Raw genomic sequence first — 144,179 nt, forward strand, 5'->3', positions numbered from 1 at the left:
AAGAAAAGTCATTACCCAAAAGTCAAAGGGGACCTCAAGTGAAACATTTTTGTCATCATTGTGGCATGCGAGGGTATACAAGGTCAAATTGTTTCAAGCTTCAGGCACTCAAGAGGGCTGATTCTTTGCGTGGCCAAGACAACTCAAGAAGAATGCCAAAGGGAAATCAAGCTAAAGGAGAAAATGAGGGAAAACTCATTGGAGATGTTATAGAGATGTTGAAGAACATCATCATGCCTGGTTAGCTTCACCCCAAGGTTTGAGAGTTATGTCGGTCGTATCCTTCCTTCCAAGGATCTCACCCAAAACACTCGTATAGTGTGGGTAAAGAATGGTACTTATGCATGATCACTTGTTATGCCCATGCATTAACACTTCCAACGTATTAGGGTTATAGTTTCATGCATCATAACATATGCAATCTTTTTGTGTCATTGCTTCCATTTTAAACATGCTTCTTTTACAATTCTTTGTTTGTTTTCCTTGTTTTTGTTGATCTTACATTATTTTTTTTGTTTTTAAGTGTGTTGAAAAATTCAAAAACCCATAAAAAGTGAAAAATATCAAAAAGTTTGATTGCTTGTGTTGTGTATATCACATGTGAGTTTGGCATAGTACCTCCGTACTAATGGTGTAGTACATTTATGAGCTTAGCTTGTTATGTATGCACATCATTTAAGTGTGAGCAACATCTAGAAATCTACTTTTGATTGTTGTAAATAGATCTTCAAGCTTGTCATAAATGGTTGGTCAATAGACCTGCTTGATCTTGATACATGCATAGACTTGTGCCTACATATCTCCTTACATTTTTTTTCTTTTTCAAAAGAGCTCTTCAAATGTCAATCTCTGAAAAGAGAAAGAGCTGAAAAAGTCTTGTTTCAAAAACTATTTTGACTAGGAAAAGGTGAAGCAAATTTGTATTAAAATGTATGGTGCCAAAGCCAAAGGCTTATTCATCAAAGAAATATCAAAAAGTTCACAGCATCATTTCTCAGGAATTTGAGTTGTATTTGATCAAAATTATGAAAAATGGAAATCAAATGAAAAACTTTCAATCAAATGTAAACACATTGGTGAAGGGTCATAGATGTTCATTTCTAAAAGTGAGATAGGTCACTTGACTTCGTACTAGTTGTGTATGACTTAATTGAATTGATCATTGAAGTTTCATACTAGATAATGGACTAGTTCATACTTGATTCACACACACAACACAAAGTCTAATGTTCAATGAATGCCTATTCCATTTGTGTGATTGTATGTGTTCAAATGTGATGTGTATACTCAATTGTTTGATGATCAAATCCAAAAATATTTTTGAGTATTTTATATGTTTTTGAAAGTGTTTTTATGATTTTTGTGTGTTAAGAGTTTTTCCAATCAATCCATTTTGTTTTTATTTAAAAACTCATTCCGATGCATTTTTGTGAGTAAGTTGCGAGTAAGAACCTACCCGCGAAAATGAGGAAGCCTATTTTAGTATTTTCAGAAATTCACACAGATAGTTTTGCGACTGATTCGCGAGAAGAAGCTTCCCATGAAATCTGTCAAAGTGCTTCAAAGGCCATTTCACGAGTAACTTAGCAAGAAGCTTACCCGCGAAATGAGCAATGTTGAAGTTTTTAAAAGCCAAATAGTAACAGTTTTTCAAATCACTCTCTTTTGCCTCCTCCGTGCCTCTCTCAACCCAAAACACTCTTTCACTCAAATCTCACTAAAAACTCAAGAACAATCATCCCTAAGACTCGTCTAGGGTATGTTTTAACACTTTTACACTCTTAATTCCTTAGATTAAGTCTTAGATTCTAGGATTTCTAGGGTTAGGTTATTTTTGAAAGGGGTTGGGAAAATCTTATTTTCTTACAAAATTTTTAATTTTCTTGATTGGGATGTATCTCATTGTGTTTGTTTGTGTTTGTGTTGGCCCCAAGTGGCATTTTTTAACATGTATTTAGGCAAGATTTCAACATGTTCATGCATTGTTTTACATGTTAGTGGTTTGTATGCACTCTAAGTGTTTGATAAAATGCTTAATGGCATTTTCTCGTTGTTTTGGACTCCGATGAGTACCAAATTTTAGGGATTTCCAATTTTTTACATTCTTAACATGTTTTAAACATTAGTTGTGTGTTTCACACACTTTGCCCCATGAGTGCCTTGTCATGCATTACTCATGCATCTCATATGCACACCACATGCACACACTTGATCACTTGACATGTTTTGCATTTCATTCATGCTATGTAAGTCTTGTTAGACTTTTAGCACTTAAAAACATGACCTTATGACTTTGTTTGCTTGTTTTTATGTTCTTTTTAGGACTTTTGTTCATTTTTGTGGACTAACTTGTATCTAATCAAGTTTGTTTCCTTGTTTGTCTTTGTTTCTTTGTGTTTGTGTTTGTTTTGCAAATTTCTCCTATTAAGAAAAAGGCCACAAAGAAACCTTCAAAGTGTCCCCACACGTCCTCAGATTCGTTTCGCAACGATGATGCTGATATGGCCTTCAATGATCACTACAAACAAGCTCCAATCATTCTAAAGAGGACTGTGGACTTAGATTCTCTAGAGGGCACTTTCATTCCAGATGTGTTCAAAAAGAAAGGACATGGATGAAGTTGCTTAATCCGATGGGCGTTGTCTTTCAAATTATCATTCGAGAATTCTTCGCAAATGCTAATCACATCAACTGTTGGCTAAGAGAGAGAGAGTTCTCTATCACAAGGGAATCAATTCAAGATGTTTTGGAGATTCGACCAATGACTCCACACACATTTATACAATATGATGAGAGAAGGGAGAAACTAGAACCCCTCGTGGAAATCCTTGGTGGACAACTCAACAAGAAGGCCCTGCGCACCATTACATTCACCCTGAAAATGTGAGCTTTAGCCTACATCATGATCTTCAACCTCTACCCGGTGAAGAACTTGACAAATTTGTCAAGACCGATGACCATAATCCTATTTGATCTCTTCACTCACAAGGAGATCGACATATGCAGTCACATTTATCACCTCTTCATCAAATGCATCACAAAAAGGAATTCAAGGCTAACTCTAACATTCCCAAGCCTTGTCATGTCTCTTATTTTAAGGGCAATGGTGAAGAATCCAAGTGGACTACAAGTGATGCAAAGGGAAGATCCTATTAGTGAGCAAACCATCATCTGAATCAAAGCTCATATCCTCGGACCAACTGTTGGTGTCTCTCAAATTCCAAGAGATGATGCTGATGAAGAAGGAGGAGACAACGAAGACGAAATCGAGCATTTAACTTCAGTTTCGGAGGACACTGCACAACCTTCTTCCCAAGCACGCACAAGAGCTCCCGATCGCCTTGATCCTCTAATCGGAAGGGTTGAAGAGATTCATGTAATGCTAGCTTCACACATCAGCTACTCCACATCTCAATTCACATACCTTGAAGGCTAGATCACTACCCTCTCGTCTTAGATTGATGACATGATGAGGAAATCAAAGCTGGCATCAAATTCGGAGTCTGATACATTCTAGTCTCTTTGGCCATTCCAATAAAAAAAGGGGAGTAGTTTGAGGGGGAGTACAGCTTGAGGGGGAGTAGCGAAGTAGCAAAGTAGAAAATTTTAGTATACATTGGTTTATTTTGGTGGTATCTAGTTTACTTTAATTTTTTTTAACTTTTAGATGTTTACAATGCTTTCATTTAAAGCTTTCAAGTACTTTAGTTTAAAACTTAGTTTTCTTTAGTATTGTTTTGTATCTTGGTTTTTATAGCCATTTTGATGCTTATTGCTTTCTATTGCTCTTAGCTTTAGTTTCTTTAATGCATCATGTGTTTGTTGGACATGTAATTGATTTTAGCATTGCTCTTAATTGCATTGCGTGTCTGGATGATCATTTTCTTGATAAATAGTCATTGTAGTCATTTCCTAATGACTGTTTATGTTTAATCAAGTTATGCTTCATGTTACCATATCATTTGCTACCTTGATCGCATTTTTACTTGTTCCTCATACGTGCCTTGTGTTCTACTTGTCTTGAGCCTAATGAAGTTTTGCTGTTATGTGCAAGTGTTTCAAGATACAGGTGTATATGGTGTAAGTGCTTCACAGCTTCTAGAATTAGGTGTGAGTGAGTTTTTTCTATGTTCCCAAACTCACGTTTAAATTTAGAGTCTGTTTAGGGGTTTTGTCACGAAATAGCCAAAGGGGAAGATTGTAAAGTTGTGTTTTCCAACTATATTGTGTTGGCTTTAATTTTGTGCCAAATTTGAATGTAATTTCTTCAATCATTCTCCCTATATGTGTGTGGGATTAATTGTAAAGGATGAGTGTGAGAGATCGGTGAGGAATCAAGCTTCAAAAGTTGAACAAGTGGATTTCGCGAATGGCTCGCAATTGTCTCGTGAGAAGCAACCCGCAAAAAGAGCCACGTGTAGAGCACATGACTGGAAGATGAAAAGTCATGCTAGGTTGGATTTTTCGTGACTGTCTCATAGGTAAGGCTAACCTGCGAAGGACCTGTGAAACTTTCTGTTTGGTAAAAAGTTATGTTTTGCTTTACCAAGTCTTTACCCATACTATATATATACCCTCATTACCCACAAATTATAAGGAGTGTTTTTCAAAGAGAAAACCCTAAAAATTACACTTGAGAGTTTGAGATTGTTATACCTATAATCATCTACACATTTCCTTATGGTTTTCCTCAACTCCTACCTCTCCATCTCTATATACTTGAGAGGTTGCACGCCCAAACACTTACCACACCCATTCTGAGTGTAAAGTGAGATTTGGTACTGTTGGGAAGCATTGAAAGGAGCCATTCATTGGTGAATGCAATCAGGTTGAATTGCGAGATCCGAAAAGCTAGAGAAGACAAGGCTCCGAGAAGTCGAATTTTTCTCGATTATCTCGCAGGTAAGGCCAACCCGCGAAGGACTCGTGAAACTTTCTATTTTCGCAAAAAGTTATGTCCTGCTTTACCAAGTCTTTACTCACACTATATATACCCTCATTACCCACAAATTATAATGAGTGCTTTTTAGAGAGAAAACCCTAGAAAATACACTTAAGAGTTAGAGATTGTTATACCTACAATCATCTACACATTTCCTTGTGGTTTTTCCTCAACTTCTACCTCTCCATCTTTAGATCTTTGAGAGGTTGCAAGCCGAAACACTTATCACACCCATTCTGAGTGTAAAGTGAGATTTTGGTGCTTCTAGGAAGCATTGGAATGAGCCATTCATTGGTGAATGCAATCAGGCTGAATTGTGGGATCTGGAAAGCTATAAAAGATAAGACTCCGAGAAGTCTGTTGGTAGCAGGAGCTTGGAAGGCTCAAGTACATGGGTTAGACTAGGCTTGGAGGGTCTTTAGTTATTTGTGTGCTCCAACTTTATTCTCTAGTGGATCAATTTTGACTTGGAGGGTCGCAGAGAGGTTTTTCGCTGAGTTCTTCGGTTTCCTCTTCGATAACATGTCTCGATGTTAGCTTGTGTTTGCATCTATCTTCCCTACTCTTTAAGCTTTCATTTTATTGTTGATAATAGATGAATATGGCTTAGGGTAGTGTTAACGATTCTTTACGCTTATTTACTCTTGTTCCGCACTTAGTATAAGTTAGAGTAAAAGCTATCTAGCCATAATTTTTAATTGGGAGTTTGAATAAGCTCTTGGGTTTTTGCACAAATCCGAGCTTTCAAAGTCGAAATCAATCCACCAGAGAATAAAGTTGGAGTACACGAATAACAAAAGACCTTCCAAGCCTAGTCTACCCCATGTACTTGAACCCTCCAAGCTCCTGCTACCAACAGACTTCTTGGAGTCTTGTCTTCTCTAGTTTTCCAGATCCCGCAATTTAGCCCGATTGCATCCACCAATGAATGACTCATTCCAATGCTTCCCAGCAGTACCAAAATCTCACTTTACACTAAGAATGGGTGTGGTAAGTGTTTGGGCTAGCAACCTCTCAAAGATCTAGAGATGTAGAGGTATGAGTTGAGGAAAAATCACAAGAAAATGTGTAGATGATTGTGGGTATAACAATCTCTAACTCTCAAGTGTATTTTCTAGGATTTTCTCTCTAAAAAGCACTCTTTATAATTTGTGGGTAATAAGGGTATATATAGTGTGGATAAAGACTTGGTAAAGCAAAATACAACTTTTTGCCAAATAGAAACTTTCGCGGGTTGGCCCTTCTCACGAGACAGTTGCAAAATTGACAGCCTGGCATAACTCTTCATCTTCCAATCATGTGCTTCACACGTGGCTTTTTCGCGGGTTGCTTCTCACGAGCTAGTCGCGAAATCCACTAATTCAACTTTTGAAGCTTGATTCTTCATTGATCTCTCACCCTCGTCCCTTACAAATAAACCCACGTACATACAGGGAAAATGATTGAAGAAATTACAATCAAATTTGGCACAGAATTAAAACCAACACAATATAATTGGAAATCACAACTTTACATAATCCAAATTATTTATCAAGTATTATAAGATGTAATGAGTTTTATAGACAAGCCATAAAAATAATTTCATATTAAAAATTTCAAAATTAACTAATAGCATACCCGCGCATCACGCGAAATATTGACTGGTTTTAATAATTATTATTGTTATTACAACCCGCAAGTGTGTTTATATAAATAAATCGATCTCCCAAAATTACACCTAGCCCAAGACATGTGATACTTCTCTTAAAAATAAGATTTTTTAACATAAAACATCTTTATTTATTTGTTGTTGTTGTTGCCCTTTTAACGTTAATGGTATTTCATTAAGCTAAAATTTAGTAAACCAAAAAGAAAAAATTTCTTTTTTATAGAGATCATTGCTGTCAATTTCATTTTGTTCTGGTTAGTTAACCGGTACAAAACATCATTCTATTCCACCTCGTCCTAAATTCCGACCGAAATGTGATGATTTTGGTTGGAATTTGTAAAAAGCTTTATTATTTTTTCTAAACTCTTTTTCTTTTGTTTTAATAACTTAATTCACCTATGATATGCTTCTTCTTCTTTTTCCCAGAATACGAATATGTTTTCTTTTTCATTTGCATTACTCACATATGACATTTTTTGTTTTAAGAATGTGTTTTTTATTTTCCCATTTACTTTATCATATTTTATATATTATATAATGATGATAAGAATGTGGATTATTTTATTTGAATTGATAAATGATGTGTTAGAACATTATGGCATGCAGCACTAGGTTTATTTATTTATTGTTATATATATTGCAGTAACCCCAAAATAGTATGCTATAGAACTGTGTCAAAACATTCAGTTTCAATAGACAAACCGAAACAGCCATCTAAATGGAATTTACAACATTAATAGAGATGATTGTTGGTTTGTAGCACATGTATGTTTTTTATTCATCATCATTTTTTTTTTTTTAATTATGCTAGAGGTTGGTAAGAACTAAAAGATTAGCAGCCTCCCAATTTGTTTATAGAATAGTTATACTTTTGCTTATTCTTCTAATTTCTACAATAAACTACAGAACATATTTTTAACCATAAATATTATCACAACTAGGTTCATAAAAAATAAAAAAATAAAAAAATAAAAAAAATTGAAGAAGATTTTTTAAAGAACTCTATAATTTGGTACACCAAAAGGAAAATTGCTATGAAATTTAGTCTATAATAAATTATAAATGTTTTTAGAAAAATTTAAAAAGAATATCAAGTTCTATATTGAAAGATGATTGTTTTGAAATATATTGAGAACCATTGAGTTATCTATTGTATCTCTCCTTTTATTTATATTTTGTTAATGTAGGCGTAAGGGCCCAGAATCATACATTGGGTCTTGGGCTTTGTCCGAGGACGTTGGATGATCCGAGGAGAAACAAATAGTTATTAGAAATTACAATTTAAAGTCTCATGAGTAAGGAACGAATGGAAGATAGTCCGAGGAGGAGAAGCTCCAATGATAGGAACGTGCCTCATGAACATACGAGAAGGAAGAAAACCCAAAAATATCTAAGGGAAGGCTGCCACCATCACATTAAATGCACAGCAGCTACTTTTTTGGCCGCATTTATGTGGAGAAAACTTTTGAACAGTGTTGTCTTGGCCACCACAACTCACAGAAAACCAGAGGGGGTGTCTAATGGGATGGGTACTCAAGTAGAAGCTCAGATGATCAACAAGTATAAGACCAAGATGACCCAAAGGGAGCTATATAATGTGAGAGACTCTCCATAAGAAGGGGATCAGAAAAATAGAGATAGAGCACTGTAGCAATCTAAATTATCTTTGTATCCATCTGTAATTAACTTATGCAAGGGTGACCTCCTCGGACTAAAAGTCTATTAAAATCAAAATCTCTTAATTGTGTTTAATTGTCATTCAATTCAGTATCATCTGTTGTTCAGTTCATTAGGGCCTAGTTCTTCAACCCACTCTCTACAAATTTATTGTATTGGGCTCATTGGGCCAATATCTCATATGTTTTGGGCTTGGATTGTAAATCGAGACCTTACAATTGGCGCCGTTTGTGGGGAGAACTTGTGTGATAGTGAAAACAACGGTCAACTATGGTAGTTTCAAGTCCACACCAGACAGAATCCATAGCATCTCAATGTGAAAATCCTTTCACTAACCTTGGGCATAGGAGAGATCAAGAGGGCAGCGTGCACACTATGCATACAAGCAAAAGCCACTCTCGAATTGGGAATCACGTCTCTTAAGAGCAACATAATAAAGCCATGCAAAGGGAAATCGACCATCTAAAGAAGAAATTACGCCATACACAATGAAAACGAACTCCCACCCCATTAATTCCTCTTCCTACAACAAGAAGGATAGTGGTTATTGACATAGATCAAGGACTTCTCTTAGTGAATCCTTCTCATATGAAGAGGAGCACCACTGTGAATGCAAATGCAAGAGCCCGACTCAAAGAGGGCTGGGAAATGATGCGATGAGCAAAGCCTTGAACCAGATTTCTAAGTCACCCTTCATGTATAGGATTGAAAGGGCAATTCTTCCTCGGCGTTTCCATTGGCCAACATTCACCATCTATAATGGGCGAACAGACCCGGTGGAGCATGTAAGCCATTTCAGTCAAAGAATGGCTGTCTATTCTAAGGACAAAGCCTTGATGTGCAAGGTGTTCCCATCCAGTTTAGGACCCGTGGCGATGAGATGGTTCGACGGCCTGAGGACAGATTATATAGATTCCTTCAAGGAGCTCACTCGGGCATTTGGCTCTCATTTTATCACATGTACCAAGGTCCCTCGACCCTTAGACTCCCTACTGTCTTTGTCCATGTGAGAAGGGAAGACCCTGAAAACATACTCGGACAAGTACTAGGAGATGTTCAATGAGATAGATGGTAACTTTGATAACGTCATCATCAGTACTTTCAAGAACGGCCTCCCAACCGAGCATGGTTTAAGGAAGTCCCTAACAGGAAAACCTGTCACCAACTTGCGTCAGCTCATAGACCGGATTGACAAGTATAAAAGGGTTGAGGAAGACCAGCAACTGGGTAAAGAAAAGGCTAAAGTTATCTCTCAGGAGATGAGAGATTTCAAGTTGGACCGATTCAATAACAACTGACCTCAGAGAGATTTTGCTGGACAATTAGGGTCTACCAACACCCAGACCGTTAATGTAGTATTTCGAGAACCAATGCATCAGGTTCTAGAGAAGATTAAGAGCGAGCCACTCTTCAAATGGCCAAACAAGATGGCTGGAAACCCCATGAGACGCAACCAGAGCCTTTATTGCCAATATCATCAGGACCAAGGGCACACTATAGAAGACTGCAAGTATTTGTGGGACCATTTGGACTAGTTGTTCCGAGAAGGGAAGTTGAAGCAGCTGCTGCACCATTCTAGTGGCCAAACGGAGAAGACAAGTTCGGATCCCCGAAGAGATGCTTCTTTAAGACCTCTTCTGGGGACGATCAATGTCATTTTCGCTACCCCCGGTAGGACCGGTTCTTGTCCCTCTAGAGTGATGTCTGTGGCTCAACTATCCACTGAAAACAGCAATTCAAAGCCAAAAAGAGCTAGAATAGAGGCCCCACTGGTTCTGGCTTCTCAGCTGACGATAAGATTGAAACTATCTAACCTCATGACGATGCTTTAGTGGTCACACTCAAGATAGGGGGGTATGATGTGAATAGAGTGTTGGTAGACCAGGGAAGTACTGTCAAGATAATGTACCCCAACCTATACAAGGGGCTGAATTTGAAACCCGAGGACCTAACGGCATACGATTCTCCTCTAGTAAGTTTCAAGGGGAAAACTGTTACTCCAAAAGGTTAGATTAAACTACCCATACAGACCAGTTCGAATGTGGTGGAAGTGGACTTCATTATGGTGGATGCTTATTCACCTTACACGGCTATTGTGGCTAGACCTTGGCTTCATGCCTTAGAAGTTGTCTCTTCTACCTTGCACCAAAAGGTGAAGTATCTATCCGATGGCCAGGTTAAAGAGATTGTAGGGAATCAGTCCATGGCTAAGTAGTGCATGGTGGCTGCCATCTTACATAGGCCCAATGCTGAGTCCTCGGCCTCTGCAGAAAATGACTTATAGCAATCAAGAACTCCGGTATTGCCCAATAATGGATCAACCGAGGAAACGAAGTGCAAAGATTTAGAAAAGATCATTGTTGTTGATGATCCAGAGAAGTTCTTCCAGGTCGGCTCCCAACTACCTCCCCAAGAGAGAAAAGAGCTAATTGAGTTCCTTAGAAAAAATGTGGATGTATTCACGTGGAGTGCCTATGAAGCTCCGGGGGTGAACCCAAACTTCATTTGACACCATTTGAATGTCAATCCATCTATTACCCCCAAAAAACAACCTCCTCGATGCTCATCTAGAGATCATTCTGATGCTGTCAAAGATGAGGTGACAAAGCTTAAGCAAGCAGGGGCTATCAAGGAAGTTTTCTACCATGAATGGCTGGCCAATACTGTGGTAGTGAAGAAAAAAAATGGGAAATGGCGAGTATATATGGATTTCACAGATTTAAACAGGGCTTGCCTAAAAGATCCCTTCCCTATGCCTTAAATAGACCAGCTAGTGGATGCCACTATTGGCCATCCTCGAATGAGTTTCTTAGATGTCTTTCAAGGATACCATCAAATACCACTAGCCCTAGATGACCAGGAGAAGACAGCCTTTGTCACTCCCACTAGAAACAACCATTACAAAGTAATGCCCTTTGGCTTGAAAAATGCAGGATCTACTTATCAAAGGATGATGACTAAGATGTTTGAGCCACAGTTGGGCAAGAGTATCGAGGTATATATAGACGACATGGTGATCAAGAGCAAAGTGGCGTCTAAGCACGTGGGAGACCTCGAAAATATTTTTGAAATTCTGAGGGAACACAAGCTACGCCTTAACGCTTCCAAGTGCTCTTTTGGTGTGGGGTCAGGCAAGTTTCTAAGCTATATGGTGACTCACCGGGGAATCGAGGTTTATCTCGACCATATTAAGGTAATAAACAATCTACAACCACCTCGGAATCCAAAGGAAGTTCAGAAACTAACCAGAATAACTGCTGCCTTAAACCGATTTATCTCCCGGTCCGCGGATAGATGCAAACCCTTCTTCCTGTTGATGAATAAATGGAAGGGATTTGAGTGGACCGAGGAATGTGTTTTAGCTTTCCAACAGCTTAAGGAATATCTCTCTCATCCACCTATCATGTCCAGCCCTGAGGTTGATGAAATTCTATTTGCTTACATTGTTGTGGCCCATCATGCCGTGAGTTTAGTATTGATACGAGTTGACAGTGGCATACAACGGCCAGTTTACTACGTGAGCAAGTCACTACATGAGGCCGAGGTTCGTTACCTACCATTAGAGAAAGCCATCCTGGCAGTAGTGCATGGTACGCGAAAGCTTCCCCATTACTTCCAAGCACAGTTGTCGTCCTAACTTAGCTTCCACTCAAGGCCATACTTAGAAGTGCTGATTACACGGGGAGGATTGCTAAATGGGGCATAATTCTGGGGGCTTTTTACATCAAATACATACCTCGTACTTTTGTCAAGGGCCAGGTCCTTGCAGACCTAGTGGCCGAGTTCACTGAACCCCTATCAGAAGAAGTAGCAATAACACAAAACATGGATGGAAAATCGGTTGGCACAATCTCCCTGCAAGACCCTTTATTCTGGAAGGTATACATTGATGGTGCTGGAGTGGGACTAGTTCTGGCCTCACCTGAAAGGCTCATCATCGAGAAATCATTAAGATTGGGTTTTTCGGCCACAAATAATGAGGCTGAATATGAAGCTTTACTGGAGGGAATGTCCATGGTTCAAAGAATGGGAAGAAAGGTAGTAAAGATGTTCTTAGACTTGAGGCTAGTCGTCGGCCAGGTGAAGGGCAAACAAGAAGCAAGAGATGAGAGAATGCAAGGGTATTTAAGCCAGGTTAGGCATTTGCAATCAGGATTTAAATCCTTCAGCCTATCGCACGTCCCCAGGAGTGGAAACACACATGCCAATTCCCTAGCCACGCTTGCAACCTCCTCAGGGCAGAGCTTACCTCGAGTTATCCTTATAGAAGACTTGCGCAAACCCACAAAGGTAAAGGGAAAAGTGGTTCATGTTCACCAAGTCAGAGTATGGCCTAGTTGGATGGATCCCATAGTACTATACCTGAGAAAGGACATCTTACCGAAAGACAAATCAGAAGCTGATAAGGTCAGGAGAAAGATGCCACATTTCTAGCTGTCCGAGGATCAAAAATTCGTACAAATGCTTTTTTTTCTGGGCCATATCTACTCTGCATCCATCCTGAGGCATCAGAACTACTCCTCGAGGAGTTACATGAAGGGTTTGTGGAAGCCACACAGGAGGTAGGTCTTTGTCTCACAAAGCCATCACTCAGGGCTACTAGTAGCCAAATATGCAGAAAGAAGCACAAAAGTATGTGAAGAAGTGTGATCAATGCCAGAGATTTGTACCAAACATACACCAGCTAGGAAGAGTTCTTAACGCTCTATCCAGCCCCTGGCCATTTGCTCAATAGGGCTTAGATATAGTTGACCATTTCCCCAAAGTAGTAGGGAACAAGAGGTATATGCTGGTCGGCACTAACTATTTCACTAAATGGGTTGAAGCTGAACCTTTAGCAAACATCAAAGATGTGGACACTAAGAATTTTGTTTGGAAAAATATTGTTACCCGATTCGGGGTCTGTCACTCCCTTATCTTGGACAATGGTCTTTAGTTTGATAGTAAGTCCTTCAGGAGATACTGTTGTGAATTAGGAATTACAAACAGATATTCTACCCCAGCTTATCCCCAGAGGAATGGACAAGTCGAGGCTGTTAACAAGGTCATAGTGAACGGATTCAAGAAGATGTTGGATGATGCGAAGGGAAGATGGGTGGAAGAACTGCCACATGTCCTGTAGACGTATCAAACCACACCTCGTAGATCAATAGGGAAGACCTCCTTTTCGATGACTAATGGAGCCGAGGCTGTTATTCCTTTAGAAATGGACTTTCCCATGCTAAAGACCAGCTCATTCAGTCCAAGCAGTAACAATGAGTTGCTAGAAAAGAGCTTAGATCTTATTAAAGAAAGAAGAGAAAGTGCAATGGTCCAATTGGCATACTACCAACATAAACTCAAGCAAGGTTATGATGCCAAGGTAAAACTAAAGCCACTAGTGCCTGGTGACTTGGTATTAAGGAAAGTTCTGGGCACTACAAAAAACCCAGCATGAGGAAAGTTATGACCCAATTAGGAAGGACCATATCGCATCACCTCCGTGGCTGGTATAGGGGCATATTTTCTAGAAGATCTAGATGAAAATGTAATACCACGCCCGTGGAATGTAAACAACCTGAAAAGGTATTATTATTAATGAAAGTCCTTTTTTGTCAACATGTTTGTTTATTAAAGGCATTATACTTCCTATTATTCAGTCTTTATAAGTGTTAAACAGATCCCAAGGCATGTCAAGTCTCTCGAACCACATACTTGGGTGAAATTAACTTTCATTGGCATTTTTATAAGTGTTAAACAGATCCCAAGGCATGTCAGGTTTCTCGAACCACGTACTTGGATGAAATTAACTTTCATTGGCATCTTTATAAGTGTTAAACAGATCCCAAGGCATGTCAGGTCTCTCGGACCACATACTTGGGTGAAATTAACCCTCATTGGCATCTTTATAAATGTTAAACAGATCCCAAGGCATGTCAGGTCTCTTGAACCACATACTTAGGTGAAATTAACACCCATTGGCATCTCTTACTAAACTTCAGAATAGATCCAGAATTATGCACAACCCCTCGGACTGATGATTTTGAATGAGTCATTTCACTGTGCAAGCATGGGGTAAATCTCTTTGTCACTAATACATAATTGTTTCCGGTTTTTATTAAAGTTAGAATAGCAACAATTCAATACTATTTATGACAGTAATAAGCTTCGAAACACACAACAATAAAGGTACAAGAGATTAAAAGAAAAACACTTTTCATTCAACAAAAAGGGAATATATTATCTGAGGGCATAATGCCATTACAAAAGTTTAAAATAAAAAAAAAATAAAAAAATAAAAAAAAGGTGGGGGGCTACGAAAGAAAATCCTACATCTGGGAGTCTAGGCCCTGTTTTGGAGAGGGTCTTTCTTAGGATCAGTAGCCTTGGAATGGACATCGTCAGTTTTGGACTTAAACTAAGCATCCTTGGCCTGGGAGACCACATCCCTAATTGTGAGGGAGTCCTCGGAGGACTTATCCTTCATTGGTGGCTGAGCTTCCTTACCCACTCTAGGCCCTTCAGTAACTTTGGCATCAGGAAAGGGAGCCTAGGTAGAAAGGAGCTACTCGAGAGGAGGTTCCGACTTAGGGATTTCTCTAATATCCTCTAGGAAGAAGATATTCTCGTCCCTCCTTAGCTCGAAGTCTGCAGGGACTCCCGCCCAATCCATTGCCACTCCCCAGGACTCGGTGCAGTAGTCCCTGCATACTACAGCCACCTCCTCTGATAGCCACGCCTCCATATCCTACACCCCACATTCGTAGGATGCCTTCATTGAGGCCTCAGCGGCTTCTTTGGCCACCCGAGCTGCGTCTTTGACTTTCTGCAACTCTGCCTTGAGGTCCAAAATAGATTGTTTCTCGGTGGCCAAGTTTATCTTTGTAATATGCAGCTGCTATCGCATATCCTCGGCTTGCCTCTCCGTGGTCTTTAAACCCGCCTCAGCACTCTAACGAGCCTGGATAGCTTCCTTGAGCTTCTCAAACAACCCCGCCTGTTCTTGTTTGAGGGCTCCAAGAGCCTTCTCAATTTCAATTTGGGAGTTAGCCTCAGCCCTAACCTCATCACGGGCGTTCCTAACCCACTCCTCAGCTACATATACTTGTTGAGTAACCTGCATAAAAATGGCAAAGGGGTTATGAAAGTAAATGCATATATGAACGAACATATGGGGCTTAGTATTTAGCGAAGAGGGATGTTGGTTAGCTTACCATTGCAAGATCCCTCTTCAATGACATGAAGAGATCTGGTTGCTTGGTGCGCCTAAGGCCCTCCATGTCTCGGGGGAGGAGGAGAGGTTGCTCCAAAGCCTCGACGAGGTAAGTGGCATACCCCCTCTAAGACTCCCAAATCAAAGCGTCCCAACTAATGGGAGCACCATCCATCTCCAGCCAAGGGGCCTAAGTGCACTGCCCTCAACGTATTTCGGCTTCGTCTCGGTTGTCTACCGACTTGGCCCTCTTGTCCTTAGGGTCCTTGGACTTCTTCTGCTGCTTGGCGCCCTTTTGAGGTGCCACCTTACCTTCCTCCAAGTCCTCTGCTGGCCTCTTCTTCCTTAAATCCAGAATGTCTTTCAGTCCGAGGTCAGTAAGGAGTGAGGGGGGAGGAAGAGGAAGGTTAGGAGCAACCTAGGTCTTAGGGGCTTCTTTAGAAGTTTGTCCCTTGTTCCTACTGGCCATCAGACCCTTTAAACCCGTCCTTTGCTTCAAATTCATGCTTTCTCATTCCTTAAAACTAGTGTCTGGCCGAGCGACTATTAATCTGGGATAATGGACTATAGAAAACCTATCAGACTCGGTCTCGAAATCCAAGAGCTCGACAGGCCTTTCTAGAGCCCCTTCCTCTTCTCCAAAGTGGAACTAGTCGATCTCAGCGTCTGAAGAATGGCGAGACGAGGCCAACTCCTCTCTTAGAGTAGCTACTTACTGAAGAACGTGTTGGGGTGGCAACACAACCGGGGGAAGATCTCTCCAAGCCAAAAATCCTGGCTTGGATACGTTTATGTGGTTCAACCTAAAGTCGCCAGCTCTTATCGCCTGCCCCACGTCCTGGAATTGATGAGACAAAGGCTCGTAATCTAAAATCAAATGAGCAGCTCTTAATTGTATGTCTTCCCCTATGAATACTTCAAACGTTAGCAACTTGTTAAGACCTGGTACGTTAACAAAACTTAGTCTCGGAGTGACGTGGTTTTTAGCTGCAAAAAGCATCCGAGAAGAAGATTACGGTTAGATCAATTGAGACTATTATCCGAGAAGATGAAATGTTAAGGCAGGTTAAAAATAATAATAAAAATAAGAGAGCTAAAATCCCCTGCCAAAGAGATTGATCCTAGAGGTACCCCACCTGGCTCTCTCGCCCGAGTTGGGAAATGAAGATCATTGTTCCACTCCCTAAAGACAATCAAGTAGTCATCCTTCATGCCCTTATTAGACTTGGGGAGACAAGATATCAACCTGACGACCTTAGACTGGGACTTAAGATAGTATCTGGTGCCGGCGAGCTTGTGGCACTCGTACTGGTGAACCACATCATGCCACGTGAGCCCTAAGCCCATCTGCTCGTTGAAAGCGTCCACGCAGCCCAAGACCCTAAATAGGTTAGGGGCGCATTGATAGGGGGTCAATCTGTGGTTAATCAGGTAGTCCCTAGTTATCCTACCCATGAGAAGCGTCATTCCTCCCTTTATGAAAGCAATCATGGGAATGACGACTTGACCCACCTCTCTGTTAGTAAGTATTCGGTCTGGAGGACAATATTCTAAAACCACCCCCCGTGGGATATGGTATTTGGCCCTAAAACCCTCCATACCGGTCGGTGAGTCTACTAAGTGCTTGAATCTACCCATCTAATTAAACAGAAATGACGTGGAGAAAGGCTTCTAAAAAAGAAAGGCCGAGGAGAAGGCCGAGAAGAAAAAGAAGAATATAAAGAAATAAAGACTTATGGGAACAAGTATGCTAATCTCTGAGACTTTTAGAAAGATTTTCGAAGACTTCTTACAAGAAAGAGTTGTGAAGACTCAAGAGTTTAGAGTGTTTTGTGAGACAGGGCGTTAGAATTCTCTAGAGAACTAGAAGATTTGTGAAGTAAAGAAGAAAATGAGTTCCCTCAAGACTTTATATAGAGGGAGAAAATAAGTGGGAATACTCCCCCTCAAAATTCTAGGAAAAATGTCAACCATTGGATTGGCGCCTCATCATTGGATATGAGGAACATAAAGCCGCCTAAAATAATTAATATTGCCTCGTGGGCTACAAAATGTCAGTAGCAATTATAAGGCGTGTAAAACCGCACTCCCGCACGTGTGAATCAAGAAATCAGTTGGTCTTATCTCCTAAAAATCAAAACCCCACTTTTTCTCCTCGAATGAGAGGAAAAACCGGGATTTTGAGGGGCTATTGTAGGGGTAAGGACCCAGAATCATACATTGGGTCTTGGGCTTTGTCCGAGGATGTTGGATGATCCGAGGAGGAACAAATAGTTATTAGAAATCACAATTTAAAATCTCATGAGTAAGGAACGAATGGAAGATAGTCCAAGGAGGAACTCCTCCTCAGATATGATGAACGCAGTTCAAGTATGTACTCCAGCAATTAGAGTGACCCTCCAAGAAGCTCCAATGATAGGGATGTACCTCATGAACATATGAGAAGGAAGGAAACCCAAAAATATCTAAGGGAAGGCTGTCACCACCACATTAAATGTACTGCAGCTACTTTTCTGGACGCATTTATGTGGAGAAAACCTCTAAACAATACTGCCTTAGCCACCACAACTCACAAAAAGCTAGAGAGGGTGTCTGATGGGATGGGTACTCAAGTAGGAGCTCAGATGATCAACAAGTGTAAGACCAAGATGACCCAAAGGGAGCTATATAATGTGAGAGACTCTCCATAAGAAGAGGATCGGAAAAATAGAGATAGAGCATTGTAGCAATCTAAATTATCTTTGTATCCATCTGTGATTAACTTATACAAGGGTGACCTCCTTGGACTGAAAGTCTATTAAAATCAAAATCTCTTATTTGTGTTTAATTGTCATTCAATTCAGTATCATCCGTTGTTTAGTTCATTAAAGCCTAGTTCATCGACTCACTCTCTACAAATATATTGTATTGGGCTCATTGGGCCAATATCCCATACATTTTGGGCTTAGACTGTAAATCGAGACCCTACAGTTAACATTTAGTACATATTAGCTTTATCTGTTATGTATTAATTTAGTCTTGAATCTTAATATATCATTTATTCTTAAATTTCAAAAAAATTTATTCATGCTTTGTCCACCATGAAAAAAATTCTGATTTCGTCCTTGTTTGTGAATATGATTTATGAAAGTTAATCTTGTAGTTGTAATCTATATCTTTTTGAACTTTGGTTAAAATTTCCCTTTTAGATGTAGGTGTGAAACTAGTTGAACAACATTATCTTGTGTGGATGTTAAAAAAAAATGAAAAAAAAAAAAATTTAAGTACTAAAAAAAAAGGAAAAAAAAATTAAATAGTACTTAGAAGAAAATCAACCAACAATTAGAGATCATCCCAAAAAAGATAATGTCAGTCTATTAAATATGCGCGCCATTAACGTTTTAAATGATACCATCTTTTTCCTAATGATTGATGAATTTAACGTTGATGAGCAATTTTCAAGCTCCCACAATCGAAATTTAAATTTGAAATGATGTTTTCTTAAGTCAAAGATCACATGTATCCTTTAAACCAAAAAATAAATAAAAATAAAAAGATCACATGTATGACCGTATCGCCTTTCAGATAAAGTACCGATGCACTAATTATTAATTTATTATGCGTAGGAGGTGGCTTGCGGCTGAATTGTTAATTTATGGACACCTTGTTACAGATTTTAATTTCATGCAAAAATTGCAATGAAATCTTGACTTCACTCCAATTTTAAGTTACTATTTTTATGAAACGAATGTCCTTAAGGCACTGGTTAAAAATTCATTTAAAAAATATTTTTATGAGAAAAGAAAAAATAATAATATTTTGACAATTTTTTTTCTTTTCTCATGAAAGTTGTGTCAAAACTTTCTTAAAATGAATTGTTAACAAATGTCCTAAGGGCACTTGTTAGCATGACACTTTTATAAATGCAAAGTGTGTACAGTAAGGTGTGTATAATATTATAAGTTTTCACTTTTCACTTATCACATCCACTAGAGAAGCATGAGTGTCATTATTGTGTTGGTAGGGGGGAGTAATGCTAAAGACACACTTCAATTCACACCCAAATTCACACTTTGTTTAGAGCATCCACAACCGAAATTCTCATCTCATCTTATTTTACCATCTCAAAAAGTCACTTTATCAATTATACAATACAATTTTACAATACTCCTAACATCCCAACTTTTATTTTCCTATTCTACTTATTAAAATAATATTTTCACACAATAAAATAATATATCCCTAAACCCAAACCCAAAACCCAAGACCCAAATCACAACCACCTGTTACTAGAACATACCCAAACTGTTGCTTGAAACCCCAGCCACAAACTCCGGCAACCACAGCAACCCACAAAATCAAAATCAAACCAAACCACGGCAATCCCCAACTCCACCACCATGAACCCACAAAAAAAAAAAAAAAAAATCAAACCAATTCCTTTAAGCACCGATCACAACCAAAAAAAAAACCCAATCCAGAACTCAAAGAAGACGATCCAAGGAGAAGATGATCCACCACGATCCACAGAGAAGACGATCCACCACAACCCACCACGATCCACGGAGAAGACGAGAAGCTTGGCGTTGGCAGCGATGGCGAGAGAGAGAGGGGATGAGAAAGAAGAGAGAGGCTTGGTCAGGTGGCTTGCGGTGGGGCCTGTGACAGTGAGTCCGGCCATGTTGGTTTGGTGATGACGTTCATGTCCACCATGGTTTTGGGTCTGAAGAGGAGAGAACAAACAAGAGAAAAGAAGACAAGAGAGAGAAGGAAATGAAAGAATGAGAAAGGAAGATAGAGAAGAATCAGATAATATAATAATAATTTATAATTATACAATGTTGCTACAGTACCATCTTATTTGTAAGATGGTACTATAGCAGTATTGTAAAATTTTTTACAATTGACACATTTTGCAAGTCCGGCTGGAGCAACATTTGAAGGCTGAAATGCTAAAATATCTCAACATATGCCATATAGCATTTGGGCTGCGAATGCTCTTATGTGTCAACTCTTAATTAGATTTTAACATTTTCACATGGATCTACCATATTTATTTGAAAAAACTAAAATCCAACAAAAAGTTAACAAGTAGGTGTAAATTTAGGTCTAGGCTTAGGGATTATCGTTGTAGGTGTTTTGAAATGTTCTATTTTTTATTTATTTATAATGTTTTGTAACTTTTGTGTGACAAGTGGTCCATCTGAGAGAGAGAGAGAGAGAGAGAGAGAGAGAGAGAGAGAGAGAGAGAGAGAGAGAGAGAGAGAGAGAGAGAGAGAGAGAGAGAGAGAGAGAGAGAGAGAGAGAGAGAGAGAGAAGTTGGAACTGGTCTAGTAGTATGTAGGAGGCCCCATCTAAGTAAAAACACCCAATTGACAAGTAGCATTTTTCACCCAAATGGAGGACCCTTTGGGGGAATTCATCCATTGGACCAATTATCAAATGCTGAAAAGGCCTTTTGGATCATTGAGGAGTGGCGAGGGTTATAGTTTTAAAGAAAAACTCTAGTATATTAAACTATGAACAGTAGAGAAAAAATAATGAGTTCATGTGAAAGTAACAAACAACCAATTACAATCTACTATATAAATTAGTTTACAAAAATGTGGCAAAAATAAAATAAAATTTTGGGTACATTTCATTATACCCAACTTCAATTCACACCCAAATTCACCCTTTATTTATGTATCAACTCTCGATTGGATTTTAACATTTTCACATAAATCTACCATATTTATTTGAAAAAGCTAAAATCCAATCAAAAGTTAACAAGTAGGAGTAAATTTAGGTGTGGGATTCATGTGAAAATGGAGAACCCTTTGGGGGAATTCATCCATTGGACCAATTATCAAATGCTTTCAAATGCCTCATCATTTTGTACCAAACTTTAGTATATTAAACTATAAATAGTTGATAAAAAAATATGGGTTCATGTAAAAGTGACAAACAACTAGTTACAATCTACTATATAAAATAGTTTTAAAAAATATGGTCTTTGAATTACTCAATTCTAAAATGACAAGACTTAGGTACTGTTCCTTAGATTCTCTTCTTTAGATTCTGCCATGTGGATTTTTTCTTATGGGATGTAAGTTTATTTTTTAGTTAAGTAGTTACATAACTGAATCTTAAAAGATGAATCTAAGGAACAACACATAAGGTACTGTACCTAAGTTTTGTCCATCCTAAAAAATATGTACATGGGAGAGAATTTGCAGCACTCATGCTATGGGCTGAGTTGGGTATAATGAAACGTACCCAAAATTTTATTTTATTTTTGCTAAGACTATCATGCTAGTCTATTATGACTAAATATTTTTTCTAATATGTGCATAACTATTACATGTGTAATAGAAGAAATTCTTAGACAAGTTGATGCTCGGGCCTTACAAATTCTAGAACAATCCAATTATTTATTGACGTGAACATTTGTAATAATATCAAATCTAGCTTGTGCTTTGGGAGATCCGAATAACACAATGAAACCAACCAATCCGAAGGCTTGGGTTGGTTTGGTCTCAGGAATTCAGAATTTTGTCAGGTTGATTCAATTTTGGTTTGGATTTTTGACTTTTACAAACAATGAGTCCGAACTAACCTGACTTATTAGTATCTTAGGGCACGTTTGGTAAACTGTAATAGGCACTGTAATGTAATAATTATTCCTATGGTTTAACTATTCAATAATTTGGTTATGTTTTCATTACAGGGAATAGTCATTCCTTATAAATAGTTATTCTTTAAAATGAGGAATAATTATTCCTCTCTAAAAGGGTTGTAATAACTATTCCTTAGTAGATATAATAATTTCTAACATTAATATATTTCCAAATAAATAAACTTTCCATATTCACCTAACAATTATAAAAATAAAAAATCATCAAAAAATAACTCATCTCTCTAAAATTTAAAATATATTATTTTCTAGGAAATATATTTGTATGAATGAGATATTTCCTAAAATAGATCATAAGTTTTATTCTAATGTTACAACTCACAACTAAACTAATAAATAGGTTTAGTTATTCCATTACAACACCTTTTATTCTTGGTAATAAAGATTATCATTCTTGTTATAATCCACATTCAGTGTACCAAACGTACTCTTATTTTACATCATTAGACTACTGTCAATTTTAGTAGACTTTTATTGTGAGTTCCAGTTAGTTCAACTGGTAAGATCTCCGATAGTTGTGTAAGAGATTTAGGGTTCAATCTCTGCCTACACCAAAAATTGATTGGTGTCTTGGTCTAAACCATAGGTTGAAACTCTCTCTCAAAAAAAAAAAAAAAAATAGTAGGCTGTTATTAATGAAGACTCAATTCAAATTAATTCAATTTTATTAATGATAAAAATGTTTTGAGTGGGCCTAAGTCTAATAGTATAAGTAATACAGACAACCGACCCAATTACCTACAGTAGGTATGGTTCAAATTGATAATTTTCCTAATTGATGAGGTGGGTTGGGTTGAGAAAATCCCAAAACTAATCCAACCCAATGATATACACTGCTTAGCTTTCGTTAATCATTATGGGTGTACACAATTCAGTACGATTGGTTTTGACTCGGTTTCTTAAATAAGTCAAAAACAATTGATACAATAATCAAAATATCGATGGGTGGTGTCCCTCAGTGTTTCAACTAACAGTAAGAAAAAGAGGGAAAAAAAATTCTACTAGCATTGATATAAATTTTTTTTTTTTTTTTTTTGAGAAAGACTAGCATTAATATAATTAATATAACATATAAAACCACTATTTTAATAAATAAATAAAACTTAAATCTATGAATTTGAACTCAACTATATTATATTAATCATTCGCTCTTGTTATTATTATTTAATATGGGATTTCATTCACACGTTAAAAAAACCAAAAGGCCATATTTTGGGAGTGGGGGAATATGGTTCTAGGAGAGGTCGATGGTTTTCAAAAACCATCATTGAGCGAAAGGTTGTCCCTAGGCCTAGGGCACTTAGACCATGGCTTAGTGTCCCCTACTTGAGAAAGGCCCCAAAATGTGGGGGCAATAAGTGATTTTTTTTCTCATATATATCAATAATAATAAAGTTGTTGGTTTTATAGTTTTCCAATGGCTTTCAAGCCAAGGCTGGCCCTAGGCCTAGACCACTTAGGCCATGGCTTAGCACTATTTGAGAAAGACCCCAAAATGCATTTTGGGGGCAACAAGCGATTTTCTTTTCAAAGATATATATCTTTTATAAATTGATGTGGCAATGAAGATGATCGGTGGACTTCAATAACCTAATAAATGCATATTTGAAATTTTTTTTTTTTTTTTTTTTTTTTGTTTGTGACTAGTGATACATCTTTCTAATAATCATGTTGTGAAATTTGTAGGATCTCTAACATCATTCATTCAAATATTCATTTATTATCTTCTTTTTTTTATTATTATTGTCTTCTTGAAGTATCATCAATTACATTTATTGTCACATCAACTTGTAAGATTTTTGTAATAACATTTGTTATTACAAAAGGATTTTTCCACACACACACACACAAAAAGAGAGGAAGAAGAAGAAGAAAGAAGACTAATAGAATCTAACTTAATCACTATTAAGTTAATTAGTCATAGTAAGAAAAATGGACTTTAAATAATATATATAAAACACTAGCTAAATATTATTTAAGTGATATTTAAAATACATAAAGGCCCAATTAAAATTATCACCTATGCCACAAGGCTAGCCCTACCACTAGGCCAATTAATTAGACAATCGTTTAAGGTTCTCAAGTGAAACAAGGCCCCCAAATTTTAACCAATAGAGATATTTCTATACCTTTTTTTTTTCTTTTTTGATGAACGAAGAATGGGTAGGGGGACCTGAGTTGGCGTCTTCTAGCTAGACATATCCATAATGGTACCCAAGCCACTAGGTCCATGTTTGTGGGAGCAAAGGATCCAGATGAACCATAACTGTGCACCCAGTCCCATCGAGGATGCTAGTGAGCATGAGCCAAGAGTATGGTGTTTAGGCTCATAAGAGTATTAATTAGGCCCTAAATATTAGCCAATAGATTAAGAATAATAATAATAATAATGCTAGGGACACAACAAATTGTACAATAATTTCACATCTATAGACACTCAATTTTGCACTCATAATTTAATCTTGGAAGATGATTGAAATGACCATTTCAAGTACCCAAAAAATCATAGTTGCATTTCATGCATTAAATCATTCATCACATATCATAAAAATGATCTTGAGGTTCTAACAGTCACGACGATATGTCCAATTCCCAAAACGGACCATCAAATTGAAAGATATCACGAGATCAAGTTTTCATAGTCTGCATGCATTTGTGGGTGAAGCTGATCACGTGTGATTAATTAAAATTAATTTTGATTGGTAAATAATTAAAATTAGTTAAGTAATTTATATGATTGGCTATTGGATTGATCAAAAATAAGCTTGGTTGCATAGGAATAAAATAGATGATCAGATAATAAGGGAGTTGTTGATAATTGAGTTTTTTTTTAATAATTATCTTTCAGATAATTATTATTTTAAGGACCTAAAAACTGGGCCGAGCATCAAAGAGTGCCAATTGGCACTTCCACAATGCCGATTGGCATAAGCTCCAAATCTGACCCAAAAACTGGATCAAGCCGAAGCACATCTGATTCGATTTTTTAGGCGTAAGAATTCAATCTAATTTGTATTTAATCAAACCTAACTTATTTTCTAAGCACCAAACCTCTATAAATAGGAAGTTAAAATCAGAAATCATCACCCTCTCTCTCTCCTCTTACGTTAAAGAAATTCTGGAAACTTTGCTTTAGGAATTTCTTTTTTGTTAAGTGGCTCCTATTTTAGATCTTTAAAAAATTCATTCTTCTTGATTTTTGTAGTAATTCTCTCCTTGTGGAATACGTTCATGCAGTAAGTTTCCATCTCTTAATTTACATGTTCATATAACTGATTCAATTCTCCATGCTCTTAACATGTTCTTCCTTTTGTTTGCCTTGATACTCTTTTTTTTTTTTGTTATATGATGTATGTTTGCTTATGCATATATGTTCTGTGTGTTCACGTAGTTATGTGATGCATATGATTAAATACTAAATCTGTTACCTTATGTAAAACAAAATTAGATCTGAATTATTTTTCAAAACCTCATTGTTTTCTTAAAACAAAATCAGATCTAAATTATTTTTTTCAAATCTTCATTGTTTTATGTAAACCAAAAATCAAATCTAAATTTATTTCTCAAATCTCCATTGTTTTCAAAAACCAAAAATCATATTTGAATTTATTTTTCAAATCTCCATAGTTTTCTTAAAACAAAATCAGATCTGAATTTATTTTTCAAAGCCCCATTGTTTTCTTAAACTAAAAATCAGATCTAAATTATTTTTCAAAACCTCATAGTTTTCTTCAAACAAAAATCAGATCTGAATTATTTTTCAAAATCTTCATTGTTTTCCAAAACTACAAATCATATCTGAATTTTATTTTAAAAATTCATTCCTTTTTACTTTGAAAAATCATATTTGCAATTTTTTTTTAAACCATTTTGTTTCTTAATTAAACAATCAGATTTGGATTTTCCTTTTGGAGATTCATTCTCTTATTTAATTAAGAAATCAGATTTGGGAACTCTTTTTTTAGCAAAAAAATCCATTCCTTGTTATTTTAAAAATCATATTTGAATTTTTTATCAAAAAATTCATTTTGCTTAATTTGAAACTTCTCTTAAAAATCCTTTTCCCTAAGTAAACTTCAGATGTGATTTCTCCTTGCATAAATACAACAAATCTAGTGTGGGGCTCAACAATTTTTGGGCCAGCTCCCTTCATCCGTTGGGGCCCAAAGGCCCAAGCCGAGGAAGGTTATGGCCCAGGCACAGTAATGCAAGTACAAAATAGCATTGGTATACAACCGAGGATAATTTAGTCCTCGGCCAGTCCAAAATCTCCTTGGAAGAAAGGGCAAAAATGGTATAGAAACGACTTGAAAAAAAAATCTAAAATATCTGTGCCAATAGAAAAGGGTATGCTGGAAAGTGTAACGATCGGGGAAAGCTGCCCTTACTACCATTCAATACTCTGCACCTGGCAGAGCCATACTCTCCAGCTTTTTCAACCACCCCCAACCACTCTGGGTATGGGCTGATGGGACAAGTATCAGTCTTGGAATGTCAATCCTACACGTGCACGAAGGATAAAAAAACACAGGCTAGTATAAAAAGAAGAAAAAGATAATTTATGAAGGGGGCTGGAAAAAATGGCCAAAAACCAGAGCCTCCCAGCCCACCTCCAGGAGAAAGACTCCAGGGGTGAAGACAACTTAATCATGTATGAACACCACGAAAAACCCACCGCCTGGTGACCAAGGTCTAGCCTTTCAAACCCACGCTCTACAAATGATATTGTTTGCGCCTTTTTACACGCGAACCCAACACTGTTGTGGTTCGTTACGAATCGTGTCCTTACATCTAGTATTTTCCACATTAACCAACTTTAGATCTAGGAATATTGATACAATAATTTGCATATCATTTTTTAATGGGTATTTTAAAGGTCATTTAAAGTCTAAAAAACCAGACTCTGTCTAGGCAAGGTGGGTGCCTAACACCTTCCCACCCTGTAACCTAGCCCCTAAACATTAGAATTTTAGGTTGGTAGATTTTGTGTCTTATTTTATTTTTGGTAGATTGTAACTAGAAAACAAGGCTTTGTATTTTTCCCTTTTTTTACTAGATTATACCTAGGAATCAAAGCAATGTGAAGTTCTTTCTACCTAGATGTGATTGTTTCCAATTAATAACAATGCAAACTATTCCAGATATATTATAGTTTGTAAAGTTTTCTTATTTTACTGATAAAATAAGTGGCGACTCCATATGATCCTGAAAAGGGAATGTGCCGATGCCTACACCCTTTTCTGAGAGCAACCGAGTTTTCTGATCTCTCACAACAACATTCTTAAATTAACACGCCAACTCAGATATAGGCCCATCATAATCACTAATTTAAATTTTTTGCTATGCTAATTTAAGAATGTTGTGAAATTGTTGTGAAACTTTATTTTGTCTCTAGTACTACTCGAAAGAAATTGTTTAAAAAAACAAAAACTCATAGTGTGACCTCTGAACTCGGGTTGTCAACCTGATTATTTTGTATTCATATCATTGCTGTTAACTTTTTGCCTCAAAAAGCTAATTTTTTAAAGATTGGTAGTTGCTTCATTTGTGTTTTATCCGAAACCTTCTTCTCTGTTCTCCCACACAGGTTTGGCTTTGAGTCTCTCTCAGTCATTCTGGTTGTTGTGGTTGTAAACTAGTTGTACTTTGTTTTATCCTTAACAGTAGTATGACTTTATGAAACCACATAACTATTCACTATCGCAAGTAAAATGAAAACTGTGTAAAATGGGTCCACGTTCTTTAGTGCCAGTTTGGTTCCACATTGTGAGCTCAAAAAGCGCTTTTTGAAAAAAGTCAGTCCTAAATTTGCATTTGGTTAAGTCCAAAACGTAACTTTTTTATAAAAGTTGCGTTTTGGGTATAGAGCAAAAATGCGGATAAACACGAAAATTTACACCGACTTATTGCCTCTGCCATTCGTAATTTGGAAACAGATAATTCATATAGGTTTTTTGCTTTGTTTATTTTTTAATTGAAGTAATATAGGTTGATTCTCAAAATAATAATAATATAGGTTTTAGCTGTTAAAAAATGGCGAAAGAGTAGTGGACCACTGTCTACTACTTTCTTTATTTATTATTTTTTAATGAAATTTTACCTTTCTTAATCTCTTTATTATTGCTTTTGAAACAGATATTTAGTATGGGTTTTTTTAGCCTAAAGAAAAGATTAGCAAAGTTTAGGTAAATCACCGTCCACTCATTTCTTTTTCTTTTCTTTTTTTTAAATAAAATTTTATCTTCATAACTTTATATATATATATTTAAAAAAAAAAGTTTTGTGAAAAATTAATCAAGTCTCAAACGGGTTCTCTAGATAATTTATTACAGTGAACACAACATAATTAATAATAAAAAAAATTAGGTGAAAATCTCACGAACAAATAAGAAATTTTTCAGAAAAAAGTTTTTTAAAAAATTAGATGAACAGTTCACAAAAAAAACTAAATTTTTTTCCATCTAAACAAATTAAAAGAATAGATTTTAAGTAAAATGATATTATTTAATTAAATTTAAATATATAAAATGCCTCAATTTAAAGCTCCAAAATCTCTTTAGATCGACCTTGCTACGTCGTTATTCTTGATTTCAGGCTTTTAACTATTGATCACCGTTGTCAATCTCATTAAAAGCCACTCTTGTTGGGTTGCTCAACTTGACAAGATTGTCCCATCAACAGTTATCAAGTGAAAAGCCTTATTCATTACCCATACCTTCAAAACTAGTCCAACTCAACCCATATTCACCTATACTTTTGGTAATCACCCAATGTGCCAAATTTACCTAGGTGATAAATGTGAAACACACGGCTTAATAACTCAATAACCTCATCCATTTATAATACGTCATTTTCCTCGCTTTCAGGCTTTTAACTATTGATCACTGTTGTCAATCTCGTTAGAAGCCACTCTTGTTGCGTTGCTCAACTGGACAAGATTATCCCATCAACAGTTTTCAAGTGTTCGCCTTATTAATTACCCATACCTATACTTTTGGTAATCACCCAATGTGCCAAATTTGCCCAGGTGATGAATGTGAAACACATGACTTAATAACTCAACAACCTCATCCGTTTATAATAATTTTGTAACAAAATTGGTATCAGACATATGAGTATCGTCACTCATTAGTGTCAATTTGAGTACAAATGTATATATGTACCGGAAAATGAGAGTATGGCATTGGACTCCTATAAGCCCAATGATTAATCATCCAAAAACAGTATAACCAGCTTGCGCCTCTCATTCCTGGCATGATGGGTAATCATTTCTTCCCAGAGTAGCATTCAAAAGAATCAAAACCTCATGATTCAATCGCCGATAACATTAGAACAAAATGCTTTTTCACTCACCTACCTTCACTTTCTGAAAGCTTTCATCACTAGGCTTAGAAAAATTTCCTAACTTTTAAAAGCTCATCAAGTCACTGAGCTCAGCATTGGTAAACTGATGTTATAAACAAAAAATAAACAATAAATTCACAACTTCTTGTGATAGCAAATGCTATTTATTTTCACAGTCAATTTTCCATTTATTATTATTAAATCATAGAGTGACTTTGACACTACTCTTATTGCACACAATCCAGGAACTTCCATAACGTTCGCTTGATTTGGTTTGAGGAATGGATCCTGATACATCTTCATAATGAAAATAGAGTGAAAACATGAGTTGGCTTTACAGTATCCATAGAATGAGCACTGTGAACTATCTGGTTCAAAAAGATAGTTGTAAGAATAAAAATTCATCCTTCTTTCTTCTATCAATCCACTACTGAAATCACTTTATTATCTACTATTAAAATTGTCTCTAGACTAATTGAATTAACATCGAAGAAATCTTCTAGGGAAAACAAAGTGGATCTAAACATGTTCCAAGTTTTTTGATTCAGGTAAACAAGACCACTGTAGGATCGTTCATCACATCATAACAAATCTAACCCCACATACAAAGAATTAGATGCTTATTAGCAATACGATTTATAGATCCTAGGAAGTTTTTTATTAAATGAATCTCCATGGTAAAAATAATCCAAAAAGTTGTAACAATAGAAACTAACAAAAATAAAATTACAGTACACCTGATATATCTACAAAAACAATTCTATACTAACAGAAACATGAAGAGAGTTATAAATACTGAAGTCACCAGTGAAGACCCCCGTGAAGAAGAAGATGTAGCTATCTGAATGGTAAAATTGCAATTTGCTTGTGAGATATTCTGTGTAGTCACTTGGGCCAACCCTTGAAAATTACAGGCCATTGGATCCTGATTCTGTATCTGGAAATACATATTAAATGCATATGAGGCATTCCCATTGGCATCCAAATTATTACAAGAGGACCCATATCCAAGTGTGGTGCAATCTGCGAAGGTGCAAGCAAAATTTATGTTGTCTGCTAGTTTGCTCAGATCTTTGGCATTTGGATTGAACACACACCATTTGTTGGAAAGATATTCCACATTCTGTGCAGGCAGAAGAAATTTATTTTGACTCTGACCAGAAACATCTATCGCATATTTTGGCTGCCCATCATACCTATAAATTCCCCAATGGCGTTCAAAATTTCCCGGAGCAACGCTCTTGGCATCCTCATCTATAAGACCAAACAAGTAAACTTCTATATATCCAGGGTGTAGTGGGGTACCCTTATTGCCTGCAAGTTTTGCTATAAGCCCGTTGTAAAATCTATAAGCGTTACCTACATTAGCATTCTTGTCCCCATCTGTAGGCCACCCAACCTCCCCTACAATAATGGTCATGTTAGAAATCCCAACAGCTTTCAGAGCAGAAACCAAGGTATCAAAGTTAGCATCGAACACATTGGTGTATTGGATCCCATTAATGTCAACGACGGGCTTGCTTACTCCATCAAAGAAGGCATAGTCAATTGGGAAATCGTCATTACCATAAAGACTTAGGAAAGGGTAAATGTTTACTGTGAAAGGTGCATTATTCTTGCTTAGAAACTGGACAATCTGAGTCATTAAGTCGGTGATATCAGCCCGAAACCTTCCAGCAGAGGGATAGGCGGAGGTTGTTGGAGAGAAGTAGACATCAGCATTTAAAGGCACAGTGGCCTTGATAGAGTCTCCAACACCAGCTTCATTAAGGGCATTTTGAATATTCTGAAGTGCTGGGAAGGTGATATTCAGGAATGAGCCATTGTAGGATGTCAGGAAAGGCTCATTCCCAACTGCTGCATACCTGTGCAAAAGAGACAATATGATAAGAAAGAGAAGCTTAATTGCAAGTTTTTTGCCTCAATGCATCTGCAATGCCAAATTTACAAAAAGAATAGCAACAACAACGCAGACAAATCAAAATTGTATGTTGAGTAGAAAAGTTAGCTGTGCAACCAGTTTGCTTGAAAGTGAGGACATTGATTGAAGGTCTAAATATTATTCCTTACTTTTACCAGCTAGTAAATTTAAAACAGAAGAAACAAAATTTTATAACATTGCCCATCTTCAGGGGTTTAGCACTTTAAGAACGATAAGCTTGAGATCTTGTTCTAAGCAAATGTTCAAAGTCACGTCATTGACAAGAAAGGTTTATCCAATCAGTAAAGAAAAAGTGCAGGTTGCACTCGAACAAAATGGTCGTCTGTTTTTAAAATGTAAAAATTATTAAGTTCCCCATCTAAAGCTAAAATTAGTAAATCTAATAATGATCCATATCCTTCAACTCTTCAATAAACATGAACACTTCACAAGTGGTGTCCAATATAATATTTTGCACTACTCTGTTATTGAAAAAAAAAATACTGTAACAAAAAAAAAATCTCATCGTTAATTATCCTATCAAACACCGCTAACCTCTCTTCCATGTCAGTGGTGAAGAGCTGGAAATAATGCCCAAAAAGGAAAGAAGAAAATAAAGTCACACTTCCATTTTCTCCTTCATCTTTCCCTGCTATTCTTATTGTTATGTTTCTAAGAATTAGGGTCTCTCAAAATCTCAAAATTTGAAAAGACACATCACATTGCAATCAACTTTCTGGATGGGGAAATTATCACCGTGCTAATCATCCATTTCTCCTTTTCAATACAAAGTTCCCTCAGAAAAGAACCACTATAAAGAATCTAATGTTTCCAATGGTTGCCAAGTAAACATTGAAACAAATACTAATATATAACAAGTTGGACTTAGGTTGGTTAGATCCCAAGCACCCTTTTCCTACTCCTTACTGGTGCACAACTTCTCAGCAACTGATTAAGGCATTATAAATAGAAACGACCTTAAAGGAAATTCATGCGCTACACTTTAATAGAATAAAAATACAATTAAAAACCAGATCAAATGGGGAAATAACAATGACAACACACTCAAGTTGATTGATTTCTGAATCACTTCAGAAAAGAAATTGAAAGGCATGATTGAATGCCACATAAAATTATGGAATAAATTTTTTCCTAACAGCCACCCCAATGGCAGATTGAAGAATTAATCCAACCAATAAACAAAATAATTATACTTTTACTCTATAGACTCAACATCCCAAGAAATAGAATTTTAATTGTTCAATCCCTTCCATATGAATTAGGTCATAAAAGAAGCTAATTTTTCTAATACAAAGGACACCCCCTCCACCCCCCCCCCCCCCAAAAAAAAAAAAAAAAACCCAATAATTTGTCAAGTTAAAGTAATAGAACTAATCGAACAAAATCCAGATATGTGTGCTGCTCATGGCGATGCACTAAAAAAACAAAACACAAAAAAAGGAGCACATCTTTAAATAAAATTTAGAACCATACAAATTGATATTGATAATTGGACACATACTTGATGTTAACCCCTCCATTGAAGAGATAGCGTGTGACGTTTTTCTTGACCCATTGTTTGGCACGATCATAGTCAGTCATGACAGCCAGCTGATCATTGGGAATAGCAACCATGACCTCAATATCAGAGCCAGCCAAAGCACTCATCGTAGACTGCTCTGCATCAAAGAGCTTCACCTTCTGAATACCATTGTCTTTCAGCATCTGAACCACTGTCTTTGGTGGCAACTTGTGAGTTGCCATGGTTCCCCAGTTCACACCAAGCCCTTCTACACAAACACATAAACAACCCAATACTCCTCCTATAACCAAAACCCACCTCGAAAACCACTGCCACTCCATGATTCCCACCAAAGTTTCACAGAAAAATCAATAAAAAAAAATGTGTATGTTTTTGTTAACTGGGAAGAAGGGAGGCAGTTAAAGTTATAAGCTTGATTTATTTTATACTATATGTCTATTATATATTAAGAAAACTCTGCGGATCTTTTTTTTCCTTAATAAAAGAGAGAGAAAAGAGGGAAGAAAAAAAAAAAGCAACGGTTTTTTGCAGGTGGGTGTGGGTGGGAGGAATCAGCGAAAAACCAGGGAATTTTTCTTCCCACGAAAAAAAGTGAGAGAATATGGATCCAATAGATATCTTTTTTCTGAGAAGGATCTAATAGATATTTAAAGGCAAAAGCAACCCAAAAAAATAAAATCTTGAAAGAAAGGAAAAATATATAAAGGCAGGAATATGTAAAGTATGGTATTGTGAAAAGAATGAAGGGACTGTGGACTATATAGGTGGACTAAAATGTAAAAATAAGAATGAGGGGTTGAGGAAATTTCTAGCTTTTTGTTCTGTGCTGCGTTCTATTATATTTTGGAGTTACAGAGAGAGAGAGAGAGAGAGAGAGAGAGAGAGCGTTATTGTTTTATTGAAGAAGCGGCAGATTCAAAACAGAGCAAAAAATATGAAGAAGAACCCAGAAACAGGCATTGACAAAGAACTCAAAGGACACACACTGGTTTTCAATTTATGTGATACTCCTACCCTAGTCCTATATATCTCAAAGACGCGTAAAAACTTTTAAATCGAAAAAAACGAAAGGGAGAGAATCGTGAATATTGCTTTTTTTTTTTTTTTTTTGGGTATTGAAATATAATAGAGACAAGCGATTAGGGACAAGACAAAAACCACCACGGAAATTAGCAAACTAAGAATCTAAATTCCTGTCTGTGATGACTTTCTGTCAATAAACCAGCAGCATTTGATGAGAGTTCTCCAACGGCTATAATTTAGAGAGAGAGAGAGAGAGAGAGAGAGAGAGAGAGAGAGATCACTTTCAGTGGAGCAGAGGAGTGGAAGGGAGGCGCTGGGGCTAAAAAGCTAACCTTTCTAAATAAAATAAATTCATACTAATTGATTTTCTAAAAAAACAAATAATATATTTTTATTTATGTGAAAGTAAACAAATAAACATTATAAATAAAATTAGAAGAAACGAAAGGGAAAGTAAGAGGGTTTCTTTCAAAAATAAGCTTAATTTTTTTGCTTAAGATTGAAGGAATCAATGGCTTTTGAGTTGAAGTCATCTCACATGATCTTGTTATAATAAATGGAATGGAAACATGGTAACCATTTCTGTTTCTCTTTTCTTTATTTGCCTTTGGTTACCATACATATATATATATATATATATATATGTATCAGGATTTTTTAGAAATAAATAAATATTAAACTCACCTGATTGTCAGAGATCTAAGAAGTACGAACCCTTGGATAGGTTTTCGATTGACAATGACTGGCCCACCACTTCCACCTTGGTCTTCTGACACCTCTACACGCCCAACCAACAACAACGTTAGTAAATACATTAATTCTCAAAAAAAAAAAAACGTTAGTAATACATTAATTAATGCTTAGTTTTTTTTTTTTCATAAATAAGGATATATAATTAATGCTAAGCTATGAAACAAAAAATTTCACAATATTTTCATAACAGTTAAATTTGTGTGACTTTGTGTTAAAATTTTTTTTCTCTTTCTTTAGTGTGTGTTTATTTCTTAAAATAAATATTTGATAAATTTTTATTAATTCTTATTTAACCTGTACCATTTTTTTACTTATTATTATGAATATGCATAAAAACTAAACGGCAGATCTGTTATAAAATAAAAAAAATTTAAAAAAAACTAAAATATAAACTCTCTCATAGTAATAAAATGTTGTCGACATAGAGCCACCAAGGGTATGATTGTCATTTTCGATTGTCTAGGGTTTATGTCAGTGAGACGTGTGTAGAAGTATCTCTCCACTTTATAGATAGTCGGTGACCGACGAATAATATCAGGAATGACCGTTAGAAGATGGGGTCTGTTTGTTTTGTTGGGGATTGAGAGAGCAGTGGGAAGTGAATAATTGCATGTGGGTTTACACTTTCTGAGCTACACTTCATTCCTTAATATAAGGGACTAATTGTTTTCTCCAATCCAAATATACACCAAAAAAAAAAAAAAAAAAGCACATAAAACCAAAAGGGAATCAACACTTTTCCGCGAGTGTAAGTAAGGGTGTGATGGTGATAGTACAACACCGGATTCATACTTTATAAGCTTTACAACTGCCAATGCACCTACACCTTTAGCCTTGTAGCTTATTTAGTTTTTTTTTTTTTTTTTTTTTGAAAATTCACTTTTACTTTAAAAAATTTTTAAAAAATAAAGTTTTAAAAAGTTGTATTTAAAAGTTATAAATTAAAAGCTAGTCAAATATCCTTAAGGAAATAATATTTTTCAAATATATTTATATTATAATTATTGAAATATTATGTTGTAATTAATGTTTAATAAAAGTGTAATCAATGATATACAAATGTGAAAGTGATATTTACACTAATCACAACAAATTGAGCCAAAAATATTGAAAATTTTTTGTTAAAAAAATATTATATCCATAACATTACTCTTTTACCTATGTCAATATTTTTCCTCAAGTTTGTATGAAGACATAGATAGCCGTCATGAAAGCCAGTTGTGCAATATTTTTTTATACTTTTTATTTTTACAACTATTAACATACATAGGGATGGGTATAAGATTTCACCCCCCACCCCCCTCCCCCCTTTTGTCTAATCCTATGACACTCTTCACAACAAACTTGCCCGAAATGTCCCTAAATGACCTCTCGATAAGAATGTCCAAAGCCAGTCATCCAACTTCGTGTGCGTTTGTTTGCACTTTTAGGAGCTGAAAACGCACATATTAGAAAAAGCTGAAGAAAAATTGCGTTTTGGGCTCAGACAAAAATAGCGTCCAAAACGCGCAAAATTTATGGACATCAAAACGTGAATTGCGCGTTTTGATATATCCGTTGGGCTCACAAGAAATTACCAAATTACCCTCTATTAAACAACAAATCTAAAATCAAAACAACAACAGCAGCAGATCAAGAACAGGAAAAAAAAAATTAGAACAACAATAAAAGATCAAGAAAAAAAATAGAAGCCGATCTGACAAATCTAAAATCAGAAACAACAACTAATCAAGAACAAGGAAAAAAAATAGAAAAAGAAGAAGGAGATCGGGGTCGAAAATTGGCCGGCAACTGCTCAACTGTTCGAGCGCAATACAGTGGTGTTTGGTTCGAGCGCAATACAATGGTGGTTGGTTCCGATTATCCAATCTTCCAGATCCAAGCACTTAAGGGTACGTTCTAGAGTTGGATGAGTTCTTGCATGGTTGTTACAGACGAAGTGCTAAGAGGAAAAAAAAAAAAAAAAGAAGTAGAGTCTGTTTGTGGAACGTTCTGGACTGAGGAAGTGGTATGGTAGGGAATAAAGAGGAAAAAAAAAAAAAGAGTGTGGGTACGTGTGTGGAGGAGAAAAAAAGAGGGAAAAAAAAAGAAAAAAAAGGAAGGAGAGCCCACGTGTGTGGAGAGAAAAAAAAAATGCTATCACAATATTTTCACAATAAATCTTAAGGTAGGTTATTATTAGCTAATATTGGTGAGAAAAAAATAATTTTTTTAGAAAGAGAAAAATTGATTTAAGTATGATGAAGTAGTTGATTTAAGTATGAAACAAACTCACATATTAAAAAAAAAAAAAAAAAAAGTATGAAATAAACTCACTTATGTATACATTGTCCTTTTTGGTAATTTATCCTTCAAACTGTCACTTTTATAAGTGTTAGCCAAACACTCAGCTTTTTCAAAAAGCACTTTTTAACAACTTTTACCAAATACTCAACTTTTCGAAAATGCACTTTTTCATTATGCACTTTTACAAAAAGCTGAACCAAACTCTGAACCTGCTACATGAAATATCAGCCCATCAACTGTTCATGTTATCCAATCAAGGGCACTAATCTCAAGAATCTTGTCACCATTACTCCCACACCTTCCATCACATATCATTCATGGAAAAATAAGGAAATTCTGGACCGATAATCAACCCAAAGTCCAGACTCCTATATACCCCCCAAGGCTTCTACATTTTAAGGTATGAGTGAAAAACCCTAAAACTACTACTTTAGTTTTATTGGGATTTTGTGAGTTCCTAACTTTAGCATCGAGGAACTTAGAGCATTCTCATTAGCTCTTTCATAAAAAATGCTATTTTAACACTCCAAAAACCTACTTTATCATTTTAACACATCATTTTACAACATACCATTTATCAGATGTTCTATACTTCAATTCTATACATTAAAATAATATTTACTACACATTAAAATAATATATTAATTACTCCCTATCATCCTCATCCTCATCCGCATCGTCAACAACAACAGCAACAATGGCACAACCACTACTGCCGCAACAACAGCCACCAACAACCACTGCCGCAACAACATAACAGCCACCACCAGCACAAACCCACATCCACCAACGCCACCTCAAAAAAAAAAAAAAAAAAAAAAAAAAAACACAACTAGAGAGATCAACACAAACCCACATCCACCAAACCAAAGAAACCCACATCCCAAACCCACCACTAGCACCACCACCAGCACAAACCCACAAACCTGAGATTGACATGGCGAGAGGGCAATGAGAATGCCACAGAGACGTAGAACGATGGCATCTTCAGATCGGCGGCGATGGAGTCTTCAAATGAGAAGCGATGGCGGTGGCTTGATCGGTGAGGCCGTCGTACCGTTGATTTGAGGGTGAGGAAGGGCGATCTGAAGAAGAAAGAGAGAGAACATGGGTTGGAGAGAGAGAAAACAATGAGAAGAGAGAGAAAACGTTGAATTAAATATTGAGAGGAGAGAGAAAATGTTGAATAAAAAATTATTATTCTGAAATGGCATTTGTGTCCGTACCGTCTCATATTTGAGACGGTACTGTAACATGTTCTAAAATTATAGAACATTTTGAACACCTCATGAAGCTCGAACAGTAGTGTTTGGTGTGCCAAATGCCAAATATTTGGCATTTGGCACACCTAATGAGAATGCTCTTAGGCTGGCACCACAACGGTGCCCTCTAATTGTTTGTTTCATCCTTCCAAATCTTCAAATGCTTCTATTTGGATGATTGTCTCACTGGTTTTTTATGCATCATCACATCGTAAAAATGATGTTTGTAATGAGCTCATGCAAAAGCGATATTACTCCAAACATAACTTAATTCTTTGACAAGTTAAGGAAAATATTGTGAAATATTTTTTGCCCCTAACACTACTAAAATAATCATTTATATTAACACCTAATAAGTTCAAGGAAATTCCTCTTAATCGCTTTAAAATAATATTTACCATTTTAAAACTTAGGAAGAGAAGTAATAATAAATAACTTAGGGTTGTCCAGAGTACCTGAAGACCCGACAGAACCGATCAGCCCGACTGGAACCAGATTTGACCAGATCTGATGAGATCCAGCCAGATTTCGGCCAAAATCCGACAAAATCACAAAACCCGAAACCGACCGATTATTACCTGAAACTCGATATGACCTGACTCGGTTGATCTGAAACTTCCCACAGGTCGGTTGCGGGTCAAAATTTTCCCCACCCGAGAAGGTCGAGTCAAGTCCGAGTTGGGCACAAACCCGACCTGGCCCAACCCGTGGACACCCCCAAAATAACTCATGGTTGCCTTTTATCTTCTATGTACAAATCTTTTTTCTTAAAGACACGATTGTCAAATTATTGCAAAAAAGAATATTAACAAAAATTAAAAAATACTTGACACTTTTGTATAATGTAGAAGACAATTTTTTTTATGCAATAAGTTAATAAGCTTTATGATACCAAAAATTTCATGACCTTTTTTAAATATTGTTCATAATTAAGATGATATATTGTGGGTATTGTATAATAAAAGTAGTGTTAATGATTAGTTCATGTAAAAGTGATGTTTACCAATTATAACTTCTCATTCAATAAGTTGTGGAAAAAAAAAACTTATGATTATTTCTTCTTTCTTCTTCTTTTTGTCCATGACATTGCTCTTTTTAATATCAAAGGTAAATTTGTAAATAACAATAAGACTAAAATCTAAAACTGATATTCTAAATTTCAACTTTTATCATTTCAATTTTCTAAATTTCAGTTTTGTCAGTTCAGTTCTCTAATCAAACTTTGTCAATTCGGTCTTCCATTAATGATTGCCGTTTTGGACTTTTTTTTTTTTTTTAATATTGTAATTTAAAAAAATGAAAAACTGTTATATATATATATATATATAAAATAAAATTAAAAATTAAAAAAACAAAGGGAAAGAACGTCGTTCCTCTGCCAACTGAAAACAAAACAAAAAAAAAAAACCCCACCCCACCGATTTCCTGGCCTGGCCTCACCGATTTCTGAGAAAAATAATTAAGGAGCTAAGGGACTGAGGGAGAAGGAAAAGGGGGGAAAAAAGAGAGAGTGAAGGAAGCAATGGAGTCATATAAGTCCTTGCTTGATCGCCAGTTTAAGATGGTACCTGCTACTTGCAATGTTCTTTTGGAGGTCTTGCTTAAGCACGGGAAGAAAAAGGTAGTTTTGGCATTGTTTGATTCAACGTTGGATAATCACACCCCGCCAACTTTCCAAGCTGTGAATTCAGAAACATTTAACATAATGGTTAATGAATATTTTAAGCCTGGCAAGTTTGAGGAGGTAATTCCCACATTGAAGAAAGTTGGGACAAAATCAAATTCAAAGGCTTTTTCAAATGGATGTTGCAGCAGGTTATAATAATATCATTGCTCGGTTTTATGAGAATGAGATGTTAATAGAGACAGAGATGTTGTTTACAGAATTATCCTCAAAGTCATTGTCTCCTGATGTCACAACACAACTCATGGGACTTTGATTGATACATTTTTGAAAGTGAATAGGATTGATGATGCATTGAAGGTGTTTGAATACAGTGGTGGATGCTAGTTTGAGGGTGGTTGCTAGTTTTGGCAATAGGGTGTTCGATGAATTGATCAAGAATGGCAAGGCATCAGACTGTGCACCCAGATTTTGTCCAGAACCCAGCAAATACCATCAGGGCCCACGCAAATGGGTTGGCCATCTAGACCCTCCCAAATTTCTACTGTCTAGACCACATTACCCATCATCTGGATCCCCTCAAATGTCATGGCAGCAGCACACACCATCTGGGCCTTCTCACTCTCTCTTTCCCCCTCTTTCTTTCTTTCTTTCTCCCTCAGTCAGTCCCTCAGCCCCTTAAGTTTTTTTCTCATAAATTGGCAATGCTAGGGTATCAATGGGGGTTGGGTTTTTTTGTTTTGTTTTCAGTTGGCAGGGGAACGTCGTCGTTCCCCTTAGTGTTTTTTTTTTTTTTTTTTTTTTTTTTTTTTTAACAGTTTTTCTTTTCTTTTTCTTTTTTTTAATTATGAAATTAAAAAAAAAAAAAAATCATTAGTAAACGACAACAGTTAACGGAAACCTAACGGATAACTAAATTTACAAAATTTGATACTTAAAGAGTTGAAATGACAAAACTGAAACTTAGAATACTGAAATAACAAAAATTGAAACTTAGAGAGTCAATTTTGGATTTTAGCCTAATGATAATTAAGAGTACACATACTCTAAGAGTGTGTTTGTTTGGAAGTGAAATAGGGTGAATGGAATATTTTGAAGAGAAAATGGGAAAGAAAACTTTTTTGAAATGTGTTTGGTTGGTTGAGAAGGAAGAAAAATAAATGATGAGACTCAAGTGTTTTCTCCCCAAAGCCACAAAAAAGTTTTTTCTCCAAAATAAAGAGAAAACTATGTTGATTTATGAAAAGTGTTCCTTCAACCATGCTTTTACACTTCTACCCCTCTTTTAAACAGCAACCAACTATGACATAGTGCTCCCATCATGCATCATTTTTTTTTCCTTACCACTACGTTCCGGACTTCCAGACCCTTTTAGATATACACCACTATAAATTTATTTAAAAAACTTTCTCCCCTTTTCGTGTGTGTTAAAAATATCTCCAAAAAAAAAAAAAGTTCCAGACTTCCAGTATTCCACAACTCTCTCTAGCCAAATCTTCCTATTTTGTTTGTGTTTTGTTTTTTCCTTTTTGTCTTTTCTCTCTTTATAACGTGTTTAACTTTTTTTTTCTTCCTTTTTTTTTTTATACACATATATATAATATAATATAATAACAAGTAAAATTAATATAATGTAATATGTATGATGTGTAAATTTTTTAAAATATTAATTTAATAATTTTAATTAATAATAAGTAATATTTTATTATTTAATGACTATAATTTAAAGTATTTCTTACATAAACTACATTTTCTATCCTCCAACTTTTCTCCTCAATCAAACAAAAGAATTTTTCATCCTTCTATTTTTCCATCCCTCCAACAAACACACATAAGGAAAAATTAAATTTTTTCTATCCTCTCACTTTTTTATCCTCTCACAATTTTCAATCTTCCCGCTTTTCTATCTCCCGAACCAAACCGGCCTAAAGGGTGAATACTTAAAACTCGTTAGAATTAAGGGTGACTTCGTTTGGGTACAGGGGCTTTTGTCCCTGAAATTTTTACCATTTCAGAAACCGATACTTTGGATACAGCTAAAAACTGAAAACTAAAAAACAATGTAGTAAAATAATTTTTAAATGTGTAAATAGTACCGTGAGACCTATTTTTAATAAAAAAAGTTGCTGAAAATACTTTGGATACAGCTAAAAACTGAAAACTAAAAAACAATGTAGTAAAATAATTTTTAAATGTGTAAATAGTACCGTAAGACCTATTTTTAATAAAAAAAGTTGCTGAAAAGTGAAATTTGTGGATCCGTGAACAGTGTACATGACCCACATGTGACTGAAAATTGGTTAAAAAGTCAAACTTTTTGGCTAAAAAAAAAAAAAGCAAAAACGCAAACGTGCGTCTAGGAAGCGCAAAACACACTTCCCAAACACACACTTACTAAATACTCCCACAAAATCACATCCTTAGAGCACTCTCATCAGGTGTGCCAAATTTTGGCATTTGGCACACCAAACACCAAAAACCAACCCTCATTAGCTGTTCCAAATCTCAAAAAATTTGACACATATCTATTGTACCGTCTCAAATATGAGATGGTACGGACATCAATGCCAAACACTGTTTGGCTTATTTAATTCGTTTTTTCTCTCTTTCTCTCTTCATTTATGACTCTTTCTTTTTTTCTTCTTTCTTTCTCCGCCTCACTTCATCTTCTCAATTTCACCTCTCTTCCTTTTTTTTCTTCTTCTTTCTTTCTCCAAAACCCCCACCCCTCCCTTTTTCTTTCTTTTTTTTTCCCCCTTTTTTCTTTTCTGTCACTCTCTCTGCGCCTTCTCTATCTCTTTTTTTTTCCTTCTCACTCTCCCTCTCTGTCTTTTTTTTTTTTTTCGGCCTCCCTGTCACTCTTACAGCCCGCCGCCGTGGAGTTCAGCCTCACCGTTGATGCCGTCGCCGTGGAGTGATCTATTCTGATCTCCCTCTTTTTTTTCTTTTTCTTTTTTTCTTTTTTCCTTTGATTGTGGATTCCATATGATTGTGATTATGGGCTATGCTTGGGTATGGTGGTGGCCAGCTATGCTGTGTATGGTGGGGTTCTGTTCTGTTGAAGATTTTGAGTTTTTTTTTTTTTTTCTCATTTGTTGTGGTTTTTGGATTTGGAATTTGTTGGAGGATCCAGTGATTGTGGTTGTAGTTTGTGGCGGTGGTTGTAGCGGTGGTTGTTGTTGTGGCGGTGGTTGTAGCGGTGGTTGTTGGTTCTTGGTTGGTGGCGACTGCCACTGGGCTCTGTGATTGTATATTGCTGGGTTTTAAGTAAATATTTTATTTTAATGTGTAGTAAATATTATTTTAATGTATAGAATTGAAGAATAGAACATCTGATAAATGGTATGTTGTAAAATGATGTGCTAAAATGATAAAGTAGGTTTTTGGTGTGTCAAAATGGCATTTTTAATGAGAGAGCTGATGAGAATGCTCTTAGCAAGAAAACACAATACGATGCGGTCGGTGTTGTCAGTTTCCTCTATGTAGGCTTAGTAACATAAATTTGTTCATCAAGGATAAACATTGGGCATTACATTACACCCGACCCAAGTTGCCCAAAAAATTCATTGATACTCAAAGAGAACTTAAAAACGACGCAAAAATATTTATGAATCACCATTAAAAAAATAAAAATAAAAATAACAAGAGAAAAAGAAGCATTAATAACCTTTCTCAACCAAACGAAATGCTGGAAAGTAATTTACATTAACTTTTTAAGAAAGAAAACAAATAAATTAACTAAAAAAAATCTCATCTTTCTGATGTCCAGGTATACTAGGTAGGAAGGTGTCGTTTGGCAGTTTTTCAGGTTTTCTGGACTTTTAAGAGAAGATTCGTTTTTATTACAGTAGTTTGGGTTTTCAAAATTTTTTTTTTCTTTTCTTTGTTTCTTTGTTTCTTTTCTTTCTTTGTTTACAATGTATTCATGCTACTCTAGTGTATGTTAGTGAGGCAAAAGAGAAAAAGGGGGTCATATTTCCCTTTTTCTCTTCCCCATTGTATATTATGTTTCTTTATTAATAAAATCTACTATCGTTTCCTCTCAAAAAAAAATTCTTGCTAATTAGCACCTGTCATCTCTATTTTTTGGATGTAAACTTCAAATTGTCAACTGCCTTGTAATTGTGGGTTCCAATTAGCTCAACTAGTAAAATCTCTGATGGTTATATAAGAGATCTGAGATTCAATCCTTACCTACACCAAAATTGATTGATGTCATGATCTGATAATTAAAAAAAAAAACTGCCTTGTAATTGAACTGATTGGATCTTTTTAATTTTTCCAAATGAGACATCTAAGGTTCACATCCTTCCCCTCCTAAATTATTATAATGAATAAAAAATTAAACTTCAAAATATTTGATTATTGATCCATCTCAAAATCTCTATGAGATTAGGTGAATTATGAAAATTAAGACATTTGGAGTGTGGAGGAGTGCCTTCTTTCTTATGGTAGTGATGCACTCAACTATGGAGTTTTGGCAAAAGGAGAGGACGACACTGCTAAAGGTGTAACATGAACAAATGACACATATATGATATGTCGATCAATTTTGGTTTGAGAAAACTCAAACCTCGAGACCGAGCCAAAAACTGGGATTTAAAAGAAAATTAAAACCGAAACTTATTTCCCGCCCAAAACCAATCATTTTGGCCGGTTTGATGATTTTTTGCATAGCCGTAATTATAATTAAACTTACACAAATCAACCCTGCCTTACAGCCTTGAAGCTATTGTGGGTGCCGTCAGCGATGCTCATAACTATCAACATCAACATAAGAATTGTGTATTCTCCATAACATTATATTATAAATCTTTTAAACTTATCTCATTTTTCTTAAAAGGTGCTAATCCACCCTAATCTTTCACCTGAATTACAATGTCTCCTCAAAACTTTAAAATTACACTACTAATCCCCTAATTTGAGACTATTGCTATAATGCACCCCTTGCCATCTAATTTGAAGTTAACTTTGATGGAAAAGTTATACACATGTTTTGCACATGCCCATGAACCCATAATTCGGCATGGAGTCCACATAAAATGAAATGACTAAACTATCTCCTGGTTGAATCATCTTTCTATCTCATTGTTGTTTGCTAGATCTACATTGTCCAAACTGTGTTGGATCTGATTGTAGCTGAAAATTTTGTTTGCTTTATGTGTATTTTTTAGTTTGTTAGCTCGATTTAGGTCCAAATTTGGAATAACATTGGTCCTTTCGGAATCAAATGCCGTGGGAGTTTCAAATTTTTGTTTTTCCTTTTTTGGGGAATTAGTTTGGTTTTTATTTTATTTTATTTTATTTTGGTGTCCCCTATATATATTTTCTACTTACCAAGAAAGATAGGTAATTGAGAGAAAATTGTTATTGAATATCAATTTTTTATAAAATATATTTTAATTGGAGTAATGTGGTCTTGAATGTGGGTCTCTTTTTCGTTTTTTTTTTTTAACTTTATTTGGAGGGGAGGGGGGTTTGCTTGGGAAATAACAAAGCTGATTTTGAAAATAAGAATTTATTTTCTTTCATTTTCCCACTGTGTTTTGGTAACCAAATAGTAAAGATAAAGTTTGGCTACAATTTTCTTTAGAAAAATTAACATTGGTACATATTTTAAAAATTCAGTCATTAGATTGCATGTTCTTTACACTTTTAACATACATACCAAATTTTGTGTCAATCAGATATTATTTACTATACGATCTATAAATTTATTTTTTATATATAATCTTAGACTACAAAACCATGCAATTTAAATAATTGATTGATGACATAGCTATTAATTTTTTATTTTTTATAAATTTTACAAACATAAATGATATACGATGAAAATATACTTCAATGGTAGATTTTTCAAAATCCACATTTAATAAAAATATATTGAGTGAAGTTGTAACCTTAGGCTATAACCAAATTTGTAGCCAGACTTTATCCAAATAGTAATGAAAGATGAAATAAAGGGAAATTTTAATTCAGAAGAGAGAGACAGAGAGACAGAGAGAGATTACTTAATCAAGGGCAGTTTAGTCATTTTGTCATGTGGTGATCCTGGTGAACTTCAATTGGTTAAATGGGGCCACAAGTCATGTGCAAAACACGTGTTGACGTGCATACCTTTTTCCGTCAAAATTAATCCCAAAACAGACGGTAGGGGATACATTGTAGCAAAAGTTTCGAATTAAGGTTTTTTATTTTCACATACCCTTTATCTTAGATGTCATTATCAAACTCTCTTACCTACATATACCTTCTAAAAAGTGAAGATACTTTAATTGATGCCAAGATATGTTTGTAAACTTTGAAGTCTAAAAAGCACGAGGACAAGACATGTCTCTTTCGAAAGAAGAAGATGGCATTTGTGCCTGATTATATACCGATTAGAATTTAGAAGAAACAAGCGGGGTTTGGCTGCTGCTGATGTTATGAATTATGAACAAGAAGATAAGGATTGCCTAACCTAAGATACGGCTACCGACCTAAACCATTCACACTACTCATAAACGGACCCATGTCATTCAGAATTTTTTTTTTTTTTTTTTTAAATTAGAATGTGTCAATATTATATAGTATGATTATTATAAAAAATCATACTTGGCCTCCTTTTAAAATTGATATAAAAAGTTATAAAGTAGCTTCGATTTTATTTTTTTAGCGTGTTTAGGTTTTTTTTATTTAAAAAAAAATACTTGGTAACACTAATTAATTTTTTAGCTAAAAAATTTGGACATATAATAAGATTATATATATATTTATATATATAATAACATTCTTTTGATTAATTGATCATAGGAAAGTCAACTATAATATTTGACTTTTCAAACTATTAAAATTGTTAAGGGTAAAAAATAGTTAACATGTCTGAGAATTTGGCTAATGTCAATCAAGTTTAATATTTTTGAAAAAATACAAATTTGGTCCCTAATTACCATGAAAAAGACAAGAAAAACGAGTAACGGTTTAGGATTCAGGTTGGATTTAGAAATCAAGTTGGTTGGTCTTGACTTTTGGAAAGTTTTTACTTGATTAGCATTAGTCAAAACCTCAAATATATTAACTATATTTTACTCAATTGTTAAATCTAGTTTTGCAATAAAATGGATTATCAAAAAAAAAAAAAGTTTAGCAATAAAATGAAAGACAATTTTGTAATGAATTCTTTATTTTGTGCATTAAAAAGAAAATTACTATGAAATTTAGTACAAAATCAATTATAAATTATTTTTTGGAATTAAAACAATGTCATGTTCCATTTTGATAGATGATTTAATAGAAATGTAATAAAAAATAGTTATTTTATGTCTTTTATTTTATTTTTATTATGTTAGTTATAAATATATACTAGTTTTGAATTTTGATTTCCATGTATTAATTTAGTTTTTAGTATATTTCTTATTCTTTAATGTAAAATTTTCTTGTTAATGCTCCGGTTGCTTAAAGATAAAATCTGGGTTTCATCCTTGTCACTACTATTGCTACTAAACACTAATCCCAATCTCGTAATGAACATTTCTTTTTCCTTTCTTTTCCTTTCGGCAAAAAAGCAATTTATACTTGGGATCTATTCTAGCTAAATATTTCTCAACTTTTAACAAGTATTGGAACGATGTCAATGTGACTTTCTGTCATAGTCTATCAACTATTCACGTTTAAAATACAAAAAGTTACATCAATTTTTACAAGAAAAACAGAAAAAAAAAAAAATATATATATATATATAAACAAATAAATATGAAAAAGTTACCTCTTAAAACACACACATATAAACAAATAAATTATTACTTAAAACATATATATGCAACCCCCCCCCCCCCCCCTCTCTAAAGTGATATCAAATCTTTTGGAGGCATATAGCATCACATTCGCTATAATTTGTCCTTTCTTTAACAAATAAATACATATATATAATTTCCCTTTACACCTCCACCCCCCCCCCCCCCCCAACCACCACCCTAATCTACTGCCACAGTCAGTTGACCCAGCCTTCCCACCCCATGTCGATCAACCCGCCCTAACCAACCACATCACAACCCTAACGCAAGTGTCAATAGGAATGGCAACCAAGGTGGGTATGGAGCAGGTTTCCTACTCCCCACCCCCACGCTGGTCCCGCTTTAGGGCATATTTTCTTCCCCTTTCCTGTTCTAGCAAGTACTTGTCTCCTACCACACTCAATTTTGTTTATATAAAATTTATTTAAATTTTATTTAAAATATATCATTCATTTAATTAAAACTCATAAAGCATCTAAAAACAAATTCTAACATTACAAAACATTCTCAAAACATAACAATAAAAAAAAAAGCAAGTATTAAAAAACACAAAAACAATACAACCATAACAATACAACAATTAAAAATTTTAAATCCTAAAACATAAAAATATAAATTCCTTATAAAAGACATCATAAATTTAAAGTTTGAAAGCTAAAACACATATTGCAAGGATAAGGGCGCAAGATTATATGTTGGGCCTTGGGCTTGGTCCGAGGAAGTTGAATGGTCCAAAAAGGGACAAATAGTTATTAGGGGTTCCAATTTAACGTCTCATAAGTAAGGAACGAATGGAGGATGGTCTGAGGAGGAACTCCTCCTCGGATATGATGAATGCAGCTCAAATATCTATTCCAACAATTAGAGTGATCCTCCAGAAAGCTCCAATGATAGGGACGTACCTCGTGAACATATGAAAAAAAAGGAAACCCAAAAATATCTAAGGAAAAGTTGCTACCACCGCATCAAATGCACTGCAGCTACTTTTCTGGCCGCATTTATGTGGAGAAGACCTCAGAACAGTATTGTCTTGGCTATCACAACTCACAAAGAGCCAAAGAGGGTGTCTGATGGAATAGGTACTTAAGTAAGGGCTTAAAGGATCAACAAGTGTAGAATCAAGATAATCCAAATTAAGATATATAATGTGATAGACCCTCCATGAGAGAGGGATCGGAAATTGGAAGAGAGAACACTATTGCAATCTGAATTGTCTTCATACCTAGTTGTGATCAATTTATACTAGGTTACCTCCTTGGATTGAAAGTCGATTGATATCAAAATCTTTTATTTGTGTTTGCTTGTCATTTAATTCAGTATTAGCCGTTGTCCAACTCGTTAGGGCCTAGTTCTTTGACCTACTCTCTACAAATTTTATTGTACTAGGCTTATTGGGCCAAGATTCCATACATCTTGGGCTTGGACTGTAAATCTGGTCCTTACACATATATATACCTTATTAAAAATGCTATAATTTTTTTTTTTAATTTTTAAAATCTAAACGTGGCAATTAAGGGCCTTGAGGCAAGTACTCACAATGCGAGATTAAATTGCCATCTCTCTCTCTCTCTCTCTCTCTCTCTCTCAAACCATAAGCTCTGACTCCATCCAACCAAATTAGGTCAATCCATGGCCAAATCCACTTAATCTAACTCCCCAACCCTAATGCAAGAGACAACCTCTAAGTTTGTCTTCCTTTTATATTTATTTAGTAGGTTAATCCCCAATTAAAAAAAAAAAAAAAAAAAACTAATCTAGTTGAAACTCTGTTATTAAGACTTTCAAGAATTTTTATAGAAGCTTCATTACTTATCAAAAAAAGTAGGTTAATCCCTTTTTTTTGGTTTGGTGGATTAATGGGTACCATGGATTTGTGTTAATTATGTTAGATGTTGTGAGAATATTCTTTGTTAAATGTTATATTTTGGAATGATGAATTTTGTGTACATTATATTATATTTTGTGAAATACACATTGGATCTTTCATAGGAACCAAAACACCTTGAAATGTTTTTTGGAGCATTTTTCAGAATGCAACTAAACGCTATTAAAAAAAATTGTTTTATATTAAAAAATTAGGTGAAAATAATTTACAAAAAAATATATATATATATTTGATATCTCTCTCTCTCTCTCTCTCTCTCTCTCTCTCTCTCTCTCTCTCTCTCTCTCTCTCTCTCTCTCTCTCTCTCTCTCTCTCTCTCTCTCTCTCTCCAGAAACTCTAACTCCATCCACCCAAATCAAGTCAATCCATGGCCAAATCCACTTAATCTGACTCCCCAACCCTAACGCAAGAGACGACCTCTAAGTTTGTCTTCCTTTTATATTTATTTAGTAGGTTAATCCCTTTTTTTTTAGTTTGGTTGATTAACAGGTACCATGGATTTGTGTTAATTATGCTAGATGTTGTGGGAATATTCTTTGAGACAACCTCTAAGTTTGCCTTCCTTTTATATTTATTTAGTAGGTTAATCCCTTTTTTTTGGTTTGGTGGATTAATGGGTACCATGGATTTGTGTTAATTATGTTAGATGTTGTGGGAGTATTCTTTGTTAAATGTTATATTTTGGAATGATGAATTTTGTGTACATTATGATGGTGTTACAAAAAACACCAACTCCTGAGCTCGTCCATATGGCTCATCCAATGAAAGACCAACTAGGGCGAACCAAGTGCATGTAGTGACCGTCCTAGGCGTCCTTAATGACCTCGTCCGTCCTTAGAGACGTTTGGACGGACGAGCTCTACACTGATGAATCGTTTCCAACGACAGTTATGGAAAAGATAGTCAAAGAAACATAACTCCCACAGCAGTTACAGGAGTTGACTCCAAATCCTACGGACTCCTTAATAATAGGGGAAGTTATGAGATGAATAACCGCTTACATCAACCTATATAAACACTTCGACTCCTGTGAAGAAGGGTAAGTTCATTCTAGACAACATTCCTAGAATCTTGAAATTTCAGATTTCCTGAAGAAAGAAACTAACTTCATCATTAGAGGATTTGTGGCCGGTCACCCCGGTCTCCTCTGACTTTTGTCAATTCTTTTTCAAGTCTGACACATCATCTTAATCCGCATCATCCAACCTACTGATTTTGTGAGAAACATCACATTATATTATATTTTGTGAAATACACATTGGATCTTTCATAGGAACCAAAATATCTTGAAATGTTTTTCAGAGCATTTTTCAGAATGCAACTAAACACTATAAAAAATATATATTTATATATATTTGTTTTATATTAAAAAATTAGGTGAAAATAATTTACAGTAAAAAAAATATTTGATATCAAAATAAACACATCCTTGGGTTTTCTTTAAAAAACCTTACTTATGAGGAATTTAAATATTTTTATTTTTTTAGGGAATTTTAAATCAAATTAGTTGATCTGCACTTTGTTCGATAGGGACATATCCATGTGTTAAGGTGGCAATTTGACATTTTATGCATATTTTTAATGATTTTATGCTTGAAGAAAACATACATTATATGCATTTTTTTTTTTATGATTTTTTGCTCACCCCTTTTTTTCTCTCTTAAAAGTTGAGGGAAGCAAGATTTGAACCCTAAATGTAGATAGGAGGTATCCATTGAGCTATAAAACTCTTTGTCATCTTTCATTTTTATTTTTTTTGGTAAACTACGTATTTGGTCCCTAACCTTTAGATCATTTGTCAATATAGTCCCTAATCTTTCAAATGTGTTAAATTAGTCTCTAACCTATTGATATTGTGTAAAAAATGTTTCTACCATTAAGTGATGAATGAAAAATGATGACTTGGCTAATGGTCAAAATAAAATAATATTTTTATGCCACATGTATTGCCACGTCAACATAAACTAAAAAAAAAAAAAAAAAAAAGGTTAAGGTTAATTTTTCTGAATTGAAATTATCTTTTTCATCAATTTCATTTCTCTTTGTTTTCTCAGGAACCAAATAGTGGTTAAAAATCCAGAATTGAAAGCTCAACTTCCTTTTCTTTAATTTCCTTGCAAACAAACAAGAAAAAACCAACTTTGAAGTATAGGAAGTCTCTCTTACATCTCCATTCCAGTGATAACTAAACCCTTAAAAAAATATTACTATTAAAACTAATTAAGGCGACCTTTTAGAAGAAGTGAATCCCAAACGATCTAACAAAGCAGGTCTTGATCTTCACAAAGAAGCAGGTCTAGCTTCATCAAAACTACGACTAACAGTATCACAAAGAATCAATTTGAACTAAAGCATATTTACACTATCACTCCAAATCATTCTCTCTTTACATTTTTTTTAATTATTTTTTTTACCATTGCCAAATTACGTTATTGATGAAACAACCAATGCTATCATCCCAATCCAAATCCTTCGCCTTCTTCATCGGTGACGGCAAGGCACATGTCACGGCAGACCCACCATGCAAACCCGAAACCTCCCTTTGGACATTCCTACTTTCATCCTCCACCACAGCCTCCAATGCATTCAGCAACTCTTCATTCTAATCTTTCTTCATCTTCTTGCTCCCAAAGCTCCCTTTCTTAGCCCCAAATCACTCTCATTCCTCTTCCCTTTCTCCTTCCTATTCGAATATAAACAAGGTGGGTTGTGTTAAAGGCTTCCTAAGCTTCAAAGTTGTTTTCCATTTTTGGTTGCTAGGCAAAAGGAGGTTAGAACTTTCAATTCTGGGTTTTTAACCCCTGTTTGGTTCCTAAGAAAGCAAAGGAAAATGAAATGAATGAAAAAGATAATTTCAATCCTGAAAATTAACCTTAACCTTTTTTTTTTTTTTTTTAGTTTATGCTAAGGTGGCAATACATGTGGCATAAAAATATTATTTTATTTTGATTGTTAGCCACGTCATCATTTTTCATCCATTACTTAATAATAGAGACATTTTTTACACAATACTAAAATGTTAGGGATCAAATTAACATGTTTGAAAGGTCAAAGACCAAATTGACAAATAACATTAAAGGTTAATGACCAAATTTAAGGACCAAATACGTAATTTACCCTTTTCTTTTCTTTTCTTTTTTTTATGCTAAAAATTAAAGTGATTCCCCTCTCCCCCAAGCGAAAGTTGAAGAAATTCATTCCATATCTTTACGATTTACACTCATAAATAGAGACAAAATGTCATTAGGTCAGATGGTCGTTGACAATTGATAAGAAAAATTACTCTTACTCGCAACCCTGCAAGGCTACAACTACGATTCAATCATTTTAAAACAATTGCCGTGGGTTAAATTCTTATTGGATTGAAATAGTAATTGAAAAAAAAAAAAAAAAAAAACTTGGAAAATACGCTCTTCATGGATCCAGGTTGCTTTTGCCACTTTGGTTTAGGCAGTGCATGTGCCATGTATGATGTACCCCGTAAAAATATAATAAAATAAAAATAATGGGTGACATATTAACCAATTTATGTGAGACATTAAATGGAAATGGCACATGCCTATCTATTTATGGTATCAGATTGGGTAAGTGATTTTAATCCACCCTTTTGATTTGCCATTGATATTGAACACATGCTGATGCTAGAGCTATATCATAATACTATTAATTTGAATCTTCAATTTTTGTCGGGATTGGAATTGAATCTTTGGTTTAACTGGTTGCAGGTTGAATTTGCTAATACACAGACACTCTATTCCTCTAATCCTTATTCTCAAAAAAAGAAAATATTCCTCTAATCCACTTATCCAAAAACAGAAACTAGACACACGTCTGGAAAGTAAATAAATGGGCCCAGAAGTAATTGAAAATGAGTCAGCGAAAGACAAAATGCACATTGAAGGTGAAGGGACGAATTGGGTAGGGTCTGGAACTGGAAGAAGAAATTGGTCAAATATACGCACGCTAAAGTCAATTAAATTGATTGTCGGTCGAATACACTCCTTTGCTCCTTCTTTAAAAACTATACTTTTCAGTAATAATTCATCATGCTTTTACCCTAAGAATTAAATTATGCCCAAATAGAAGACGCCAACTCCGGTTGTCACCTCTCTATCCTTTTTTTTTTAATTAAAAAAAAGAATAAAAATTAAAATAAGGAATTCTAAATACCAAAAAGAAATGAGTGGCCCATTAAGCAAGATAATATTTTTAATAAAAAAAAAATCTCACATTGTGGTTGGATTCCCACCTAAATAAAACAAATTTGAATATTCTGGGAGAGCTGGTTTTTTTTTTTTTTTTTTTGGGAGGATCAGAGCTAGAGAAATTGGGAACACTCGATGCTAGGAACCATGGAAACTAATATTACCAAAGGAGCCAAATCTATGAAAAATCTGTGCACTCCTAGTCTAAACTGGAACCATGAAAACCATAAGAACTTAAGAAGGAAGCCTTGGATAATAACAGTGCTCTTCCAAGATGACTTTTCTTCTGCTTTTAATGCATGCCATGCATAATAACAATGCTCTCCATTCTCTATGCCCATAAAAATTAGTTCTGCATTCAAATTGCATAACATTCAATAGTATTAGAGGGGGGGATCTTGGCATGAAAATCGTCAACTTCGGTGGTTTGGTCCAACCAACATACATAGTATTTCTATGGTATATCACATTTCTTTCTTTTGATAATTTTTTCCTAATAAAAAAAAATTTTTTTTAAAAAAACCTCAATAGTTGGCGCCCACATATAGGTATAAATAAAAGGGAAATGCTAATGAACGTCTTAAAACATTGGTTAACAATCTATTTAAAGAAAGTTTTTATAGGAGAAAAAAAAATTAATGTTTTAAATTTAAAGAAAGTTTTTATGGGGAAAAAAATTAATGTTTTAATAGTTTTTTTTTCATTTCCCATAAAAATTGTATCAAAACTTTCCTAAAATGAATTGTTAACTAATGCCCTAAGGGCAGTCATTAGCATGACCCTAAATGATATGATCTTGATCGATTCCAAGCTCACCATATCGGAATTCTTGGGATAGCATTTACCGTGTCAAAGAGTAATTTTTAAAAGAATTTTTAAAAAATCCCTCCGTTTGGATCGTCGCATATTACAGTTTCACAATTGACCTGACAATTTCAAGGAAATACACTCCATCGGCATCTATGGTACTGGTATAGCAAAAGTGACAATTTCCAATTTAGACCTATAAAAGTATCAACTTCTAATTTTATATTTTCACGTCATCAGCTTGATCAACTATTTCTAATAAACATGTTGGCTTTAGATCATCTAAGAGTCACTTGTTGGGTAAGCAACTAACTTATTATTCATTGTAGGATCTAAAAGTAAAAACTCTGCTACTCAAGATTCAATCAACAATCAGGAACCTTCCTTATTGTAGCGTCATCTTTTACCTATTAATTTGCCATATATTCTTGGATTTTCGTACCTTTTTATTTTATTTATGAATGTACGATTTTGTTCTCTTCATTCCTACGCATTGTAATACTACTACATGCCAAAAGCCTCACAAGTTCCAGGCTATGGATATCAGCATCCGAAAAAGTTTGTAAAGTGTAGGTTTCTTCAGAGTGAAAAAGCACGGATCATGCTTTATTACACTGCATAAAAATAGCACCATTGCACATGTAATTTATAACAAAGCCAACAATAATACAATTTGAATTCATGTGTTTACAAGATGGATTGCAGATTACGCCTTCTTCCACATGGAAATCACGCGTCATCTATTTATCATACACATGAAGATGCATGCAAGCTATATCGATTCTTCTTGAACAAGACATTCATTCCAAAAAATCAGTATAAAATTTTCCTATCTGCTTCAGAAAATATACTACTTTATAGGACAGATTATGAAGTGATGAAAGACGACATTAGAACTAGATTTTCATTCATAAAATGCATATAAAGATCAAAATTCTAATACGTTGCACGTTTTTTTTTTTTTCCTCTTATTAGTGTTCTTTTTCTCCTAATATATTTACGTTTTAGAGAGGTTCATTTTTTTTAACCTTTTCAAAGGTCTCCATTTGGTAATTCACATCCCATTTTACAATATTCTTTTAGAATTTTGCCACATTTTTTTTTTTTTTGCCATATTCTTTTAGAATTTTGCCACCTAAAAAGGGAAAGTGTATCTACAGCTATTTCCCATTCCTTTTTCATTTTTTTTCAATTCTATTTACCATTGCATTGTCGATCACAAAATATTTGAATGAAAAGTTTAATAGAATTTTCATCCCCATTTTGATTGTACATGGGATTGGTAAGGGAAAATAAAAGAGGTAGCATATATATTCTTCTACATTGACGTATTTCACGAAGGACAAAATGAAGATAACTAAAATTTTGTACCTTAGATTTCCTCAACCATGCTTTGACCAATGAATTACATGGTAGAAATTAATAGTCTTTGAAAAAGATACACATTTTAATGCATTGAATAATACAATCATGTGATTTTAATTGAGAAACCTAAAGTACATCTAAAAAATTTTGCCCTTTCACCACCCAAACAAATAAACCCATAATTTTCTTTTGGCAAATGGCAATCAGTCCCTCGGCTTTTTAAAACATGTAACTTACACCATCGAATATTACCATGATGTCAATTTGTCCCGTGTCCGTCATACTCCGTTACAATTTTTTCGCCATTAGTGCCAGCCATTTTTTAATGGAAATAAAACAGGAAAAAAAAAAATATATATATATATATATATATACACACACACACAATAAAAACACACCCAAATCCATCACTGAATCCATGCCCAAACCCACTCACTTCACATAAAAACCAAACTCAAATTACGACAACAAAAGCAAAATTAAAAGACCCATCCAAATCAACCCACCTTGTTTGATTTTGCTACTAGCAACCCAAGTCCTATCCCAATCGCTACCTCAAATCAAGATCCATTCTCCCAACACACTTAATAAAAAAAATTAGCCTAAATCCCAATTTAATGAAACCACTATGCAAAGAAAAATGAATGAATAAACAGAACAAATCCGAAGAGTGAACGACTGAATCCATGCCCAAACCCACTCACTTCACATAAAAACCAAACTCAAATTACGACAACAACAAAAGCAAAATTAAAAGACCCATCCAAATCAGCCCACCTTGTTTGATCTTGCTACTAGCAACCAAAGTCAGCTCCCAATCACTACCTCAAATCAAGATCATTCTCCCAACACAATAAAAAAAATTAGCCTAAATCCCAATTTAATCAAACCACCATGCAAAGAAAAGTGAACGAATAAACAGAACAAATCCGAAGAGTGAACGAAAAAAACAGAACAAAAGGAGAGAAATTTCAAGCTTGGGTTAGGTAGCAAGCAGTGGACAGATAAACAAAGATGGCGAGACAGACTCTGATCGACAATAGCTGCCATGGTAGGAATCAAAGGTCTCAACCAGAGAATCAAAGGAGTGAGAGATGAGTATCCAAGTCTCTAAACATGCAAATTGAGCAATGTTGACAAGTGGCAGCTAGAAAAAAAGGAAGGGGGTGGGGGGCCCGCTGGTGACTGGATTGTAAAACTTACAGCCCTGGAGTGTTGATTGGGTCATGTAGAACATGGAGGAAGCAGGGAGTGAGACTGGCTTTTATTTTCTTTTATTTTCCTTATTTTTTCCTTTTTCTTTTCATAATTTTAATTTTTTCCTATTTCTTGTATAAGAGAAGGGGGGGCGTCATTGTAGACAGATAAATGAAAAAATATGTAACTAAGTACAACAAAAAGCAGCAAATTGACAGCATGGTAATAGTCGAGGGTGTAAATTGCATGTCTTAAAAGTCAACAGGCCGATTTAAAAAATTCCCCAAAGTTGGAGTTGTATCACTCGTATTTGTAATGTGCATTTTAACCCCAAAAAGAGTTTGAAAAGCACAGGAAACAATATTTTCAAGCTTTTAAGTACCTCCACCTTCATATTTTCCTTCCCATACAACTATTAGTTGTTATTACCTAAGATCCAAAGGAAATTTGTTTAAACATACTTCTAATATGATGCAATCGTGCTAGTTGAAATATCAAAATATGGGAACAATAACCAATGCATTAAATGCTTCAACTAAAAATCTCCCCTTGATTAACAGGCTAAACATGGATATGGAAAACGTTAAAGCCAAGTAACCTGTACCCTGACAAGAACCAGAGCAAGATTGATAATAATTTTGCACTCAACAGTTCCCAAATCCCAACCCAATTTCTGATGATACCTGCAAGAACAAAAGGCCAAAAGTATTTAATAATGAACTCCATTTCCCCTGCTTAACTGCTTGAAGTGTCCAAAGCTATTTACATGTGAGTTCCATTGAAAAAAAAAAAAGAGACAATCAAACGTACATAAACAAAGATGCAGAGGAATATTTTTCAGTTTCTACTTTCCGGAAAGAGACAAGTGACTTCAAAAATTTATGCAGAAAATAAAACAGATGAAAGAATATTCGATAAGAACCATATACATAGACAAATAGGGCATGGCAAGAAAATTATTCATATCAGGTAGTTAAATTGTTCCTTCGTCATTACACAGTCTCAGGCTCTCAGCAATCAGATTGCATAAGTTCAACATTTGCCGGTATTGAACCGAGATAATTGCATCAGTGTCACAAATTTGGATAGAATTCAGTTTGTTACCTATCAATTTTTTTTTTAAAGGATGTGATACAGATAACTATCAAGATCACTTTTGGTTCTGGCTTACATGTCAAAACTCTGGCACAGAAGTTTGGGGCATGGTTGTCAAAATGTGAATCGTATCGTGAATCGATTTTTGATTTTTTCATATCATGTATCGTATCGTATATTGTAAGATTCACAAACACTTAATAAAATTTATAAAAAAAATTATAGATATACATATATAAAGGGTATATTCATTATAAATTTTGAATAGCTAATGACTAATTTATTCATCACTTATGTAATAATATTTAACAAGCTAACTAAATAAATCAAACTAGCGCATGTTCATAACATACGTATTCAAATTGCTTAAATTCAGAAGTGATAATATATTACAAATGACCCAAAAATTAATTATATTTTCAATTAATATCTTATTCATAGAATAGAAAATAAATTTGTAAATATTAAAGTGAAGTGTAAGTGTGTACTGTGTAGTACAAATTTTGTAGGAGAAAGAGGCGGAAAAAAAACTTATGAATATATTATTTTATTAGGTTAAATTAAGTAACCTAATAATTTTGTGTTTAAAACAAGTCTAACAACTTGTTAGATTGAAATAAAAGTACAAATTTTAACAAAAAATACCATTTTAAAACATTTGTCTATGTATCATATAATACGTACAATTTTACGATACGTTACGATTCATTCGATACACATTGTATCTTGTATCGTACAATTCACGAGCACTTACGATACGCCGATACAATACGGAACTTTTTACACATGATACGATACGTATCGTACGATATTGAAAACTATAGTTTGGGGTGAATAGTCTTAAGCTGAATCAATAAATCAAAGGGAGAGAGAGAATGAACAAATGATGCCAATTTTTGTGATAATTTATGAGCAAGGTTGAGTTATAGCAGGAACATGATCAATCAGTTATAAGTCTAACTGACTGAAAGAACCGTTTGAAAACTTAGCAAAACATAGTTCACATGATACTAACCTGGAAGTCAACAACATATTTAATGCTACTTAGATCTTCTATACAATAAGTTCATCTTCAAGATAGTTGTACTCAAAAGTGAATTCTGTCTTGATCCTTTGACACCTGAATGGCAATATCCATATAATGAAACAACATGGAAATCACAAATACATATTTTAACTTAAAAACGAGAGAGAGAAAGAGAGAGAAAAAGAAGCAGAGATAAAAACAAAACAAAATATAAGTAACACTTAAAACAAGTGAACAAGAGGAATAAAGTATCCCTCACATCCTAGAACCAGGTAATGTAAAATAGAACTGATAAAAAGCAAGCTACAATAGCAACACACACACACATATAACTATGTATAGAATCACTCCTATAAAGTCTGTAGAAATAAGAATCTCAGCTCCATAGTAGACAACCCAAATGCCATTGAAGATGTGATTATTTCTCTCTCCAAATTGTCCACATAAAACAAATAGGGCTAAAATCCAAATTGTACTGTTCCTTTGCTGTCCAAAGTCCGAAAATTCCTTGCCAACAGAGGCACACAACAACCACCTTTTGAGGTTTCACCCATTTAACCCTAAATACCGTAAAGAGACAAGACCAAAGGTCTTTAGCAACAAGACAATGAAGTAGCAAGTAATCATAGACTCACCACTAGATTTACACACATGGCACCCATCTACCACAATGATCCACTTAACCAAGATGTCCACAGTTAGCATCCTTAGTATCCTTCACAAAGCTCGCCTGACAAAGTATAACCTTTTTTAAACCCTATTACCCCGAATACTTCTTCGAGGGAATTGCCCCATCTACCACAATGATCCACTTATAAGAAGGTAATAAGGGTAAGCCTACCCTTTGACAATTATAATTCCTACCACCCAGCTGATCATTTGTCCATTCTTTCAATCACAGAATCCCCCACACTACATGGCTAATTCAAGGTGGCCGTGGCCTTTTCTATGGCTAATTCAAGGTAGTTGTGGCCTTAGAGATAGGTGTGTTCACATGGCATTCTGAGAGGCATCCAGTCAGCATAAAATTATTGTTTTAATCTCACCATTTGCCACATCAGACTTTTCCATCCACTATTTGACGGCAAGGAATATTTTGAAACAGGAACAAAAGTTTAAGAGCCAAATGATACATTTGAAAAGTTAAGGACCATTTTGAAACATGATGCAAAGGTTAAGGACCAAAATGGTAATTAAACCTAGTAATAATAATAATAATATAACAAATATTTACTTTTATATATAAAAGCAAAGGGTATAACAGTAATGTAATTATAAAATTATTCCTTTCCATTCCTTCTCATAGTACTCCCAAACAATATTATTTACATTTCATTCCTTTCCATTCCCGATACTTATTCCAATCCATCCCCTTCCTATATAATTTACCCATTCCATTCCATTCCTTTATGAATTCTCAATCGAAGCGTTAGTTGGTACGCATGACTATAATACATCAAATGAAAAAATTCCAATTCTTGATCTAGGAAAGCTCAAACAGAAATAAGATTCCGAAAGCAAGCCCCCCACCCAGTACCCTTCAACCCAATACAAAGTTCCTAACTTGCCACCCACTCCCGATACTTATTCTCAAACCTCTTCCATGGTAGTCAATTGACCCCAATCATGGCCAGTTTTTGCTCCAATAACCCACCTACACAATTGATCCCACTCCACTACATCCACAACCATTTCCTAAGGAAGCTTGGTTAAGAGGAACTCTACTTCCTAACAACAAACCCCTCATTTATAACAAAGCTACAAACCACATTGCAATCCACAAAATGAAATTTAAACAAATAATCCAAAGCACAGCATAAAGGACCCTACTGTAGCTTCTTAATTCTAATAGCAACATGGACAAGCATGGTAAAAAGAGACAAACAGGTTAGAAGCTAGATAAGGTCCACAAACGATCAAAAGATTTTTTTTTTCTTTTTTTTTAGCATCTCTAAAAGAATGTAGAAATAAAATCAGACTTACATCAACAACAAAATGAAGTTTCAAACAAAAAAAGCAGAGAGCTAAAAAGTTTGCATACCATCCATGATGGGGGTCATCACTGGCAATATGAAAATCAAAGTACACATACGTCCCCTGTTCATATTCATCTGTGGCTACTTTTGGTTCCTCGTGTCGTTGAAACCATGTGTTATATTTCCTGTGAAATCTCCAAGATTGTTTCTTCAACTCTTTCGCAGCCAAATATTGTTGATAAGTGTTCTGCAGACAATTACTGACTTCAGACCAAGCTCATAGATATGGCATCACAGGGATACTTGCATACAAACAAATAGATACAGTTAGGTACCTACCTGTTGATAGTAAAATGCAAAGAACAGCGTATCAGTGTTGTGAACATCAAGACCTAATCGTTCCCAGAAGGCAGGATTATTAACAATTGGCGCCTGTACTTGAGGATAGCTAGGAGGAGTAATTGCAGGGTGCCTCTGTATAAGGCAAAAGAATGGAAGTTAGAAAATCATGTTCGAGATTATAGTCAACAGGGTTTAAAGAGATGAAGATAGTTGGGCATCCATACTGGAGTATAACTTCTTGCACGTTCCGAGTCTTTGGGCAGAGGAAGTTTATAATATGAAGCCTCAAGCATCTGCAAATTGTATGATTGATCATGTGTTCCCCCAGAGTTTACAGTTGACCCACCAAGGTTATCACCAATGGCACCAAGGTCAGAAACACTTCTTCGGCCAATAACACCAAGGCTTCCGGAAGGTTGATTAGTTTGCAAAGGTTGCCCAGGAGAGAGATCAATATCTCTTGGCACTTGAGCAGGCTCTATCAAAGAGCCAGATACCCCAGCCTGCATACAAGGATTTACGTGCAGCTGAGATCATTGTGACTTTTAACATTAATTTATCAAGAGACTATCACTAATGTATCATACACGATTTGTTCATTAAGATAAAGAATTGGCATATAATTCAAAATAGAGAAAAGCAATGGCTGAAACAAAGGACACTGACACCAGCAGATCTGGCCTGGATGAATATTCCGATGGAAATGGGAAAAAAGATTGGCATCAATCATCTCAACTATCAAATACAGCATGCTATTGCTAGTTATTAATAGTTCACACAAATCAACCATTCGCACTTTATTGAAACAGTACAGATAATTCATATCCAGCAACAAAAGAAAATGCCAGTCATACATACATGCATACCATGAATCACAACTATCAAATACAGCATGCTATTACTAGTCATCTCAAATTCTCAACTATCAAACACAGCATGCTATTACTAGTTATTAGTATATCACACAAATCAATCATTTGTACTCCATTGAAACAGAGCAGATAATTCACATATAGCAACAAAAGAAAATTCCAGTCATACCTACATGCATACATGAATACATACAAATTGTTACAGAAGTCTCCCAAGAAAGTCAGGTATACAGTATAATGGTAAAATTAATAACTGAGCAGAAGATTCTTATGGCACAGGGAAAAATTCACTTTCAACTATCACTCTCACACACAAACATAAACTTGCATACTTTTCTTTCCCCACCCTTTTGCTTTTTTCTAAGCAAGATTCAAACTACGCCTCCCAACACTACAAAGCCATTGACACTTGTGAATAATTTGATCATAGAAGCATGGACACTTCATTTGGGCTGCCGTGTCCATGTCCGATGTGTCAGACACCGGACACCATTGGAACACGCAAACACCTTTGGGATACAGCTGCAGGCATGTCCAAGCCTTTTTTTTTTATATAAATATAATGGGACATGGCCGGGGAGGTGTACTTTGGTTTTTTGGAAATTGCAGAGTATTATCCATTATTGCTCTTAAATTGATACATGCTTAACATTATATGAAAAAATAATTTCTTAAAAAAATATGTAATAATTAATTAATATATGTATCCCCCCATCATGTCGTGTCCTAATTTTTCAGAAATTGTCATATCGCTATGTCCATGTCCGTGCTTCCTAGTCATAGATACAAAAAGCTCATCCAATGATGCAGCATATCACCACCTTTAAGCATGTCTAAATTACTCAAATAGGAGAAATATTGAACTAGGTCAGCAATCAACATAGAATCTCAACTCCATCTCAGTCGGCTTTTTTCCATACAAGTACCATTTTTCACTTAAGCATCATCTCCTCAAAATCAATATTACGTCTGTACCTAGACATAATTTTTTTCCCTACTCAAGACTAGAAAAACTTATACCATCTCTATATTAATAGCACCACTCAGAACACCAGTTGCAGAAAAAATTATACCTCCCCCAACTTAATGGGACTAGACAACATACATCACCAAGAATCCATGATGCGTTGACTGTTGAGTTATTCAAATACAATCTTATAGTTGATGCTTTAAACCAAATACCACTTCTATGCATACGCATTTAAAAATCATGATCATTTACTTCTTTGATACCAGGTTTTAATAGGTTTTTATTATGATAGTTACTACAATTCAAGTATAAATATTCTTGCTTTACTGGGTTTATTATATTCATCATGAGCCTGGAGACCTATACTGAGAAAATATAGGGTGTCTTTCCAGTTTTGAACTAGAGGCTTATTTAAAGGAAACATACACATTAACCAACCAACCAAAGCATCACCAGTTTTTTCTGCATATCAACTGTATCTAAGAAATCAATAAAACAAGATAGACAACCAAAGATACTAATATATTATTGCTAAGCACACTAAAAGCATAATAGACAATTTAGAGATGTTCAACATACCGGAGCATCTATGGCATGAGAGGTTTTCAAATCATCGTCATTCATGAGATTCTTTCCAAGCCCAGAACCAGTTGTAGAGTCAATGGTTGAATCATCAGGTAAATTTTGTTGTTGCTGCTGCTCCTCAACCTTCACATGGCCAACATCTGCATCATACATAAACAAACATTAATCTGTTCTATTTCTATCAGATAGTGGTACAATAAAGGCTAGCCATAATACCCTGCAGTGGTTGCCAATGTCGCCAGTTCTTAAACCTTTCAAAAGTTCATTTTTGTAAATAGTAAGTTAAAAATATGTGTGCAATCTCAGCACATATATATACACATACGTACAAAAGAAACACTGATGCGAAGTATATGTCATGAAGGTGGGTAACATACTACAAGAAAAGAGGGAAGGCTTATTCAAAAACAAACGTGGCAAATTGGCAAGATTCCCAGTTAGAGCTTGATATATGGCATGGTGACTTGCTAGACAACGGAATGGTGATATTAGGAATGCGATCATATGTATGTGTATCTGATGTCAAGTAAACTGCCCCTCCCAGCTGGATCTTGATATATGCTCCATCCCAGATGAAGCAAAGTTTGCTTTTCAAACTATATATGGTGTGGGATACTGCTTCAAAAAATCTAAATCCTGATTTATTTATAATTGGTGAGGATAGGGATGTTTCTGTTTATTATTATCTGTCAAGCATCTGAAGATGGGGAGGATTCAACACTGGAACCTGAAGTAAAATTAGGATCGGTAGATTATCTGATGGGTCTATATGATATGTAATATCCCAAAGGGGATGGGGATGTTAGGTCAATTTGGAAGATTATTTGCAATGGAAACTTTGGTGTCTGTTTTTTTTATGAGGCTTTTAGAAGAACTAATCACTTGATGTTCCCAAGGAAAAGTATTTGGTCCAGTACAGTCCCTAAGAAGGTCCTCTCTCTTTTTTTTTTGGGGGGGGGGGGGCCATGAGCTTTGGGTAAGATTTCAACAATGAACGCAAAGAGTCTTGTAGTTCAATGGCATTCACTAGTCGCCTTTATAAGGAGAACTAGAATTCAAATCCCCCCCACCCCAACCCAGTTGTAGCAATAGAATTATCAAGAAGATATCAACAATGAATAATCTCACTAAAGGAATACGATTCTTGTGAATTTCTGAATCAGTTGAACATCTCTCCATTGCATTATTGCTAGGAAGTTGTGCTAACATAGGACACATTGAGGGCTATCAAAGAACATCTATCGACCATCTAAAAAACTTCTATACTATGCAACCAATCAAAGAATGCCTATTGATATCCCTCTCCATAAAAGTCACTAACTTCCAGTTTAACACCTTTATCCACATCAGCCAAACTAGGCTCTCCTTGAGACCGGACCAATGACTTCCATAAAGCCAGCACCTTGATGTGTGAACACAATATTGGATTGTGTTTTTTTGTGGGGCATCCGGCTAGTGCTTGATCCATAGGAATTTATAGAAGAAAAAGATATTGAATTTGAGGGAAGTACAGATGTTAGTAGGTTACACCTGGACCTAATTGAGGCTACATCAGTGCTCAAGTATAGTGAAAAATGGGCAAGATTTCTCACACTTTGATGGACGGGTGCAGTTAAAGAAGTTAGTCCAAGAGAATAGACATGTGTCTACGCAAACTAATCTATTGAGGATCCATAGCCAATCACAAAAATTTGAGACTAAAACTTTGCTGTTGTGGGGTCTTGATCAATGGCGGTTTCAGCAGAATTTTGCCAAGAACGACTACTGACAGCCTATCCAAGGTTCCTTTCATGGCAGATAATTCTTCAAACTTTGCTTCCACTGAATTCACCTTCTCACATAACTGGCTCAAAGTCCTTCTTTGTTCCTTTATAGTCTTGAGAAGCTTGTAGTCTTGAGAAAAAGCCCAAAACTAGGACTAATTCTGCATTAGTCATCATCATCTTAGATTACTAACCATTATCTTAGATGAGAAATTTTGTCCAGTGATTGCTTAAAAAAAAAGTTTATTTCAAAGATAATGGTTAGTAATCTAAGATGATGATGACTAATGCAGAATTAGTCCTAGTTTTGGGCTTTTTCTCAAGACTACAAGCTTCTCAAGACTATAAAGGAACAAAGAAGGACTTTGAGCCAGTTATGTGAGAAGGTGAATTCATTTTGGTAGGAATTCTAGCTTTCATACCAAATAGATGTAGGACAAATTAAGGGATTTTTTCTAAGTGTGGTTTTGGTGGGCTAAGGATTAGGAGGATTTGTAGATTTTGGGGTTTAGAACCCTTTTTAGAAGAAAGGTTAGGGATCAAGAGAGAGAATATTGGATTTATGGATGAAAAGAGAAGAAAAAAAATAGAACTCAACTGGCACTTCTTAGTGTTTCCAAGTGAGGCATCCAAGTTTCAAATCCCCCATCCCCATTGTAACTATTGAATTATAAAAAATAAAAATAGAAATCAATTTTTTATTAGACATGTGAACAGTATTCGTAAATAGTACCCAAGAAAAGAAAAGGAGAAAGAGAGAAAAGAAAGGGAGAAAAAAAGAACCCTAAGGCCAACATGCCTCAATACTCAATAATTTTATTAATCAACTCTAAATTTTTTTAGTACAATAAGACACTTATATAGACTATACTCTTGAATTCTCCTAGTAGAACTGGAACTAGGACTTTACTTTTGACTATTAAACCAAACCTTAATTAAATTAAATCAAAGTCCATACATGAAGACCCATAAACTAAATAGGACTTATTAATAGAAAAAAAAATGCACAAGCCTTGTTAGCTTAACTAGCACCTCTTGGTGTTTCTAACATAAACGTCTAAAGTTCAAATCCCCCCTCCCCCAACAATTATATTATCAAAAGAACTAAATGAAGAAAACCCACAGCCCATAACTATGACTCATGCCCAACAATTGTAGAATTACTAAAATACTAACTCTAGAATAACCGAATAAAATATAAAAACCTAATAACTAACATGGATACTTATTCTTGGGCTTTCTCTAACCATGCTATGGTTGCGCCATCATGTGGTCTTTTGCTTTCTCTTTATTTGGAGTGCAACTGATTCACAACCACCACCACAACAATATAAAACAAAAAACCAAAAAGAAGAAAAGAGCTATGGTTGCGCCATCGTGTGATCTATTGCTTTCTCTTTATTTGGAGTGCAACTGGTTCACAACCACCACCACAACAATATAAAACAAAAAACCAAAAAGAAGAAAAGAAATACAATAATAGGACTAGGAAATGAAAGGTACCAGCATCTTTTGGACCACCTGACATCAATGCCTGTTGATTAGATTGCTGATGGATGTTATTTGGCTGCTGCTGTAAGGTGGCAGAAGTAACATTATTGAGACCTGGTGCCTGAACTCCAAGTCCCAGACCAGCTTGAGGAGAGACAGATGAGTTTTGGGAATTAAACTGGACACATAATTGGATGTCAAAACAATTACATCAATCGTACAAAAAAAATCCAAAAAATACAGATAGTGAACATTTCAATTCAACAAAATATCCACAGTAACATACAGAATGAGTTCGATAATCATAGGAAAGCTCAAAGGGTGCATCCATGGAACTACTACTAAAACTAAAAGATATTGAAAGTAGAAAAACTATAAAAGAAGAAATGATAAACATCACTATGCATAGAAAAGTCCATTATCATACACAGTTCATTTAACAAAGACAATATCCACTATTTTTCTTTCTTTTGATAGGCAAATACAACCACGCACTTGTATGGGATTACAACCATGGACACACCCTCCACCCCTTGTTTATGGTGGAAGGAGATGTTATTTTGGTCCAAAGACATAAAAGGCAAGTGGCCCACCTATAAATAAAAAAATCAACTTTAAAAATCTTTAAATCAGAATTAAAACAGAAATCAATGGGGAAAGTTACATAGAACTTTGGGGCCATTGAAAAAAATTCAAAGAAAGTTATAAAGGCACAAAACTACATTAAATCCTCTTTCCAAAAATCTGGTATATATCTATCAACAGAAATTAGACTATAAAAGGATTCATTCAGCAGACCCCAGTCAACTGGAATTAAGGATTAATTGAATTATCCATCAAATAACACTTTTATGCACAAACAATTAGCCAAATATTTCCTCGCTCTTGCCAAACTTGAGGAGATTTTTGGGCAAAGAAACCACAATTTTAGCTCACCCTGTGTTTAAAATGTACAATTATTAAAAACCGCCCCCCATTAAAAGAATAAAAAATTAAGAAAGGTGGACAGAACAAAACCATGAAAAAAAAAAACAACTTTTTTCTTCAACATTACCTATTTTGAACCAAAACATGTACATATTATTATCATTATCCCCGTTTATTAACTGCTTACATATACGAAATGGAATTGATCCAGCTATAAGATGACTTGCAATATATGATGACACACCATCAGCAAAAAATCGCTTTCTATGAAAAAGGATCCACCTTTAAGGAGAATCCATTTGATGTATTGACATATCAAATTTCTAGATTTTTTTTTTTTTTTGGAAGGGCTTGCACAGTGGCTGTTCAAAATAATAAAAATATTCCCTATACTTTAAACAATAGGGTATGTGATAAAGTGGAAAACTTAAAGCTTAACCCTCTTTTGGGTCATAGAACAATCATTGTCAAAGAAAACACAAATCTGTATTTCGTGGGTGTATATGATATGAATGTCAAGTTGGAGACCAAACCTAATTTCTTACATGACATGCTGATTCTAAATTTTCTTCATACCATCTAATTAGTCACAAAACTGCAGTCTGAAAAATCTTGGTCAATACTAAATTTTCCCATGAGAAGTTGAATGTGGTTTAGAGACAAAACACAACCAAAAATATTGAAAGAACAAACAAGAAAGAGCACCTGCTGCAAGAGTGGGCTTTGCTGTTGAGCAGAAAACTGCTTATGATTTCCTCCAGAAAGAGGCGGCATGCTAAGAAGGGTACTGTGACCTTGTTGTTGCACTTGTTGAAGGCGTTGCACATATTTCTCCCGCTGATCAGGTGCAATTTCAGTTCTTCCACGAAATTGACCCTGAAAAGGAAGATAGCTTAGCTCCAATGATCATCCATGTTTTTTCCAAGAAATAACATCACACATCGCTGGAAATTTTATTGGACAATCTCATAAAGGTCATAGTGCAAATGTGAACGGAAATTCTTTTGCGAAAATCAACATCAAAAGGCATAAAGACCACTTACTTTAACAACAAAGAATGACAATAATGACCACATAGTAAAGAATTTTTTTTTTTTTTTTTTTTTTGATAAGTAATAATGATACATATTCAAGAACACTACCTTATGCAAAAAAACATAGGGTAGAGAGAAAATTACTAAGGGAAAAGAAAGAGAAGAAGGAAAAAAAGAAAAGAAAAGATACTAATTATACAGGAGCGAGCTAAGGAACATAGGGAGAAAATCACTAGAGATGAGTCCCCAAGTCCTAGACCAGTCAAACAAAGAGCCACTAAAAGAAGCCAATAGCTGGGCATCCGAGCTATCCATGTCCTCAAAAGTCCTCCTGTTTCACTCCCTCCAAAGGCACCACATTAAGCACAATGGAGCTAAATTCCAGATACTAGACAAATGCTTTCCAGGCCAATTCCACCACCCAAAAAGAGTATCCGCAGCCAATCTTGGCAAGACCCAAGAGATCCCAAAAGATCTAAACACCAAACTCCACAACCGAACCTGTCATTGCTTGGAAACAAAGAAGAAGCATCCAAACATGTAGAATCTGCTCCTCATCTGCATCGCAAAACAGTAGCCCTAAACCCTCGAATCAAACCAGCCCCTTCAGCTCTTTTCATCATCTTACTGAAGACCTCCATCATAACCAGAAACAACGTAGGAGATAGTAGGTCCCCTTGTCTCAAACCCCTCTTAACTCCCAAAAAAATCAGCTGGAGACCCGTTAAACAAGACAGAGAATTGGACTGTAAAGATGCAGGTGCGGATCCACCTACACCACCTCACCCCAAATCCCATTCTCTTCAACAAATCAAGGAGCGCCTCCCAGTTCACATGATTATAGGCTTTCTCAATATCTAATTTACAAATAACCCCCGAAATCTTACTCTTCACCCTACTATCAACACATTCATTAGCAATAAGAACTGAATCAAGTATTTGTCTACCTCCCACAAAACTATTCTGAGACTCGGATATCAGCTGATCCAAAACCTCTTTCAGTCGGTTTGCCAACACCTTAGCCAGAATCTTGTAAGCACTCCCCACCAAACTAATAAGTCTAAAATCTCGAATATTGGAGGCACCATTCTTTTTAGGAATTAAAGCTATGAAAGTTGCATTAAGAGATTTTTCAAACTTACTGTGTTGATAAAACTCTTCAAACACAACTAAGACATCTCTTTCCACAACTCCTCAACAATGGTGGTAGAAAGCCAAAGAGAAACCATCTGGACCTGGAGCTTTATCTCCTTCCAATTCCTTGACCACTCGAAGAACCTCCTCCTTTTCAAACCTCCACTCGAGCCAATCCCTCTCCAACCCTTGTATCTGATCAAACTCCAGGCCTTCCACAAAAGGCCTCCACTCCTCTGTCTCCTTGTACAAGTTTTTATAAAACTGTACAGCTTGGTTTGCCATCTCGGATTCGTCCTCATAAATAACCCCATTCACCTCCAACATACTAATATGATTATACCTTCTCCAAGAATTGGCCACCTTGTGAAAAAAATTGGTATTGTTATCTCCTTCCTTAATGCAAAGCATCCTCAATTTCTGTCTCCACGAGACTTCTTCCAATGAGATAAGGTTTCTGATTTGAGATCTCAACAAAACCCTCTCACCTAACTCCACTTCAGAAAGGCCATACTCCCCTTCCTTAACATCCAATAATTTCAAAGCCTCCAACAAGACTTTTCTTTGACATTCTACATTTCCAAACTCACTTCGGTTCCACTTAATAATATCTTCCTTCAATGCCCTCAGCTTCTTGGCAAGTACAAAACTGGGGCTACTTGAGAAGGAATATCAATTCCACCAAGAATGAACCCTATCCTTGAACCCATCCGTCTTTAGCCACATGTTCTCAAAACTAAACGGACTTTTCCCCCTTAATATCCCTCCTGCCTCCACTAATATTGGGAAGTGGTCTAAAATAGGACGAGGTAAAACCCGTTGGATCACATCCGGATAGTGATCCTCCCAATCATAAGAAACCAAAACCCTATCTATCCTAGACATCGAAGGCTGATCCGAACCACTCGACCATGTATAACTCCCCCCTTCCAATGGCAAATCTATCAAGCTAAGCTCCTCGATGAACTCGGAGAAATTCTCCATAGCCGAGGTAAGACGTTGTCCCCCTAACTGTTCGCTTGGGAAACGAACAATGTTGAAATCCCCTATGTATACCAATTAGCTCATCCCACATCTGCCCCTCAAATTATTATCATTCGGGCCATAAATCCCAGAACATGCCTAAATAAAACCATCCCCCAAACCCTGCCACCGAACTGATACGGAAAATTGACCCACCATTACCTCCAACTTTTCTAAAGCCCTCCTATCCCACATCATCAAAACCCCACCAGCTGTCTGATCCGCATCCAAATGCTACCCAGTCTACATAGGGACAACTCCACAAGCTGTAGAACAACTGTCTATCCATGCCCGCAAGCTTAGTTTCTCAAAGGAAAACTACATCACAATTCCACTCCCATAATAAATTTCTAACTATCAAACGTTTCCGCGGATCATTCAATCCTCGAACATTCCATGACACCATTCTTAACTTCATTGAAACTGTAAACTCCCTACTACAACCTCAATAAAGCAGACAAAGAAAACTATCTTCCATCATAGTTAACTGAGGAAATCAAATTCCTCAACTCCCTCTTCCCTTTATCCTTGGAGACAACTTTTCGGTGGGCAGCATCTTTCCTGTGCACCAGGTTGGCTGCTTCAAACTCCGTCTCGAGTCTTTGTAATAGCATAATACACCTCTTCTCATGCCGACACAAAGGGAGCCCCATCATCTTGCTAACACCAGGGAGCCTATGTTTCACCCAATTAGAAGCAGTCAATGTGTTATCAAACCTCATCACCTCAGAATTGCTATTCAATTCAGCCGTCACAACCAACCCCAGAGGATTTATAGTCATCAATGGGGAAGAACTAACCGCATCACCCAGGCCCTCATCTGCATAAGCTGTTCCTACCTCAGTCAATGCCAACACCGGCTGATTAGCCGGAAGGGAGGTGTCTAACCCCTAAATATCACTTGCACCCTCAACCCGACCACCTTCATCTCCACCCGACACAACCAATTCCTCAATCCCAATTCTTGATGAACTCAAAACGTAATTGGATAACACAAGAGCCCTGTCAACCTCTATTTCTGCCTTACCTAGTGTGATCGGAGGCTCAACGGCGCGAGACCCACCAGAAAAAGCCTCCACCAAAGTCTCCGCAGGGCATCCCATAAGCTCAGGTAGAGGAACAGACATCAAATCTGTCCTTGGGGTGTGGAAAAGATCAAGATCGGCACTACCCAATGGCACCAGTGAGTCCCCACCATGAAAACCATCTGACGAGGGATGACGGAGCTCCACCGATGCCTTCGCAGGACCGTTGTTCATCTCGGTTCGACCCACCGGGCTCATCATCGTCTTCAATGCTAGGTGTCGCGCCGTACCGGCCTTCTCTGATGGCGCCGGCGACACCTCAGTAAAATACCCAGCAGCACCAGTATTGTCCTAAGCAACCAAAGCTTCGTGAGATGCTTTGGACATCGCCGATGTGTGGGCTTCCATATTTAAGGAGCTTGGGTCACTCAAAGATGGGCTTAAACCCACTACCATCCAAAAAGGGCCAATGGGCCCAAGATCAGGGGTCACAAAAAGGCCCACTTGAGCTTGATCTGAGCCCACCACATTTAAGTGAACCCATGACCCACTAGGACCCCCCCCCCCACGTGCTCCCTCTGATCCCTAGTGACCCATATAGAACTCCTCAGTCCTCCTTTCTTCCATGACACACACCTTTTTCCTTCTCCATTCAGCTCTACAATCAAGCCTATTCCTGTCCAGTCAGAGTTCCTCAGTTCACCTTTTTTTCTAGAAACATGATCAATCCAATTTGATTTGAAATACAATGGGGATCTTTTTTTTTTCTACCAGTTTTGTCTTTTCAAAATTACATGCCTCTGTGCTGTGCCGAGAGTCCATCTGACCTGGGAAGCTCACCGGAGTTTCGCTCAGCAATCTATGTTCAAGTACTAAATTCTGCTTCTCCCCCTTTTTCTCCCCTAGTTGCAATTTCCCTTTACCATGGGCACTTAACAGATGTGGCTGATTTCTGTCCCTTACCTGCACCTAATGCCCGCGCACCGTATCGGCATAAGATTTAAAAGGATGAACCCCTGAGTTATCCTTATAAAGCCGAGCCACAAATTTTGAATGCCCAGTCCCACCATTGACATAGTTATCAAGTTCCAACAACTTCCTTAGCTCTAACCCAAAAACCCTCCATACATTCTTTGCTCTGCCTACTGGAATGATAATGGACCTCCTTGACCCTCCCACTTTAAGTTCAGTCAAAAGATGGAACAGCCCAAAAGAGTTGGAACTCCGTTGGAGGGTGTATGCTACATCACCATCCCTAAACGTATAAAAATACTTCGGATTAAACCCCACGACTATCTATTCTGTACTCTTCATCAGCCATTGTGCCGCATTCTTACCCATGAAGACCGACTTCATGAAGTACCTACTCTGCTCAAAGATCCTTAAAGAAATATACCGTCCCCCTTCCTCTACCACCAGTTGAAAAAAATTGGATTCAATACAAAAACAGCGAGAACCACCCATGCTCCTACACTATGTAGCACCTAAATAATGCACAGACTCTATCCACAAGTTCTCAGAATTTAGAGAAAGTGGCCACAGGAATCTGGAGATTTACCCATATAGCATGTAGCCCATTGTTGTCTCCAAAGAATTTTTTTTATTGGTAACTTTACACAAGAAGTAGGTTTTGAACTCACAACCTTCACCTACACCCTTTCTTATGGCCCAGAGGTGCCATTTGAGCTAGACCCCATTGGCACCAAGTACACTAAAGAGGTTAGGGTTGTCATAACTCTACAAACAAAGTGGAGAAAAAAAAAAAGATACCTGAAGTATCTTATAGTAGACAGTAATGTTGCGAATACTCATACTACTTGCAAAAACAGTTCTTTAGTAAATAATTTGGAGTATTTGGAATAATAGACCACAACTGAGCTAGCTTGAAGATTTCCTCAAACCTTAGTGGCTACCAAAGCATCAGAAAAATGATCATCATTCGCTAATATGATGAATTCATGTCCAAATTACTATCAATGTTAAAGCATTTTGTGTGTAAGCCTTGTGAATAGTGGAATTTAGACCAAATCAATATTTAAGCATTCATTAGGATTCCTGCTTCATTTAACACATTTTTTTATGATACTAGTCACACAAAAACCCATGCATACACACATAGAGGTCCAAAATGGAAACTTCAGACAGAACCATTACTGGTGAAACTTAGGAAGATCATAGTAAAGCAGCACTATATACGCAGAGATCCAAATGCAATGGTCCTAATAATAACTGTTAAAAAGCCTATTTTAGAACAAAAAAGCAATAGTTCCACAAACTGTTAAATTGAACAATACATATGAAAGCCTTTGCTTGTACAACTATGAATTTCCAGTGAGCATAGCTACTTAGAGTGCGTTTGGGAAGCGCGTTTTGCGCTTCCCAAACGCACGTTTGCGTTTCAAGATTTTTTTTTTTTTTTTTTTCAGCGAATGAACAGTAAAAGTACTGTTTATGTACTGTGCGGGAGACAAATTTTACTGTGCATATACTGTTTGTACACTGTTCATGGGACCCACAATCACTTTATTCAGAAAAAAATATTAAAACTGGGTCCCACGGTACTATTTACACATTTAAAAATTATTTTGCTACAGTGTTTTTCAGTTTTCAGTTTCAGTTTTCAGTTTTCAACTGTATCCAAACGGACCCTTAGTATAAAACTCTTTTCCTTATTCTTTTTCAAAGCTGCTGCAGTGAGACTAAAGCATAACTGAGGTATGACACAGGATCTAACAAATTTTCCCTAAAATTATTACATCTTTTTTTATTGATCAGTAAGTTAAATGTACAGTAGCAGGTATTAAATGAACAAGAATATGTATTATATTTTTAACTACAGATATTTTCTGACAACCCCCTATTAGCCTTCCCCCAAAAAAAAAAAAAAAAAAAGTTAACAGCCAGACATCAACCACTCAAAATCAGTTCAGGTTAGACAAAAGATGGGCATGACCACTTTAATCACCTCTTATCTTACAACCTCCACTTGTACATCAATCACCAACACTACCACCACCACCAAACAGAGGTAGAGCACAGTGACACATATCACCTACATTGTGACAGTAAGCGAGAGGCCCCCCCATCCCACTTCAGGACAGGTGCACCTTAAGTGGAATACTTTCATTGTATATTTTTATCTTATCTGCCTTTTTTTTTCTCTCATTTTCTCTTGATTTCATCTATATTTCCTTCTAACTCTGCCTAAGCCTGTGCTTAGTATCACAAATTTTGTTCAGAGACAGTTTCAAGCCCAATAAAAAGAAGGGTTGTGGTAGGTTGACAACTATCATAAAATTTAGTCGCTCTATTATGAATGGATGTACTACTTGAGATGGTTTGGTAATGTTCAAAGGAGGGTAAAATTTGAAAACAAGGAGAAGGGAAAGAGTTTAATACCCCCTCAAGATAAATTTTTTAAAAAAATTGATAAATTAAACGCAAGAAATCAAATATGATTCTTCTTTTCTTTTTTTTTCTTTTTGTTGGTGGGGGTGGGGGGGTGGGTGTGGAGGTTGAGGAGTGAAGGAAAGGGAGGGGAGGAGATCCGTATAAATCTTACACAAAAACAAATTATAGATAAGCTACTCTACAAGCCCATACTCAGATGGCCATCAAAGATAAGCATTTAAAAGGTACAAAGTAACATACTGCTTCATTCTGATTCTGAAAGGTACTTCCAGTCCTCCACTGCATACCAGGGACCACAGGAGGGGAAAAGATTCTGCCACCTATAGTTACAGGATCACCAACATTACTAGTATCAATCAAGCCAGTTCCATCATTTGCCTTGGCAGCCTGAGGCAAAATAATTCTATTACTTAGTGGGGAAACCAAAGGCTGCACCATGCCACTACTCCCAAGTCTCTCATCAGCTCCTAAAATGTTTCTCTTTGCCATGTCCGAGGCTGTAGGGACTGCACCAACAGCTCCATTGGTAGGAACTACATTGCTAGGACTAAGAGGAATACTAGCTGATGGTTGGCTGGAGAGGCCACCTCTACCAATGCCCCTTACAAGTCCAGTATCAGAAAGAGATGGAGATGATCTGCGGCCAGGAAAACTATCTTCTTCCTTTGCAGCAGTAGGCAGACTCAAAGGAGAAGAAGAATTGACAGGACCACTGTTCTCCATGGCACCTCGAACAGAAGCTGAACCTGGAAGGCTCACTGTAGCAGTGGAGACGCTGGATAAATTATGACCTGGAAGAATAGGGGTTGCATGACTCCCAACTGGTGTTGATAATGCAGAAGAACCAATTACACTACTTTTGGCAGGTGGAGTTCTTGCAACAGTATCAGAATTACTATCCTGGGAAGCTGAATCTTCAACTTGCTCCTGGACAACACCCTGCTGATTAGGGGCAGCAGTGGCCTGGAAAGGAAACCATCACCCTTATTAAATGAGGAAAAAAAAAAAGTAATTACAAAAGAGAATGGGGGGTGGGGCATCAAAAAGCCATATAATTATACATAATAAAAGTCCAGCTCAAATAATAAAAACTCCCATGTATGAACCAGAGTTATTCACAATAACACAATGATAGTTGTTAATCCACTCAAAAGACTTCCTAACCATCCCAGTGAGAAAGGGAGGAGGAAGGACTTATATGATATCATATGACCAAAAATCTAATTAGTATATGGTTAGATGGCACCTCCAAAATGAATATAACACATATATAGGACTATTTGACATCAAAACTGAACAAAATTCCAGCAACAATAGTCTATACAATTGAAAGGGACCCTTCAACTAGATGCACTTAACCTGCAACAATATAACCCACATTTTGTCACATATTAAAACTTAAAAGAAAAGAACAGCCGCACCCGCGCCCCGCCCGGGGGGGGGGGGGGGGGGGGGGGGCAGGGGGGGGGGGGGGGGGGGGTGGGGGGTGGGGATGATGTGTGGGATGGTTCTCTGTATAATATAAATAAATTTCTTTGTTAATTCCAATGCGAAAATTGGAAGATGTAGTGCGTTGACCAAACTGAAACTTGAAGGAACCTACTACTAAACATGCCTTGCCTCTTTTTTTGACCATCCTACTTACACAAATGCTCTCAAGTCTCATATGAGGAGCAAGAATGGGGGCTTTTCCGCAGTTACCACTGTCCTTGAGAAACCCAAAAGAACTGCCATCATGGCGGACTGCAGCATTGCTAACATACAAGCATGCAAGTTAACTAAGTTAATAAGAAATGACCATTATCAATCAATTAATCTGGGCAGTGAAAACCAACATTTTCAATGGCAGAGCCCTGGGAAGCTCCTACTAATTGGGAGCTTACAGTTTCATGCTCTATTTCATGCCCAGATGGGGGGTTCTTTTCAGCCTTCCTTCACAGTACTACTTCACTATCAATCAGCCCCAGAAACTTTGGCCTCGAAGGTGGCCCTCACTGATTCATATGGGATTCCATGTGCCCCATGCTACACTAGGTTATGACCTTTCTCACGATAAGTGAAAGGAAGAACCATTTTTATATTAAAAAAAATCTAAATGTTTTTCCCATCAAACCTAATGAATAATGCTCCTGTAATCAAAACAGTGAGAGTGCAAAGCTAGACCCTTTTTTATTGGTAAGTTACACACACATCCAGCGGGTTTTAAACCCACGACTCACCCTTCACCCATTGTTGTAAGAGGAGGAAGTTCCATTGAGTCAAAAGTCATTAATCCATACCTTCAACCATATTGGTTCAGGATTAATGTCTTTGTCAAAGATACATAGAAACACTTACAGGCACTTGAGGTGCTGATGCTACCAATGATGTCTTCAAGCTAAGAACAGGTGTACCCTGCCAAAAACACAATTAAATTGGGTTTTCAGAGAACCTAATGCATCACCTCATGTCCTAAAGTTCAGAAATACTAACCAAAATGAGAGATATTTTGCCAAAAAAAATGGTAGGGCACTCCATAATAGACCAGGAAATGAGTTAAAATACCATAAAGAACAGAAAATTGAATTAATTGAATCTAGTACTGTCAAATCAATATGCCCTGAAATCACCCAGCCAAACTCTGATTTTGCACAGTTCTGGCAATCAGAAAAACCAACTCAACTTGGCCTTTACTGAAGCTTATGTAGTTATGGCAAACTCTATTACTAGACAAAAGGTTAATGTAAAAGGATGTCAGCTTCTCCAACTTATCAACAAAATAAATAAATAAATAAAGATGTCAGCTTCTCCAAGTTAACCTATAAATCAACCTCAATTGGAAGAGATATTAAATCAATCGTTTTAAAAAATCTACATTACAACAGCTAAGAAAATATCTTCCAAACTTCAACTAGATATTCGAAATCAGAAAATACATACTGTGTGATAAAATAAAATAAAATAATAAATAATTACCTTAACAAGACTGGGAGGACCAATTGCAACCAAATCTTCAAGAGACTCCACCTTGTCTAATGGTAACGTGATGTAAAGCTCGTCAACATCACTAAATTCATCAAAATCCTCCTGCCAAAAATTAAAAATAAAAAAGTTAGTCAAAATAACTCTGAAATAAGAGATATAAAAGGAAAGGTTAAACAAATATTCCTGATTAAATAGGATATCACATGGGTAAAAAATTAAAAAGAGGCATTACAGAAACTCTTGACAGAGTGTATTTAATCTAAATTATACAGCTTACAATAGCAATGAGAAGAAAACAAACTTGAATATGAAGCACTACAGACCTGATTACGGTCCACATAGTCTTCCAAAAAGTCCTTAACATCATTAACCTGCTCAGGACTCAGTTCATCATTATCCAGTAGCCTCAAGATTAGTTCCAACTTCATAATATGAGCCTTGTGCCGGGTAATGGATGTCTCTAAATGTGTCTGCCATACAAAAAAACCAAAAACTGTTGAGGCTCAGGAAAAAAAACAAAACAAAACCAACAAAAAAACATTTATAAAGTATGTGTTTGTCCTACCAGTCTTGGTGGCCTAGTCTTTCCCTTCTTAACAGATAGCCCCTCCAACTCAGCTTCAAAGCTATCAATCTGAGACTCCAACTCCCCAACCTACTTAGGAACAGAATACATCACAAAATTATTTACTGAATAATATTTCAGATAGATACAATAACAAGAGTACGCAATCTGACCATGTAAAATGTAAAATTTATGTTGACAGATCAACATATTGTAGATTTTCTAAGAAGTTGCACTTACTAAGAAGGACCAAACAACATGGTCCAAAAAGAGTACAAACAAGTAACGAAACAAACCATCGAATACATGGTGGAAAAAACAAGCCGGTGACATTTAGCACGCACCATGCACAACACATGTAAGCTAGTAATGAAACAAGTCAGTAAATATGCATGCAGCATTCACAAACACATACAAGCTAGAATTAGACAAGTCATATGAATCAAAAGGCTTAATTTCATACCACAGTGTTCAACCAATCTCTTGTCTCTGATTTAGCCTTCTCCCTTGGATCCTATCACCAAAAAATATAAGTAAAGTAAAGTGATCTGCAAAAACTTTTCTAGCAGATTATAGAACTACATACACATGCTTTTAATGGGTAATAACTATTTGTTTCACTTTAAGATGTAAAGTACAAGGTACACTTTATGTAAGAAACAAGAAAATGATTTCTAGAAAAAAAAAAAAAAAAAAAAAAAAAAAAAAAAAAAAAAAAAAAAACATAAGAGATGATCTTGTGAATTCAGGTGAAGATACTCCACCAGCTGCAAAAACAAACATTAACAACTACTAAGTTTAACAAAAAAGACCTGAATAATATGCTATTTGCAAACATTCTCCTATTTATCCTTCTAAAAAATGCATAACTGTGACATGAGAGGCAAAACAAGATCTACAAGTATATGTGGAAAGAAAATGTTGGAACCAAAACAATTCTCAACCCCAGATATCTACACTATCAAATTTGCCCATGGTTAGACACTGCACCAAAAGCAATACAGCTCCAGGAAAGGTATAGTTAATTTATTCAATGGTGCCACCTCAGCAACCACTTTCACTATCCAAAATTGCTCCAGAGGAAAGGAAGTTCTAGAGCTCTAACCATACATACAGATATACATATTGAAGAGAGAGAGAGAACGTGTGACAAGAAGCACGTGCATTGTGTCTGTCACCATCAAGCAAAAAAGAAGGCAAACTCTCATATTATGTTAGAAAAAACTGTATTAGCATATGCAAAGCTAGCAGACAAAGGTGAGCAATTTTCCCATTATTAAAATTGGACAAGACACAGGTCATTGCCGCTTGCAGATCTGTCATCACACTAGCCCAAAAAAGAAAGTTTTCAATTTGGAAGGCCACTTAAAAATCTTACAAACAGCATTTCTCAACTTTAACACAACATCAGGTCATCAGGCAAGGCATCACAAAATGTACTGCTTACAGTTTTAGGTTGTTGACCCAGTCCTTCTTTAGAAAATGCTTTTGTCTTAGTCTCCTTTTCACAGATCTTAAATCTTTCCATTTCACGCTCAATAAGTTTGCGAGCATCCACCAGAGCCTGCTCATAAGAGGCACTAACCTACGTCAACATGTATCAAAAGAAAAAGAATTAATTGTCATCTTCAAATCAAAAAGTACAAATCCAGAATTGCAATATTAACATGTTTCAGATCAATATATCATAGTCTACCCAACAACAACAAAGATATTTTTGACATGTTACAAAGATTAATTGCTAGTTTGTTACTCTCACACACAACCTAGAATTATCTCATATTAAACTTAACACTCATTTTTTCAGTGTGATCAAACTTGATAAGATACATTTGAACTCATTGGTGACAACCAATACCCAATAGTACTAGGCATACTTACTCTGAACACAACAATTCCGTTAACTACGTGCATTTCCAACAAAAGGAGAAAGTTACAAAAAATGCTAAACTACTAATTGCACCCTTATAACTTCTATTCGTTTTTAATGTAGTCCTTCTGTCCACTTCTTCTTCTTTTTTTGATAAGTAAGACTACTTCATGCAATCAAACAAAGTGCCTACGGACGAGGCAAGGAGCTGATCCCCCCAAGCTCTCCACATCCTCAAAAGCTCCCTCCAAATACACCTCATCAAACACGACCGTGTCAAATTCCAAATGTCAGACGGTGTCTTCCCATTAGAAGGGTGTCCCAAAACAACACAATTTAGGTATTTTTTTTAATTTCTAAAACTAAGACGTTTTTAGGTCACCTATCAACACAATGTGACAGAATTAGAAGGAATTACTAACATTGAATTAAAGTAAAATTTATAGGACTGAAATCAATAAATCATGAAGTTACAGTACTAGATTGAATTTCGAGCAAAGTTAAAGTGTGTAATTAATAATTTAGCCAAAAACACAAAATTGAAAGAGAAAGAGAGAGACCTTCTTGTCCTTGATCTCGCTAGACTGAATCCATGTCTTGATTTGGTCTCTGTACCTCTGTAATTTCTTAATCTCCTTTTTCAAGTCCGCCTCGAACTTCTCCTTCTGGTTCGCATTATCCGTATCGTAAACCTAAATTTCCAACAACAAAAAATAATAATAATAATATCAATCAAAAATTCGAAGCAATTGCTGCATTATTATCACAGCGCAGATTGCGTGAATCGATGACCTTGTTCCAAATACTGTCGAACACATCGACGCCTTCTTGAACCTTCTTGAGAACTCGATCTATCTCGCCCTGAAGTTTGCGGCTCGCACCCATTTCTGGTTCCGAAAATTGTCCAACCAAGAATTCTCAGGCCAATTCTATCATCTAAATCGCAAAGATTGTTGTGTTGTTGTACTTACTAGTACGATTGTGATTTCGGTTACTTTTTCTTTTAGATTCTAATTCTAGGGTTTTTTTTATTAGAATACTGTTTTTGGTTTATGGTGCTTTGGAAGTTGGGATGGGAGTGTTGAATTGATGGATAAGTCGTGGGAATGGACATTAACGACAGATGTTTAGGCCCAAAACAAAACTCTCAGAAATCAGAATTTGAGGCCGCATCACTTTCTGTACTTTTTCATATTCTATCCGTCTTTCAATCTTTTTACAGCTCTTTTTTTTGGTGTAAAATATTTCTTTCTCCAAAACTTTTTTTTTTATTTTAAAAAAAAAAGTGTTACCTATATCACATTTTTACAATAAATTTTAATAGTAAATTGTTATTGGTTATAATTTAAATACACTACCAAAATTACTTGTTTATCCAATTACGGCCAATAACAATCTTCCATTTAAGATATGTTATGAAAAATTTGTGAAAATATTGTGAATATAGCATTTTTTAAAAATTTTTAGAAGATATAATTTTTTTTTGGAATTATATTTCTTTTTCTTTTTTTTTTTTTTTGATAGATGGAGTTATATTTCTTGATAATTATTTTTAGAAGTATATTTCTTGATACTTGGTTAAATTAAACTTTGCTCTAAAACTTTTTAAAAAAATGATACTCCATACTTTTGAGATTTGAAGTAAACCAACACATTAATAATTCTGTTAATAACAGTTAGAGAATATTTCAATTTTTATAAGATTACCTTGATTGGTAAAAGCTTTTTTTGGTTAAAAATTTTTTATTGTCATCAAACTTTAAAAAGTTCCAATAATATTTTTTTTGCACAACCCCAATAGAAAGCAAAGACGAAGAAGGTTTTTTTAAAAAAAATAATTTGATATATACAATAGGGAGGAAGATTTGAACCTATAAATTTTCGTGGAAAACAATATAAGCCATCAATTGAGCTACCAGCCTATAAAGTTCATAACAAGCAAATAAGGTATAGTTAAGTAACCATGTATATATATTGAAGGAACTGGGTTTGAGCACTGTTCCTAAGGGATAAGTGAATTCAAACTCAACAAGTCCAATACAATAAATTTGTAAATAGTGGATAGAAGAACTGAGATTTAATGAGTGTAACAACAGCTGAAGATGATCTAGAGAATGAATAAGTAAAACAAATATGGACTTGAGCAAGCAATTCAATCCTCGGCATTAGTCCGAGGAGCTTCAACTTGTTATTTCTTGAGTGACAGTGATAATGGTTACAAAATTAGTTCAAATTGCTACAGTGTTTTATCTGGTAAAATCTCCGATCCTTTTTCTCAGAGCTCCTTCTTCCTTATATACTATTTTCCTCATTCATCTCCACCATACACGTGCAGGTCAGATCTGCTGTTGTTGGTCTTTGTCACATCAACCTCCTCCCAAAGCTCTTAGGTAGTAGTTGTGAGTCTGAAAAGCTAATGTTCAGATATCATTTCCACATTAATGCGGCCAGAGGGTTAGTTGTGGAGCATTTAATGTGGAGGCAGCAACTTTTCCTGGAATTGCTCTACCGCCATGCTCCAGTGTGCTTACTTGTTGTACTTATCTTTTTCCTTGGAGTGCTTTGGAAGATTGTCTTTGCCGGTAAATCACTTTTCTTCTACCTTGGCTTTGGCTAGCCTAGGACAGAGTTGTCCTCGGCGCGGTTTCTTGGGTTGCCATGATCACCACTGTCTTCTTCATATGCGATTATGGGCCTCGGCATGGGCCTCAAGCCCAGTGCAAAAGGTGGATGTATATCACTGGGCAAAAGGTGGGTGTGCCTACATATATAAATATATATATATATATATATATATATTTTTTGCTTCATTCCATTAGGAATAAAAAAAAAATGATTTTTTGTTTGTTTAGAAATGACGTTTTAGAAATAATTGCAATTTAGGTTGGATGGTTTTGGTTTTGGATTAAAATTTAGCAAGCAAAGGCCTATAGTAATGAACAATTCTCTAGGTTTAAAGTTTATTCTCACAGTTTGGAATCAAATATATAAACTAATTATTTTTTACTTTTAGATTTTTGGGTTTTAACAATTTCTTAATCTAATTTGGTAATGAACTTTATTTATTTATTTTTGGTTATTATTATTAATGGAATGATTAATGTGTTAATTTTCTTGAAACTTTAAGGGAGGAGAACTGTCATTTATCTTAAGTTTTGAAGTAGAGTGTCAAGGGAGGTTTTTGTAATTTACCCCAAGATTTGTACAAAAATTTATTTATTTTCCCATATTTAATTGTGTTTGAAAATTTATAGAAAAACATTCCTTTACATTTGGCTGATATAAAATATCACAAACTTTCCAATATTTATAAATATATTGGAAATAAAAACTTTAATTCACCTCTTTAAAATATAAACACAAACAACTAAAATCAACCTAAAGATGAGAATAATCAAAATGAAATTATTCGAACTTACTTTAATAAACACAATCAAAATAAGTTTGTGGGAGTGTCATTCCCACAAAAAATAAATTTCAAACAAAATTATTGAAAATTTACATTAATAAACATTGATGGTGAAGTAAAAATTGAATGGTCTCCAGTTTGTCCATAGTGTCGTCCAAGACCAGAAAGGTCGTTTAAGTGCAAGAGGGTCGTCCAGCGTGAAGTCACCTGGACGACTGCCTAACACTTAGAGATTTTCAGAGTGAATCTATATCCAAAAGCTTATATTTCGGACCACATTCTACTATTCTGAAGTAAAAGCAAAATTCTTATTCATCGCTCTAACTTCTCACTAAGTACTTAACTTCTAATAGCAGTTGTAGACGTTAAGTCTGAACCTTCTAACTTCCATCCACGTTGAGGAAGTTACTAAACAAGTAACCACTCCAAAGCTCACTATAAAAGGACTCAGTCATATCAAACTACGGGAAGTTTTCACCACTCATAAAATTAGAATTCCTAAGTTTAAGAGAGAAAACTAACTTTAGCATTGGAGGGTTCTTGGCCGATTCACCCAATCACCTTTAATCTTGTGCTTCTTTCTTTTCAGGCCTTCCAAGCAACCACAAGCCCGTTAAAGCCCGGAGCATTCAGCCTACTAATTTTCTATACATTATCAGTTGGCGCCATCTATGGGAAGGTTAAATTTGTGTTTTGCAATTTATCTTTCTCTGACAAAAGGCTGTATGGTCTGGATAAGGTCAATAGCCACTAGTCTAGGCCACCAAGAGAGTGGAAACGCTTCCAGCCACCCTAATCGACTCAACAATCCTTACCTACTGTGCAACCACCTTTCGTCCAACAAATGCAGTCCATGGTAGCCGTCATGGCAGAGTTAACCCGTTAGAATCAAGAGTTAAATTGTTAGAATCAAGAGTTAACTTGGGAGATCAATCAAAGAAGGCAACGTTATGAACAGTGTGTGGAAGGGCAAACTCAGAGTCAAGAAGGTAGAGAATGAGAAAATGTTGAGCATGAGAATCACTCAAGGGGTACTATTTCACGCAGGGTGCCACATTTGAAAAAAGAGATGGATCAAATGAGGGGAGCCATGGACGAGAAGAGGGAAAATATAAGAAGGACCAATCATGTAGATGATTTAGTTCATTGAACTGATTCCCTTTTCATAACATCCATCAACAGTCATCCCCCGCCTTCCAAGTTCAAGATGCCTATGTTGGACTCATATAATGGAACACATGACCCATGTGATCACATTGCTACTTTCAAGACCACGATTCACCTTTAAGGGGTTCTAGACGAGATAATGTGTAGGGCCTTCCCAACCACCCTCGAGGGACCAGCATGAGTGTGGTTTAGTAAGATACCTCCAAATACCGTTAGTTCCTTTGAAGAGTTGAATAAGTTGTTTGTCAATCACCTCATTAGAGGTCAAATGCATAAGTGCTCCTCATCCAGCCTGCTGACTACAAAGTAAGGAGATAATGAAAATTTGTGATCCTTCATTACCCGCTTCAACAAGGAAGCCTTGACAGTGGACGAGATGGATGATAGGCTGTTGTTAGTTGCCTTCCACAATGGAGTTAGTTCAGATTTATTCATCCACAAGTTCTATGATCAAGAACCACAGACCATGGCTGAACTCGTCCATTCAGCCCAAAACTTCATGAATACAGAAGATGCGATCATTGCCAAGAAGAGGAAGAGAGCAGAGCGAATGAAAGCGGAGCTCCCATGTCATTCTGAACAAGGCCCTCATCCAAAGAAGGCCCAGACGAAAGAGAAAAAGGATAGAGACAATAGGAAGGCAAGTTTGTCTTTAGTACGAAGTCTGCATTACACACCATTGAACGTTTCGCTTGATCAAGTGCTTATGCAAATCAAGGACGACCCATCCTTGAAGTGACCAGAGAAGATGAAGGGAGATCCTAATAAGCACAATAAGAACAAGTATTGTCGCTTCTATAGAGATCACGAGCATGGCACGAACGAATGCTATGACTTGAAGCAACAGATTGAGAATCTCATCAGGCAGGGAAAGTTGAGGAATTTTCTTGGACGAAATCATAAGGATGAGAAGCTGAATGGGAAGGTAGAAAAGTCATCACGGCCCTTCCTTGGAGATATAAGAGTTATTGTAAGAGGAACTTCAGTAGGATGATCCTTCAAGTCAAGGAAGACCTACTTGAAGGTGGTGTAAAACATCTAACTCTCTGAATGACCACCAAGGATTGAAGGGGCAGACGAGTAGGCTATCGCCTTCAAGGACGAAGATGCTAGAAGGGTCCATCATCCACATGACGATGCAATCATCATAACTTTGCTCATTGTAGACTACACAACTAGAAGGGTGCTAATAGATAATGGGAGTTCAGCAGATATCCTATATTATCCAGCCTTCTAGTAGATGAGATTTGGAAGAGATCAATTTCGTCCAGTGAATGCACCCTTAGTTGGATTTGGAAGAATGAAAATACAACCAGTGGCCATTATTACTCTACCAGTCATGGTAGGGGCATATCCACAGTAGATAGCTAAAGAAGTGAATTTCCTCGTTGTAGATTGCTTGTCTTCCTACAATGTCATCATTGGACAACCAACTTTGAATAATTGGAAGGCAGTGACATGCACCTACCACCTATCCATCAAGTTTTCAACAGATTATGGAATAGGATAGGTACAAGGAGATCAGTTAACAGCTAGAGAATGCCACTTAGCCATGTTGGCTATGGGTGAGCATGTGCAGACGATGAATATATAAGAAAGAAGGGTTGCTACAAAACCTACTGAAGTACTGGAAGACGTTCCTCTAGACGAAAGTAACCCTAAGAGGTTTACCAAAATTGTAACAATCATGGAAGAGAAGACGAAGCAAGACCTCGTCTAGTTCTTAAGGAAGAGCATTGATGTTTTCGCGTTGAGTCATGAAGACATACTAAGGATTGGTCCAAGTGTCATTACCCATCATTTGAATGTGTATCCTTCCTTTAAGCCTGTCCGTCAGAAAAAAAGGGTTTTCGCTCCAAAATGAGATAATACTATCAAGGAAGAGGTCCAGAAGTTAACCACAGCAAAGTTTAATCGGGAAGTTTATTACCCGAATTGGTTAGCTAATGTGGTGATAGTCAAGAAGGCTAATGGCAAATGGAGGATGTGTGTAGACTTCACCGATTTAAGCAAGACTTGCTCCAAGAATAGCTATCCATTGCCACGTATTGACCAACTGGTAAACTCAATAGCAAGTCATAAATTGCTAAGCTTCATGGACGCCTTCTCAAGTTATAACCAGATAAGGATGGACAAGGTAGATCAAGAGAAGACATCCTTCATCACCAGTAAAAGCTTGTTTTGCTACAAAATAATGCCCTTCAGATTGAAGAACGTGAGGGCAACTTATCAGAGGTTGGTCAATCATATGTTTCGTCCACTAATAGAACAGAATGTAGAAGTATACGTGGATGACATGTTGGTAAAAAGCTTGGATGAGAAGAAACATCTGGACAACCTTCAGGGGACTTTTGACACGCTTAGACGATATAACATGAAGTTGAATCCAAGCAAGTGTGCCTTTGGAGTTTCATTAGGGAAATTCCTAGGGTTTATGGTTTCATATAGGGGAATCAAAGCAAATCCTAATAAAATCCAAGCAATATTGAACATAGAGCCACCAAGGAATATCAAGGAAGTCTAGTCTCTCACTGGATGAGTTGCTGCCTTTAACAGGTTTGTCTCAAAAGCTACTGAAAAATGTTTGTCATTTTTCAAAGTTCTCAAGAAGGCATTTGAATGGATGGACGAATGTCAGAAGGCCTTCCAAGACCTCAAGGCCTATCTCACAACGGCTCCTCTGCTAAGCTTGTTTATACCAGGTGAGGAATTGTATTTAAAGAAGAATGGAAGACGCAAAAGCCTGTTTATTATACAAGTCGAGTGCTAAGGGGAGTAGAGGGACGATATCCTATGATGGAGAAGCTAGCCTTTGCACTAATAACAACTTCTAGGAAGCTAAGGCATTACTTCCAGGCTCATGTCATCAATGTCTTGACAGATCATCCACTCAAGAAGGTAATGAACAAGTTGGAAGTTGCAGGACGACTAATCCAATAGGCCATAAAACTTAGTGAGTTTGATATTAGGTATCAACCAAGAAGTGCGATAAAAGCTCAAGCATTGGTAGATTTCATTGCATAATTCACTCCAAACCATGGTGATCTAGACGAGGTGGATGAAGCTAAGAGATGGGTTGTCTATGTAGATGGTTCATCCACACAATATGCAGGAGGTATAGGAGTTATACTGAAATCTCCAAAAAGGGATAAGTTAAAATATGCAGCTCGTTACAGTACCAAACGACCAATAATGAAATTGAATATGAAGCCCTCCTTAAAGGGTTAGAATTGGCCAAGTCCTTAGGGGCAGGGTCAATACTTGTCCAAGGAGACTCTTAGTTGATCATGGGTTAAGTGAATGGAACATGTGAAGCTAAAGAATAATAGATGAAGAAGTATTTCAATAAAGTGAAGCGGCTTGTTAAGAAATTTAAGGAAGCTAGTTTTCTTCAAGTTCCAAGGGAGGAAAATATGGAAGCAAATGCCTTAGCAAAGGCAGCGTCGACAGATGGGTCGGTGGATGAGTATGACAAAGTCCAATACATGCCAAGCATAAATCTTCTAGAGGTGCAGCAAATTAAAGGAGAAGAAAACTAGATGACCCTAATAGTGGCTTACCTCAGGGATGGAAGGTTTCCAGAAGATAGGGACGAAGTTAGAAAGCTAAGGATCAGAGTGGCTAGGTATGTCCTCATAGATGAGGTGTTATATAAAATAGGCTTCTTTCAGCCTTGCCTAAGGTGTTTAACTCCAGACGAATCAAATTATGTATTGATGGAAGTTCATGAAGGAGCTTGTGGAAATCACTCAAGAGTAAAAGCTCTCATCCATAAGATCATTCGTGTAGGTTATTACCAGCCGACCTTTCAGGAAAATGGTAAGGCTTATGTTAAGGTGTGTGATCAGTGTCAATACTTCAGTAATATCCCTAAACGACCCTCGGAGTACATTACTCCGATGATGGGCCAATGACTCTTTGCACAATGGGAATTAGATATCTTGGGTCCCTTTCCAATAGGAACCAGGCAAATGAAGTTTTTAGTAATGGGGATTGATTACTTCACTAAGTGGGTGAAAGCTGAACCCTTAGCAAAAATTACATAGCAAAACGTCAAGAACTTCGTCTGGAAGAACATCGTCTGCCAATTTGGGGTTCTTAGGGTACTAGTGTCAGATAATGGAAGACAGTTTGATAACACACCCTTTAGAGATCTTTGTGAGCAACTTGGAATGAAAAATCATTATTCCTCACCCTCCCACCCACAAGCAAATGGACAAGCTGAAGTTGCAAACTGATTCGTATTGAAGATCATTAAGACTCAACTTGAGGGGGCAAAGGGAGTATGGCTAGACGAGCTACCGGGTGTTTTATGGGCCTACAGGACGATTGTTAGGATCCCTACAGGGGAAACTCCTTTCAAACTAGCTTATGAAAGTGAAGCAGTCATACCTGTAGAAGTACACATGGCTAACCACAGGGTGATGAAGTATAAGGACGAGGAAAATGAAGAACAACTTCGTCTTAACCTTGATTTGATAGACGAGGTAAGGATGGATGCAAAACAGAGAACAACAAGGTATAAAAACCTCATGGCCAGACAATATGATGCAATGGTGAAACCTAGGCGCTTCAACATTGGGGACCTCATCCTAAAAAGGGTCTCCTTAGCAATCAGAAACTCGGCCCATGGAAAACTGAGGCCTAATTGGGAAGGACCCTATAAGGTTATCAATTGCAAAAGGCGAAGATCATATTACTTAGAAGCCCTAGATGGATGAAAATTAAAGCACCCCTAAAATGTTGAGCATTTAAGAAGATATTATCAGTGAAGTATCAGCTTAGACGAGCATCATCCTAGACGAGTTTAAGTTATGTGTTACTTTCCTTATGTTTATTTCTGTTTGTTACTAGTACTACATATTTTTCAGTATTTTAATTCCCTAAAGTGCACTAGTTTCCAACTTGTGCACTGTTTATGGACGAAGTCATGATGGACAAAGTTATGATGGACGAAGTTATGAACTTAGTCCATTTGTACATAAGTATTTTCAATTCCCTAAAGGCACTAGCTTCTAATCATGTGCCATGCTTGTGGACAATATTTATGTTATGTATATACAGTTTGGATTTTCAATGTATATAAAGTTGTGTGAATTTTCAATCTTAATATTGTTGAAGTTCTCATTAAAGCTAATCCATAAGAAGGCTAAAGGCCCAAGACGAGCAAAATCTTTGGATGCAGGGATGTAACGTCTATAAGCTTTCCTTAAATAAGGTAAAAGCAAAGTAAAATAAACTTAAGGTATCTTCATCTAACTAATGGACGAGGCAAAGCGTGCATGCAAGAATATTCAAAATCCACAGATAGATGTAACCAGCTAAACAATCCAATCTCTGGATGAGTAAATGCTGGAAATGTCTTGCCCAAAGACGAACAATGAGCTGTCCAACCTAAGGACGAAGATTAATGCAAGCTATAAGTCAAACCTACGGACAAAGAAAGCTGGTAATAGAAATTCCATTCATAAATGAGTTACACTTGTAAAATATAATGAATGGTAGGATGTTGAGCATGAAAAAGTTATCCTAACATGGACAAACTAAATGCCTTCACAGGTGGACGGACCACACTTAAAAATCATAGGATAAAACATGGATGATGTAAACAAAAGAAAATTCGTTCATGCACAAAATATAATATGTTCAACAATGAATAAAGAATGAAGATGGAAATAAATATTCATTCATAAAACTCTAAAAAGGGTAGATGATCATCGTTCAAAAACCCTTATACTGTTTAAGCCAATGAAGGCTATTGTATCTGTCATACGTCCATAAACTTGGACGAGAGAATTGTCCTTGAATAAGTTTTAAAATAAAAGCCCAAAACAACGGGCATTCCCAATGAAATAAGAAAATATGAAAATTACTAAGATAAACGACTGGGGGCATTCTCCCCAGACTTTGTGTCATCCTTGGCGAGCTCGACATTGTCTTTAACAAGCTCAGTTGAAGTATAGTCCACGATGTTGACGTCTTCGAAGCTCGTCTAAAGTAAGGAACTTTCTGCTGCAATAGGAACTTTGAAGAAGTCAAAGTCCATCTCAAGGTAGGCCTCCTTAGCATCAGAGCGAAAATCTTCATAGCCAGCAACATAATGTTGATCTAGACAATTGGTGAAGTCATTTGACTTCATGAAAGTTGCAATGGCTTCTTTCTTGGTATTCTCCAAGGACGAAGTGAACCCTTGACATTTCACTTCAAGGTGATTGATACGAGTCTCCTTCTCAATGGAGTCTGTCTTGAGCTCCTCTACTTGATTCCTTAATTCCTTCTCTATTCCCTGAAGATGAGTGAGCTCCTCGGTCAGCCTGATCAGTTCCCCCTTCTTCAAAAGAAGCTCGTCCTTCAATTCTTTGTTCTTCGTCCTAACGGCCTTAGCCTCGTCACAAAGCTTCTTGGCTTAGCTGGACGTAGTGTAAAACTTTGCCATGGCCTAAAAAATAGATGGATGAAGGAGAGTTAGAAATTTTCCTTAAATTTCTTAGAGAAATGAAATAAAAGTAATGAGAAAAATACATACCTTGAAAAGATCGTGGATGGCAGAGCATTTAAAGTCTCTTACTGACATGTCATAACATGCACTCACCTCTCTTTCAAAGACGATCCCTTTAAACGTCTTCTAGGCATGATCTTCGTCCAATAACAAGTTAGGAGGACGTTTGGTTAGAATTGAAGGATGAACTCTATGAGGAAATTTGGCTAAAGGGGAGTAGGATTTTCAGGTTGGACGACTGAAGGAGAAGTTTAAGGGGGCATCAGGTTCACTGCCTGGTCGTCCAGGTCTACCGTCGTGTCATGAGGCTTTGAAACTTTGGGAGAAGGGGTCTTGTTAGATTTTTGCTTCTTATGACTACGGCATCTTGGAAGGTTTCCAAGGTCTATACTGCTTGAAACACTTTTCCTCTTCCCAGTAGTAGCCTGAATAGCAGACTTTTGGACGGTTAATGGAGTTGGCTCGTCTTGAACCTAGACATCTTCTTCTTCTTCTTCTTCTTCTTTAGTGCCACTAGCCACATTCTTGCCTTTATTCTCCTTCATGGTGGCTAGCCCTATGATGAAGAAAGATAAAAGAAAAAAAAAGTGTAAAAGATGATGGGCGACATTTACTTCGACAAGTAGTCTCCTCCTGTGCAAGGTTCTCCTTTGTAGGCTCAGGACCAAGCCCCCAAACAACAAGACAACGTAAAGTCACCAAGCTATGGAAAGACCTCTCAGGATGAGCATGAGCCCTGTCAATAATACACTCCAAGTAAAACTTGTCCAAGCTTGGATGAGTAATGGTTGCACAAATGAATGACATGGTTAGACGAGGAAAGAAATAAATAAAATGGACGAAGTAAAGGATGAAAGACATACCCTTAGGACGAAGACGACCTAGGGCACTGGTAAAAGGAGGAAATGGGCTAATATTTACATCATATGGGTCCCTACCCCAATTTCCAAAAATGAAGAAAAATTCTTTCTTCCACGACCTATTTGAAGAACTACGACCCCTAATCACACTAAATTGGGGGCCTCTAGACGAGACCTGGTAAAAATCAACAAATTGTTTGATTTTTGAGGGTTTCTAGCAAAAGAGGAACTCGTCCACTGTGATTGGACAGTTCCTCTCAAACACTTCACGCCATAGCACTTGCATGGCCACTATTGTCCTCCATCCATTAGGGTTGAGCTGATTTGGTCCAACACCTAACCTATGGAAGAGGCCTCTACAAAAAGAGTTAAGGGGAAATCTAAGACTTGCTAATAAATAAGAGGCATATACACCAAAACCAAAAATAGGAGAATAACAACATTCTCCACTCTTAGGTAGACGAGGTTTGAACTTAAAGGAATTTGGTATCTACCTACAAAAGTTGTTAATCTATTCACATCTAAGATGGACGCAACTTCTAGAGCACAGCTATAGATAACGTTAGCATCTTCCTCCTCGTCTTGAAGGGGACTAGACGACTTACCTCTTCTAGACGAGCTAGCCTCAGTCCCAGAAGCTGCCCTATGTTGCATCTCCTCTTGGAAGTCCTTTAAAGGAAATCTAGGGACCTCAGAGAAATAATACTCTTCTTGGGAACTACTGTCGCTACTACTTTCATAACTACCACTACTATCATTTGACTCAACCTGATACTCGTCTATCTCTTTTTCAATACTACCACTAAACGCAGACATATTTATAAGAATATATAGAATTTCCTAAAGACGAAAACCTAAGAATGAAGAAAAGAGAGTACCTGACGTAAGACTAAGGACAAGGACAACTAAATTAGGCTCTTAGACGAGATGACAGAAAGGAAAATATCAGAAAAGTGAGAGGGTAAGAGAGAGAATGTACATATTTATAGGCCCTATGGGTGGGTCAATGAAACAACGTGGACCAACCAGAAATTGACACGTGGCACGTCCCCTTGAAAAACAAATCAACACAACAGGTTAATCAATAAGATTGTGACACGTGGTGTAATCTGAGATGACAAAATCTAGCCAAAAAAAAGAACACCACGTGACACATCAATTGACCATTGGAGCATCGAAACGTGTTAAAAGTAAAACAATAAATCAAAATTCTACTACAATATCCAGGATGACCCTTGGACAATGGGGCAACTGATGGTGAAGCAAAAAAAATTAGATGGTCACCAGTTCGTCCATAGTGTCGTCCAAGACCAGAAAGGTCGTCTAAGTACAAGAGGGTCGTCCAGCGTGAAGTCACCTGGACGACCGCCCAACACTTAGAGATTTTCAAAGTGAATCTATATCCAAAAGCTTATATTTCGGACCACATTATACTATTTTGAAGTATGAGCAAAATCCTTATTCATCACTCTAACTTCCCACTAAGTTCTTACTTTCTGATAGCAGTTGTAGAAGTTAAGTTTGAACCTTCTAACTTCGATCCACATTGAAAAAGTTACTAAACAAGTAACTACTCTAAAGCTCACTATAAAAGGACTCCGCCATATCAAACTAAGGGAAGTTTTCACCATTCATAAAATTAGAATTCTTGAGTTTAAGAGAAAAACTAACTTTAGCATCTGAGGGTTCTTGGCCTGTTCACCCCGGTCACCTTTGATCTTGTGCTTCTTTCTTTTCAGGCCTTCCAAGCAACCACAAGCCCATTGAAGCCCGGAGCATTCAGCCTACTAATTTTATGTACATCATCAAACGTAATCTAAATATAAAATAAAATAAATAAAACAATTAACAAAAACTATCAACTAAGTTTAGACATTCACACACATAATCAAAAACACTTGAAACTCCAAAACCACACTTAAAAATTGTTTTAATGCAATCTTTAAAAAAAATGTTTGGAGGCAATTCCTAAAATTGTTAGGCATACTTGGTCATTTTAGAGATTTTTAGTTGTATTTTTATCATTTAATCAAATCAGATTATAGGATTGTAATTTGGCCTTTGCCAAAAAAAAAGAGAGAGAGAGAGAAAAAGGAAATTTGGCCAAGAAAAAGAAAAAAGTCACTTGCCAAGATTTGTATTAATTCACTCTATTAAATTATTGATCCTGCTATCAGACTTACGAAGAATATTAACCTATAGATTTTCTTTTAAAACATATGTAATCTGATCAAGAATGCTTTGGTTTGTTGAGAGTATTATAATGCAGCAGCATGAAGAGTTGCCCAGCAAGAAAGCATTTTGAGAGATACTAGGAAGATCGTTCAATGCTTATTGTCCCTTATATGTATGAGCATAACCATTCACACACATGAGTTAGGCCTTTTGTGTGTGGGTTAATTAAGAGAGATGCTACATCCACAACATCCACAACAAATCATAGGTGACTAGTTGTTATTGGTTCAAATTTGAACCTATCACTGAGATTACTTTTTTGCCCCAACAATAATAACCCGTAACAACCTGCCACTTAGGATTTGTTGTAAAAATGTTATGAAAATGTTGTGGATATAGCATTTCTCATTAATTAATAACGTTGAACCAGTAAGTAATTTTCCCCTTTCCCATGTAGTATAAATTTTCCCAAAAAAAAAAAAATAATAATAATAATAATCAAGATTACTATCATCTCAATCTACCCATACATGAGAACTTCTTGGATATCCTTTAAAGGGGAGAAAAGACTCCAAAAATTCTACTACAAACTTTTCAAATTCAACTAAATTTGAATTATGTTTTGTTATAAAATTTTCCTATATATAATGTGACTTAACTCATCACTAATAATGGAAGGATTTGTTGTAAGTTAAATAGGATTTCTAAGTCTTGTTCAGCTTTTTGGATAAGTTTGGTTTAAGCCACAAATCAGAATTTTTTAAGGCCTTTTGTATCGCATTTGGCTTAAAATTTTCCAAAGCTCTTTCTCGAGGACCAAAGTAAATATTTTCCCCATTTGTTAAATATATTTTTCTTAATTATTCCATTCATAAATAATCTTCAGCCTAGCAATCAAAGATTCTCTTATCTTATGACTGATATATAATTCTATGTTCAATTATCTTTATTAACATGACCAAATATGTCTACACAATGTATCGAATGAAAATTAATATTTGGTTCTATTCCAAGCTGTTTGAGCTGACCAGTACCAAAATTTCTTGCTAACATAGATACTAGAATTGTCAATGTTCTTGCTGGTATGAGAATGAGTTTGCGTATGTCTATGAAAAGATGGTGGTTCAAGTGAGAATTATCGTTGTAATCACATCTCAATTGCATGTATAAGGTTATTGAATGAATAAAATTAAAATATCAACAATAAAGCATAATCCAGTAAAGTTTATCAGGAATTTGAGTTATAGTGCAAGACCAAAAGAATTAGTTAAACCCCTTTAAAGTAGATCTTGTGCATGAAAATCATCCCCCCACCCCGCCCCGCCCCAATAGAGACTTTTCATTAATTTGATTTTTTAGGAGTATAGAAACTTTATGATGAATATTTTATAAATGGTTATTGTGTATATGAGAGCTTTTCGAGCATATAAAGCCTTTAGTTATTGTAGAAGGTTTTTTTTTTTTGGCCTACGTTGAGCTTCCATACCACTCAAAATTTTCCATTTAAACGGTTATACTAATTAGATACCTTTGTGGATTGAATTTAATTTAATTACTTCTTGAGTGGAATTGATGAGATATTTAATTTATTTTGAAAGTGATATTATTTTATTTTATGATATCTATAAAGAAAATAAATAAAAGAAGAAGTAACATGAAGAGTTATTTTTGTGGGTTATTCATATTTAACTTTTAATCTCCTTATCAGTTAAGGAAATGATAAGAGATTAAAACCTATTTGGATTAGGAGTTTAAGTGTTATTGGAATTCTTTAGAGTTTTAGCCTATCTAAACAACCTTAATATGAGTTTAAGTAGGAATTAAAGTCTTGGAAGCTTATTTAAGTTTTATAAGCTTCTTAAATGGTAAAGAGATAAGTTTTAGTAGGTTTTAAATTCCCGCCCAAGTAGGAAACAGTTTTAATGTGTAAAGCTGAAAGGTAAATTAGTGTTTAATTTGTGAATCGTAGAGAGAGAGAGAGAGAGAGAGAGAGAGAGAGAGTGTAAAACTACATGAAACAAAATTCTGCATCCGTGTGGTCATGTGGTCAGGTATATCTCTCTCTCTCAAACATTCATGGAAATAACCTACAATACTAGAGTAGTTTAATAGATTTGCTTTAATATTCCATATGAACTCTTGAATTAGGTGATAAGCTTTTGAGTGATTAGTTGCTAGAGCTTACGCATTGGTAGTGGGGCTGGTCTAATGAATCATGTAATCTATATCATGGTCAAGTTTCTAAACTTTTGTCAATACATGGTTCAGGCTACTAGGTCCTATGGGTAAAAATTTCTTTGTATACCTATAGTTTTCTTTCTATGTCTTACGGGTAAAATCCTTGGATACTCTCTCTATATATATATATAATTAGGGTTAATATGATCTACAAGCATAAGCTTATTTGGAAGTCAATCTGGTACTGGGAAAATTTCTAAATGACATAGATATCTACATATTCGGCACATTAGAATTGTTTACTAGGTATTGATTTTGGAAAATTTGATAAAGCAATTAAGTACTAAATTAGTTGTAGTTTCAGAATAAGTTGTGGGATACAAATTTTAAGAGTAAAATTTATATTTTCATTGCTGCCTTAGAGTATCCATTCTTATTGAGTTGTCTTATCCTTATTTAGGTTCTAGTTGACATTGATTCAGATAGTTGAAGTAAAGCTTGGTTTAGCAACTAGAGGTAAGTGGACTTTAAAACATGACGTCGCTCAAGATGTGTATAATTATTTATATACATATTTGCAAAAGTGAAGTTTCAAAAACTTATACCATTATCAATGCTTTATACACATACCTGAATTTTATTATTTCTTGTGTGTTATTTTGAAACTGTATATGTTAAGAATGACTCAAAAACTATATTTTTGAGAAAGTATTCATTATATGATATATGATTTTTATTGAAAATAATGTGATAAGGTAAGAATGTTTTCAAATGGTCAGCTAAACAATCTACAACCTTTGCCAACACAGGATTAACTGTTGGTCTTCGGGCGAAGTAATGTTATTGTGGTGTGGTGCAGTGTTATCGTTTGCTCTTTGAAGCCAGTGTTATTGATTGCTCTTTGGAGCCAATGTTGCTTCTTTGAGGTCAGTGTTATTGTTTCCCATGGGAATCACCCACCAAGTGTTTAGCAGTTTATACCTTTGTCTAGCTAATGTTTAACGTTTTCCATATCAAACTATTGTTTTATTGTTATTGGCCTTTATCAGTGAAAAAATTGTTTATTACTATAATATATTATTTCTACCTATTTAGTGTATTTTGGCCAATTAAAGTGATTATTATTTTATTTAATGATTACAGTGTAATAGTTAAATGTCTTATTTTATTTTGGCTAATGTTTTGTAAAGCTTATATTTTGTCAATGATACTATTATTTTTGTTTCGAGAGACATCCTAATGTTATGTTGTTGGAAAAATACATGTTTGTATCGCATACAAGACATACGCAGCGGAAAATTAACGGATCTACTTCATTCGCAATTGATAACATGTATTATGCAAATTTCAGAATTCAAGAACAAGTGAGCTTACCTTGGTGCTGTGAAATTTAAAACAAAAAATTAGAAGTACTTGAGAACACTTTTAATCTTCACTCCAATTCTACTTTATGCCTAGTAAGTGTGCTCTCTCAATCAGTTTCCAAGGGGAGAATAAGAGAGTGACTTACACTCACATACACTTCATTTCATTCCTTATGAAAAACTCTTATGAAATTCTGTATGTTTCTCTCCTTATATTTAACTGATTATCTAATTGGATTAGCCTTTTGGACCATTCCAATTGGGTTTTAGTATGTGGCTTGGAGCAGGATAAAAAAGGAACAAATAAGACTCTAGCTCCAATGAGCTTTGAGTTTTTCTGTTAACTCTTGACAAGTCTAAAGTTACCATTAATTATGTTTAATACCACTATATAAATATAATTGCACTCTAGACCTTATTAATAAATTATATCTCAAAACTTTATTACACATGCAACCCCTTTATAAAATATTCGTACTAATACAAAGTCATGAATGTAGATTGCCACTTTGAAGATTACTACATCTTAATTCTTAAGTACCCGGTTTAATCCTTTAAGTTATTCATCATATATTTATGAAATCTAATTCATAAATATATACTTTAGTAACTCCTTACTAAAGTAGTTAGGCCTAACATTCTGAATAACCAAACCCATTAAATTTATCTCAAGTGAATATTTTATATCTCCATTAAGAGATTATGAATTCCATCTTGAGAATATATGTTCCATCAACACTAAATATGGCTGCCTAACATATTGAGGCTTTGATCGTGACTTTAGATCTCACTCCTGATATATCAAAGCAACTTACACTTCATGATTAGGTCCATTATTCTCCTAGGATTAAAAGTTCATGTAAATTGAAGTCGTGAGATTTATTATTCATTTGACAGTCATTAGGAGAATAATAAATCTCACAGCAGTCTAGTTCAATATGTCTTAACTCTTAAAATATATCAACTAGAAGTCTTCACTTCCATGATCAAAACAAATCATCTTAGTTGATATGTTATAGTATTCGTAGATGAAATATCCAATTAAATCATCGACTATGAATTAAAATTCTGAGTTTACAAAGAACTTGTGATTTATATCTTTTATAACTAAATCACATAAATCACATACTATGCATCTCATGGACTATATGATAATGTCCAAATATTCATGTTACCATTATTTTAGATAATAATTAAACAATTTTATTAATTATAACATTAAGTCATTCATAGCATCATACAATAGGATTTAAGGGCATTAGTCCTAACATATGTAATCTCTTATTGAGCTTCTAGCTCACCGCCCTTTCTCCACCATTTCAGATTAGAGCAGTGGAATGTCTTTTGGTGGTAGATTAGTGAAGCCATAGATTGAAGACTTCTTTTGGAGCTATGTTAGTTGATGGACTGTTTTATTATATTTTCTTAGAATAGTGAGTTTGGCATTTGTGAAACTCTTTGAGATTGTATTTGAAGACTTTATTGTTAAAGTTTTTGTGTTTTTATGGATTTTATAGGAAAGAGTTTGATGGTTTGGAGTTTATTTGTGGATATTTAACTATGCTCTGTTCCATTATATTACTATTGATTATTTATAAGATAGGTCGTGCATCTAAATCCTTGGAATGCGTTTGGGGTGTTACACTTTTGTGGATTGATCCATTTGTTCAATGGTTGGACTTATTATGCCCCTCACTCATTCTCATTAAAGTTATCCATATTAATAATAATGGAAACAAAATAGAATTATGTAAAGGGATGTCAAGGTGCCTCTCAATTTCTTTAAAAGATTTTAGGGATCTACATCCTCCAATTTACATCATGTGGCTGGCCCAAACTAATATGTTGATGATTCATAGCTGATACCAAAATTTGAAACTAAAGTGTTGTAGTTGGTGCAATATTTATAGGTTGCAAATATTCTTGAGAGTGAGTAGATAACTAGGAAAGAGCAAATCTTTTAAGATGCACTTCGAGAACATGCAAAAAAAAAAAATATATATATATATATATATACACTTCTCCTTGGCCACTTTTATATTTAAATAAACCATTTTATAATTTTTATTGGATAACTTTTTATCATTTATTCTATTTATTCTATTTTTAAATTAATATAAAAGAAAAGTCTTTGAATATGCAAAAGATGCTAAAGTAAGTAAAATAACCATTTGCATTATGTTTAAAAATATTTTTTATTAAAAAAAAAACCCTCTAAATACAAGGGGCATCGACTTGCTCGTGCCTCTCTAACTAGTCTTAAAAAACAAGCAAACTCGTCTAAACAAAAAGGAAAAAAAAGAAGTAAACAACATCCCGTTGCGGTTATAGTCTGATGATAAGTTTTGACCCGTTTCACCCGACCCGTCTGGCAATTGTCGCCACCAATTTGGTTTTCCTCATACTGTAACCTTTGTTTGGTTGGGTTGGACTCTTCCCAATGTGGCTTATTAATTATTATAGCTTCCCTCGTCTTCAACCCAACCTGGTTTTCTACACATGCACGAGAATGAATAGTGTTTTCGATTATTTATTATATCATCAGGCCAACTCGCCCCTCGATAATTGAAGAACACCGCCTGTGTGGCTTTTACTCAAATGGGAAAAAATAAAAATTCGACGGAAGCTCTTTGGAGATTCGAGGACTCTCTCTTTTCCTGAATGAAGGAGGAGAGGAGAGTAACAATCCATGAGCACATTCACGTTGGATTGGGGACAAGTAGGTATTTCTGATTTCCTTTTAGCTAGGCGTAGAGTTTTGGAGATTGAGTTCATCAATATTGTTATTTGAGATATTTTCTTTAGGAATTTCGTCAGTAATCTAATAAAGTTAGTTAAGGGTAAGAGTTAGAGTGGACTTTTTTTTATAAATTATTTTGTTACCATGTCTCTAGTAAGGCAAAATTTGCTCTATAGCACAATTTTACGAGAATAGCACACTCACAAAGTTATTTAGTTATGTAGCGCAATTCCAAGCAGTATGCACCCATATTGATTGGAACTCGACTCGAGTTTGTCCAGCTTGAGTTCTAGCCCAAACTCGAGTTCTAAAAAATGTGCTACATAAATAAATAACTTTATTTGGGTGCTATTCTCCTTTTGTTTTTTTCCTTCTAAAAACGTGCTATTTGACAAATTTTGCCCTATAGCAACTTATTTAGTTATGTAAACTCTTTTTGGAACTCGATTTTTTGAAAGTTGAGGTTAAACAGGAACTCGATTTTGCCAAAATCAAATTCTATGCAATTAAGTGGAACTTGTGAGAAAATCAATTTTCACGTTTGCCACATATTACTGAATTACATTGCATAAAACTCAACTTTGGCGAATTTGAGTTCTTTGAACTCAATTTTGAGAAAGTCAAGTTCTAAAAAGAGTACATAAACGATAAAGGCTTTTTACAAAATAATTTTCAAAAACTGAATATTTTGTAAAAAAAAAAAACCAGTTAGAGTTTTTTTTTTGGTTAGAGTACTATGAAAAACATTATTTTAAGTAGGAATATGTTTTTAGAATTAGAATATCTCCTAGGGAAGTTGTGAGAGGATATGGACTTATTTGTTGCCATTATACAAAACTTGGGAGAGTGTCATTTCATCCATAGTATGGTTTCATCTATGGTATGGTAGAGTTCTATTTCGTGAAAACTTAATGGAAGTTGGTGTGATTTTATAATTTACTCAAAAAGAAAACTAGGGTTTCTTACTATAAGTATATGTATGTTATTTCTCTCTAAGAAATTTGAAGAATATCTATGAGCAAAAATGTTTACTAATACTTGAATATCTTTTGATAATGTTTTAGATAAACATGTTTACTAATGCTTAAATTTCTTTTAGTAATATTTTAGATGTTTGATTTTTTATCCACCTGGCTCGATTTGATTGGTTCAAAATGAGGCATGGTAAGACAAATAGATGGATTTGGATTTAAAAAAAAAAAAAAAAAATATAAATTGAATGGGTGGAATTCCGAAAAGTTAGTAAGATTTTTGAGATGGGTTTGGAAAATGTACTTTGTTTGTTTTGGCGGAAAATGTTTTCTATGGAAAACATTTTTTGTTTGTTTGATTAATGAGTTGTTTTCCTATATTTGGTTGCTCCAATGAAAACAATCCTAGAAATATTATATGTTGTTTGGCTTGCATAGAAATTTTTTAGTAGTGGTGACAAAGGTGGTTGTGGTGGTGGTGGTTGTGCTAGAGGTCGGGTGAGGGTGGTGGTGATGGCAGTGGAGGTGGTGGTGGGTGTTGACATTGATGTTGTAATACAAAGGAATAAAGGGGTGAGGCTTAGAAGTGGAAAACGTTTTCCACCTGTTATAATTGTTTTCTGTTGACAATAAAAAACATTTTTCGTTAACTTCCATTTTTTGCTATACCAAACACAAAAAATATGGAATTTTTTTTTTTTTTTTGATATATAAAAATTATGGATTTTTTTTTTTCAAAAACATGGTAAACTATTTAAGGGTTTTGGGACTGGGAATGCCTACACCTTTGCCATTCCTAATCTTGAACAAGAGCGACGAAGGCATTTTGCTTGTGTTCTATGAACTCTCGTTGAAATATGAGATAATAGAAGTAAATTGTGCTGGAGCTATCAAAGTCATATAGTTACGAATTTGATCTATATTGTCAGTGCAACTTATTTGAATTTGTTCAATTGATTTTTCCAGGCAAGCTGGCCTGAACAAGAGAGCAGCAGATATCTTGCTAGCCACACCCTTCCGATGCAAATTTAATGGTGACTTTGTATCACCATCTTGTCACATCTACTTGTCACACTTGCTGGCTTCAGATCCTTTCAGCTCCAGCTGAAACCATTCAAGTCGAATTGTTTGCAACTGGCAGCAGCATCATTTTCATCATGTGCATTTAGGTCCAGTTTGGCTGAAAAGTATGGTATTCTGAATCCTTGATTAATTTTCTCATTTTCAAGTTTAACTGATTCTGCCCTGTTGTTGCTGTCATCTGAGTCTCTTCCTTTAAATCTTGTTGCAGAATAGCTGTTGCTGCCGTTCCCTTTTTCTCCTACAAGTCCTATGCTCATGGATAAGTTGCTGGAGTTTCTTTCTACAGGGAACATTCTTCTTTCCGCATCTTTACCTATTGAGGAGTGAAACATCCTGTCTTTCAGGTCATCTGACCACCTGAGTTCTGTCTTTTGGAGCATGGGGTCCTCACATATCTCTTTTTGCTCCAAGGGTGCACCTCCAGAATAAGGTCCCATCCCCATCCCCATTCCCATCCCCCTGTTGTGTATTTCTTGATCCCTCTGAGATCCTTCACAGGATGTCAGGCAGCTATCCATTGAACAATCATTGGGCTGGTTTGCTTGTGTTTGCTGTGGGGGGCACAACCCCTGTAATTCTTTCAGTTCTGAAAATGCTGAATTCAGGCATTGATTGGATACTTTGGACACCAATTCAGAGAGCTGCATTTTGGCAGCTTCGAGCCCCACAGTACCTATGTTCTGTCTTCCCAGTGTCTCCTGGGCTTTTTCCAGCACTGACTGCAGGTATTTTCCTTGAGCCTCAATCCGGAGCTGTAAGTGTCTCTGCACCTGGTTTAATTCACAATCCATAGTCAGAATTCTGCTAATTCTTCCTTTTACAAGATGATCTTAGCAATATAACTGTGCGCCTTTTCCAACTAACAACCAAATTAAAGATATTAGATCCTGACCATGTATGCACATATTTCCAGAACATTAATCATGTAAAAAGTAGTGTTTTTGAAAATTTGTTATCCATCAGTTGTTCTAAGGAATGTGATTCAATATTTGTGCACATGAACTTCCAAAAGTCAGTTGTGAGTTTTTGACATCTCTTGATTAAAGTTTAATGTTCATAATATAGTGCCTGGTTCTTTTCCAGTATGTTTGTTTCAGAAAACATTTACTTTATTGGTACTAAAAGCAAATATTGCAGCGGTATATGGAAAACTTGATGCATGCATAATTCAATTTGTTTGCTGTATAATATGCTTTTTCTTTTCCCTTTCTTTCTTCTTCCTTTTGTTTTTCCTTTCCCCCTGTAATAATGTTTGTGGAAGAAGTGAGGAATTCAGCTGTCATTTAAATAAAAAAAATCCTGTTCATCATTGTGTTGTTAACATAATTTTGGACATGTAAATAGCTGTTGATGGTGCTTTCATTTTCTGGAAAGAAATTTCAATCAGATGTATATATACAGAAATTTCAAGTATCGTCTACCTCAAGTTGCTCATGTAGCCTTCTCTGCACTTCAAGTTGCATCTGTAGTGCTTCATTCATGTGTAAGTTTCTGGAATTAGGAGTTTTATGTTAGCATGAGATGTGGACAGTAAAGCTGATTTAAATCAATAGATATATAAATAAGTGAACGGAAAGAACATGCCAGGCTATCAGGTTTCATACTTGTTTGTCTGGGGTCCAATGCTTAAATTGTCTAAAGTTGTTCCATTTGCTTCAGATACTCTGTCACACCCCAGTCCAGCTATACCTATATGCAATGATTCTAATTTTATTCTTCACATCAGATGCTTAAATAAAATTTTTTACATCACATATATAATTGCCTGTAAATACTTGCTAGTGTTTAGATTCTTGTCTTACCGGTTTTGGTGACCCCACTATTAGCTTGTCCATGCAAATTCTTACTGAGCCTGTACTTCTGCTTGCCACAAGGTAGAGTTAGAAATTAGTATAAGTGGTTTTAGTTTATAACTAACTTCATCCCTTAGCCCTGAAGAACCACAACCCCCCCCCCCCCCCCCCCACCCCCACAAATTGGTTAAAGTGTCTGTCTAACTTGTATTTGCACATTTGACTCTTCTCCTACCTAGGCCTCCTTTGGTTATCAGTTACAGAATGACACAAGATGACAAGATTTGAAACTTCTGTCATAAATAAAGTTATATAGTCACACCTTTTCTTTTTTAAAGAGAAGGTGAACTAGGGAAACTTGTGTGTTACTGTAACCGTTGTCTAATGAACTGGAGACGTAAGATGACCTAACTCCAGTAGTCATTTAAACTTCTATAACAATCATTGGTTACTATAGATATCTTACCTGAAGATGACTCTTTAGGTGGTACAAGGTGAGTCCTGGAATCCCCATAAGTTTCATGACTGTTTTTGGAGTAGCCTCTGCGTTGAAAGAATGATATGGGAATTAGATGAAGTTTGATAATCTATAATTCCTGTATTTCATGATCCTTATATTATTGTATACAACACTCACTGTCTGCTCCTCCTAGCTGATTAACTGCATCTATGAACCGCTCATGAAGATCTGGTGTCCATTTAAGTCTAGGCTTAGCATCAGTTGAGAGAACAAGTCCCGAATCTCCAGGACCATTCCCACCTTGCAGGAATAAATGCCTCTCAGGAGGAATTGACATTCTTGAAGAAGAGTGGACGTTCTTTCCTTGATGTTGGTGATGATGGTACATCTTCTGTTCTTAAAACAAAAACTTGGCATAAGTTTATCCCGATTTAGGGGAGCTAACTATCAAACTTTTGTGCTTAAGATCAGTTCTGTTTTTACCTGATGTGTGCTTTCTTTTTTTCCACCTGATCCAAATTGCTGGCCCTTGAAATTTGGAACTTGATGATACTATATTCTTCTGGTACAAGCTGATGTCTTGATACTTGGATAAATAGAACTACTTACGATTGCTCTTGCTTATCTGCTTTCTCCTTCACCTACTCCTCACAAACCAAAGGTATGCCCAAGCATGGCCTTTTATAAAAGAGAATTGTGCGTGGGGGCTGGGGGCCAGGCAATTGAGGTTGTGAAGCATAGAATCTTGGACAGAGATAGCCAATGGAATACCGCTTCAATTCAATATTCACAGTGACTTGAAAAGAGATATTGTCCTTCCTACTTTGCTAAATGTGGGCCCTGTTCTCTATCTCCACTTTCCATTCTCAGATATTGCTACCATTTGAATTCCTCCGGAGTATGACTTTATGTTACACCTCACACCTTGCATTAGGTACCAGCACTGATGCACCAAAGTTTTTTTTTGTTGTGCATTCGTATTAGTCCGTCTGGCAAAGGCAAGAATCTTATTCTGAGAATTAAGAGGGGAATTTTATAACTTGGATCAGGGAATCCACGATTGTTGTTGTCTTGAGACCTTCAAAGCCCACCTTTCACCTTCTACTCATGGAAGATTCTTAGAACTATTATATCTTTGTTTCTCACCTTGGTGTTAGAAAGCCTTTTTCATGTCAATGTACATAGTAAATTAGTTCTCTTGTAAATCGGTTTTAGTTGAATGTTATTGGTATTAAAGGATGCAGATGGAGACACATATCTGGTTTTTTTGGTGAATGTAGAAGAAGATTCTGTTGACTGGAGCACCTTCAAGCTATGGAATTAGATACATAAGAAAAAAGTTTTGATGGAAAGATGCTCCGTGAAGATTGTCTGGAGGCAAGGAATGGAATAAGGAATACATTCCATTTTGTCTCCTTCAGTAAGTTTGGTACTTATTCAGCCCGCAAATTATAATATTTAAGGAAGAGGGGCCAAACTTTTTCATTCTTGAATTGGCATAAGACATCCGGTCCCGCACTGACGAATCCTAAGCAACTGGGACCCGGTAAAAATAAAAATAAAAAGAAGAATTGTACTTGCTTCCATACTTGTATTTGATGATAACCATGACAAGTCATGGCCTGAAGAGGACCACTTGCCTTGGCCTTGACTCCTGCCTTGGCTAGGAGATTCTCTTGTATGAATCTATGAACTTTTCTTGCTGTATGTATTGCACTTGTTAATATAAGCTTCTTAGGCATGTATGTGTTTGTAAAAGGTTTTAAGTAACTGGAAGAATGTACAAATAGATAAATGATCATGCTTATTAAGTTTTACATTTTTTCTACATAAATTTGTGCATAAAATGCGTGGAAGATATACATACATACAAAGAGACATTTACTTATACATCCAAAAGTTCAAACTCCCTCACAATTTGTTATGCTATCCTGTCTGCATGCTCGGATACATTCATATATGCATATGATAAACATACTTGTCTCAGCATCTAGTTTAAAGACTTTTCTTGCATAGAAAATGCTATGTCAACTGCAACATTTGAGCAAAATGTGAAAAATATGTATTGTTCTTCTTGATTTGCATTCCATATGCCGTGCATGTGTCAACTGCAAGTGCATTATTCTAATGCTGTCTTAGTGCATTGAAGGATCTGGTCTTTTATGTTGATAATCAGGATTTATACTAGACCTATTTAAAACACAAAGAATAATATCTCTATGATCAACAGCTAATGTGGAATAAATTCGTATATAACTTATTTATACCAGATCAGCTAAATCACCATCAAATACTAAACAGATTTTACAAACTTATTCATGAATGAGGAGATAGCCGATATGCAGATACCTACTTAACAAGCACCCAGATATGACTTAAATGAGCAATTGCTAATTAACACAAATTGTAAGAGCTCATTAGAGAGGGAAAAAAAAAAAAAAAACAAAAGAAAAAAAGAAAGGGAAAGATAAAAATTCCTATTCCTTGAACAATATCTTCAGATTAGCTCCAACTGGTCTTTCTTAGAAAGATCGTTGATTCTGATTTAACAGTATATTTAATGCAGTTGGAGAGAATCTATAAAAGACTTTAGGTAAAGTGCTAAAGCAAAAATTCCTAAATAGTTTGCTGGCATGTGGATAGGAATAAATTGCACAAGAGGCTGGATTTGGTACTGTGCCATATACAGCTTTAAATTGCTCCCAGTATATGAACTCTATGTCTCATCACCTAGGCAGAGATTCTCATGAATATTGTTCACACAATAAATATTGCATTTCATTGGTTGCCATTTTATTGCATTTTTAGATTTAAAAAAAAAATTTGTAACGGTGTGGTAGCGTACGGAATATGACAAATTTAAAATTTAATTGTGTTATTTTCAGAATTGGCTAGTATACATTGGCAGAGCTTCAAAGATGTTGTATATGACTGTAATAGTAGCCATTAAGAAAACAAAATATTTGTCATGAAAATAAGGTTCAAGGGCAAGTTGGTAATTGAGAGATGTCAAAAGTTACATGAAACCATGTTTTAGGGCTGTGTGAGAAAGAAAGCCAATGAACTATGAAGAGGGCATTGATTATCCTACACTTATTAACGTACACTTTGTATTTACCATAATATCACGTGTTAATGTACACGCCAATTGTGAAAGTATGAACATTGTTTTTGTATGTATAGATTATACGTCAGTGAGTGTTAAACAATATTTTCCATTATGAGTAGAATAGTATTAGATGAGATGTTCCTTAATTAAAGCTAGGTTTTTTTTTTTTTTTTTTTTTAATTTTTTTTTTAATTTTTTAATTTTTTTAAGGTATAACTGCATTTTTTAAGTCCAATAAACCAATGAAAAAAAACTCTCCCAAACAATATGAGTGCAATAAATATTTAGTACAATAATGGAAAGGGAGATTAAAAATTTTTGACTTTCTTTGGAGAGATAGGTGATCAATGGGATGTTTTAATGTGGAACCAACCGAAAAGGGAAATTAAAATTTTTTGACTGCTTGTTTGGAGAGATTGGTGATCAATGGGATGTTTTAATGTGGAACCAACCGAAAATAGAATAAACATAGTGCTAAAACTCTTTCATTTCATGTCTCTTGAGGACCCAATGATCTTTCTAATAGTAGTACATGTAAAGTACTCAGTACTCACCTTTCCCTGATGTTGCCAAAATGCCCTTGCGTCCTTCAAATCTGTGTCTTTTAAAAAAAAAAAAAATTACTTTTGAGCAGTATAAGCAAATAGTATGCTTTTTTACTATTGTTATCTGACTTCTGTTACCACCAAATGTTATTCACTTATTCTCTTCTTTGGAGCAGAGGCACAAGTTTTTGTTCTTGTACTTACGTTTCCTTTTATGGATTTTTTTTATTAATATAAATTTACTTTAGAGGACTTGAAGAAGCTCCCAAAAAGAGAAGCACATCATTTATGAGAATCATATTTATGGACTAGTCAATCATAAGCAAGAGCTCCAGTTTACCAAAAAAAAAAAAAAATCATAAGCAAGAGCTCTCTTAAGAAGCTTATTGGTTGTGACTTGTTGACCACACATGTTGGCAGTGGCTCCATTAGAAAGTGAGAAATGACCACGGAATGCTATTCCTTGTGAAATTAAAAAAAAAAAAAAAGTTGAGGGCAGAAAAAAAGTTCTATATAGATTCCATTGGAATAGGCCATAAGGAATCTAAGAATCTTAACTCAAAATAAAGCCAATAGGTCATATTCTCAAGCCAAGAATTAGTTATTCTCGTCTACCCAAAGCCACAAAAAATGGGTTCTTTTGTTCCCACCCAGCTTTTCCCCCTTTAGCTAATTTAGTTAGATGCCTCTCAACATTCATCATGACGGCTGTGCCCTCGAATTTAATGTTATTCTTTCAGAATATTTCCATGTTTAGAGGGCGCTTGGGCTTCATGATTATTATGAGATATGGACGTACTTATTAGACCCACACTCATCTACTTGATTGGATCAATGAACCCCTGCCTACAGCAACTGCTAAACCCAATGTTTTCTTTTGTGAACTATGTACTCAAGTTATATTTCTAATTGTTCTAAAAAAACAAATTATATTTCTAAGTTCTTAAAAAAAGAAGAAGTTATATTTCTAATTACTTTCTATTTTTCCTTATACTTCGTTCGGGAGTTTATAAAGGAATGAAATGAGTAAATCATAAAGAAATAGAAATGAATGGAATATATTTAAGTAATAGAATGTAATGGAAAAGAAAGTGATGGAATGGAATGAAGTAATCCTGTTTGGATGTTTTAAAATAAAAGAATGAAAATGAATTGAGTATAGTAAGTAACTTTATTTGAGAGTAAACTAAAAGGAATGTAGTAGAACCATTTTATAACAATATTATTATTATAACCCTATTTTAAAATAAATGACTGAATGTTTGAAAAAAATTTAGGAGTTTTATTGAAAAGTTTATTTAACTCAATTCTATTCCTTCCTATTTCTCCTAATTTTTGGAGGAATGGAAATTTGAGATTTTAAGGGGAAGGAATATTCTAAAATGATTCTTTTCATTATGTTCTTTTCCTTTCTCCCAAATGGAGTGTAATTAATTATTTCTTTAATAAGGTTTTTTTTTTAATAAAAAATTTAAATTCCATAATTACAATGGGATAGAGAATATTTGAACCTTGGATGTTTCTAAAATATTAGGAGGTACCAACTAGTTAAACTACAAGACTCTTGGCACTTTAATAAGTTAAAATGTCGTATCAAGTGCACAAAACTTTCATGAGATCTAGAAGAGATAATTGGTAGACAACCTATTGTCAATTTTCAGAAAGACAATTCCAAAGCTCAAATCTGTAACTACATATTACTTGAACATAGGGCATTTGTCATTGCTCTAAGGTCTGACCTCTTCCTTAGTAAGCTAAAGGGGTAATTACATTCCACCCCAAACTTGAAGGGAAAAAACACTTCTCTCCTTTAACATCCAATTGACCAAACTTTATTATATTAATATTAAAAATGTTGTGTACTAACCTGCACTTTACTTAAGGGCAAAACTATCGTATTTCATAATTAAAATTCATTGTTTAAAATTTTTAAATAAAGTGTGTGAGGCCCAATAATTTATGGGCCAGGCACATTTGCTCGTGGAGAGTCCGAAGGCCCAAGCCAAGGAGAGCTATGACCCAAACCCGATAACATAAAGCACAAGACAGTTTTGGAATACAGCCGAGGACAGTTCAGTCCTCGGCAGATCCAAAATCCCACAGGAAAAAAAGGGTAAAACTGGTATAGGACTAAACTTGAAAAGAGACCTAAAATATCTTGGGAAAGTTACCCTTATGACCCTTACCAGATAAGACTCTGCACCTAGCAGAGCCGTATTCTTCAGCTTTATCAATCATCCCCAACAATTCTGGGATTAGACTGATGGGACAAATATCTGTCTTGTAAAGGTTGACCCTACACGTGGACGAAGGACAGCTAACGCAGGCGAGTATAAAAGAAAAAAGTAAATCTAGAAGGAGGCTCCCATTCCACCTCTAAAAAAAAGGGCTCCATGGGGGAAAACACCGGGAGAACACCTGCACATCACAGAAAAACCCCCCGTCGGGTAACCGGGGTAAGACCTTAATGATCCTCGGATCAAGTCCGAGGAGTTCAACCCCATAGGATGCGACACTGTAGGGCTTAAATGTTCAAACCCAACTCCTCTTTCTATATGAATTCCTCTAAAATCAAGACCGGAACATCGCCCCGTGACCAATGGCTAGTTTTTCAAGCCCACTCTCTACAAATCATATTGTGAGAGATCTTTCATGTGCGAGCCCAACATCATCATTGGGCCGCAAAAGAATCATGTCCTTACAAAGTGTATTTTAAAATATTAATTATGATTTTTTCTTTTTATTATTATTTTTTTCTTTTTTCAATGGGTTATCGAGAGATTTGCTATTTCAAGTGTTTTGGTGCTTGATAAATTTTGTATTTTTATTCTAAATTTATCAGTTATTTTTTGCTAACTGTGATTAAACTTTTGTAAAGAGATTCTTACATAAATTTATAATATTTTTAATGAATATAAAATATTAATTATTGAGCTATCTTTATGCATGATTATGCATGTCTTGTATAAAGATAGCTTTAATGTATAATTATTTCATTTTTCACCAAAATTTGTAATGATAAAATCCTTAAATTACTTGAAATATATGAAGTCAATGTTCAAATAAACACAAATATGATAAATCACAAACGAGATTGAATTTAGCTTAGGATAATTACATTCCCCTCTCTTGAGGTTTAGAGGAATGACACTCCACCCCAAACTTGAATGGTAAATATATTATATATAATTTTTTTTCCTGTTTTTTTTATATAATTTTTTAACATTTTCTAATGAATACTTAATTTTTACTTGATAATATAGTTCGACTGGTGGCCTGGCCTAACTATTGCCTATTGTGGAACTAGCAACTAACAGCATCTCTAATAGATAATCTAAAGCCAAAATTCTCTATATTTTAAAGAGTAAACCCTTAAAATGCAGGCCCAAAAATCTCTCTAAAATAGAGAAATTTTTTTTGCTCATGAATAGTGGTTCTCTTTGTTTGAAGAGTCAATGTTCATTAGCAAAATAATTTTGGTTGGTTACAAAAAAAAATGAAAAAGTATTTTTGAAAGAATGAGCAAAAATATCTTTAAAAAAGAATAAATAAGAAATAAATATTTAAATGGGATATAAAAAAGAAAGAAAGTCTTTAAAAGATTGTATTTGAAGAAGTAAGTAAGCAAAATGAAAAAATAACTTTTACTCTCCAATATTTTAGGTGAGAAAATTGCCTATACACTACTGGAGATGTTGTAAACCCATATTGACTTAAGCTTCACTACTTTAGTTGATGTATAATAATATTGGCATGACTTGTTTTTCTTGATATGTAAAATGATGTATTATGATTCTTTAAAGTTCTTAGGATAATATTCAATTATGGAATTCTAAAAAAATTTATCCATTCATTTTTAAATGAGAGGATTAAATATTTCCACTTCATCAATAAGTTAAATGAATATCCAAATAATATTATTGTTGTTTGTTTAAAAATTAATAAAATGACAAAATATGATTCACTCGTTCGAAAAGGAAATGATATAGGGATTTTAAGAACTTTATAATGAAGTTATCCTGAGAATTGAAGTTGTTTTTAGTCCTAGTAGGACTCGTGTGAATTGATGTTTACTACTCTTGTGTTATGTTATGGCGTTATTTAGATGATGCAAAGTTTCATCGTTGTTAATGTCATCTTTCATCATCTATTTATTTATTTTTTTTTTAAATGATGAATTCATTTGTTTTAGACTTTTAGTCTTCTCTTATAAGCAAGCAATTCAAGTGGACCATATTCCTTCAAATTTTTTCCACTTTGAGAATTTCCCTTTTTGATTTAAGTATCAAATTATAACGTTTTAATCCAAAGTTATGCTTGTTAGCTATCGATAAAATTCAAGGATTTATATAAAAAAAACATGTTCTTATAAAAGCTTGATTCGGCCTTAAAAGGATGAGTTAGGGCCTACCATATAGAGACGATAGCTAGAATTAGGTTAGAATACCTACTACTCTTTCCCATATCAATTACATATTTTATAAGAGAGGAGTTATATGTTTGTTATTAAAAAAAGAAAGAAAAGAAAAGGCCATTCTAATTTTTCCTAGAAAGTCAAATGCATCCCTAAAGGAGGAATCATTGGGTTGAAACCGAATTCATCATTTTTCTTATTTGAGAGAGGAGATTAGAGGGAATTGAATATAGAGAAAAGAATTTTTAAGGAATATTCTTTTCAATATTTTCATTTGAGAATTTAATAAAAAGGTATTCCATTTCTTTCTTTCTCCATTCTTTTCTATTCATGTCTTTATATATGGCCTAAAGAAGAGTTTAGGAATAATCTCACAGTGCTATAAAATTATGAGGGAGGAAGAACACTTTCAGGAGAAGAAAATGATAGTGCTATAGTTCAGAGAGAGAGAGAGAGAGAGAGAGAGAGAGAGAGAGAGAGAGAGCAATAAAACCTAAAGAATAGGTTTTATGATAGTGTGTTAAATAAGTCACTGAGTTGGTCAGATAATAATAAAATAATGAGTTACCTTATTAAGGAAGCTAATCTCCAACGAACACTTACAACATGAGATTGTGTGGGGCATGCACGTGTGATATAAAACCTAAAGAATAGGTTTTATGATAGTGTGTTAAATAAGTCACTGAGTTGGTCAGATAATAATAAAATAATGAGTTACCTTATTAAGGAAGCTAATCTCCAACGAACACTTACAGCATGAGATTGTGTGGGGCATGCACGTGTGATATAAATATAGCTCAAGTTCACATTAGACCTTATATATTAAGATATAAACAGAGGTTTATAATGACTTATAAATACAAGAAGGAGCTCATTCCAAATCAATGTGCAACTCACAATAAAAATCAAAACGTTTGGAACATACTCACACCAAGAGATGCCATTAGAATAATAGGTCTTAAAAAAGAAGAAGCTGTGTTTGCAAGCAGAACGATTTTATAATCTAATAATTGTATTTGTAAATGATTTTTGTTCAAGTTTATTTGTGTTTTCTACTTTATTTTACTATATTCTTGAAAATTGACATATCTCTAGTCTCTAATAGTTAACGCAACTCTTGTAATCCGACTATTAAAGTGATACCGTTAAGCTCATCAAAAAAAAAAAAAAAAAAGGAAAAAGTGATAGGCCGGCCGATTAGTTTAGTGGGTGGAAATTGTACGTACATTCTAGTAGCTAGTGCTCTCAGGTGCATGTCGCTTTGACCAAAAAGGGTAGCAAAATGGAGAACCCAGTTTGAATGTTGATGTTATAGACAATGGTGAAGCATGAAGCACAAACCAAACATAACTTTTAGTATCCAAAAAATTTTAATTATTGAGGATCTGTTTTTGGGTGTTTGGGTTCACTTTTGTTCCTAGGAGAATGAGGGCTTGTACATAAAGGTCACCCTTCCCTTCCCTTCCCCTCCCCTCCCAAACCATCCATTTCATGTGTATTCCTGAAATAATTCCCTGATAAGTACTACCGAATCACTGATAATGGTGCCAACTTTTTTTCGCAAGCAATCGATAAGCTACTTTATTTCGACACATTCTTTCTTCTATAACCTTTTTCAAAGAGCCAAAGGTGTCTATTTCATGCATATATGCTCAACCATTTTCATTTGTGGGATACCCAAGTTGTTAAACATGAACGAACATACTAGGTCCAGACTCCAGAGTCCAGAGTACTAACTGGTCCAAATTCGTTTTCTAAACTCTTCTCTCCATCCATTCCTTTTTCGAACTAAGAAAAAGTTTTCCTCCAAAAGTTTCCTTTCCGTTTCGGTAAATAAGAAAACAAAAAAAAAAAAAAAAAGAAGGCAAACTTAGGCTAGAAAGCATGGGCCGTTTGTTCTCTTGCAATTTTTTTTGGGCCTCGTTCGTTAGTTGCATCAACTTGTTACTCCAATGTTTTTTTTTTTTTATTTTTATTTATTTTTATTTATTTGTCACTGGTGTTAAGAAAAAAAAAAAAAAAAAACGAAAAAGAGAAAAAGAAACAGATGATTGCAATTTGTAAGAATCACAATAAAGATGTTTTTTTATGTCCTTGTTTGCGATGTTTCTGGGGGAAGGGGGTTTGAATGTACATAGGAATGGCAACGGGTCGGGTTCGGGCCGGGTTTTTCTATATCCGGACCCGACCCGCGGGCCAAGACCCATGGCCCGGACCCGGCCCGTTAATTAAGCGGATTTTTTTCCCGGGCCCCGGACCCGCCTCAGCCGGGCCCCACGGGCCCCACGGGCCCCGTTAAAGGACTGGGCCCAATTCGTGGCCCAACAAAAAAAAAAAAAAAAAAAAAAATTTTCAGATCCAAACAGAAACACAGATCCAAACACAATCACAAACACAAACAAAGAAATCAGAGACACAAATTTCAGATCTACCTTTTCACCACAAAATTTTCAGATCTATGATTTTCATTTTTCCCTTTCAGAAATCATAAACACAAACACAAATACAAACACAAATTCACACGATTGAGGCGAACTGAACCCAGAAAAAAAAAAATAGAAAAAAGAAAAAAAATGGAGACACTGCGAGATCGGCGACGGCGATGACGAAACGAAGTTGAGACTTGAGAGAAACGGGAACGGCGAGGACGAAACAGCCTCCTTCCCTTCTTAAATCTGTCGGAACGGTGAGGATCTTTAGCTATTCTGGTATCAGTACTTCCATCGGTCAGAAACGGGAGTCCTGCTAGCTTTTTTCTGATGAGTTCGTGATGTTCATCACGCTATACATACGGCTTGTGGCTGTCACAGGCTGTGCTTGTGAGATCACTGAGAGATGAAGAGATGAGAGGCAGTGATTGAGAGAGCTGAGGAGATGAGAGGCGTGAGAGGCGTGCGCGTGAGAGGCTGAACTGAGGAGAGAATGAAATTTTAGGGTTTAACTATATATATATATATATATATAGGAGGGTAATCTAGTAATTTTAATATATAATATAACCGGGTCTTAATCGGGTCGGGTTTCGGGTTTTTTAATAAAACCCGGACCCGACCCGGACCCGCTTCGGGTTTTTTTTTTTAAACCCATACCCGACCCTATTCTTTATCGGACCGGGTAAAATCCGGCCCATTAGGGTCGGACCGGGCCGGGTATCCGCGGGTCGGATCTAAATTGCCATCCCTAAATGTACAGCGTGTCTTAAGTTTTATGTCATGATGATCCAAGCCTATATCTCGGCTGTGTTTGGATATCGTTTATTTTATTGAAATTGAAAATTTATTGTTTAAAGTACTGTAAATAAAGGTAAAAATTAGTTGAAATAGTACAGTGGAGCCCGTAAATAGTACCAAAAAGTACAGTGAGGCTCATTAATAGTAGCAAAAATAAGCTGAACAGTAAAATAATTTTAATTTTCCATCCCAATCCAAACGCACACCTCGTGAATGTTTGACAAAAATTATTTTTGTCAGCTTATTTTACTGTTCAACTTATTTTTACTATTAGTCATGGACCTCACTGCACTTTTTGGTACTATTCTTGAGTCCTACTGTACTATTTCAGTTAATTTTTACTTTTATTTATAGTACTTTTAGCAAAAAGTTTTCAGTTTCAGCAAAATAAGCGGATCCTAAACAGACCCCTCATTTGCAATTATAGAATCAGATGAGTGAATAAAGGTTGACACAAGAAGAATGATGGAAATAAAATACAAAATTCTATTAATAGTTATAAAGAAGAAATATAAAACGGGAATAAAATAGAGGGGAGTAGAATAAAGTTAGTAAAAAATTGCAGTTAATTTCTAGCAAATTCTATTTTACTATTCTCTACTCCATTTGTAAGGGCGAGTTTTAGCTCTTAGGTCCAAAAGATGAATGGATTAAAACCCAAAGAGCCCAATATAATAAATTTATACAGAGTGGGCTAAAAAGCTAGGTTTCAACAAAGTGGACGACGCCCTTAATGGGCTAAGGATGGTAAGAGAGTAAGGAAAAACAATAAATAGACAAATGTGATGCACATAAATTCTTCTTCGGCAATGTTTGAGAAGAGTAGTTTTTGAATATATTTATCTTAAAATGATTACAATTACTTTTCTAAATACTACAGTATTTTCTCTATAGATTTTGTATCCCCCTGCCATTTGGAGGGTTTCTTACATTATATAGCTCCCTTCAGGCAATCTTAGCCTTCCATTTGTTGATTGTTCAGTCCGTCACTCGAGTGCTTGTCTCATCAGACACCTTTCCAAACCCCTTGTGAGTTGCGGCGGTTAAGGCAGCATTGTTCAGGGGTCTTCTCCACGTAAATGTAGCTAGGAAGTTTGGTGGGACGCATTAAATGTGGGGGCAGCCACCATTCCTCTAGTCATGTCAGAGCTAACCCCCTCTTCGAAAGTTTTTCTCAACATCAGGACCTCCTTTGGCAGTGTGCCACTGATGCAGCCTTACTATTCGAGTGTGTGGCCTCCTTGGCACGATAATGAGCTTCTAGGCCATGGATACGACACGTGGCACATGTACTTTATTTGAATTCTTGTGCTCTACAATAGCCCCTCAAAACCTTTTTTTTTTTTTGAGGAGAAAAATGGGGTTTTGACTTTGGCATCCTAATTCCACACGTTTCTTTGACTTCCACATGTGAAAGTGCCATTTCGCGTGTCTCGCAACTGTTCTGGCGCTTCGAAGTCTGCAACGTCTCATTAAATGCTCCAGGCGGCACTCTGTTCCCACATCCTATAGTGAGATGGAGATCCTATGGCTCGCATTTCTCCTCAAATTTTGGGTGGGATAACTCCCACCCAGTTCCACCCTCTATATAAGGCGCCTGGGGGAGTCATTTTCCCTACTTTACAAATCTTTGAGCTCTCCAGACTTCCTAAACTCTCAAACCTTCAAGGCTTTCCAAATTTCTAAGTCTTCCAGATCTTTCAAAGAAAAAATTTTCAAACCTTTAAGAAGTCCCGGAGGCAGTTCTTGTGCTTATTCTCGTAAGTTCTTTCACCTTTAGGTTTCTTTCTCCTTAGCCAATCTCCTCGGCCTTTCGTTCTCTATTTCCTTTCCTTAAAAATTTCTTTTACTTCACCTTAGCTTGCTTAGATGGGTAGATTTGCTCACCTCATAGACTCTCCCACCGGTATGGAGGGATTTAGGGCTAAGTACCACATTCCCCAGGGAGTATCCCTGCGGTACTGTACTCTGGATCAGGTGCTTACCTATAGGAATAAGGGGAAGGTGGTCATTCCCATGATCGCCTTCATAGAAGGGGGGTTGACACTTCCCATGGATAGAGTAACCAGAGATTACTTAATCGCCCATAGGCTGTGCCCCCACCAGTGTGCGCCTAACCTCTTTAGGATTCTGGGTAGTGTGTATGCTCTCAACAAGCATATGGGCCTAAACCTCACCTGGCACGACGTCGTTTGAATGTATGAGTGCCACCTGCTTGGAGACGCAGGGCATTATCTTAAGTCTAGATCCTCGGTTGTTAGGTTCATTTTATGCCTCTCCAAATCCAATAAGGGTATGAAGGATGAATTCCTGATAGCCTTGGGCAAATGGCATGACGGTCTTCACTGCCCAGTCTGGGAGGAAGAGCCAGGTGGGGTACCTTAGGTTTAGGTCTCCTTTTTTTTTTGAACATGGGCAATAGCTTTGTGATTTCATCACTTTCTTCTTTCTTTAGTATTCTGTTTACTTTTGATGGATGGCTTCGTTGTCTTGACCGTGGTTTTGCTTCTCATATGTTTTTGTAGATAAAAGACACGTAGCTCCTAGCCTCAACCTCGTCAACGTCGCGGGCCTTAACAAGGTGCTGAAGTTTGAAGTGTTTGTGAGTGAAGACAGGAAATTGTGAGCTGTCTACCTCATCCTCGACTTCGAGCCCTTGTCGGATAAGTTCTAGGACGTGGGCCACATGATAAGAGCAGGTGATCCTCGGCTAGCTCGGATAGACATCTTAGTGCCCGGTTTTCTAGCCCGAGAAGATCTCCCGCCAGTTGAGTTGCCCTTCCACTGTTCCCCTCGTGAGGTAGCGGCTCTAAGGGAAGAGACAGCCTCCTCGTGCCTGTCACTTAAGGTCGAGATAGACCAATTCTGCCTTGAAGAAGAGGGAGAGGAGCCAGGAGAATTGGTGGTTCAAGTCTCGATCTCAAAGGACGAGCTTGAAAGATTTTCAGGTGTTCGCACCCCTGGTCTTGTCATCGCTCGCATAGACGACAGCTCGGAGGACGAAGAGGAAATGATATTGAACAGGAAAAAAGGCCTGAAGGAGCTCCTCGTGGAGAGGAATAATGGCACCTTAGGGTCCCAACCTCTGCTTGCTCTCCCCCTCTCCTCTTTTCCTACAGTCAGCCTGCTCCCCATCCCCAACTTGAAAAGGAAGAGGAAGGAGAAGGAGATAGCCGAGGAGGGGGATGTGGTCCCCCCAAAAGGAGCCCAAGCAGCAGAAAATGGCCGAGGACAAAGGGCGGGCCTCCTCGGTGGAGAGTAAGGAGGCTGAGCACTTGATCGACGTTTGCCATCCAACTTGGAATCCTCGATTGGAGTTGGATAGCGCAGCGGTACCCTAGAGCTCCTCCATTAGGGAGTTCTAGAGAGGCCACGCCCATTACGTGGTTGAGGCTCTGGAGTGTCCTCTCTTGTTGCCTAAGGATATGGACGCTTTGAAGCACCTGAGGCAGCCAGACCTTCTTGTCCTTAAAGAGGGATCTAGCCCTAGTAAGTTCCTTGGCATGCTTTTACTGAGAGTGTTTTCCTTTCTTCTTCTTCTTTTTTTATTTTATTCTTATTTTTATTTTTTTTAACGTATTCTTCTGTTGTTTACGTGCAGGCTATCCAAGAGGTTTTTGTGGTCGAGGAGTGGGTCAAGGATGCCAGGAATGAGGCTAGGGTTGAGGCTAACCTTCACGCCGAGACCAACAAGGCCCTGGACGCTATTGATCAAAAGAACAAGGAGCTCACGGTGAAGCTGACAGTAGAGGAGAGGGCGCAGAAGAGTGCTAAGGCCAGTTTGCAAAATGTTAGGACTAGGTTGAAGATCAACGCAAAAAGCTCTATCACATTGAGATAGAGGTGGCCACAGCAAAATAGCAGGTCCTAGAGTTGAAAGCAAAGCTGCAGAGAGCCAAGGAAGTTGCTTGGACGGCTAAGGAAGCTGCAGAGGCTTTGGAGCAGGCATTCTATGACTGTGGGGTGCAAGAAACTGAGATCCGGCTGGCAAGAGGAGCTGGCGGAGGTTTGTAGGGACTACTACAAAGAAGTGTGGGCAGAGGCGCTCAACCGGGCAAGAGTCCTTGCTGCCTCTGAATGGAGGAGTGTTGAGAACATCTTCTACCCCTAGGACATCTGTGAAGTTCCAACTGTGCTCCCTCCTTCCGCTGCTCTTGCCCTACCCTCCTCTGAACAACCCTCCACCACCTAGGCCTTTCTTCCTCCTTTTGAAGTTTCCAAAGGGCCTGGCAAGGCTGGTGACCAAGGCCAGGAGGCTGAGGCGGCCAAGGGCAAGGGGGCTAGCCAGGATGGTCCTCAGCTTAAGGACAAGGGCAAGGGCAAAGTGGTCAAGCCCCTACCAGAGGCCAAGAGTACAGAGGCTGCTCTCACGATCAAGAATGCCGTTTCTAAGGCCAAGGATGCTGAGCCCAAGTCTAAGGCAGCTGATCCCAGGTCTAAGGCAGCTGATCCTAAAGATGACCCTCTCCGAGCCAAGGCGTAGTTTTAGGATCCTTTTTTTTTTTTTTTTTTACTCTACTCCCCCGTTTTTTGTACCTTTCCTTCTATTGTGGTGGTTTGCCATTATGTATAGTGTACCCCTCTTTTGTTCAATGAAAAGATATCAATTTTTGCTTTATGGATCTTTATTTCCTTGCAATATTTATTTACGGTTGGTGTAGTTATCGTTTTGCCCTCTAATGAGACTTGAGATTGATGATGCCTTTAAGGTGAATACCTAGACTTTAACAAAAGATAACAATAATGATTTGTTGCTAATTCAAATGTATTATACGCGAATAAACAGTGAGAAAAATGGTTATGTGCTAGTATTGAAAACTGTGCAATCAACAGGGGGGTCTAAGTTCTTTAAGAGAAACATAACACTTAGAGAAATAATGGGAAGTATTACTTTACCTAAGGCATGTGGTCCAAGGAGTCAAGCATAACCAAGGTTCTTGTTTAATACTTAGAGAAGTAATGTGAAGTATTAATTTACTCAAGGCATGTGGTCCGAGGAGCCAGGCATGGCTAATGTTCTGTTTAATACTTAGAAGTAATGTGGAGTATTAATTTACCCAAGGCATATGATCCGAGGAGCCAGGCATAATTAAGGTTCTGTTTAATATTTAGAGAAATAATGGAGAGTGTTAATTTACCCAAAGCATGTGGTCTGAGGAGCCAAGCATGGCCAAGATTCTGTTTAACACTTAGAAATAATGTGAAGTATTAATTTACCTAAGGCACGTAGTTCGAGGAGCCAGATATAATCAAGGTTCTGTTTAATACTTAGAGAAATAATGGAGAGTGTTAATTTACCCAAGGCATGTGGTCCAAGGAGTTAGGCATAACCAAGGTTATGTTTAATACTTAGAGAGATAACCAAGAATACTAATTTACCCAAGGTATGTGGTCCAAGGAGCCAAGCATAACTAAGGTTCTGTTTAATATTCAAACAAGCAATAGACACAACACATAATGTAATAAATAAAAACATGGCAGAGTTGCCTTTCATTAATAACAGTACCTTCACAGGTTATTTATATTCCAAGGTCGCGGCATGACTTTTTCATCTAGATCTTCTAGGAAGTATGCTCATACGCCTGCTACCGAGGTGATATGGTATGGTCTTTCCCAATTGGGCCCTAACTTCCCCCATGCTGAGTTTTTCGAAGTGCCCACCACCTTCCTCAATACTAAGTCCCCTCGGTTCAACGGTCTTAACTTCACACCGGAGTCATACCCTTGTTTGAGTTTTTGTTGATAATATGCTAATTGAACCATGGCATTTTCTCTTCACTCCTCAATAGGTCCAGGCTCTTTTCTAGTAGGTTATCATTACTGTCTGGAGTGAATAAGCTAGTCCTCAACATTAGGAATCCAATCTCCAGAGGAATCACAACCTCGGCCCTATAGGTCATTGAAAAGGGGGTCTCCCCCGTTGACCTACGAGAGATGGTCCAATATGTCCAGAGGACATGTGGAAGCTTGTCCACCCATTTGCCCTTTGCATCATCCAACTGCTTCTTGACTCCGTTCACTATAACCTTATTGATAGCCTCGGCCTGTCCATTCCCCTGGGGGTAGACTAGAGTGGAATACCCATATCACAACAGTACCTTCTGAAAGCCTTGCTATCAAATTGAAGTTCGTTGTCTGAGATGAGGGTATGAGGGATCCTAAACTAAGTGACAATGTTCTTCCATACAAACCTTTTGGCATCCACGTCCCTGATGTTTCCTAGTGTCTCAGCTTTAACCCATTTGGTAAAATAATTAGTGCCGACCAAAAGCCATCTCCTGTTTTCTGTTGCTTTGGGTAGGGATGGCAATTTCTGCTCGACTTGCGGGTACTCGGCCCGGTCCGACCCTAATGGGTCGGATTTTACCCATCCTGATAAAGAATAGGGTCGGGTTTGAGTTTTAAAAAAAAAACCTAAAGCAGGTCCGGGTTTTGGAAAAAGCCTAGCCTGAACCTAGACCCGACCCGACCCGACCCGACCCGCTTAGTTTAGCTAAAATTACCAAAAAACCTAACTATATATATTACCCTATATCTAACCCTAAGTTTCACTCTTCTCTCATTCTACCCTCACTCTTTGTAGTAAGCAGCTGCCCCTCTTTGCCACTCATGCCTCAACCTTACTCAGTTTCCAGTTTCCACTCTCACTCTCAATCTCAACTCAAGCGATCGAGCCCCACGCAAGCCCTCCCTTAAGCAACCAAGAACAATGCTGATTTTGGAATCTATGGTGGTTGATTCGTTCACCACTTGCTCGAGTCGACTCAGTGTTCATTGCTCTCCACCGTCTGATCTTAATCGAGTCATCTTCTCCGATTCTTAGAAGAGTCCCAACCTTCCTTAAGTCCCATCGTGGACCTCACCATCACCATCACAACCACAACCTCCATCTCCACCGACAGTAGCTAAAGACACCAAGCCAGCTAACCTAGCATAACCAAACCTACACAAAAACAAACCAAATAATAAGTCTTGTGAGTAAAATTTGGGTTTGGGTTTTCTTTTTATGAGCCAAATTTGTTGGGTTTTTTTTTTGTGTTTTGTTGGTGGGATTTTTAGATTTGCAAAATTTTTGGGATTTGTTGAAATTTTTTGTATAGATTGGTTTTTTAGATCTTGGCATCCGTTTGGATGCCAAGAAAATGTTGTTCTGTGATAATTTGTGATTTGGGGTTTGTATCGATTTCTTTGTTTGTGATTTTGGGCAAGGGCCTGCGGGCCCTGCAAGGTCTGACGGGGCAGGTTTGGATCTAACAAAAAAAACCCGTTTATTAAACGGGTTGGGTTTGGGTTACGGGTATAGGCTCGCTGGTCGGGTTCGGGTATAAAAAAACTTGGCCCGAACCCGACCCGTTGCCATTCCTAGCTTTGGGGAAAGGCCCCATAATGTCCAAGCCCCACTAAGTAAAAGGCCATGGGCTAGATAGAGGGTTAAGAACGCCCCCGGGATGATAGATGTTAGGAGCAAATCTCTGACATTGGTCATACTTCTTCACGTACTTTTGCGCCTTTCTTTGCATATTGGGCCACTAATATCCCTGAGTAAGGGCCCGGTGAGATAAGGATTTGTCACCTGTATGGCTCCCACAAATTCCTTCGTGCAACTCTTCCAGGAGTAGCTCCACTGCTTCGGGGTGGATGCATAGCAAATACGGCCTTGAGAAAGAGCGCTTGTATAGTTTTTAGTCATCGGACAGCCAAAATCGAGGAGCCTTTCTCCACACCTTGTCAACCTCCCCCTTCTCCTTGGGCAAGATATCATCCTTAAGGAATAGGACAATAGGATCCATTCAACTAGGCCCCACCCTTAGTTGATGAATCTGGACCTTCTCCCTCTTTGCCTCGGCAGGGTTGTATAGATCCTCGACCAAGATAACCCAAGGTAGGCTCTGCGCCGAGGAGGTTGCAAGAGTGGCAAGGGAATCAGCATGTGTGTTTCTGCTTCTAGGGATTTGGTGTAAGGAAAAAGAGTCAAATCCTGACTGCAAGTGCCTAGCCTAGTTCAGATACTCCTGCATTGTCATATCCCTGCCCTTTAGTTCTCCCTTTACTTGGCCTACGACCAACCTCAAATCTGAGAACATCTCCACTGTTCTTTCTCCCATTTTCTGAACCATGGCCATTCCTACCAATGAAGTCTCGTACTCAGCTTCATTATTTGTGGCCAAGAAGCCCAATCTTAAGGATTTCTCAATGATAATCATTTTAGGAGATACCACAATTAGCCCCACTCCTGATCCCCTTTGGTTTGCCACGCCATCAACATACACCTTTTAAGGTATAGGTTCCTGTAAGGAGATCAACCTAACTGATTTTCCATCCATGCTCGGCCCCCCACCGTTTTCTTTGAATGAAGGCTCAGCAAACTCAGCCGTTAAATTGGCAAGGACCTGACCCTTTATAGAGGTGCGAGGCATGTATTTAATATCAAAGGCTCCTAGGATTGTTGCCCATTTTGCAACCCTCCCCATGTAGTCAGCTTTTCGAAGCAGTGATCGGAGAGGGAGTTGGGTTAGAACCATAACAATATGAGCCTGAAAGTAATGCGGGAGCTTCCGAGTAGCATGCACTACTGCTAGGATGGCCTTCTCTAGTGGTAAATAGCGAACCTCTGCCTCATGTAATGATTTACTCACGTAATAAACTAGCCTCTGCACCCCATTCTTATATCGCACCAGCACCAAACTCAACGCATGTGAGGCTATAGCAATGTAAGTGAATAAAACCTCATCCTTCTCGGGTTTGGACATAATAGGTGGCTGAGAAAGATATTCTTTCAATTGCTGGAAGGCCGAGGAACACTCCTCTGTCCATTCGAATCCCTTCCACTTATGCAGCAACTGGAACAAGGGCCTACACCTGTCTGCTGACCGAGAAATGAATCGATTTAAAGCGGTAATCATTCCTGTTAATTTTTGGACCTCTTTGGGATTCCGAGGAGGCTGCAAGTTGTGGATTTCCCTAATTTGATTTGGGTTAACTTCAATTTCGCGGTGGGTCACCATATATCCTAGAAACTTGCCAAAGCCCACTCCAAAAGAACATTTAGTGGCGTTGAGGCGCAGTTTGTGTCTCCTTAGTATCCTGAAAATATTTCCGAGATCATTTATGTGCTCGGACTCCACCTTACTTTTTACCACCATATCATCTATGTAGACTTCAATGCTCTTGTCCAGTTGTGGTTCGAATACCCTGGTCATTATCCTTTGATAAGTAGATCCCGTGTTCTTCAGCCCAAAGGGCATCACTTTGTAATGATAATTCCCTGTGGGCATAACGAAGGAAGTCTTCTCCTGATCACCCAGAGTTAAGGGTATCTGGTGATATCCCTGAAAAAGCATCCAAGAATTTCATCCAAGGATGACTTGCGGTTGTATCCACCAACTGATCTATCAGAGGTAGGGAGAGAGGATCCTTTGGGTAAGCCTTATTTAAATCCATGAAGTCCACACACACCCGTCATTTCCCACTTTTCTTCTTCACCACCATTGTGTTGGCCAACCACTTTGGGTAAAACACCTCCTTTATGGCCCCAGCCCGCTTAAGATTGAGCACTTCTTCCCTAATAGCGTCGAAATGTTCTTTGGATGAGCGCCGAGGTTGCTGCCTTTTGGAGAAGGACAGAGGGATTGATGTTTAAATGGTGAAAAATGAAGTCCAGATCTACCCTAGGGGCCTCGTAAGCGTTCCATGCAAATACATCGATATTTTTTCTGAGAAAATCTATCAGCTCTTCCTTCTCCTAAAGAGGTAGCTAAACTCCAGCCTAGAAGAATTTCTGGTCGTTGTTGCCAATAACAACTCTTTCCAGTTGCTTACACTTAGCCCCTTTTGCCATTGTCCCCGTAGAAAACTCCGGCACCCTTGATTGCTTTAAGTCCCTTGTCGCGGATGCCGAGGATTCTCCCCCTGTCTGATGTTTAATTGCGGCCACCATACATTGCCTGGCCATGGATTGGCTCCCTACCAGTTCTTCAACCTGTCCTCTAGACGGATATTTCACCTTTAGGTGCAGGGTGAAAGGTACAACTCCCATGGCGTGAAGCTAAGGCCTTGCCACAATGGCAGTGTAAGGGGAATAGGCGTCTACTACGATGAAGTTCACTTCCACAACCTCTGTCCCTGTTTGAACGAGTAGTCAGATTTGGCCTTTTGGAAAGATGATCTTACCGTCAAACCCTATTAGAGGGGAATCGTAGTGTGTCAGGTCCTCGGACCTCAGCTTCAGTCCCTTAAATAGGTCAGGGTACATGATCTTTGCATCGCTGCCTTGATCTGCCAGCACCTTCTTCACATCATACCCTTCAATCCTGAGGGTAACTACTAGGGTATTATCGTGTGGCTGCAAGGTCCCCACTTTGTCTTCGTAAGAAAAGCTTAATGCTGGTTGAACCTCCACTCTACTCCTCTTCGGATTAGGGGATGAGCCATCGGCAGGTTGCCGAGCCACAAACATCATCCTGGATGGTTGAGAACTAGTCCTTCCCAGGGCAGGCAGGATGACACTGATTGTACCCAAAGGCGGCCTTTGTGAAAGCGTCCCTCTGAGCCCCTGATCTTGCCTGACTGCCTTGTTTGTTGGGCTGATGTAGGAATTGCTTTAACTTTCCCACCTTAACTAATTGCTCTAAGTTGGTCCACAAAGTCTTACAATCCTCGGTAGTGTGCCTTCGTTCTTGGAGGTACTGGCAATGAAGACTTTGGTTGCGCTTCATGGGATCTTCCCTTATCCTGTTTGGCCATTGAAAGTATGGTTCGTTCTTGAATTTTTTTTTTTTTTTCAGGATTTGGTGTACTGTTTCTCAGAACACAGTACTGACTACCTGAGTAGTAGTTGATCTAGAGTGCCTCACAAAATCTCTCCAAGGTCGGCTGTTATTGTACCTGTTCGACTTGAGATCCCTTCTGTCTTGAGAGACCACCTTAGCCTTCCCTTTTCCGTGTTGCTGGTCCTCCTTGACCCACTTATACTAATCAATGCGATCCATGAGCCTATGCACACTCTTGACCGGTTTCCTGATCAAAGACTTTCTCAGATCATGCTCGGTTGGCAGGCCGACCTTGAAAGTTCTTATATCCACTTCATCAAAGTCCCCATCTATTTCGTTGAAAATCTCCTAGTACTTGTTGGAGTACGTTTTCAAGGTCTCCCCCTCCCGCATTGCCCTGGACAGCAAAGAGTTCAAAGGTCGAGGAACCTAGCTGAAAGTCACAAAACGGGCTCCGAACTCCCGAGTAAGTTCTTTAAAGGAGTTGATAGAGCCTTCCTTTAGGCCGTCAAACTATGTTATTGCCACAGGCCCCAAGTTGGATGGGAACACCTTACACATTAGGGCCTCGCTTTTGGAGTGCATAGCCATTCTCTGGTTGAAGTGGCTTACATCCTCCATGGGATTCGTTCTTCCATTGTACATGGTGAAAGTTGGCTGAGTAAAATGCTAGGGAAGTTTTCCCCTTTCAATTCTACGCGTAAACGGTGATTTGGAGATCTAATTAATAGCCCTGCTCATAGTGTCATTGTCCAGACCTTTGTGTGGCGAACTCTTACTCCTCCACTCATAGTGATTGTCTTCATCGTATGAAAAAGACTCACTGGAAGGAGTCTTAGACCGGGGCTTGTAGCTACCATCCTGCTCGTCCTTAGAGGAAGGGTTAGAATTTAAGGGAGTCCTTCTTTGTTGCTCGTGGTGCAGCCTCCTGTGAAGACGATCAATCTCCAGCTGCAAGCTTCTGGTATTCTCCTCGTGGGAAATGTGACTCCCCCCTCGAGACTGGCTCTTGCTAGTATGCGTGGTGTGCACACTAGCCTCACGATCCCTTTTCCGTTCAAGGTTGAAAAACTGATCCTAATGTTGGGAACTAATAGACTCCTCCCGATCTTGCCCTGATCCTGCCATGGTTGGACATCGAACTCACTGAAGCTCAAGCTTCCTCACACATGGCGCCAATTATAAGGGCGGACTTTAGCTCTTAGGTCCAAAAGATGAATGGAGTAAAGCCTAAAGAGCCCAATACAATAAATTTGTAAAGAGTGGGCTAAAAAGCTAGGTTTCAACGAAGTGGACGACGCCCTTAATGGGCTAAGGATGGTAAGAGAGCAAAGAAAAACAATAAATAGACAAATGTGGTGCACAAAAATTCTTCCTCGATAATGTTTGAGGAGAGTAGTTCTTGAATATATTTCTCTTAGTTTTGATTACAATTACTTTTCTTAATACTATAGTGTTTTCTCTACAAATTTTGTGTCCCCCTGCCCTTTGGAGGGTCTCTCACATTATATAACTCCCTTCAGGCGATCTTAGCCCTCCATTTGTTGATTGTCTAGTCAACCACTCAAGTGCTTGTCCCATCAGACACCTTCCCAAACCCCTTGTGAGTTGCGGCGGCCAAGGCAACACTGTTTAAGGGTCTTCTCCACATAAATGTAGTCAGGAGATTTGGTGGGATGCATTGAATGTGGGGGCAATCACCATCCCTCCAGTCATGTCAAGGCTAACCCCCTTTCCGAAGCTTTTTCTCAATAGCAGGACCTCTTCTAGCAATGTGCCATTGACGCAGCCTTACTGTCCAAACGTGTGGCCTCCTCGGCATGATAATGGGTTTCTCGGCCATGGATACGACATGTGGCACAAGTACTTTATCTGAATTCTTGCACCCTACACCATTCTATTCAAAATAGCCTTTAATGAATAGCTTACTTGAGGAGAAGGGTTTACTCAAGTCTCTAATGATTTACTTAGATGAAAAAATTCTAGGATTACAACCAATTTTACACAAAATTTCACAATTATTTGAAGCTAATTGTGAGTGGTAGAAAAAAAAAGTGGTGGGTTCATTAAAAGTGACAATCTACTATATAGAATAGTTGTGAAAATGGGTTTGAAATTAGTCGTAATTCTAAAATAACTCGTAGTTAAATACTCATTTAACTATGGATACCGCTCACTAATTAACTAGAGAATCTCTCACTCTTTCAAGAGAACCTCACAATGTTTACAACAAAAAATAATTCAACCTCAACTCTCTTATCTTCCTCCCATATGGAAGACTTATATAGTAAGGTAAATTGAATGAACTCTTTTTTAGAAATCTTTTATTTAAACTTGATATTTTTAAAACTCCATGAAATTTATTTATTATTTTAATTTTTTAATGAATAAAAAAACTTTATTGAAGAGCATTGTGCAAGTATCACCCCTTAACTCAAATCAATAACAGATTAACAGTAAAACTAGAAATTAATAACAACAACACATAATAAGAACACTAGTATTCACATGGTTGGGCAAATTGCCTACATCCATGAGTGGCAATAGAGAAAAATTTTGCTATAAAAAATAGGTAGATATAATAGTGCACACGAACACTCTCAAGAAACCTAAAATCCAAATACACCCTAGCACTTTCTCACAAAGACACAAGACTAGTGGCTACCTTTCTATTCTTTACGTGGCTGCTGTAGGTTTTTGGAATACTACTTATTGGTGCACATAACAACATATATAGATATATGTTAAGTCGGCTAGTGTGGGTTTCCTTCTTCAAATTGTATTTTATCACTAATGTGGCTAGGCTTGGCAATTTAAGCCACACAGGCCCACGTTAACAAATCTTCACCTTGGCTTGAATTGATCAAGCTACATGAGTAAAACACCTCCATTGCCCCCACCTTGGCCCCTAAGGGCTATCACGAGCTGCAAACCCCAATCAAGTCCAAGTAGTGCTTGAACTTATCTATTGGAACTAGCTTTGTCAATATATCAAAGACATTCTCACTAGTGTGAATCTTTGACAAAGAAATATCACTATACGAAACTCATTCTCTGATCTTATGATACCACACAACAATATGCTTTGTTATTGCACGATATACCTGATTTTTTGCCAAATGAATTGCACTCTAACTATCACAATATAGCACCATGCTATTTTGCTTGAAACCAAGCTCATTAATTGATCCACTAGGCCAAATGGCTTCTTTTCCTACCTCTGTCATTGCCATTGAAGGAACAAGAGAGTAGAAGCTTGAGAGCAAATCTCTCATTCGATTTGCCTTGTTATCCAGTGGGACATTTTTCAATCCCCATTTTTGCTTTGATATCCTTGTATGACACTTTCTTTAGTTTTGTTGCTTTGAGAGTGTGATTTTTTTGACCCCCTCACATGGATATATGTGAAAATTTTTAAACAAATTTTAGCTTCTTTTTTTTTAATAAATTCCATGGGTCATCCACTTTGACATCCAATCAACATAAACATATTGTTTTAATCTTTTCATGTGTTACCTCAAACTTTTCCATCCGCTACTTAATGGAAATGACTATTTTGACACAAAACAAAATGTTAAGAACTAAAATGGCACATTTAAATGGTTAAGGACTAAAATGACATTCACTCTACCATCTAGTTAGCATAAACATTTTATTTTATTGTTTTCTTTTTTACTTAGCAATAATAATTAGTCTTTTTGTTATAATATTATTGGACATATGATTAGATTGCAAACACAAATTTTATTTGATTTGTGGATTATGAGTAAGTCAACCACAATATTAAGAACGTTGAATTCCATTTTGATAGTAATTGCATTGTAATGTAATAAGAAACTATCATTTTTCTATTCATTTGTTAATATTAAAAGGATGCTAGTTTGGATATTCAAGAATTTTTTGTGTTTATGTTTTAGCCACTCAATTGAAATCATAGCTCTAGCAATGTTTAAAAACATATAGTTACTGAATTATTCTAGCAAAAAGTACCTGATTAAAATCACCCATGCACGTTAATTTTGGGGCTTTTTTTGGCATTTAGCATCAATTTCTAACAATTTCATTAGTTTTCAAGTTTTTGAAACTATTTTGTAAACTAGCATTTCAAGTCTTTGAGACTTGAGTTCGGTGACAAAACCCGAGCTTTTAACACTCGAGTTCCAGTGCTGGCACACAGCTGATGTGGAACAATTTATCCGCATGGAATTGAAGTCTCTTAAACTTGAGTTCTATAGAGTGAATAAGGAGAAGATTTGGCCTTTTTCCATGTGGATTTTTTCTTTTACATCAAATTACCACCACTTGCAACTCGAGTCTTAGAGATTCGAGTTCCATCATTGAACTCGAGATTCAGAGCATCAAGATGCTAGTTTACTAGATAGTTTTGCAAACTTGAAAACTAACTAAAATTTTCCAAAAATAATATTAAATGCCAAAAAAAAAAATCCGTTAATTTTTATAATTGTGTTTTTAAGTTGCTTAGCAATTTTGATAGAAGATTATTAAAGAAGTAAAAATGCAAACAACATGATATAGTTTTGACCAACTTATTTGGGGAAAAAATTGTAATTAATTTTATGAAAGAGGATAATCTTAAACTCTTGTGACTTAGATTTCAGTATTTATTAATTATTATGATGTTTTTATGTATGTGACTTAAAAATACATTGCACCTTTTCATGTTAATTATGTTAATCATTATAGTTTGCCAGAAAAGTTGGTAGTAGTGGATAAATTTATCAGAAAAGACTAGGTGATGGACTAAAGCGTGCATGAGTATCTTAACCCCTCAAAGAGAGCGACATAATTATCAATTTTCAAAAAACCACTAATGAATTTCTTCCCTAAAATTATTTGGACATGACATAGAATTATATTGTACCAGAATATCCACTGGAAAATGACAATAACTTTTTCCCCCCTCTGGAAACCTATCACGCATCAAAATTTTTAATGCATTTTCTCAAAGTGAACATATTTTTTTAATAAAAAACATCTATGCAAATTGAATAATCTATGGGTAACTATTGCAACATATAATTACAATGACACATAAGTAATTCACTATAGTGAAAAGGTAACAAAAGTTGTTGCCACAACAATCATCAATGGTTTGCCATTAACTATTGAAACACACGATCAACCCTAAAATTTAAAAAGTATGTTACACTTAACACCTTACCATAAATTTTGCTGTTAAGTTTAAATGGATTTAATATTAAAAAACCAATTTACCCCTATGCGATGACCATCGATCACATTTGCCACTTTAGACTAACAAAATGGTGTTTTGAGTAGGTGGATTATTGATTGAGTTGTTAGCCTGAGTTGTAGAGGTTGATGAAAAGGAGGACATATTTAGCTTCCATGAAAGGAAATCGATGATAGATTCAATGAGAAACTAGTGGATTTGAGAGAATTCAATGGATGAAAAAGAATTAGAAAAATTGTATTTTCTTCACCAATGATCTGATGTACATATACAGGTATTTCCACTCACTCTAGGCTAGATTAGATCAAACTAAATTATGCTCTGTTAGAACTGATTAGAATAGAGTAACAGAAAATAAAACTCCAACGGCTTGTAATAGTGTTAATCTTGTTTGGAATGAGGGATAATTTGGGTTTTCAATGTTAAATTCCATTATACTTAACATCAAAACAGACGGCAAGGAGACATTGAAATAGAATTATAACTTTAAAAGGTTAATTGTGCATTTCGATTACTGGAGTTAACGTGGAATTGGGGGAAAGCTTTCGATTATTAGAGTCGAAAAGTGTAGTTTTTAGCCTCTTAAGGTTTCTCAATTCTCATGGTAACCTACCTGCATGATATCTGTTGCCAAAAGACAAAACTGTTTGAATCTATAAAGCTTTTCAACAGAATGCGATGACCTGAACTATAAAAAAGCTCTAAAAACTTATTTATTTATTTATTTTTAATTTTTGGTTATACATTTTACAAATGACGTTCGACTAACGTCTGTGTGTTCTCAGCAACAAGGAAATTTGAAGCCTTCATGCAGAATAAGCGAAAAAATAGAAATCAATTTTCATTCAAAAAGCCAAATTCTAATAGAAGCTCGCGAGCTTGCTCTCCTCAATATTTTCCTACCCAACTCTTCAATCCTCATGCCTGGAATTTCTTTCCTCCACTTGCAAAAAATCAAGGCTTCTCGCATCTAATAACTCCACACTTTTCCTTTCTTCTCAAACAAGTCTCAAGCCACAGTTAGTCTCTTCATAATTTTAAGCCCAAGGCCCCCCCCCCCCCCCCCCCCCAATTTATATATATATATATTTTTAAGAGAGTTTCAATTTATGACGTCTACTCCTGATGATAGCTCTTTATCATCAGACCAATACACCAATCAGTTTTTGGTGTAGGCAGGGATTGAACCCCCCTAATTTATTATGCATTGGGAGTAAATTAAATATAAGTACCACTAAGTTTTGTAGCGGACATCTTTTGGTGTTTCTAAAAAAAGTATTTAGGCTAGCATCTTTAGTAGCTTATCTAAATTTTTGTACTATTTGGACAATGAACAGTGATATTTAATTTTTACCAAAAAAGTATTTAGGCTAAAAGAATTTCCAGTAGCTTATCTAAAATTTTGTACTGTTTGGACAGTGAATAGTGATATTTAGTTTTTACCTACTTACTTTTTCAAATACACTTTTCAACAGATTCTCTATCATTTTCTCCATCTCATTTAAATATTATTTCTTTATTCATTTTTTATTATTTTTTTAACAACTACACATCTTCCAATATTTTTTTATTCAATAGTTGATTATTATAATATAAAAAAACATTTGAAGTGTAAACAGTAAATGCTATAGTGTTCTCTACTTATAGAGAAGCACTGTAATAATTCTAATCTAAAAAATGGAGATGAAGAAATTGTTGGAGTGGATTTTTAGGGCATTTTCTCTCTAAAATTGACTTTAAAAAAGCCATTGGAGATGCTAGTTCATTTTTGACATTTTCCAGTGGAGATTTGGGTTCCCAACCATAAAAAAATAAAACACCTACTGGCAGTGGCACAGGTGTGTGTGATTCCAATTTTGGGCCTTACTAACCATATTATGGCCCAATTTCTGACTGAGGCCATCGTGATCAATTATTTCTCTTTCTGCTACCTCTTCCCTCCCTCTACTTCAAACTTCAAAATTCATGTTCCAATGCAGAGACAAACTTTGGGCAAGACTACACTAGAGAGAGATTTATATATGTGTTTTCGGCTACGTACCAGTATCATTGCCTTTTTCCATCATCCACCTAATATGTGTCATTAGCTTTGTTTCCAAATTGAGTTTCAGTTCCTGAATGAAGGAGAAGAATTTGCTGTTGAGGTTGATGAGAAGGCGGAGTCTTCCTCCCAGGCAGGCCTCTACCACTAATCTCCAACTCCAACATAGTAGTAATAGTAATAGTAATGCTAACCCACAACGACAATTACGGCATTTGGTCTCTCTCTTACTCAAACACCCATCGAACACTCAAGCAACCCAACAAGTCCACTCTCACTTCATCACCTCTGGCTTACTACACCACCACTCTACCTCCCATACCTTTCTCTTCAACACTTTGCTCCGCTGCTATTCCCTCACCCAATTCCCTCTACACGCTTTCCTTCTCTACAAGCACCTCAACTCTCTTATTCTTTCCTTTGACAGCTTCACCTATACTTTCCTTCTCCACAATTTTGCCAACTTTGTGTCCACCCTCTCTGCATTTCAACTCCATGCTGTCATTTTCAAAGTGGGTTTTCAATCCCATGTTTACGTACAAACTGCTCTGGTGCACGTGTATGCTGTTTGTGGTTGTTTGGTTGATGCCATGCATACGTTTGATGAAATGCCTGAGAGGAACATTGTCACTTGGAATGTCTTGATCACCGGTTTGACGAAGTGGGGTCAGCTCCAAATTGCTCGTTCTCTCTTTGATCAGATGCCAACTCGGACTGTTGTGTCCTGGACTGGTGTTATTGATGGCTATACACGTATGAATCGGCCTAATGAAGCTTTGGCTTTGTTTCAAAGAATGGTGGTTATTGACGGTTTAGAACCCACTGAAATTACACTCCTGGCCATTTTTCCGGCCATTTCAAATCTCGGGGCTCTAAAGTTATGCCAATCATGTCACGCTTATGGAGAGAAAAAAGGATTTAATTCATCTGATATACGTGTTACAAATTCCCTCATTGACTCATATGCAAAATGTGGGTGCATAAAAAGTGCATCAAGATTCTTTGAGGAGGTATCTGCCCAGAGGAAAAATTTGGTGTCCTGGACATCTATAATCTCTGGTTTTGCAATGCATGGTTTAGGAAAAGAAGCATTAGATAGTTTTGAAAGGATGGAGCAAGTTGGTCTGAGGCCAAATCGGGTGACTTTTTTGAGTGTTTTAAATGCTTGTAGTCATGCAGGACTTGTTGAGGAGGGGCTCATATTTTTTAACAAGATGGTAAATGAGTGTAAACTTGTGCCAGATATCAAGCACTATGGTTGTTTAATAGATATGCTGGGGAGGGCAGGGAGGTTAGAAGAAGCAGAGAAGATGGCATTAGAAATACCTCCTGAGATTCTTAATGTTGTGATTTGGAGGACGCTTTTGGGTGCTTGTAGCTTTCATGGTAATGCTGAGATGGGCGAGAGGGTAACCATGAAGATATTGGAGATGGAGAGGGCATATGGAGGGGATTATGTGCTCATGTCCAACATCTTTGCAGGTGTTGGAAAGTTTGGAGATGCTGAGAGGTTAAGAAAAATGATGGATGAGAGGAATGTCTTAAAAGTTGCAGGCCACAGTTTGGTCTAACTGAAGGAAAAAATGGGTGATAATGGTCTGTACAGATTCTGCCTGTAGCTTTAAAGGTTGGGGGCAATACAGAAGAAATCATATGTGAGGAATTTTCAGAAGATGTACTAAATGTTTATAGCGTCCCAGATTAGCATTACACAGAAACCTAAAAGATATATCAGGTCAGTACCTTTTCTCGTAAGCCTGAAGCACAAGACACAAGTATCATTACTGTTTATTTCATTTAGTAAATTTTTTTCAAGATGTCAGAGACAAAGAAGAAAGATCATTTGGTGTAAAAACTATTTGATTCTTACTTATCAAAAAACAAAGGGATGATTGCAGAAAGAGCTCTTGAAGTTTATGCCAATTTGTTTAACACCTTGAACCCCTTTTGTGTGTATCTGTTGATAGTTAAATTGTGTGGGCTGTGTGGCTTTCCCCTCTCTATTGTAATATATTTGTGTCTCTCATGGCTAATTGAGTGACTTTTTGTGGTCATGTTGCCCCTATGTTTTATGCAGGATGCTTATGTCTCTTATAATGTAATGACTTATGGGGAAAGTTGATTTTGTGTGTACTGTTGTGGAGTTTTAGGCTAGTATTAATGCGGAAATAGATTAGAAAATAAAAAATCAGAAAAGCAATTACATGTGGTGTGCATGACTCTGTTTTGTGTTGATTTTCCTGTTGGCAGGTCTATGGGAATAGAGTGCCACAATTTGAAACTATTGGGAATTCTTTTAGAATCAGAGAGGGAGAGAGCTTAGGATCATAGGTAAAAATAGCCAAAATTTTACCCTATGTTTGGATGGAGGGAGAGGAAATATAATTATTTTTAGACACACTATGAATTTCATTTTTAAACTTTTAGCACTACTTCAAAAGTATATTAAATAAAAGGCAGAAATACACTTGACTCTATAATTTTGAACAATTGATAAGGCGGTCACTTAAGTCCTTCCATCCATTACTGCAAAACTTCCTAAAATGTCATTGCTTCACATGTTATGCATTAAAAAAATAATTATAGAGATTATTTTATTAACTTAAACCAAACAAATGACAACTTTTAATCCTAGTTGACTAAAATGACAATTGATTAACGTTAATAAACTAAATGAAAATTGATCAAAGTTATAGATTGTAAAGTGTATTTTAGCCTAAATAAAACCTCTATTTAGATAATCTAGTCGGATTGTAAGTTGGACATAACATGAGCCTTGGATGTGAGATTAACATGTCATGTTAGCCAGAAACTGAGTGTTGCAAGCCTCAGGCTTCTTGAAATTCAAGGTTACAAATCAAGGTTGTGCATTTTCCTTGTTTCTTGGCTCCCAAAACCTTGCACAGTCCCGAATTTAAGGTTGTGCCTCTTAATCATCTATGTAATTAATAATAGATATCTATCCAGTAAAACTATGAGGTGTGAGCCTCATAGTGGAATAGTTTAACTTTAAGGTTGTGCCTCTTCCAGCTTCCTTAGCCTTGGCTCCCAAACCTTGCACAGATACAAAGACACACATGCACACTCACAAAAGAAGTGTGTGAGACTCCTTAAGACTTAACATTTACTCAATCATAATGGAATTGATTAACTTTGATATGATATCTATCCCAACATGAAGGAGGTTTTTCTTTTTTAAGATTAAAGCAATGTGTCATTTCACAGTCACCTTCATGATAGTTTGTAATATTGTATCAGTTCTACAACAGTTAAGGATATTGGAATACATTTACCAAAAGAGAAAGTAGAAACTTGGGGGCCAGTGACAAAACCAGGGGCAATATTGGAAAAGTAACTACAGAACTAACGTCTCCCTCCCACAAATTTTATTTTTCTATGTACTTTGTTCCTATGGCATGGGGAATCTAGCATCTTAAATATTTCTTCTTCTCTCCTTTCTTTTGTCTAATATTGTTCTTCCCTTTTTGTGTGTGTGTGTGTGTGGACGGGGGATGTATTGATGCATTAATCTCATTAAATGCTTTCTCATGCATCTGCATGTTGGGGTGAAAGTGTGACCCAAATTCTATGTCCTAAGTTAATCCTTTCTCATCCCTTAAATTTAGGTTATGAAAGAAATTCAAAGACTTACTGCCTTACTGGATATTCTATTTTCAGGTAGTGAATGATGCTGGGATGGCCCTCATGGAAGTTTAAAGGTACTGGAATCATATTTTCAATGACATTAATAAGTGGGTAGTTTGGGATACGATGGATCTAATTCCAAAGTTTCTCAAAATCTTCTCTTGGTTTCATGGGCCATTTTTATCAGTCAAGATCCTATTTGATATATTTCCAACTTTTTTATGGGTTCTAATATATCAGCTTGATAGTGTTAAAACATTGCCAAAATTCTCTCTGTTTTGTTATAATAACTGTGTTTGTTTGTGAGTTAGTTTTGTTTTTTTTCTCCTGGTCTTTTTTGATGGATATGTTTTGATCACCTACCAGCTGACTTAAGCAGAAAAAATGATTTGTTATTTGAAAGGATGCATAAGATCATCACTAGGAACTTTGCTCAAGAGAGAAACTTCTTGGTAAGTATAACTTTTATTTTCATAGGTCAAGCTTATGCTTGTAGTAAAACTTTTTGAGTTTAAAGGCATCTAAAGGAGTGTGTAATAGAGTGCTTACTTATGTGGGTAATGGCTATAGCTTGTCCATTGCCCGCTGAAACTTGTCTCGGACTCCATATATCCTGGATTGCCCAATTGTAGAGATTGGCAATAAGGTGCTCAGTGGTGCCACTATTAGTTAACCAAGGGTAATGACCCTGTGCAGCAAAGGATCAAGTGACTGACCGTTGCAGCCAGTTTATCAGGTGAATGATTGCCTTGATAGGCAAAGTTCATCTTGTGATAGCAATCAATGGCTAAGTGGCCTGACTTACCACAGTCCTAGCACACTGGCCTAGATGATTCTGATTTGTTCTGTTTATCCAAACAAAAATATGTTTCTGATATGTTCTGCTTGAATTGGTTGTGTGCACTTTTTGATTGAGTGAACTGATTGTGTTTTCGACCTTGATTGTTGTTGGAACGACCTCTTCCTCTAGTGTTATATCCGTTGCCTTTGCCTCTATTCAATCCTTGATTAAATGAAATTGAGCGTGAGGATAGTTTTCTGATTTCATAGAAGCAATCGTAGCCACAGTGCAAGGATCTTTGTGCAGTTCAGATGATCACCTTAGTGGGTGTTTTTGAGCATTTAGGAGTGTATGAAATTCTTTTTGTTAAATAGTAGTGTGTGAAATTCTTCAAAATTGAGCGGTCAAATTTCTAGTTCAAATGGTAGAACAGAATAGACCAAACTCTCTTGGAAGGGCCACATATAAGAGCTCCTCATCATCAAGAAAAACTGAGACTGCAGCCTCTTACTTCTTTGATCTTTTGCATATATACATTGACCAAGTCATTTTCCTTTCTGATATTGTGCATTTCTTCTTTCAGATCAAGCACATGTGATCAGGAGATGGATGAATATCTGCTATCAAGAACTTGCCAAAGATTTCTGACCCATAGTCAAGGGTAAAACTGATGGTCCCAAAGTAGGGTTGATGAAGGTAAGTAAGGCTTTGTCATTGACCTGCCATTTTTATAATTTGGATTGACTTCACTAGTGAGAATTCTTGCACTACCTTGAAGATATTGACTACGACACTCAAGAATAATGAAGCCCATCATAGAATAGGTATCGAGAACAATAGTGATTTGGTGCTTCCACACAACATAATTGGTATGATCAAGCTTAACAGTCTTTCATATTTGCCATGTTGTAGTGGTTGATGAAAAGGAGGCCATATTTGGCTTTTAATACGATGAAAGGAAATTGATGAAAGATCTAATGAGAAACCAGTGGATTTGAGAGATTCAATGGATGAAAAAGAATAAGAAAAATTGTATTTTCATCACTAATGATCTGATGTACATATACAGGTATTTTCATACTCACCCTAGGTTAGATTATATCAAACTTACTTATGCTCTGATATAACTATTTAGAATAGAGTAACAGAAAATAAAACAAACTCCAACGGCTTGTAACAGTGTTAATCTTGATATTGACTCGGCTAAACTTACTAGTAGTAAACTGAACGATTTGTAGCTTAGTGTGCACAGAGTTGGAAAAGCCAATGGTGTGCTACATGTCGTTCTAGCAAATGCTACATATTGTTGGCAATGAGGCTTCAAAATGGATGGTTCTGATTCTTCGGAACCTTCATCCTCAACCTATTTGATTGAAAACATAATTAAAAAAAATAAAAGTGTGTATATAATATATATTGATTTATTTATATAATCTTATAAAAAAACAACATAAGTATATACTAAATTGGAAAGTAATAGTGGGTTTAAGTTAGATTAACCGGTAAAATCTTGTCATAAAAAAAGAATATAATAAATGAAATAGGATAAGTCATTTTTTTGGTTCCAAATTTTTCATTCAAAATTGTAATATACCTACATGCATGTCCGTCTATGGTTTTTTTCCCCATTTTTTATAATCATAAACTAAATGAGTTGTGTTAGTATCCGTCTCATATATGTTATGTCCCCTGTATTACTAAATACTAACTATGAACCAAAGCAATTCCAAAATGTACCAAACTAGGGTTTTTTGTGTGTAGATAAAAAGGTTTATGATTTTGATCCAAAAGCCTTGTTTTGGTGTTTTTACACATCTGGTTAATCAATGAAGCCCAACTTCATCACATTTCTTCACGCATCATTATCGCACAGAGGAATTTTTTTCTTATTTACGATTGCCATTGTCAAATGAAGCATTGTCCTTTGTCCCCCTCCCCCCCTTTTCTGTATGAGGTAAAACTTTGCAGCAATTTTAAGATGTAGGTTAAGGATTCTAATATAAGATATAACAAAGTGAAAAACCATTAATTTTAATGATTTTTTCGACAAATTTTTTACAATATATGCATGTCAGTCATTCAAATTGAAGTGAAAAAAAAGGAGCAATTTACCTCATCAATATTATTATTATTTGATGAATGCCATTTTCCATTCAAACCGAATTCTATTCCGACATATATTATATAAATAAATAAATGCTCGATTTGAAAATTCTGTAAAAAATATAAGATGTTTGCTTATATTGTTTATTGATTTATTTGATTTTTTTATATAATTATTTTGTAAATAATCATATTCCTTGTCACCATTTTGTAGCACTATTCTCTCTAAATATACTCATTTTGATCATTCTTATGAATCATACATTAAATAGTTTTGTCTACAGGTAGAAAATTTACATAACCTTTGGGAGGCTTATCGATAGAAATGCCCACTCCCACACAAGTGCTACTATGTGCCCTTGTTATGTGGATCGATTCCTTCTTGTTGTCTACATGCTTCAACCTTTTCGATGGTTGCTGACTTGTATCGCACTCGCACTCCTATTATTTTCTTTAATTCTACATCAACTTAAGAGTTTTTCAAAAAAAAAAAAAAAAAAAAAACGATAATTTACTGTTCATATTTTACAAATCTCAACATCAAAGAGTTTCTTCATTTAAAACTTTATATCACAAAAGTTCTACGACTAATTAAACTCCACCATATAAATTTTTTCTTCCCATATACTGTCATGTCAGATGGGAAGGGAGGAGAGAAAGATCTTTATAAAAATTATCAAATGGGTAAAAATTTTATTAAAGAGCTTTATAAGTACCTTAACACTTTTTTCCACGTTCAATGTCTAATACATCCATTATACTAAAGATGCATGGGCATTATTTATGTTATCTTTTCTCTTTGAACATATTTTTTATTGAAATTATATGCTTGTCATTGTGCATGCTAATCAGTATCTATAAATCTGCTTTGTCATTCTAGAATATATGCATGGTAAGCATTAGGCATAAGGGTTTAATAATATAGCAATGCTTCAATTGAACGCATTCCATAAAGGCTAACACACACTCTCTCTCTCTGTGGTAAAGAATGAAAGAATATGCTTTCAACTCAATCTAGTAAGCTACTTATTAAACCTTGAAATTGACGTACAAATTCAAATATATATGCTCTATACTATTATTAAACCTTGAAATTGATTGGAGTTTGAAGTATACTTTTTGTGTTAGAACCTCTTTCCCTCTCTCTTGTGTCAATTGTGTGTATGTGTGTTTGTTTTTCCAAAAAAAAAAAAAAGTACTACTTATTGTCTGAATAAAAAAAAAAAACTAAATATTAATAAGAAGGGAAAACTCTTTTGTGTAGTTGTTAAAATCAATCTTCAGGCTAGGTGTGTGTAGCCAACTCACCAACCTGCCAAAGCTGACCAAACCCAACCCGACCTAACCCATCGGGTTGGGTCGGTTTTTAGGGGTGGGTTGGGTTATGCAAATTTTTTTAATAGTGGGTCAGGTTGGGTTCAGGTGATAACAATCACAAACCTACCTAACCCTGTCCACCCCACCTATATATTTAAATTTTAAATCATATATATAAAATATATTATATAGTTAAACAATTTTTATCTTATATTTTTCCCCTATTTGGCTTTTCCTATGTAAAACTCAATTATCTTGCAAACCCTGACAATCTAATTTCTCTCTTTGCCGCCTCCCCCTCTCCCACTCCACTCTTTTTTGTTTATAACTGAGTTGGGATATTAGTTTATGTATACTTTGTTTATCAACTCAGGTAACAAATGAAATATATATTTTTATTCTGCTCAATTTATAATAATAATAGTAATAAATAAATAAAAAAACTGTCCAATCCATGGGTTCAAACCAACCCAACCCGATCCATGTGGGTTGGGTTGGGTTGGATTTTTTTTAACCCAAATGGTGGGTTGGGTCAAAAAATTCCCTCAACTCGACCCAACCAGATCCTTGCACATATTTAATTTAGGTAGCCTAGTTGGTAAGAAACTGAGCCAACAAATTTCAGGACTTCAGCTTGAGCCTCAACAACTAGCTGTGTGTTAGTACTCCTTGTATCCCATCTCTATCCTAAATGGTCGATTTAACTTAACTGATTGGGAGTATGGGGTCCTGCCTAAGAGCGATTAGGGTATGATTATGCCTAAGTAGAAAATACACACTAGTCACCCCCCTATTCATTTCTTTTTTACCAAAAAAAAGTTGTTAAATATATCTCACAAAATAGTAATAGAGAACTTTAGTTATGGAAAGTCTAGGGGTAAGGGCCCAAAATTGCATGTTGGGCCTTGGGCTTTATCCGAGGGGATAAATAAATCCGAGAAGAAACCAATAATGATGAGACATACTCAAATCGAGACTTGTAAGTAGGGCAAACGAGTGGTTGTCCGAGGAAGCACAAGCTCCTCAGACTTGTGAATATGGTTCAAAAAATATAACCCAATGATCAAATTGGTCTGCTGAGAAGGTTTAAGGATAGAGACATGCTTCGTGGACATGAGAGAAGGAAGGGAGCCTAAAA

General features: G+C 36.3%; 5 protein-coding genes and 1 long non-coding RNA gene across 17 annotated transcripts; 3 read left to right on the forward strand and 3 right to left on the reverse strand.

Moving 5' to 3' along the window:
• The first annotated feature begins 11,277 nt into the window (after window positions 1–11,277).
• Window positions 11,278–12,701, forward strand: LOC115951734. Its single transcript, XM_031068886.1, has 2 exons — window positions 11,278–11,811; window positions 11,910–12,701. Exons 1-2 carry the CDS (start codon window positions 11,278–11,280, stop codon window positions 12,699–12,701), a joined length of 1,326 nt encoding a protein of 441 aa, XP_030924746.1.
• A 17,360-nt stretch (window positions 12,702–30,061) lies between these two features.
• LOC115953124 (glucan endo-1,3-beta-glucosidase 8-like) lies at window positions 30,062–34,228 on the reverse strand. Its single transcript, XM_031070633.1, has 2 exons — window positions 32,902–34,228; window positions 30,062–31,323 (listed from the first exon to the last, which is right to left on the reverse strand). Exons 1-2 carry the CDS (start codon window positions 33,240–33,242, stop codon window positions 30,219–30,221), a joined length of 1,446 nt encoding a protein of 481 aa, XP_030926493.1. The 5' UTR covers window positions 33,243–34,228; the 3' UTR covers window positions 30,062–30,218.
• A 23,237-nt stretch (window positions 34,229–57,465) lies between these two features.
• LOC115951177 (general negative regulator of transcription subunit 3) lies at window positions 57,466–82,327 on the reverse strand. Of its 5 annotated transcripts, none has more exons than XM_031068361.1 (18): window positions 81,969–82,327; window positions 81,737–81,868; window positions 80,754–80,870; window positions 80,071–80,073; window positions 79,770–79,820; window positions 79,307–79,396; window positions 79,065–79,211; window positions 78,733–78,843; window positions 78,115–78,171; window positions 76,018–76,740; window positions 68,856–69,026; window positions 67,236–67,401; window positions 63,964–64,109; window positions 61,767–62,045; window positions 61,540–61,674; window positions 61,266–61,447; window positions 59,213–59,317; window positions 57,466–57,785 (listed from the first exon to the last, which is right to left on the reverse strand). In XM_031068361.1, the coding sequence occupies exons 1-17, from the start codon at window positions 82,059–82,061 to the stop codon at window positions 59,251–59,253; spliced, it is 2,670 nt and encodes an 889-aa protein (XP_030924221.1). In that variant the 5' UTR covers window positions 82,062–82,327; the 3' UTR covers window positions 57,466–57,785; window positions 59,213–59,250. The 5 variants fall into 5 exon arrangements, with proteins under 5 accessions (XP_030924221.1, XP_030924218.1, XP_030924219.1 ...); XM_031068358.1 differs by having other exon boundaries at window positions 80,754–80,891; XM_031068359.1 differs by lacking the exon at window positions 80,071–80,073 and having other exon boundaries at window positions 80,754–80,891; window positions 81,969–82,326.
• An 18,786-nt stretch (window positions 82,328–101,113) lies between these two features.
• LOC115954042 lies at window positions 101,114–103,552 on the forward strand. The gene is made up of 2 exons (XR_004083816.1): window positions 101,114–101,547; window positions 103,506–103,552. It is a non-coding gene; the product is annotated as an uncharacterized LOC115954042 (long non-coding RNA).
• LOC115954041 (myb-related protein 2-like) lies at window positions 103,444–107,657 on the reverse strand. Of its 3 annotated transcripts, none has more exons than XM_031071894.1 (7): window positions 106,359–107,657; window positions 106,053–106,266; window positions 105,882–105,958; window positions 105,425–105,482; window positions 105,227–105,326; window positions 105,044–105,113; window positions 103,444–104,392 (listed from the first exon to the last, which is right to left on the reverse strand). In XM_031071894.1, exons 2-7 carry the CDS (start codon window positions 106,261–106,263, stop codon window positions 103,634–103,636), a joined length of 1,275 nt encoding a protein of 424 aa, XP_030927754.1. In that variant the 5' UTR covers window positions 106,264–106,266; window positions 106,359–107,657; the 3' UTR covers window positions 103,444–103,633. The 3 variants fall into 3 exon arrangements, with proteins under 3 accessions (XP_030927754.1, XP_030927755.1, XP_030927756.1); XM_031071895.1 differs by having other exon boundaries at window positions 106,053–106,271; XM_031071896.1 differs by having other exon boundaries at window positions 105,227–105,311; window positions 106,359–107,656.
• A 27,357-nt stretch (window positions 107,658–135,014) lies between these two features.
• On the forward strand, window positions 135,015–142,038 carry LOC115952418 (pentatricopeptide repeat-containing protein At1g09220, mitochondrial). 6 transcript variants are annotated; one of them, XM_031069589.1, is made up of 5 exons: window positions 135,015–136,930; window positions 138,874–138,914; window positions 139,207–139,292; window positions 140,205–140,690; window positions 142,009–142,038. In XM_031069589.1, the coding sequence occupies exon 1, from the start codon at window positions 135,273–135,275 to the stop codon at window positions 136,764–136,766; it is 1,494 nt and encodes a 497-aa protein (XP_030925449.1). In that variant the 5' UTR covers window positions 135,015–135,272; the 3' UTR covers window positions 136,767–136,930; window positions 138,874–138,914; window positions 139,207–139,292; window positions 140,205–140,690; window positions 142,009–142,038. The 6 variants fall into 6 exon arrangements, with proteins under 6 accessions (XP_030925449.1, XP_030925451.1, XP_030925448.1 ...); XM_031069591.1 differs by lacking the exon at window positions 142,009–142,038 and having other exon boundaries at window positions 140,205–140,317; window positions 140,534–140,942; XM_031069588.1 differs by lacking the exon at window positions 142,009–142,038 and having other exon boundaries at window positions 140,205–140,941.
• Window positions 142,039–144,179: the final 2,141 nt, after the last annotated feature.

Source organism: Quercus lobata, chromosome 7, assembly GCF_001633185.2.
Source record: "Quercus lobata isolate SW786 chromosome 7, ValleyOak3.0 Primary Assembly, whole genome shotgun sequence".
Lineage (NCBI taxonomy): Eukaryota > Viridiplantae > Streptophyta > Magnoliopsida > Fagales > Fagaceae > Quercus > Quercus lobata.

Bases quoted from the DNA above. Each gene is read 5' to 3' on its own strand.
- LOC115951177 (XM_031068358.1), bottom strand. From the start codon at position 82,061: ATGGGTGCGAGCCGCAAACTTCAGGGCGAGATAGATCGAGTTCTCAAG. The intron at 78,172-78,732 runs GTAATTATTTAT...TGTTTTTGGCAG, and splicing joins GTCCTCCCAGTCTTGTTAAG to GGTACACCTGTTCTTAGCTT. The intron at 76,741-78,114 runs GTAAGTGTTTCT...TTTCCTTTCCAG, and splicing joins CATCAGCACCTCAAGTGCCT to GCCACTGCTGCCCCTAATCA.
- LOC115952418 (XM_031069589.1), top strand. From the start codon at position 135,273: ATGAAGGAGAAGAATTTGCTGTTGAGGTTGATGAGAAGGCGGAGTCTT.
- LOC115951734 (XM_031068886.1), top strand. From the start codon at position 11,278: ATGGTGATCAAGAGCAAAGTGGCGTCTAAGCACGTGGGAGACCTCGAA. The intron at 11,812-11,909 runs GTTCGTTACCTA...GTCCTAACTTAG, and splicing joins AGTCACTACATGAGGCCGAG to CTTCCACTCAAGGCCATACT.
- LOC115954041 (XM_031071894.1), bottom strand. From the start codon at position 106,263: ATGTACCATCATCACCAACATCAAGGAAAGAACGTCCACTCTTCTTCA. The intron at 105,959-106,052 runs GTGAGTGTTGTA...CTTTCAACGCAG, and splicing joins TCAGCTAGGAGGAGCAGACA to AGGCTACTCCAAAAACAGTC. The intron at 105,327-105,424 runs GTAAGACAAGAA...GAATAAAATTAG, and splicing joins TAGTGGGGTCACCAAAACCG to AATCATTGCATATAGGTATA.
- LOC115953124 (XM_031070633.1), bottom strand. From the start codon at position 33,242: ATGGAGTGGCAGTGGTTTTCGAGGTGGGTTTTGGTTATAGGAGGAGTA. The intron at 31,324-32,901 runs GTATGTGTCCAA...TCTTTTGCACAG, and splicing joins AATGGAGGGGTTAACATCAA to GTATGCAGCAGTTGGGAATG.